Source organism: Mya arenaria, chromosome 7 (assembly GCF_026914265.1).
Source record: "Mya arenaria isolate MELC-2E11 chromosome 7, ASM2691426v1".
NCBI lineage: Eukaryota > Metazoa > Mollusca > Bivalvia > Myida > Myidae > Mya > Mya arenaria.
Genome location: NC_069128.1, coordinates 23420041 through 23564219, shown reverse-complemented (window position 1 = coordinate 23564219; position 144179 = coordinate 23420041). Strand labels below are relative to the sequence as shown.

The 144179-nt window shown below is 34.9% G+C and overlaps 5 protein-coding genes and 1 long non-coding RNA gene across 6 annotated transcripts; 3 read left to right on the top strand and 3 right to left on the bottom strand.

The window, feature by feature from the left end:
- Window positions 1-49746: 49746 nt before the first annotated feature.
- On the bottom strand, window positions 49747-53830 carry LOC128240119 (deleted in malignant brain tumors 1 protein-like). The gene is made up of 3 exons (XM_052956628.1): window positions 53680-53830; window positions 52832-52957; window positions 49747-51504 (listed from the first exon to the last, which is right to left on the bottom strand). Exons 2-3 carry the CDS (start codon window positions 52946-52948, stop codon window positions 50566-50568), a joined length of 1056 nt encoding a protein of 351 aa, XP_052812588.1. The 5' UTR covers window positions 52949-52957; window positions 53680-53830; the 3' UTR covers window positions 49747-50565.
- Window positions 53831-53960: 130 nt separating this feature from the next.
- On the top strand, window positions 53961-73805 carry LOC128240120 (uncharacterized). The gene is made up of 4 exons (XR_008262047.1): window positions 53961-54093; window positions 71910-71988; window positions 72361-72537; window positions 73494-73805. It is a non-coding gene; the product is annotated as an uncharacterized LOC128240120 (long non-coding RNA).
- Window positions 62618-64539, top strand: LOC128240117 (uncharacterized). Its single transcript, XM_052956627.1, has one exon. It carries the CDS (start codon window positions 62681-62683, stop codon window positions 64427-64429), a length of 1749 nt encoding a protein of 582 aa, XP_052812587.1. The 5' UTR covers window positions 62618-62680; the 3' UTR covers window positions 64430-64539.
- Window positions 73806-78606: 4801 nt separating the features above from the next.
- On the bottom strand, window positions 78607-80103 carry LOC128241014 (protein draper-like). The gene is made up of 2 exons (XM_052957999.1): window positions 79253-80103; window positions 78607-78743 (listed from the first exon to the last, which is right to left on the bottom strand). The coding sequence occupies exons 1-2, from the start codon at window positions 80067-80069 to the stop codon at window positions 78607-78609; spliced, it is 954 nt and encodes a 317-aa protein (XP_052813959.1). The 5' UTR covers window positions 80070-80103.
- Window positions 80104-88347: 8244 nt separating this feature from the next.
- LOC128239848 (perlucin-like protein) lies at window positions 88348-94037 on the top strand. The gene is made up of 6 exons (XM_052956289.1): window positions 88348-88426; window positions 88882-88970; window positions 89523-89613; window positions 92475-92561; window positions 93265-93391; window positions 93902-94037. Exons 1-6 carry the CDS (start codon window positions 88381-88383, stop codon window positions 93936-93938), a joined length of 477 nt encoding a protein of 158 aa, XP_052812249.1. The 5' UTR covers window positions 88348-88380; the 3' UTR covers window positions 93939-94037.
- Window positions 94038-128586: 34549 nt separating this feature from the next.
- LOC128241831 (uncharacterized) lies at window positions 128587-136290 on the bottom strand. The gene is made up of 2 exons (XM_052958925.1): window positions 136085-136290; window positions 128587-132723 (listed from the first exon to the last, which is right to left on the bottom strand). The coding sequence occupies exon 2, from the start codon at window positions 132677-132679 to the stop codon at window positions 131492-131494; it is 1188 nt and encodes a 395-aa protein (XP_052814885.1). The 5' UTR covers window positions 132680-132723; window positions 136085-136290; the 3' UTR covers window positions 128587-131491.
- Window positions 136291-144179: the final 7889 nt, after the last annotated feature.

The window sequence follows — 144179 nt, the reverse complement described above, 5'->3', positions numbered from 1 at the left end:
CCTACAGACACTTAAGAGCTAAAAAATGGCCTTTGGACTTTCAACAAGAACAAGGCCGAGTAATTCACAAAATCAACAGCAGTACTAAAAAGCAACTGATCTTCCTTTAATCCTAGACTTTACATTTAGACTTGGATAAAAAGAGAATTCGCTTATGAAGACCTAGCTAAAAGGTTAGCTTAAATAAGCATTTTTTAAAAACTTTCAATGCCCATAATCTAGACATGCATGGGCGGATCTGGCTTGTTTTCGAAAGGAATCGAGCTGTAATAGATATCTAAATACTGTACAAGTTTCATCAACATACAATCGAAACTGAAGACTTGTGTTTTCACTAGTATTTTTTACAGACGCACCGATGCACATACTACGTACACATTACTTTGGCCAGTAGAGCTAAAAATCCAAAATGTAAAAAAAAAATATATAGGAAAATAGGAATTGGTTGACGGCCTGCTATTTACACGAGGGATGATCCAAAATAAACAGGACTGGCGTACTCATAACACTATAGAGTTGCAAAGTGTTACAATATATATACCGTTTTTTTCACCCACTATTTTCTATCGTTTCATGTTATAGCAGAGTGTGTTTGTATTGCCCTTTTCTCTAAACGGCCCCCTTTTAAATCCATGGTAACGCGCAACCGGCGCAGTAAAATGTTCAGTTAACATATGTGTAATCCAACTGAAATAACCTCCAAAACTACAGCTCAGATAATATTGAAAAACTGCCAAAACGTCGTATGCAAGTTTGACGTCATTTGAACGTTATATGCGTAAATAATCAAACATCATACAAAACCAGTAACAACGATCAGGGTGTACGAAATGGCATCATCAGATCGCATTGAAGCTCGGTTGGTTATAAAGTTGTGTAGTGAAATGGGGGAAACGCCGACACAAACGTACAATATGATCAAGACGACAAGTGTAAAAAACAGTGTGAGTCGCAGTTTGGTTTTTGAATAGCATAGGCGTTTCCGTGACGGCAATGACAGCCTTGAAGATAACGAGGGTAGAGGAAGAAAAAAAGAAATACGGTGCGACGTTGTTGACCGACGGTTAAAGGTCAGAACGTTGTCAAGAGATGTTCGGTGTCGGCTATGGAACAATTCATAGAATACTTACTGAGGATGTACAAATGTCGAAGGTGTGCGCATTAATAATACGATATAAATTATTATTTTTTAAAAAGAGCAGCTCATAAATGATTCCTACATCGTTATGTTTAAAAAACGTATTTCAATTAGATCTGAAATAATGTTTTAAACTTACTCGCCCAGTCAAACTTAATAATTGAATTAATACATGTTTTTTGTGGGTTTTATTCACAAATGATTTTTCCATTTTAAACAAATAATGCTTGCAGGTTCTTGCACGCTGGGTTCCACGCCTGTTAAAAGACCATGAAAATGAACTCAGTGGCCGTGATTCTAGAACTTTCCTTCGAGGAACAAGCGGGAGAGAGACGGATTTTCTTAGTAGAATAACAACAGAAGAGACGTGGCTTTGGTTTTGTGACCGCGAGACAAAATCGAGGTCGGCCGCGTTGAAACGAAGCGGATACCTCCCAAGTAGGCCCGTGTGTAAAAGAGCTGCGGAAAGTACATGTTCATCATGTTTGCTGACATTCACGGGATGATTCTAAGCCACGACGTCATAAGCCATATATGACCGAAAATGCAGATTATTATAGCAAGGTAGGATTATTTTTTGTAATTGATAATTAGATGTTATTCAATCTTTGTGTACCCCTTATTTATTTTAAATGAACACAAAATTATGTGTTTTTTAAAGTATGTGATACCACACTTTTTATTTAACATAATTTTGTAAGTTGCATGTAGCGAATAGTTTCTCGACACATTTATTATCATATGAGCGGGCCGTAGTGTCTTTTTCACTTGAACAAGTACTTCGCCGGGACCTTGTGCACGCATTGCAGAAAAAAGAGACCGGGGATTCCCCTCGAGAATTCAATTTTGCATATGGAGAATGCATCGTCCCATACTGCACAGCTGACACGTTTAGAGATCGGGGTCCTCGGATTCCAGACAATTTCGCACCCACCATATTCCCCAGATTTGGCAACTTTCGATTTTGCCATCTTTCCGGCAATCAAAATATAATTAAAAGGAAATCGTTTTGATTCGCTGACAGATCTCCGCACGGCGACATCACAAATCATCAAACAATATTACTCTTGAGTGGTATAGGGATGTATTCCGACACCAATGGATTCATCGCAACCTACGGTGCATCTAGTGTGGCGGCGAATATTTTGACTAAGATGTCGTCGATTACGCTGTTACCGTCATTCCAATGCAGAAAATATTGATGCCAGGCAACTTATATCAATGAAATATAGTTAACATACGGCTATGGTTATGATTGTATTGCCAATGATGTTGGGGATTTATATACATTATGCGTCATTTTAAAACATGATTTACTGAATGCTACAGACAAACATTGCTTGATTATGGAATAAGTCTTTATTGAATCTTGAAGGGTACTCATTTATGAGTTTGCTGTACGAAATTGATTAAGAATATATTTTAATAACTCGCAGATTTAAGCCCAAACATCACTTTAATTTCGAGGTATTTTTTGGTCAATTTTAGTCAACTTTGCTGAAGTTTATAGTTCTGGTATAAAATCATTTGAGGAAAACACACAAAGAAAATGATTTGGATGCTGAAGAACATTCTGAAACAAAAATGTTCACCAAAAAGATGAGAGCAGCACAATATTCATGCAATGAAGAAACAAAAGGTTTAAACAAAGTCCCCGGTTTAATGGCAGTGAGTTAACGCGAAAAACGTATAACAAAACCACAAACAAGAAATATGAAAGAACAGCACAAAACTCCACAAGAGCGCAGTGCATACATACTTTAAAAAAACAACTAGGTATCTTTATAAAAGATTGCTGAGGTACCGCCTTGGAACAGTAAAATGTAAATTTATTGGGGGTTTAAACCAGTTTTAGTGCATAATCCTCACTCTTATCCCAACAATCCCTAACGAAGATAAAACGCAAACGGTAAATTTTATCAAAGTATGCATTAAATTGAGGAACTTGAGGAACTTAACAATAAACAAAGAATAATAAACATTTTTCTCACTTAATGCCAGAAACGAAATTACGTCCTCACCATTGACATGTTGCGCAAAGGCCTATGCTTTAGTCATTCATCCATATTTGTTTTGAATGGAAACATTCCAGAGTTCTAGCAAATTGCTGTAATTACATTGATTACTATTGTTGCCATATTCTCATATTAAGAGCAATGGATTATTAATTTTATGCAAGTTCAAGTCAGTTTGTAACTTTGTGCTGATATTCTTAATGAAAAAAAATCCATCAACAATGGGTCAACAATATTGTGTGTTCCGAGTAATTTGTTTACAGCTCTCATCATTAACTTGCCTGTTTGTGGTCCGTTCATGTCCCTGCTCCCGGATGGTCGGGTACGTACAGTGATTGCTTTGTCCATATAATTGGAACCCTTGAAGGTTAAAACATTTGTACTTTTTTGTCCGAAGCATGTTTTTCTCCTCCATAAAGCGATGTGAGCCTCCAAGAATCATATCCAAACATCAATCATCAGACTTCGGTTTAACATGTCACAAATTGACACACCAGAATTAGTTTGGAGCCATCTTAGCCATAATTCGCGCACATGTTAGCGTTTTTGCCAAAGTGTTTGAGAAGGGAACACATTTGCAGTACCTGTAGGGAGTGTCTTTTTTTCATCACCTTTTTATTTCCGCTGTCAAAATCCGGTCTTTGCATCACTGATTTTTCATCCATCCAAAATTTTATGATGAAATGCGCCATGTACCGGAACATTCCAAGCCAGCCAAATACGGTTTTAAAGATAACTTGAATCTGCAAATGTTCATATAGAAGTTTAGTTTTGTAAGACGGAACATTCCAAGCCATCCAATGACGGTTTTAAAGATAAGCCATCCAATGACGGTTTTAAAGATAACTTGAATCTGCAAATGTAAAAGGGCAGAAGTTTAGTTATGTAAGACGTTACATTTAACCTTTTATTTAATTGTGAAGAGTATATCGATTTAAAATTATCTATAAATACCGGATTATCCAAATTTTATCATCTAATAGTGTTACTGAATTTATTATTAAAAGCGATATTGTCAACATATATTCATATAGCAGTGTAAAAAGAGGTCTGCTAGTAAAGGTGCATAGTTGGCACCCATTGGAATGCATTTTGTTTGCTTATATACACATTTACCGAATTTTAGAAAAGAAATATTCAGTTCAAAAGTTAACGCTTCAATGACATCTTGAGAATGATACATAAATATATGTCAAATTGGTATATTTTACTGAGAGATCATTGGTAAATAAAGTTTGTTTTTTATCACAAGTTTTGAATGGATAATTACCTGATTTTTCTGCCAATTTAAAGTTTGGAGATGATCCTACAGAATGAATAGCACATTCGTATTCCAGAGATGAAGGTAAGATATATTTGCATGATAATGCAAATCCCCTAAGTATGTATAAGACAGATGTGTATCCATTTATTCAAATATGCACAAAAAATGTCTGAAAATTAAGCAAAGTACTTTCTCTTGATACAAAACAAGGGGTCCGAATAAAACACATTTCAATACATACTATCCATTGGCCACCGTGGATGCTTGAATCATTCATGGAAGACCATTCCAGAAAAATGCCAAAGAAAAAGGACACCATCAGATATGGCCAAACGTCATTGTTTTGCTGGTATACAAAATGTTTAAGAAAACATTGTGCCCAAATAGGATTTTTATGAAAATGACTAGTTCATACAAGGGACCTATGTCAATGTTTCACATGTTCATCTTTCCTAATGATATTTTTTGACTTTGAACTGTTGAATACAGCTACATTAAGAGTTACAAATGTCAATGCTTGTCTCTATTAGTTTGACGTGTTAGGATTGAAGCGCAGGAGGCATGGGTGGTGGACTGCAGCTTTTTTGCCCGTCTGCAGCTATAATTAGCGAATTAATTTTGTGTACGACTACTCTACAGGACTACGTTTCGTTAAGAGCCTTTCGAACAGCATCCGTAAAGCGTATCCAGTCTCTATTGTTTGGAGACCAAAGTGTTGTTGCTCAATTTCTAAGAATATATTATTCTTTAAGTTTAAAGCAGCTCTCCCACTGAAGTACCAGGGAAATATTGATGCGAAAAGCTACAGAAACAAGCTCGCAGTAGCCAAAAGTTAAAACATAGACCCGGTTCACTTGGCAAACGACAAAGACATATGACATGAAAATAATCACAAACAAGAAATTTTGAAGAACATCACAAAACTCCACAAGCAGCACAGTGCATACATACTATATATATTTAAAACTGGGTGTTTATCATGGTTGTAAGGTACCGCTTTCAATAATTTTAGTTGTGTTTTATGGAACTATAACTGACCATAAATGACAATTTTCAAGGTAGAATTATAATCATGTTTTACCCTTTAGTTTATGTATACATCTGCCAAGATGGAATAATAGTATGTTCGATGTTATACAAAACATTTAAACAAGAAATCTTTGAGTGATATTTAAAGATGAAAAATGCTACTTTTTCATTATTGTAGATGCCCCGTAATGTAACCCCAGTTTGACGTTCGTTATTGTTATTTCTTTGTGCTTTGCTTTTTTTTTGTTTCAATGTAGGAACAGAACTAATTTGGCTTTAAAAAATGTCAGTGATGCTAAAAACCATTCATCGCCATTTTACTTAATTGTAGTGGAATTGTTTTAATTTTCCCAATTATTGGAAAAAAACATAACATATTTTCAAAACTATATAGTTATAATTGATAATATGAACTATAGCTTCAATTGATACAACTTCAGAGGGGAGATTATTTAGTTCTGTGTTTAATTATTTAGAATTACATCTTACAAGGGTTTTTTTAAGGTCCAACTTCTTTCACTGCTACCGTGTCATACAATTTCTCTGTGTCATAGACAATGTATCATCCAACGAGGTTATATTCTAAATAAGTTAAATGACTTGCAGCAACATCTTCCAAGTCACCTCACTTGAATAGAGAACAGTGGCGTATTATTTTGCTTATTGCATGTGAAATCTCTTACGGGAAATCCATTGATAACTCAATACATTGCATACACTGTTGATGTATTTGTCTGGTCTTCTCCTCAAGAAAGTCAGGATTTTTAGCGTCATACCTCTTGAATGTTTCACACATATGCCCGTTTCATCCTACAACTTTTAGAAGGGTGGAAATTTTCAACAGATAATTTTCAGAAATTTTATTTTATTTAGAGGCATATTTATAAAATCTGACTTGGTTTGTTTTTGTCCACTTTTTTTTTTTACTTCCAGGTTCACCTAGTCCTAGATAACCTTAATTATAATAACTAAATTTGAACCCTTCAAACCACACAAAATCACTCTTGTTCGCTCTTGGAGTTCCGAGTACTTTTTTAAACATCTTCTATCGACGCAGGTCCAATCTGCACAGAGCGCGTGCGTAGACTTGAGGCAACATCGTCAAGCTCTACAAAACGCTTATAGTCGACCGGGTAACATACAACTTAGTGACAAAGCATCGTTACATCACTCTACAAAACATTAATAAAAAAAGTGGGTACGATAGGTAGAGTTGACCTGCCAAAACCTGCCTCCGTTCAATCTATTACCGAAAAGATGCACCTTTGATCAAAATTGGACTGAAGCTTAAGTAACCACCTTAAGTAGAATTGCAAGAGATGAATTCTTGTATTGGTTTGCTTCAGTATAAGTTTAATGCAGTAAAAATACTACTACAGTTTCAGTAAAGAATAACATTTCTTGAAGAAGTGCAACATTTTTTCTAAGACTGAGATTTAGAAAACTGATCAAAGCCCTAAATAAAAAAAATTGTTCAAGCTGACAAAGCAGCTTATAATGTAATCGTCTATAGTATGTAAAGGCTATTACAATACTGTTACAATCCAAGAACTTTCGTTCATAGCCAACTCGATGAACAAAGTTTTTTTTTATTAAAATTCATATGGATTCTTATGTTAAATTTTAAGATGTGTTGAATGATGATCATAAAATACATTAAAATAATGCACTGGTTACCTAAAATGCATAAAAAAACCCGTATAAATCACGGTTTATTCTTAATTCTATTTCTAGTTCTACTTAACAGGTTTCGATTTTACTTACATTTTGCTTAACTGAGATTAAGATGCATGTGGTCCATCAACAAGTCTTTAGATGTAGGATATAATGTCTTAGTGCAGTGCTTAATACTTATGACTTTTCAACATGTTTTTACCAATGATCGCTCAGATAAATATATTTATTGGACATGCACAAATGTCATTAAAGTATCAACTTTCGTACTTATTTTTTTTTAAATTTGATAAAAGTTTATATAAGCAAACAGCATTCCTAGTGGTGCTAACTATGCACCTATATTTGCAGACCTCTTTTTTTATACTGTTATGAAAATGAGTTGTGTTAAAAATATCTATGTCTGGAGATCTGGCCGTTGTTGATAAATCCTATAACTCTTTAAGATATATTGACGATATTCTAAGTTTGGATAAACCGGTATTTACATATAATTTTAAATCGATATACCCATCACAATTGCAACTTAATTAATCTAATAGTTCCAATTAAAAAGCATTCTATTGGGATCTGTAAGATAGGGAAGGTAAATTGAATATCAATCTTTATGATAAACGTGATCATTTAAATTTCAAAATAATAAATTACCCTTCTTTAGATAAAAACGTTACAGTACTAGTTCACTATCAAATGGTGTTTTTATTGCACAGTTGATAAGATTCGCTAGAATATGTACAGATGTCAAAAAAATCAACTTTCGCAGTAAACATATGACGGAAAATCTTATCTAAAATTAAATTGACATGAAGTGATACATTCTCTGCGTCAGAGTTTGCGTTGACAATGTCTCAGCCAATGAGGTTGTGTTCTAAGTCAGTAAGTCTTAGATGACATGAAGTGATACATACTCTGCGTCAGAGTTTGCGTTGACAATGTCTCAGCCAATGAGGTTGTGTTCTAAGTCAGTAAGTCTTAGATGACATGAAGTGATACATACTCTGCGTCAGAGTTTGCGTTGACAATGTCTCAGCCAATGAGGTTGTGTTCTAAGTCAGTAAGTCTTAGATGACATGAAGTGATACATACTTTGCGTCAGAGTTTGCGTTGACAATGTATCAGCCAATGAGATTGTGTTCTAAGTCCGTTAGTCTTAGATGACATGAAGTGTTACATACTCTGCGTCAGAGTTTGCGTTGACAATGTCTCAGCCAAAGTTTATGTTATCCTAACATTCAGTGTGTGTATACCACGTGATAAATGACGTCATATATGCTACGTCGGAAGGCAATATTTTGCTTAAAATGAAGACTTCAATCAAAGATAACTTTTCTTTTACTACACCTTTTTAAATAAAATAAAGGGCAGTCCATGCCGCTTACAGAGCCCCGCCTTCGTTTTATTACCCAAGTTTGATAAGGTTAATAGTTTAATCAAACACTTCGACAAACCTGTTTCCAAAATAATGTTTTGACAGTGCTCCGTCATACGGCCGTATTGTGAAAAGGTTTGTCGAAGTGTTTGAAGAAACTAAACTCTCAATCAAACTCTGGTAAAAGAACGAAGGCGGACCTCCTTAAGAGGCGTAGACTGCGCTATGTTTTATCGCAAATGGTGAAGAAATAGTGAAGTTATTCTTGTTTTAAGTCTTCATTCGAAGCAAAATATTGCCTTCCGACGTAGCATTTATGACGTAATTTATCACGTGGTATACACACACTGACATTTATGAAGAGTACTGGCCGTCTTGTTTTTGATGATAAATTCCTTATACAAAATATAGGGTTGAGATGGCGTAATTATATAACTTAACTTTTAGTGCTTTGATTTTATGAAAATTTGGCAGATTCAGGTTATCTTTGAGTTATCTTTAAAACCTTTTTCTACTGGCCTATGTTCAAGCGTGTGACGTCTCTTAAGATTTTACTTAGGTGATCATTTGTTAGAAAAGGTGAGCAAACACAGATCGTTTTTATTTTAAATGTTTTCTTTGTTTGTTCGCAGTTTCAGTACAGCGAAGCTTTTTTATGAAACTCTATTATCACCGTTTTATTTGCTATGACAGGTTTTGATATGTAGTTAATTTTGATTTCCAATCATAGGTCATGTTATACGACGTGTTAATCACAGTTTACATATTGCAGAAAATAAATTGAATCAATATGCAAGGTAACATATTTATTAAATGTAAATAATTCTTCATTTTGATTTCTTTAAAACACAAATAACAAGCCGATTTGGCATATTTATGAACATATGTCTCATTTCCTTTGTATGCATTACTGAATAGTATTTATGTAACTTTTTACAGGAGACAACAGCAAAAAGAATGCATTCACTCATCAATTGACAATTATTAATATATTACTACTGATAACCTCCAAATTGAGTACTAACAAATATCTATTATGCACAGTTATTGATAAACTAAAATATTGCATTTGAGAAATGTACATTGTTATAATGTTATTTCACCAAACATTTTGATTTTATTTGGAAACGTTCATAAAACATAGCTGGCTAAGGGTAATATCACATATTTACTTTCATTGCAGAAGAGCCTGATTAATTTTCTATTTATGATAAGATCCTAAGTTGTTGTTTTGATTAGCAATACTTACATAAAATGTTTATCATACTAAGATGCATGTGGTATTCGAAGATATTTCTACTAAAATTGAAAACTAGATACCCATCTATTTCAACTACCTTCATTAAGTAAATTACTTCTGCGATAGCATTGCGACAAATTATCTGTATCGGCAGATAAAAATATATACAAATACTTGGCGATACTAATGACTACATCAATAAAAAAATGGAAAATGCCCTATTTCACTTAAACTGCAGCATGTGTTGCCTTTTGTGAACACTAAGTATATATATTAAGAATTTGAGGTGAAGCTTTTCACATGGGGAGTTTAATCTTATGTTTGTTTTCAATTAAAAAGAACTGTTAAAAACCCCGTTCTGTCCGCCTTTTTATTTATGATTGAGCTATAATATCGGCTTTGTTTCATTTGCCAATTCATTCTCGCCTGTACTTCCATTTTGCGCCGTGGCTTGAAGATCTGCCGGCATTCCATATTTCTTGCTCACAATATGGGATGTCCTGTGTAGTTAATTCGGCGCGGACATGGAACTTAGCGAGACCTTCACTACTTGCTTCTGGTCGGCATGAAAGCTCTGTGCCAGAACCGTGTTCTCACAATACAGGTGGCTAGACACAAAGAAAATGCACTTACAACTGCAGCATTTGTTGCCTTTTGCGAACATTGTATCTATATTTTAAGAATATTGGGTGAAGCTATTTCAGGTCCGGCAAAACACGGGACCAGATAGCCGTCAACGCGGAACATTTTGGCAGTTTCAACTTGGTCTTCAGTCTGTCTAGATGAAAGTGAGCATCATGGGTGATTGGAAATGGCTCTCTCAACATGCATCAATAATGGTTTTAAAGTATGTTGCTCTTTGTCGAACGTTGCCAATAGTGCCTTGTAATGAAATTAACACGCTTCAATACCGTTTGTATGCGGAATATTCGTGTACAATGAACAACCATCAAGTGTAACTCTATAAATTATTTCCCCAATTTGATATTCTTAACTTTGTTTATAAAAGCTGTAGTGTTTTTAGTGTATGATGGTAAACTCTGCACAAAAGGATTTAAAACATAGTCTATATACTTGAGTAAATGTCAAAACGTCTATCATTATCGGCAGTGTGTTATTTTATCTTCCCAACACAATCTGTTATGTTTTGTTTCGTGGTTTCATTTGGACTTTTGTCCACCTTTATATAATACGTATCTTTGTTTAATTGGCGCCTGACTTTCTTGGTTTTTGTCCATGTCCCACAACGATGGTATTGTACGTATCCGCCTAGTTTATTACGATACTATTATCGTTTAACAAACTTTTAAGCGAATGCATATGCACTTTCAAAATGTTCGGACGAAAACGTTCTTGTTTCACAGAATGCAGAATCAAGGTACACATCTCTTCCGCTAGGTGAAGTATATGTTGGTGACGTCTTGTTAAAGAATGGTAATGTATGCTGTCGTCATTTTGACATAAATTAGCGATGATATTTGACATTTAGTCACTTTTATTGTGTTTAATTGCTTAGTGTGCTGCTACATTATTCATACAAATGTAGAATCAAATTAACCAAAAATAATTCCACGCTTTTCAGGAGGAATTTCGTAACTAATTGACTTTACATGCTGGTTATACATCTTTGAATCTTTCCATTTAAGGCATGACTGCTTGAAATGTGCATGTAGCCTTTCCAAATCATTGTTGGTGTTGACACCCATGTAAAGCCCCCAATACGATAGCAATGCGCCTATTTCTAGAGGAAAAATGTTTACATGTAAGTTTATATATTAATATTGATAAATGTAAACCGTTTTGCCATTCATTATAACAAAATCCTGTAAGCCCCATCTTAACTTCGTTTAGTTTAGGAGGCATTTTCAAAGTGGTGATCAACCTAACATGATTCACTGTACAATGGGAATGTGGTTGACGTTACTTCCGAACCTTGGAAGTTCGCCTTTTTGTAGGAACTTTTCAACATGCTGCCATGAGGGTGAGCCCATGAGATTGCCCAGATTTAATACAAAGTCGGTCTCGGTCGCAGAAGCTGCCAAATGTTTAAGCTCCACCAGAACAGCTGCCTTGTCTATTCTTTAATAACCATATTGACCATGCTTAGACGGGATGAAAATCACAAAGCAAAATCCTGGTATCTTCGGTGATAAAGCAATTGTTATGAATTGAAGGACATCAAATTGCAAATCCAGAGAAGCCAAGTCTTATAAGAATGTAGAAGGTCCGAGTTTGACAAAGACACTTCTCGGGGTTCTGGTTTATTTATTGTGGTTATTGAAACATATAAACATAACATTTATTATAGAAAACTAGAAACATAATATATTTAAATAGAACACAAGACCAACGTTTAAAAGACATAATACAGAGTACAATACAATAACCACGCCCGTGTAATGGAACATAATAGAAATACAAATGTGTTTAATTATTTAGATATTATTTAATGCAAACTACTAATCTTTAACTGTGTAATGAAACAAAATAACTCACCAGGACATGATGCGATATACTTATAATATTTAAAATATATAAAACAGTTTTGTGATAAACTGAGTGTAATACTGTATAGTAAAATACCGTCAAACTTTACAGTTTGAAGTTCAGACCAGGAGTGGTTAGAGGAAAAGAAAAAGTTAGCGTGGTGCAGTGAAGATATAAATATATACCAATGAAATTTTGAATTCAATTTATAACTGTTTAAAACATCACCCCATACAGAACAATGTACATACATAAAGATTACATGGACTGAACGAATGACAATTACATGGACAGCACAAGTGAAAAAACAAAACGGACTGCTGGGGTGGAGTTACCCTGTCTACAAGAATTATAAAAAGAAACATGTTTTATGCTAAGGACAAAAAAGGGATTTTGTAACCTAAACGAGACCATAAAATTTGCTTCACTGCGTATTTGACACATATGTAACATACATTTATTTTGTTAAAGTAAACATAAATATTTAGCACGAAAAAAGGCTAAAGAGATGTATGTTTTTGCCTAGAAATGCACTTCCCAAGGCACCGATTCTCCATTCATCCATATCCGTCATAGTGAATGAAGGTCTTTATGTAGGAATCCAACCCTTGATTTTGGCCAGTGCTTCTGTGATAATGGCAGTATTCTCTTTGCAAGTGAGAAACACTAACCGCTAGAAATTCTTCATTTGTTTTGACAGCTGAGATGAACAGTGGTAGCTGATAATTAAATGTATTGTATGTGGCATCCTCCAGAGTTACGGTGTTTTCATATTTTATTATATTACTAACAGTGACAAGTAGGTTTAACCCATAATTAGTCAAATAATTAATAATAACATTGCATAGAAACTGGTTATTTTTTTTTACAAATTAGGTAAAATACAATGCATAGCAATGACACAAATCAGAAAGTTGAGAGGTAATCTAAGTTTAAATCTAATCTAACTCTACTGATAAGGTAATGGAATTACCACAAATGTTCTACAGTTAAAATATAACTATTTAAGAAATTGACACATAACTTCCCAAGTGTGAATAAAACAAACTGAATACAAAACAAATTGTTATTTACTTTCCGTTCTAATGTTCCCTTATCTTTTGATAAAAAGGAAATGGAGAAAAGAAATATATCATACATACATGATAGTATTTGTTGAATAATAGTGAAGCATACTTGAACTTCATTCAAAAAATCTATTTAAACACAAACAATATTTAAAAAAAACCTTGATTTATTCATCATGTTTACCATTTGTTTACACATTCTGCTTGAATGTTTTTATAAGGATTATCTTTATTAAAGGATTATTAAGACAAAGCCCGGGAATTAGTTTTGATGAGGAGCCAAGTAAACTAGACTTACATTTATAAAAGCTAGCTATATTTATTTTATCGACATCGACACCTACTCCTCTTGAAAGCTATCCATATGGAAACTGGAAAATATACATCCTGTGACAACATCTTAATTGTTGGAGTAAACGTCGATTTGTATCAAGGACCTTAGGCATTGTTAAGGCAACGCGTTCCTCTACACGTGACCTCATATATGTCACAGATGTGAAAACCTTCCTCCACTTGACAGGATGGTTGAGGATATTTACATGACGCCATTATCAAGAAACAACGACTTCCTACCGCAGACGTTAGCTTTGATTGAACGCTCTTTAATACGACCAGTCTGTTAAGAACTAATATGTATACAATCGTACACAATTACCAATTAATTACTTCTTTGACTCTAACAGTTACAAAAAGAATACATATAATGCAGGCTGTCAACCAAGTTTTGCCGAAAATATAGGGAAAATACAGGAAATTTTATATAAAAATACAGGTTTTGGCAAAATATAGGAATAGTAAGGCTTGAAAAAATGACATTAAAGATGCACTCTTTCACCCAAATAAGAGTTGATGCAATAAAAAATGTTGTTTTATTGTTCCAAAAAGGATGAATAAATGCGAACGAATAATGGTTCTTATGAAGGATACCGAGTTCAATTTGAAAACAAATGAGTATAAAACACGGTATTACTACCTTATGGGACTAAAGTAGACCACAGTCAATCATTTAATAGTTTTGCGCTTTCTGCTATTAAACGGTTACAACATTGTTATCAGTTATTGATCATTTGTTCGTCGGATTTGCCGCACCTAAAATTCGGAAAACGAAAAAAAAATAATAAAAAAATGGGCCCGCACATACTTTTTGGCCGCGCATATATTTTTTTTGTTTAGTTCTGAATTTCTTCGATTTTCTGAAGTTCTTTTACATAGAATTTAAGCCTGCAACGTTGACTTCGCCTTTTTGAAGGTATTTCCAAGCTTTAAATTCTTCGCGAGCAAAATGTCCTCGTGTCAGGACAAAATCAGGTCCGGGTAACCGCAAAACAGCCTATTTGTTGACAGTTTTTTTTTGTCGGAAATATATAACAGGACGCACCGTTGTTATTTATTTCCGGTATTAATTTTCAGGTTACTAAAATACACGGACACACGTCTTACAACAATTGAACATGTTTTCGTGAGTGTTTTTTTTGAAATGCATTTCTCAGTTTTCATATACTCATAATTGTTATAAACTGATACAAATAATAGGACTTGTAAATGTTTTAGAAATATTCCTCCCCTCCCCCCAACCCCCGCCACCCCACAGTCAGGGTCCGGGGTATACCAGGGATAGCCGGGGAAATTGGCCGTGTTTTTACCTTACAGGTGGCCCCGCAGTGCCAGATGAATGCGGTGGATTTACCCGGGGTTGGCTGGACCGAAAGTCGAGTAAAGTGGCCTGTGATTAAAGTGGCCTGTTTCTTACGGACATTGAAGCTATGGAGGCCGTCAAGATATTCTTTTTCAAGGCACGGACCTATAAACCATAGGTTCGTGGTAAAGGCGAGGTCTGGAAAGGCAAACATCTTTATTCCACCAACTGCTCTAATTTAATGACCGGTGCATCATTTGCAGATTTGTTTGATGCTGCTTTAATTATGTTGTCCCGCAATTTAATCCAGTGTCTTTTTTAGAAATGTTCTCTGTGTTATTTACATTTTCGATCACTACAATTTTATAATGTGCTTCAAGAGGTTCAAATTTAATCCTGACCCAATATTTGGAAATGCTCAAATGATGAATTACTCTTACTAGTATAAAATGTTTTTTTGTGATCGTAAGTTACGGAATGAATACAATATTTTTCTTTTCAAATAATTGCACGTTACTATGAGGAATGTTGTCTTTACAATATATCCACGTTTAAATTGAAGTTAATAGTAAAGCACTGGATCTTATTGCCATCTGTTAAATATTGAGACAGATTTTCATGTGCTACAATCAAAACCTTTTCATTTAAAACTGAGAACCTATGTTTGCAATTAAAAAGCATTTCTTGACATAATTGTATGATAAATTTAGTAAGAAATAAACTTTTTATTTTATTTTTAATTTTTCGCTTTGCGCTCGCCTCTGAATTGCCTTAAATTAAAAAAAGTATTTTTATATTTGTTTTCGCTCGCTCGCTCCTACTTTTTTTTGGCAAAATCCGTTGAACAAAAGATCAATTTGTTGTGGCCTAATGAATATTTTCAATTTTAGTATTATTTAGTAAGAAGTTATAGTTAGTCTATATTCTGAAGTCGGAATAGAGAGAATACTAGGTTAGTGCCGTGTTTTGAGGAAGTTTATCTGGCAAGGCGGAGGAATTTATCGCGTGAGCCGATTACTTTGTATTTATTCTGTAACTTTGTTTAAACACTACAAATATCCTTAATATTTAAGTTTCTTTAAAATAAAGGGGATAACTGTTTTTCCCCTGATGACGTTATCACACTCGGTATCCATTTTTAAATCGTTCCCGAAATAGCTCTCAGAGCTGTTCAACTTTTTTCAATGCGCTTGCAGTCAGTCATTGCATTTTAATACGTCAATATCAATTCAAAACAAAATAAAACTTTTAAAAGTGCATAAACCTGAATCAAACATTATCTGATGATGTAACAATTATTCCACAAGTCACAGAGTACAGTACTGTAGACAGGTCATGGTTCAAAATCACGAGTGTTTACAAACAATACCCACATATTAAATGAATTGCATTCGTGTTTATCGTGTTGGATGTTCAGAACAGCACCGGCAAAGAGACAATTCATTTTTGTTGTAAGTGATATTTTGTCATTCACCACAATAAATAAATAAACTTTAGTTGAATGCAGCGCAGTTTCCGGAATTAGCGGGTCGGTAAGATTTTCACATCAGATGGAGATTTTCTGGTCGATTGTTGTTTTACCAGTGTCAATATTATGCAGAGTGATGGGACCTTTTGGGCGAGTGATTGTTGAGGTCGGTTGTTGGTGGATAATTATGATACTGAAACATCATTTGTGACATTTAAGAAATTAAAAAAGTCATTTTCTCGGTCAAATGACAAAATGATTATAGAATAACATTACGTGATTTACCATCCTAATAAACCAAAATTTACACGGCACCTTGTTTTTGGACCGATTTGTATGCAAGCGACACGATAAAAGGTGAAATATAAAACGAGCAGTTTCACTTTGTCCAGGCAGTGTATGAATAAAAGTGATAAAATCTAAGATAACAAGGTGTGTGTTAGCATAGATAAAACATTCCCTCGGTTCATTCATGCATGGACAGACCCACATATCTTCCCTTCCTAACACAACAGATGGACTACACCAAGGATTTTTCCTGATGTATACCGGAGGTCAAAATCGACAATGTTTTTGTCTAGTTTTGGATAAAGGGTTAGTGTTAGCATAAATTCGAAATCGATTTACTCTTTACTATGGCACGGCTCCACTGCCCGAGAGGGCTGCCGCAAGTTTGATCATTGTTTGACTTTGTATGTAAACCCCTCCGCTCTATTTCATGGATTTTTTTTATTCTGCTATTTAAAGACAGTCGAAAGTTGACGTTTATACTGGAATCCGTTTGCTTGTTAGAAACTAGTACTATTGCACTTCAGACGCCATGATTAAGTTCCTCTCTCAAGGGTTTGAACCCATAACATTTGGGGTAGAGGCGGACACTATATTAACTAGACAACTTTTACCTTTGGATGTTAGAGATTGATGATTTAAGAATGGTCTGAGTACTTGTAATTATACTGACACATATGGGAATGATAAACGAAGACATATGTACAGTTCCCCAAGTTTTTATTGGGTTCAATAATAATTTCAATAATTTCCTTTAATGTATACACTTCCTTAATACAGTAGAGTAAGTCCATTTCGAATGGGTTACAGTTCATCAAATGTAAGAAGTTTTCCTCGCCTCCTAGCGCGAATGATATTTCTGAGTTTAACAACAACCTGTTTTGGTTCATTTTTGTTAAGTTAACGTTCTCCCATCATCAGCCTGTGCTCAATGAAGGTGTTCTACAACAATTTGTTTAAAATTCACTAATCATTATACAATATGCTATTACTCAACATTTTATACATTAGCTGTAAAATAGCCTTAGGACTTTGTGTCCAACACTATGGTTGTCTATTTAACTGTGCTATTATCTGAAAAATATATAGAGTTATTGAAAACGATATTTAATAGGTTCTGAAAATACTTACGTCTCATACTTTGAACAGGATACTCAATCAAACCAGCAAAGGTGCACATCAGCTCCTCTTCCTGGTCAGTCGTCCATCGCACGTTTTCGGGCACTTCCTTCTGGGCGGTTCTTTTGAGAAAAGTAACATAGTTTTTTATCTAAATATAAATGAAAATAAATATTCTACAGTATATATTTTCTTGAACGTTATTACATAAACATTAAACCCGTGCATATAACTAGCAGACCGTGACCCAGTAAGATAAGATAAATTTTATTTCCAATCATGGGTCCTGTTATATGACATGTTATTCTCAGTTTACATACTGCAATAAAATGATTGAAACAATAAGGCAACACATTTAGTAAATGTATATAAGGCTTCATTTGGATTTTTAACACAAATAACATAAGCTCATTTGGAAAATTAATAAACATGTTTCCAATTTTCTTTTTATGCCTTACTAAATGCCCCTTGCTCCTTCTGTCCTCACCAAACAACGCCATGGGATAGTCTGGGTAAAGAAAGGGTAAGGTAAGACGTATATAATGTGTCAGTAAACCCTAATTATTATACAAGCATATATTCCTTTGTTCTTTTCCAAACGTTAAACAGTTGTACCATGTCTAAAATTAAGAGCTTCGGTGTTTTTAACAAGTTGATATTTCATGGAGAGAATGAGTATTATATGTATAAATGTATCTAATTTGACCATGCACGAACGGACCAAGTCTCCTTGTTTCCAAGCATGCATGGACTAAGGTTCCTTTGTTGACAAATCTACCTTTCCTTGTGAATACATGAACAAACCCACTCTAACAAAGCCTCAAAACAAACAACATTTCAACAAGAATACTTTGCCAATTCTTGAGTATTCTTAAAATGTCGGCATGTTACCTATTTCACATTTTCCTATTTCCTAACTTGACCATTCAAAATACAATCTTAACCAAACTTTCACTTCTGAGTTTTTTTACCAGATTGACCATGTTCGCTTACAAGGGTTTGAAGCTAATTTCTATCAGATCCTTTATTAAACTCACTCCAGTATTTCCTGATCCCTTATCGAGCTAACTTCCAATATTTAATCAAATATATATTGTTCTATCCCAAAACTTCACAGTGGAATATTTCATATATTCATATTGTTCATATAGTATTTAGAAGTTGAGAGATAACAATTATGGTGTCTTAACGTTTGTTTTTTAACAGTCTGAACAACTTAGTGAATGAGGAGAAAAAATATATATCCGAGTTATATAAATTCAATTTAAATTTTATTCTTATTCAAGCAATGGCATACGAATCGAAACATATTAATATTGCTATTGATTGACAAAGTAGTTCATCACAGTTTGTGTCAGTGTCACATGTAGATGTGCTTGTTTCGCAGAATAATAAGCCCTTAATAAAATTAGCATCAGATATTTAATAAGGTATTTGCGAACATTAAGTATTAAATAAGGTAGTTGCGAACATAAAACTCTTAAGAGATTACGAAAATCAAATATTAAACTACCAAAAATGGTGCTCTAGGCCATTGGCCTTGCTTGGCTTGCTCCATTTCTTTTGGTTTGCTACATTGAACTCTAACAGTAACATATAACAGTATAATGTAACAGATTGCACAAATTGTTATGATAACATGTCGGTGTTGGAACCCAGGACCGCTTACTCTGCAAGTGGACATCTTACCATGTCTCTATAATGAACTAGTCAATTGTTACCACGGCCCCCAAGGTTCGCGGAAAAGCTGGGACTTTGTCTTTCGGTCCAACCAATCCCGGTTAAAATCCCCGCTCAGCGGGGACAAGCTGCTGGTAAAATCCCCACCGAATGCTCCCTCACCCTTGGAACATTCCAGATAAGGCTTATTCCCCGCTATGATTGGTGCCAAAACAACTATCGCATTCACTCTGTACTCGGGGGAAACCTAGAAGGTACAAACACGGCCTTCGGACTAGAGGGGCAGTGGTTAAAATTGACTGGTGCATAAAAGCTAGCAATATAGCGAGGCAGTATAAGTGCCGCTATATACGTATCTAGAGCTGGTTATAACCATATTAGTATGTAATAAAAAGTCTGAAACTTACATCTTGGGTCTCAATAAGTCAGTATCTTCAAATTTCTATGCTCGTCTGTAGGATTTGGTGAAGACAGGTAATCCACCTTTGGCCTGGCTCTCTAAAAATCATATTATATTATAAAAGATTGTTTCAATTATGTATTACTTATACAACAATCTTAAATTTTAAAATTAGCTTTGAAACCAGACTGTTTTTAACCAATACACTGAACAACAATGGCTGAGTTATATAACCCGATCAGTCTATAAATACCGATCACATGTTAAATTTCGTGCTTGTTTACCTCTATCTATAATTCGATGATCTGGATCGATACAGACGCTTGCCTGCAAAGTTTCGTCAAGTTTAGATGAGTATTGTCCTTATAAATCCCTCCCAAAGTCCTAAGCAGCTAATATGTAAATATTTAGCACGCGGGGAATGAAATAACAGACCACGTGCACAATTTTGAGGCCCGACTTTTGTTACAAATAAAGAACCGTAACCGTAAAAATGTTGACTCATTAGCGTTGCCAATTTTGCTACTACATTGTTAGTTTTATTCAATCTTATGCAAACACAATATACTAGCTGTATTTATTTTTGACGCGTTTTGGCAATTTTTCACGTAATTGCTCATTAATATATATAAAAACACACTGTTGTTATTTTCATGGGAAAGGAATGACTTTATATTGTTTGAAGCAAGGGACACTTCTCTTTTAATTTCTGAGCAGATTTTGTTCGAGTCAATTCCTATTCACAGTACATTTTGTAAAAAAAAAATACGTTGTTCTTTCATTGTAAGTTGAAAGTTCTTTACTTACCTTGATCGATCAACACCAATAGCCACAACTCCCATTGCGAATCAAGAAGAACGGAAACGTGCCTTAGGCGTGATTTTTTTAACATGCGCTCCTTATCAAAATCAACCAATGTATGCATTATATTGTTAGCTGATTTGGAACTGGTGCATTTGCAAGTCTTATGTTATTATTTTCTCTGATGCTTAAGTAAAATTACTCCCCCCCCCGTGCTGAATGTAAAGCTCATACCTTAGATCTATAGATCATGGCATACAATGCGGAGGCATTGAACATGGCGGTTAGTGCCATTATGCGTCATGAGTTGAGCTTGTTGAAAGCTTCCACAGAATATGGCATGCCTGCTACTACAATACATGCCAACTCAAAAGGGACAGAGCGTACACCCAGAGATCGGAGACTGTACATGAAGCCAGAGGACGAGACCGCCTTAGTTCAGTGGTGCCTCCATATGGTAAACTAGGGTGTGCCAGCCTCAAGAATTATCTTGAGGCAAAAGATATGTAACTAATTCTAAACGTTATGATTTATGAAGTTTTGGTAAAATATATCATAATTAAAGTAAAAATTTGAAATGGATTGTTAACTGCTAATTACTACTGTTTCCCTTATACAATTAAGCATACTTTCATTAATATGGGGATATTCTACTATAGATAATATTTTCTGTTTGTAATCAATGATAACGAAATATACATCAAAACCTGGGGGGAGGTTTTACTATTGTTTGTCGACTTTAAAAAGGCATTTGATTCGTTAGTTCACCAAAAACTGTTTACTAGTTTTATGAGTAAAGGCATTCGTATATTTATGCAAAAAGCTACAGAAACATGCTCAGTAGCAAAAGTTTAAACATAAACCCGGTTTAGTGGCAATGGGCAAACGCCAACGACATAGAACACAAAATCACAAACAAGAAACATAGAACAGCACAAAACTCTACAAACAGCACAGTGCATAAATACTATATATATATATATATATATATATATATATATATATATATACAAATAATTGGTATGTTTATCAAGAATTGTTAGGTACCGCCTTGGAACGGTCAGTAAAATGTAAATTTACTGGGGGTTTAAACCAGTTTATGTGCGCAAACCTCACTCTTATCCCAACAATCCTTAATAAAGATAAAACGCAAAAGTTAAATCTTATCAAAGTATGCATTAACTTGAGGAAACTTATCAATAAAACAAATAATAATAAACGAAAAGGTAAACCCCAAGTACTTCTATGATTAGAGATCCCAACTCTATCTGAAGATGGAGGGAAACAATTCGTGGCAAAATATTAAATGTTCTTGTATCAATGTATGCAAATTTGACCGCGCGCGTTAGAGTAGAAAAGGGAAATTTATCAGAAGCCTTTATTTGCAACATAGGTACCAGGCAAGGAGATTTGAGTTCACCAATAATTTTTAGTCTATATATAAACGACCTCTGTTCTTATTTAAGGGAAAATTTTAATAGAGGAATTTTCATAACAAATGATATTCCCGCCATTATAAGTCTGCTATTCGCAGACGACGTTGCAAATTGCGCAGAAACCGCGAATAACTTACAATTGCAACTTAACCGTATATCGGAATATTGTGATAACGCAGAAATGACTGTTAACTTAAAGAAAACAGAAATCATTGTTTTTCGAAGCGGCGGCCCGCTGAGAAATTATAAAACTTACAAAGGTCAACATGTTAAGGCAACCTCTATGTATAAATATAAGGGTCTACTTTTTACCCCACAACTTTCTACGTCAGATGCAAAACACCAGTTAACAATGCAAGCCAGGAAAGCAGTTTTCGCTATCAAATCTTATGAAAGACCGTTTGGTCGCTTTAATAACAAAGAACTTTTTAACTGTTTGACTCTATGGTGGTCCCCATTCTGACATATGGTCTCGGTCTAAATACAAGTACTAATAATTGTATGGCACTAGGTGAATGTGGTCTTGCTTCACTTTGCATGATATATTATTATAAATGTATTAAATACTGGTGTAAAATTCTGCATATGCAAAACCATCGCTACCCTAAACATTGTTAAAACGTCAAGACGATATTGGAAGAATAAATTGGGTAACAAAAGTTAGAGAAATATTATTTCAGTATGGATTTGGCTACGTCTGGCTATGGCAAGACGTAGGCGACCTTTATACTTTTAACGCGCAATTTAAACCTCGCTTAGTCGACTGTATGACTCAGGGATGGCACGATACCGTTAATACATCTTCAAAATGCGATCTCTATAAACATGTTAAATCCTTACTCAATCCGGAAAAAATATCTTTCCATAAAATTGTCACATAAATTTGTTCGTGCGCTCGCGCGATTTAGGTGTTCAAGTCACCGGTTAAATATCAAAGTTGGCCGGCATCTTAACATAGAAAGAAATGACAGAATATGTGCGTCCTGCTTAATCGACGAGAACAGGCTTTTATTAGAAGATGAATTTCATGCGTTTTTCATATGCCCGAGGTTCTCCACCATAAGAAATCAGTTTTTATTTAGCTGGTACACGTGTCGATCTGACCTACAATGCCTTTTACAGACTCTTACAGTCAGATAATAGTTTAGACAAGTGGCAATATTTATTTTTTACTTGTTAAAAATGGTGGATTGAAATTTGTTTACAATTTGTATTAAGCAATGACACCACTGTATTGTAATTAATGATGTATATATTATAGTATGTCCTGAATAAAGTTGAGTTGAATATATCAGATCCTGTTACCCGCATCAGTACAGAGAATAAGCCCACAAACAACTCGATCCGGAGTTTTCTGACCGGTCAGCCCGTCATCTCGGAGCGCTTGGTCGAGAACATGGGACCAGTAACTGGCGTCAATGTCAACACAGGAGGTCATCGATCAATTCTACACGATGTTTGCCGGTGTCTTGGTTGAGCATGACCTTTTAGACAAGCCTGACAGGGTGTGTTATAAGAATAATTTCATGTAAGATGGAAGATTTAATTTTTCATTTAAGCAGTTCATTGAACCCGTGTCGCATTTGTAATTAACAATTAATATGAATATTATTTCATGCGTAAAAATATCTGTCTACATACTACATATCTACAATTGTGATGAGATTGGATGGAATGGAAGGGAGAAAGTGTCTTTGGGCCAAAGCATGGCCATGTTTTCAGGAAAAATGTTACTGGGAGTGTACATAACAGCCCAAATATGTGCCTCCGCCGCCGGACGAGTTATTCCAACACTCGTGATATTTCCGGTATAAACTGCTGTTTGCGCTAGTTTGCTGTATTTTACGTTACTCACTGTCTCTTAAATCTAGAAAAAACGGTAAGAAATAATATCAACCAAAAAGAACAAAAGAAAAATAATGTGATGTCCGCATTGAGAGAAAAATTAATCATTAATGGAAGAAATGGCAAGTATCTTCCTTCCCTTTGCAAATGTCATTATTACTAACGCTGAACGTTTTTCAGGGTAGCATCCCACACAGGGATATAGAGGGTGTGCCGGAGTCGTGGATGTTCACCTCGAGTGAAGCAGGCTACATTAATACAACTATCTTTCACCAGTGGTTGGTAAGAGTATTCATCCCACACTGCGGAAATGATAGGTCTGTTTTGCTCGTGATGGACAACCAAGACAGCCACGTGTCCAAGACGGCTCGTGACAATGGCGTAATCTTGTCATACAACCCATTTCCTCCAGCCCTTGATGTTAAGGTAAGCTAGCCTTTTGACCTTTAATAAGGTATAATTTGAATACATGTCTACAAAGGAACTGGGGAGATAGGCGAACATCTTAAATGCACCTTATTAGCTTTTAACTGATTTACAGTCAAAATTTAATGCACTGTTCTCATACGTCATATGTACAGTCAAGTAACCTATATGGTTAGTGTATTGCTTTGATTTGCTTTGATTAATGGTAGGTATTCCGACTGTTGAAGGCCAGGGTGGCCAAAATCATGGCAAATCTTGGGCCAGCTGCCACGGAGGGAACCACCAATTTCCAGCAATATTGAGGCATGAACTCGACTCAGCAACTCCAGCCTCCATTCAGATGGCTTTTGAAGTCACGGGTCTGTGTCCCTTCAACCGATCGGCAGTTCACTCGACCCAAATTAAACAACCTTCATTCTTGTCAAGACAAAAACAGACTGCAATAATGCAATTTTCCATGATGTGTAAATCAAATTAAACATCATTGCAGAAACATACACAAAACATTCTGATATATACTAATATAAATATACTTTAAACTATCATACAATATTGCACGATGTGATTTTATTTAATTTTATAACTGCAATGTGCTTTATTGTTTAAAAAGGAACTACGGATAGAGACGCAAAGACATCTCTACCTGTGGCAAATTTATTATAAACCCTTTCGTATCCAGGGGTATAATTCCCGAAAGACTGGCCGACATAATGGTGCCACCCCCTGACAACTCTCTTCCTACAAAGAAACCCCGTCGCGGAAACGGGCAGAAAAGGGACGGGTTATCAGCAGTAATGAAGTGCTGCAAGAGCTGAACTGAATTCATTTTTGTTTTACCTGTCAATAAATGTTGCGTGTAAAAATATAACAAAAACGAACAAATACTGGTGAGTAGTCATTCCATTTCGCTATACGGTATGTAAACATCATGTTTGTATATTTCAAGGAGAAGAAACGCCTGGATGAAGAAAGCTGCCATTGAAAGAAGAAAGGAGGAGGTCGAGGAGAAACGGTTGGCCCGAACACTAAAGGCAGAAGAAGAACGTCACCAGAGGGAGGAGTCTAAGGCTGCGCAGGCTGAGAAGAGAAAGAGAGGAAGAAGGAAAGGTAAGAAGGAAGAGGGAGAGGCATGTTATGAGGGCAAACACTGCAAGGAAGCATTTAATATCAACGTTATTAGGGCATTTGTGTACGTGAGTGCTGAGTGTGATGGACATTAGAATGTAAATGATGAGGAGAATCGTCCGAGTTTACTTGTTTATTTCAATATGGGAGAAATCAAAGTAATAAAATACGCTAAAATTGCAGTATTTCCGTCTACAAATTGTTAAGTTTTCTTGAGGAAGTAATTTCAAACCCTCATGCAAATGTTGAACTGTGGAAAATAGTCTCATTTAATCATTTAGAAGAGCTCTTTCAACCTGAAATCTACTAAAAGATGACAACCATCAAATCACAATTCATAAATTCATTGATTTTTTTTTTATTTATAGATATAAAGCTCACACGTTCATGCTGGAATCTATACGTCTTGATTAACTTCTTGATACACACTAATCGTCTATTTTGATTTTGCCAAAATGGTTGTCCCAATCAAATCTAGGTAAAGTTTGATACCAGGTCAAATCACTCAGGATGCCATAGTTTGAGGTCTTTGAGTGAATTCAATGAAAAAAGCCGAATGTTCATTTTCTTAACAACCTGATTTGATAAACTGAGTATATGCTATAAATTCGGTTAGTGACTATTTTACAAAATTTTCAAATTTGGCATGACACTGTTTTAATTGCTAGGGATTTTCGATGTATGTTATAATAGCTCTTTGTAGGATAACGCAAGAAATGTATGATTCTCCTTACTGTGACAAGTGGCAAGTTAATACTTTGGACACAGTCATTGCTGGACATAGTCATGCAAAGATCCAGAATAATTGGCACTAGAATGGAATAATTTGGTTTAATTTTCTTATTTTTGACATGCAGGTTTAAAAACTATGGAACAGTGAAAGCGTTCTTTTCATTATGTGACACGATCCAATGCTTTGTACTATATCATATATATTATAAGTGTATACATAATAATAAATCGAACTGTACATAATTTATATTTATGTTCCGTGTTTCTTGTTCGTGATTTTTCGTTTTTGTGTTATATGTCTTTTGTTTTTACCCATTGCCATTAAACGGAGTTTTTCACATAAGTATTTATATACAGTTGTTAAAATGTCACTTCCGGATAAACAAAAAAAATCAAAGCGTGAAAAAAGTTATTTTTATTAAATAATTCATCTACTAATAAATGATGTTGAATTTATGTCTTAATGTCCTAATCGGAAGTAAATCCTATTATATTGATATAACAATGTGTGACATCAGCTAAGAAAAGTATAATTATGAGTGTCGGTAGCGGCAATGACACTGCTCTTCGTAATGGATTCGAGGATAAAAGTGATAATTTTGGCTGCGGGATTTCGTTTACAATCGTGATAAATCGCCCAAGAAAACAGCGTCCTCCAACGACAGAATGGAAATTTAAACTGGTGGTGGCCTTAAAGTGTCTCTAAATTCTAGTATGTACGAATTATTGAAAATGCGTGCAGATGAACTTTATTGCTCGAACGATCTTCAGTATAAATTTCAGGTTTCCGTCCAAGACAAAAAGGGACATAAATATGGACATGAATGTGAAAGAAACTTTATTCAGAGCACACCATTGAAAAAAAGAAACTACATCTATTACTTTTTTCAGATTTCCCGTTCTTATTGCCCTTTTTTGTGTGACTTTACCCGTTAATTTTAAACTACTGTTACAATGAAAATTGAATATTCAAGTAGACATAAGAAAGATACACGTTTTAGTAAAATGCTGAGGATTATCAACAATTATTAAATATCAATTACGTTGAGCAATTGTTCTATTATAAACTGACTTCAGCCAGAAATGCTTCTTTCCGCTGCATGTCGGCTTTGGCCATATCAAACGAGATGAAGTTATTCATAGACATACACAAACTCCAAGGAGCCGTTCGTATACGGATTGGACGTAGCCATTCTATGCTAGATGGCACATTCTTATATTAAAGAAGAGTGACAATTACTCATACTGCGATGATCTTTCTGGTATGAAATGCTTACTGCTTATTTTAACAATACTTAAAAAATAAAATAGAGAAATGTTTCACTCTTAATTGTAACTTTGCAGCCTGAGAAAAAACCTATTCAAACGCAATTAGTATTATTTGGCGTCCACATACACCGGCATCTGATAAAACCGATCATGGTGGTAACCACGACTGGATACATTATATGTGCTGGGGCCGTACGGGGGTAAAACAATGACGCCAGTATTCTCAACCACATTGTAAATCAGAGTGTCGAAGTATTTGGACAGTGGAGACGATGTTGCTGATGTAGACACTAGAGACGCAGTACAAATATTGAAGGTAATATGAAATTAAATCATTGTTCCATTTGATCATAAAAAGCATCATTGTACTAAAACTGGGAACAAATAAGGAAAACATTTTTAAAAACAAAAGCGATAGGTATTAGCTAATCTTTCCGTCCAAATGATTTGAAAATGTAAAATATATGAAGAAAATGAAGTCACATGCACACACACTCCAGTTAAAGTGCCAACACACATTCAAAAGCAAACGAAATAAAATGAAAACAAGAAAAGATATGCATCCAAAGAAGTGTATTTATATTGCAAAGAAATCAAGAAACTAAGTGCGAATTATATATATTTGAAACTTTGTTTTTACATATTTCCAAATCCGCTGTGAACCTAGTTAATGAGAAACAGTGTAATTGAGTTTTTTATTAATAGCTACGTGGACACAAATTATGCACTTGAAAAAGCGCCAAAATATAGCAAAGTTTTTCAAAAGTGGGTTATGACGGTAAAAATGAGATAGGTACTTATGTGTGTTAAAGAAAAAAAACTGACTAGAATGGCTACGGGTTCATACCTATTTCTGAAAGCTTCCCAGCATAACTCCCGAGAAGGCCTTTATCCGCAGCCATTATGAGACCTCCCACCTTCGCAATTTCAATGGTAGTATCATGCTGACGGTTATGTAATTTGTGGGTACTGATATTATGAGCTAGATGTCTGGATAACCATTCATGGTCGTCCAGGTTTCAAACCTGACAGACGGTTTGACATGTACTTCCTTAGCAGACTGGATTCGGCTGACAGCATCCTGCTTAACAAGCACATCTGTTTAAGGTATACCATGGATCGAGATAACTCTTCCCCCTGTGGCAAACATGAATTGGTTTTATCGGATATGCCACATGGTTCCCTGTTGTCACCAGACAGTCTAAAGGCTCAACCTTTTCCTGTGTCAGGAGGATTGGGACTCCTTTATTCTGTTTGCCAAACGTTTCTACCAGCTGATGTCTGAATCAAGCAAACGATCGGTTTATAGTAAATGTTTCTTAATCTTCATACCCGTTCTTGGCATAAATATTGCTTATGAATGTTATTTGTGCCACTTTGTTACATTGCAATGATGGTATTGCTGTACTTTTCTATTGTGATTAGATTAATTGTAAAATGTTGAATGGATTTCAATGTTAGCTTATCTAAGCCCAAGGTTGGCTACTGTGATAGTCTGACACGTTTTAAGATGCACTCTTACCCCCAAATAAGATTTGCTACAATTTATGCAATTGTTTTAATATATCAAAAGGGATGAATAAATGGTGAAAACAATGGTTCTTATAAAGAATACTGAGTTTAATTTAAAAGAAAGGTGCACTACACACAGTATTTCTACTAAGACAATAATAGATCACAATAAATCTTTAAGCACTCACCAACAATTTAATATTTGTGCATTTTTAGCTATTAAATACACAGTTACTATATTGTTATAAGTAAAAATAGTTTCAGTAAATGTTTCAGTAAATGCATCATTTATTTAGTAGTTAAAGATTTATCACTTACAATTTATGATTGTTATACATGTGTATGTATTGATTTTGAATACGAGTGTTACTTTAACAGACTACATATTCTCTATATTGTATAATAAGTTGTGCCCGTACCATTATATCTCAAGGATATGCATTTTTTAAGATTCTGTTGTAATTAGGCTCTGTTTTGTTTTTGTCACTGCATTTTCAGTTGTCTTTAATGCAATGAGGAATTGTCGATCTCTTTTTTCCCTGTGACTTGATATATAGTAGCTACATTGTGTTTTAAGATGTTATTACTACTAAGTTTTGACATCTGCATATTAAAGAGCATTTTAGGACTGGAACATAATATCATGTTAATTCCTTGGTCTCTTATGTTTTTACTTACAAGCTGTCTGCAGCATTATTTATTCTTTTTGCTGTTTGCTATTCGCTATGAATAAAAAGTTATATTGAATGTACATACCTATGAAAGTTTCTTTTTAACAGGCTTCAGGCTTGCCTTAATTTCCTTGTTTACAGTCTTTGTCCAGTCTGGTCTGTTGGTGTAGGTGTTTAACAAGAGTTCAACAACCTCTCCACTTCGTCTCTTATTCATCAGTGCTATTCTGAGCATGCATACCTCAGCAAGACTTTTCCATAATTCAGTCAGCTTGCACTCAGGTAACTTGTTAATGATTACTGCTATTCTCTTGTCTAGGTAATCACGCAATAACAGGATATATTCTGTTAATGACAGAGCATTGGGTTTGTTGAATGTGTTCGTCTTCATTGTAGCTAAAGCAACAGACGAAATCTTTTCATTCCACTCAGCAATGTCAATAGCTCAGTAAGAATTGGTGTAATCACAAGAGCAAGAATGCTTTTGGCTGGCGGGAATGCAGAAGGAATTGAGTGTGGAGAGAAATAGTCATGCATGTAGTATACCCAAGGAACCATCAATGGCCAATATACGGCAAGATGAAGTATATGAAGTGATAGAAAATGATGGTCTTGTTCTGTCATTTGGGCGTACACTATTCGATAAACTTGGCCCAAGAAGGGCACATGACATAGATCAACGAATGCGCCAGCTTTGGCGTTACATAAAAATTGCTTTAAATACAAACACAAACCATCAAGAAGAACTTTCTCATTTTATCAGTGCTGTATGATCTGACAGTATTGTTGATTCTGTGAAAATGTTTGCAGGATACAAGAGAAATGAGGAAAGAATATGTGTCTTTGATGTGCCTTCCCTTGCCATCCGACTTGGACACAATCTGGTGAAGTGTGCAGAGATCAATAGAGGTTTTGCTATAAGAAACATAGATGAAATTATGCGAACTAGAAGTGATGAATATATTTTGTTGCACTCTCAGTTTTATTGAAGTAACATCTTCTACAGAGTCTCAAAAGTTCTTTTTTATGAAAGAAGCCAAAGCAGTGTATGCAGGGCAGGTAATCTGAATCTGTCATGTTGGCTTTTATGTAATATCTTATTAAATTTCCTGATCCTTTTTGTAGAACTTTCATATTCTGCTTAAAGTAACAAAGGTTCCACTTTTGACACAAGCATTTCTCCCCCTTTTCCTTTTTTTGCAAGGGCTTGTGCAACCATCTTTTTATCTGAAAGTTGATCATATCAATGGGTTGTTTTTATTCTGTGATGATAGACCTTGTCGCAATAAAGACAAGCTAACTCCTTGTTAAAGATGCGCAGACCAACACTCTTCGGATTTTAACTAAAACCATAAAAAATGAACTCATACTTTGTGATACTAAAACTATGGTTGTTCCATACTTCGATTTAAAATTTATGCAAGGCACAACATGCTGAACTGAAATCAGTGACTTTGCAATTATCATGGAGATCAAACGCAACATGATAAATATATACACATAAATATATTTGTAAGTCCACGAGAACACCTGTCTTATTTACATTTGATAACAGTTGCACAATTTATCCTTTAAACTAGCATAAACATGAGATTTATATTGCATAATGTGGAGTACATAATTATTTTTATGAGGATTTATTCATCTAGGAATAAGTAAACTAGAAAAATAAACATGTACGGCATGTATGTTGCCATGGGAATCATCACTGCTATGCAGGTATTTTTATTTGCGTGACACTTATTCATGAATGCAAACAACGTCAGTCACTCATCCACAAGTTCTTTTCTATTTTGATACTATTTTTTTTTTAATTCACCACAAACTGTTGTACTTCAATCACATATAGGGTATAATAGGGTTATATGTACTGCTTTTTGATCTGGGAGGTCATATTCGACTCGAGTGGATTTTGCAATATCGGATTTCAAGAGACGCAAGCCGAGTGAAATCAAATTGTGCAAAAATCCATGAGAGTCGAATTCGATCTCTCCGATCAAAACGCAATGCTGTTTATACATATAAAACTAACATTCACTGCCCTTGTCCAGACAGGTCGCTAGCCATTCATTTACTCCATTCGTGCTGTCCCTTTCAACATCAAAAGGGTCATCAACTTCTTCATCATCAGCTAAATTGTGTGTGTTTTTATCAATAATAACGGTCCATAAACCACTCACGAAATTCCTCTTCCAGTATCACAGAAATTATCCCCATGGAAACAGAATGCCTCATAGAGCAAGTTTTGATTATGTTTCAGGTGAATATAATAGTTAAAATCTTTCACTTATATAACTTGGTTATTAGAAACTGTGTTTTCCAAGGCGGTACCTAACAATTCTTGATAAACATACCTAGTTTTTATTTACAGCATGTATGCACTGCGCTGTTTGTAGTTTTGTGCTGTTCTTCCATGTTTCTTGTTTTGTTTTATGTTCTATGTCTTTGGCGTTAACCTAGTGCCATTAAACCGGGTTAATGTTTAAACTTTTTGCTACTGAGCCTGTTTCTGTAGCTTTTCGCATAAATATTGATCAGGAACATCTTTTTTGACTCTGGTTGAAGTAAGTAAAATTTGGATTTCAAAAAGCAGTAGCCGAGTGAAGTCAAAATCTGCAAAAAATCACAAAAATCCAATCTTCCAGATAAAAACAAAGTATTAATAACCCTATCATTATAAACATTTCATGATTCCCATGCTATACTATTTGGTTTATTCCATTATTTCAGCACCACCTCACTGGAGCAGAATACAGCCATAAAGAGAAGGGTGGAATATGAGGAGTAGTATTTTGCATATGTATTGCCTGCTTACCCCTGTGAGATGAACACTTACAGTTCATGAATTAATCATGAACAGTTCATCTTCAGGTTTCATGAACAATTCTTTAAAAGACTTTGAAGTTAAAATGAGAATAATTCTTGAAATGTTCATCAAATAACAGTTAATGAACTGTCCATGGTTCATGAACTGTCCATGAAATACATCAACCGTCTTTCAAGGACTTTTCATTGCCAAATATTCCTGAAAGATTTATAGATAGTTCATGAATTATTTAAGGACAAAATATTTTATGTTAATATATATGCAAAAAGCTACAGAAACATGCTCAGTAGCAAAAAGTTTAAATATAAACCCGGTTTAGTGGCAATGGGCAACGCAAAAGACATAGAACACAAATTCACAAACAAGAAACATAAAACACTAGTTCATGATCAGTTCATGAATGTTAGATTCATGAACTATCCATAAACTTTTTTCTATATAAGCTAATAGTCTCATTTTAACTTCATGTTCTGAATATGAACTGTTCATGTCTCGAAATTCTAGAAAAGTTTATGAACTGTTGAAAGACAAATCTTGAATCGTCATCATAATTATTTCCCAACCAATATTTCACCTGAACTCATAAAGCTGCAGGTATTACAGTTCAAGACAATATTTTGTTACGTTTGATTGAAATTGGCTAAAGAGATGTAATTTGAATCAATTGTTGATGATGTATAGACACACCAGGTGATGGAAAAAGCTCACCAGGAGCACTGTGTGTTCAGTTAAGCTAAAAAATGCTTCAATCAGACATACAGAATGACAGACAGATAAGAGCAAATCTAACATGCACCTTAACAAATTTTTGTGAGAACAAAAAGAAAACAAACTTAAATTTTACAATACATAATTATTTCATTATTTCATAATGCTTTAAGATTCACTAAACAAGACAACAGAACAGAACAGTATGGGAGTTGCAAGGTGTCACTTTCTTCTCAAGACTTTTTGCTGGTTTTCCAATTTCTTAATGAAAACTTCTTTTGAGATACCAGTTTGTTTCTTAACCAGTCGTTCTAGCCTATCGAGCTTGGCAGAATCTAGCGCGGGTCTTGGCTCAGAAGAACACTATACTGTCTTTTTCCCAGTTCTTGAACAGCTGATGAGCTCCTCCAACGAAAAAACAGATTTCGCCAGTATGGAAATATTTCTGAAACACTTTCCCCCGGTAGGTGAGAAACTATGTCTAAGGAATATTCATCTTACAAGAAATGTACCATAATGATTTAATTAGATATAGGATCTATAAAGACACAAACTCCGTAATCTTGTCAACCTATGGGATAATTTAACTATTAATTTAAAGTCTGAAATAACATTTACTGTAGACATTAGATCTAATCATGAATATCCCCATATCCCGCATTTAAAACGTCTGCAATGCTAAATCTAGACAAGTTATCTGCAGCTGCACTCTCCTATAATATATATGTCTATGTCATCTATGTTATCTGAATTTACTATGTTTATGTCGTCTGTGTTTTCACTATAAGTTTATATGGTCTGCACATAGTGCCTGCGTTTTTATACTGCACCGTTACAGGCAAGCCTACTGTGAGTAGATTTAAAATTAAATACTGATCACCTACCCAACCTCTTTCACATGATCTGATGGCTTGTCATTTGCATGCTGAGCCGAAGATGTACCAGCTGACCCTGAATTAGAACGAGGGGACAAAGTATGCTGACTTGAAGATTCAATGATGTGCCGACTCCACTGCAATTCAGTGGATAGTACATTGCCACTAGAACCAGTATGACATGGACCTGGTGATACTGCAGGCTGGCTTGAAGATGACTTTGCATGTTGAACCGAAGGTGCATCTCCTGAGCCTAAATTGGAACGAGGCGACGAGGTATGCCGACTTGAAGATTCAACGATGCGCTGACTCGACTGCAGTCCAGTGGATAGTAAGTTTCCACTAGAACCAGTATGACCTGGCGTCACTGCAGGCTGGCTTGAAGAACCTGTAGAAACAGTATCAGATACATATAAACTAAATTTTAGCCATGGGTTTCAAAGCACAAAACCAGTAAACAATATATTTTAGTAAAGGAAAACAACAATAAAACCCTACATGTGAAATTGTGAAAACTGGGAAATATCAATAGCCTCTCCAACTATCACCAATAGTAAGCGGATAAATAAATTAAGCTATCGAATTTTGATCAACGAGATTGTAACACTTGTGATAAAATTGATACTGGATAATATTGTTATATCACTAACGTCTTGTGTCCAGGAAAAATAAACTAATAGCTTTGAATGCCAAATCTTTCTGACCTTTCCAGTTGGAAAGTTTGGGCAGACACATCTTTTTCAAGGCATAAATAAACTCTTTTTTTATTTGGTCCATTCACAATTGAACTACTTTTTGACCTGCTGTATTAAAATTCTTACCAGACCTATGCTGGTTTTTTGCATCGTCATACGTAATCTTTGGTGGGAGTTTGGCCTGCGCCAGTAAGAACTTTTTGTTGGCTGAAAATTGAAGTGAGGAGGATTTATTACAAACATGGCATAAAACAGTGCATGGGACTGGGGGAGGTCGCCCCCAAGAACTATTTTTGGCTTATAATCTAAAGATTCATTGTAGTGCAATTAGAGTAGATCTATATTCGTTGGCAAATCTGCACTAAAAAATAACAGATCACGTCACGGTGATTTTGAGGACCGCCGCCGTGGCGCAGTGGTCGGCGCGCCGGGATTTCCAACCCGGCGATGCGGGCTCGATTCCCGGTCGCGCCAGGTCATACCCTTCTATGAAAATTTGACTTAAATGTGTAAGGGTAAGTTAGTACTGGTGAGAATGCATTCCAGGAAAACTAGTTAGCTGAACCGGCCGCCGTATATAACTGAAATATCGTTGAGAAACGGCGTTAAACCCGATGAAACAAACAAACGCGGTGATTTTAACTAAGATTATACTCACGGTGAATTTCACAAATACATCGCGTCGTCTGCCATCTTTCCTTTTCCCGCTTTCTCTCGCCGCTTACATCAACTAGTTAAGGTTAGACCCTACTAAAAAATTGTGATGGCGCAGTTACTTCCCTTTGCAGTACAGCCTCGAAAATCACGCGACGTCATTAAAATGTTAAAAAAACAAAACAAATAATTTCAAACACATTTTGCAATTTTGAATATAATTTATGGAGTTCCCCTACAATGACATATTTAAAGAGGTCATGATGATCATACCCTTAAATGATGAACCGTTCAGGTGGCATTTTATTTTTTCTCTATAACAAATAAGCTGACGTCATATTGATTTTCCCGTTGGATATCAAAGTTTAACTTAAGCTCTTAATATAAATTAAAAATCCTCTCGAATTACAATCATTAATTCGCGGATTTTAATAACGTGGACTTGCAACTGCCGAATGGATTATCGATGATCATTGCCATGCTTCGACACACCTAAGAAATATGAGGTATGTCTGTGTTACTTCTGAGACTGATAAAATAAAGACTATATATACTTGCTAAACATATTTTGTTTTGATATAAAGTTAACATTTGTGTAACAAGTACGTGTATCCAGACTGCCCGATCTCGTAAATGAAAAATTAGTTGTGCGAGACCCGTAAGAAACATTGATGTAAGCGACACGAAGGACACGAAGTTTTAAAGACGAACGACAACAACAAAAAGAAAATAGATTACGTCCTGCAACTTCAAGCACTTTTTTGGGGGTATTGAAACGAATTGTTTCATTGTAATAATAACTTCTGAAATAAATTAATATGTGTCTGTACAACGAATAACCTGCGACATACTCAAAGCAGAACCCAATTAATAAATGTACCATATTCGGATATTTTGTATTTCGGATACATAATGATTACACATTCCTAAATCTACTTGTGTCTATTTTGTTTGTTTGCTACCTATTTCATTTAATAAGCCCTCCGAAGACTAGCTGTATTATGTAAAAAAATGTTGAAGTCTTCATACAATTTCAGAAAATTATTTTAAAGCATTTGAAATAAATGTTATAAGGTTAACAAATGTTGGTGTTCATTTTGGATAATGAAATGTTGCTAAGCATTATAAAATCAATCTACACACTGCCAAGTCTGAGGGCCTACAATTACAAATAAAAAATCCCACCTCACTAGCCTATGTTTTGGGGTTTAATTAAATGTCGTAAAAATGTATATTTTTTATTTTGGCCTTATGATCTGTTTCTTACTTGCAGGTAATGCAAGCCATGTCAACTAGCAAAGAGAACAGCTTCATAGAAAATCACATTGGTGGTCAGTGCAGATTTGAATGTCTGGTATGCCGTCGAATATTGACAACCAAATTTTCTGTCCAGAAGCATTATAATACACGGCATGGTATATGTATGTGAACTTTTAAATTTGTCATTTTAGTGTTCCCCGAAGTGGACGAAAATACTAAGTCACTGCATTGTAAGTCCTGCATTCTTGTCCAGAGTATTTTTCAGCAACCACTTGCTGGAATGAAAGGACGCTTCACTATCAACAGCAGATGTGCAGTGCATATTCAGCAATTTTTTCCCTATATAAGTGGTACCGAATAACGGACCCATTCCCAATTTATATGTACGGCTCTTCATTATTTTCTGACAGGGTCCATTGGACCCTTTCACAATCTGACAGATCTGCCCACAATCCTGGCCATGTAACATATTTTTATCTTTTTAGCTAGATATTTCCCCAAATAATCATAAATTCACCATCAATCGCCGTCATCTACACTTAACCTTTAACTGATCGAGATTTTTTGGTGCATACAGTGTCTTGTGATTTTAACTTTCGTATGCAACATTAAATTAACTTGTTAGAATGCTTTTAAACTCTAACACAGTGATATACTAACCAGAATATCACTCAAAAGTAAAAGCTATTTCCTAAATTGACTACTCTTTTTTCAGCTCCTGTTCAGCCTAAAAAGAAATTGTATGACTATGACAACAGCATCCCTGTGCCAAAAAGTACGATTTACAAATGGAAAGGATCCAAAAACAGAAGATGCTTGTCTTACAATGATTACGAAAGTGGAGGTAAATGTCTAAATAGTGGCACTCCTTCCTTTCTTGTTCTAAACTGCAAGAAGGATATTTCTTGAAATAATAAACATGGCATCCCGAGGCTTTTGAATTAAAATCTTTCTCATTTTCAAACATTTTCAAAAAAAAAACACATTAATTTTGGCTTAAAAAAGCACCTAAATTGTGGTCACCATTTTATTTTCAACTTCTCCAATTCTTACCCATTTACCCTTATAATATGGGGGAGACATATTGTTTTTGGTCGAGTTGTCCGTCCGTCTGTCTGTCACAAATCGTGTCTGCTCCATTTCTCTTGAACCAATTGAATGATTTTAGAATAATTCGCCACAACTGTTCACCATATTGAGATGATGTGCAGAGCGCATGTAACAACCTCCTTGGTTCAAGGTCACCGTTACTAAAATTAGAAAAATGATTTCCGCTCAATAACTTAGGAGTGACCTTAATTGCAATGAAATTTGGGGTGTAGGCAGCTTGCATAAAGGAAGCTTGGGATTACATTGTTTGTCACTATTTTCGACACTTACTAAAAATAGATTTAACATTTCAAGGTCAGTTTTGTTGATGTTTTTGTTTGTTATATTTTAATATTCTGTTTCAGTATTACAATCATTGACAAACTGCCATAGGGGACACATGTTTTTTTTTACAAAAACAACCATCTAGTAATATTTTTTTTGTGAAGCCAATGCTTAGTGGTTTTTTTTTCTCTAAATGTGTACATGTAATTGCTGCATTCGTCTATGTCTAATTTAATTAAGTTATGTCGCGTTAATGTTTTGAAAGTGATTTAAGTTGTTTTAACTTCAAAATGTTTCAGAATGTTCATCGAGTTCTCAAGACCAACTTCCTATGCTTGATTGTTTAGATACAGATGTCAGCTCTTTACAAGCGGATATTCCTGTCTCTGAGAGTTCTTCTGATTCTGAAACTGTTTCATCTGATGATAGTGATACAGGCAGCCTAACTTCAAATTATTCTGAAAGTACAGTGTCTTCTAAAAATGAGACTGTAGATTATGAATTCTCACAAAGTGATGCAAAGACAGATGCATTGATGTTATTATCATGTTTTAAGAAGCACAATATAACATCTAGTGCTTGTAAGGATATACTGAGAACAATATGACACATACATCATTTTACATTCACTGAACACATTATTTATTGATAATATAATCTGCTAAATGAAGGGAGTGCCCCTTAAGGACTGTGTAAACTTATGTCAAATGAAATCAAATAATTATATTTTAAGTCATCATGAAGAAATAGAATTTGTTTCCTGATTATAAATTCTCTTGTTCAAGCAGAAAAGTCATGATTTTTTTTTATTTGTTCATAAATTGTTCATGGCTCATGAAATATCCTTGTTTCACACCTTAACTCAACAATATGGACAATTCAAGAACTTTGACAGATTCTTTATTAGTTCATGATCAGTCCATGATTAACATCATAGACATTTCAAGAACTCAGATGGGTTCTTTATCAGTTCAAGAACAGTTCATGAACAACCTCACAAGGACAGTTCATGTCCAAAAATTCATGAACTTCAATCAAGAACTGTTTAAGCCCAGTTCATGAACAATTCATGAATGGCTTGAAATGTGCATGATTTCATGAACTGCATTTCGCCGGGGTAGTTATGTGTACAATGAAATATGAAACATACACTTCTAAGAAACACAGAATAAAATTAACATAACAGTAAAACCAAGTCTGTAGTAGAACTTTACTGCAGTATTAAAAAGAATACCTGTCTCATGACATCTCTGAAATAAAATGGTTAATACTTATTTTTTTCACTCAAGTTGAAGGGTTGGTTCTCTGGGGCACAGCAACGTGAATGAGGCTGTTATCTAGCCACACTTATGTGTGGAAGGGGACTTTTTTTAAACATTTGAACATTCAACATGTTGCTCTTAACTATACAAGTACACCGATATATTTCAATATAAAATATATTCTTTGACTGTAACTCCACAATAACACTGAATTGTTCAAGAAGCAAAAACAAACCACCAACAATTTATACCTTTCAAAAGTTACACAAGCTTACCATGTAACTTTCCATTGTCAGTTTTGTTTTAGTGAATACAATTGTAAAGGTCATCATCGGCTAACGACCACTATTAGTCTAATTTTCTTACTATGCTAGAATAAATTCACTATGATATCAATTTATTGTTTTCTATCTCCTGAAACACTGGACTTTGCACATTCCACAACTGGTTATCTAAGTGGAGTTTAACCCAGGTGTGTTTTCTTTCCGCAAGATATTCTAAGCAATATCTTAGACCTACAAAAAGATGGACAGCAGACATAGATGGTTTAGGAAACTTACTTAAATTACAGAACAGTTATCCGTAGGAGAAATAAAACAGACTCAAGGTAGCAGTCAACAGTTTTGGTGTTGGCTAGCTATCTGCAGGCCAGTGGGTTAAAAACCTCCCTTTCAATGGGAACACCTGTTTTGAATTTTATTGTGATCATGAAACATCAAGAAATAAGATTGGTGCAAGCAATTTACATGGAATTTTGTTCGCTGATTTGTATAATAGGCAAAACTGTGATTTTTCAATATAAGCTACAGTATTTATGCAAAGTATCTTTTTGCAGTAGTTATGAAAGTTCATTTAGGTTTAGTGCAGCTCCAATTGGTTATTCTACTTAATTTTTGACCCCGTGCCAACATTTACCAATACATTTTTTTTTTGCCTGTCCCCAAAACTTTCTTATGGCAGCTTCTTTGAGTCTTCCCCATATTAATATCAAAATTCTTCCCCCACAGCAATGTCTTTTGTTAAAAATAGGTAAAGCTTTGGATGTTTTTTGACAACCAGCATCTTGCTATTGCATGTGTTGTTGTGATTTTCGGCATCATTAATCAGACCACCAAGTCTTTCACGAGTTGTTTTTGAGGCATCAATCCTGGAAAAAAGTTCTTTATTTACAACTGACAACAGATTTACTATGACTGTCATTAAAGATTACAAAAACTCTATTCTATTATATTATTCACTCAATTGAAAACAATCACAGTCAGAAAACAATAAATTTCTATTTCATGAATCTTTTGTTTGCTTTAGCATTTATTTCAACCATTAAAGGTGGAATTAAGGCATGCGGTAGAAGCTTTTTATTGCAAGTTCTTTAAGTGTGTTTTAGTCATTGTTCACATTTCGCTCAAATATTCTCATTACGTGAAAGGTAGACATTACCTGAGTACCTTCTGTAAATGTCATTCCACAATCACATAATATGGTTTTTGAAATTTGACAATACTGATTATAATTTACTAAACAAAAATTACATTTTGACCGTATTGATGATTAACAGGGTCAACACAAATTTTACTTGTTTTGACTGTGGGAATTAAGTTCCACATATTGTTTGGAATCTGTTTACTATGCTCTTTTTATACGATTTGAAAATCTAACTTCTTTAATTACTTCTTGAAATCAAATTTCATCATAAAATGGTAGGTCTATAAGACCTAATGTCTGACAAGAAATTTTTAGGGTTGTCGGTGACACGAATGTATTTATAAATATTGGAAATGGTAAAGGCAAATGATTTAATTGCACAACAGGGAAATATGCAGTTAGCTTGGGTACAATCAATTCTTAAAAAGTATTTAAGAAGTTTTGCAGTAGAGTCTGTTTGTAATCAAAGACCTTGGTTTGCAAAAAAAGAACTTGTTCGAACCTGCAGTCCAGTTTTTCAGATATCAGCACAAATATGTTCGCACCTTTTTTATTATGGTGAATGCTTGATTCATACTAAATAAAAATGTTTTTCAAACCGCACTACGTCCTTGTAGTTTCGACAAAACGCAGAGAGGACGCGGTCAAATTCTTCATAAATGCTTTACTCAAGTCTTCCTTACTGCATCCTTGTCGGCATTCACTGCGTCTCACACGTTTCAAGTACGTTTTAACTGTGCGCATCTTCACCGGCGCATCACGTTCAGTGCGTTCTTAATACGAGCACACGACGTCCAATATGTTCTCTGTACGTTCTTACTACGGCCAGGAAGATTGCACCACGCGCTGCCCAAGTGCTTGTCATGTCCTCATTACATTTTTATGACTTGAATTTATTTGAAAATGTGATCGAGATGGAATTGCAGTGTTCTTTTTGTAAATAGCATATTGTTCAGTCATATCAAGTGTTGGTATAAATTAACGTTATAGGGGAGTAGAGTCCCATGTTTATACATGATTACTGTTCAGAACCTGACAGGACGTCGTAAGAACCTGATACAAACGTGCCACAGACGTGTTAAGCACCTAAAGAACGTATTTACAACCGAATGAGGTCTTCTACAACGTTGAACGAACGTACGTAATAGTCGTTGTGAAAGCGTGGAAAGGATGTGGTGAGAACCACATCGACGTAGCAAGAACGCAATGACAACCTATGGGCAACGCGGTGAGAACGCAATTCGATATTTCCCGTCCAATACCACGCTTGCACTACTACAATTAAGTTCGTACTAGGTTTTAGTTACGCCGTCAGTAGGTCCATGCCGCCGTTCATACGCTCCTATTAAGTTCTGACTACGTCCCGATATAACCACGTCCTTACTATGTTCAAAGTCCGTTTACGTGCTTCACGTCCAAAAAGACCCTACTACGTTCTTATCGAAATCTACTGCGTTCCTTCTACGCTGACCAAGTTCTGAATGCGTCCTGCCAGAGTTTTGAGGACGTATAAGTGGTAACATTGCCAAGTCTGAGTGGGGCATACGATACAAGGAGAAGTTTCAACAATTCATTCATTCTTTCACATGGTTGTCCGCTGCAGCCGAACTAGACAAACACTAAATACAAAACTATTAAGAATCCATCTTTTATTTATCGCGAGTTTTAATCTTACATACGATATTCCAACGATCATGTGAATGAAATCGGTACAAATGGGTACTATAAATATGCTATCAAAGAAATTTTGTAACACCCACAACTTTTCATTTTTCTATTCTCGGAATGAAACATGTATAAAACATTTAACTAAACCAGTTGTTGTATTTTACTGTTGTATCATATCTAGCAACTTTACAATAATACAAGGTTTTATTTATTCAGATTCCCTACTATTTAAATTTGGACATGTCTAGATGGGTATGCGTGAAACAAAAGTTACTTTACATCCAGCTATATGAGTATATCACGCCTCCAACATGAATGACGCAACGCCATTGGTCCAGAACTGGTCACGCAATGACCCAAAATTTTCCAAATTGGGTCACTTATTTTATATGGTACCCAAAATGACGTCTATTTTCCGATTCTGATGACGAAATGAAACATTTAATCATGTCAACATGTTGTCGACGTGATATTTACGTTACGTGGTAAGTAGGTGGCCCGATATGGCTGGTTAGGGGTCTTTCATTGCATGTAGAGACTAAAATAAAGTTTGTGTTGTCTAAAGTTAATGGGCAAATGAGCTATATATTTTGCATGTAACATAAAGTCGCTACTTAAATTTGTTTAAAAAGTGTCAATGTTTTCACGGACGAAAAATGGGCACTCTACAGAAATGATTCGCCCAAAGATGGGACGTGCTAATCATGGTAGGCAAAAGGACTCGTAGCAATAGCGTGACCGGGTCTATAGTTGTGGCTATCAATACTCATGTGAAAGTCAACAGTTTTGTTTGGTTTAGTTCATTATTGGCAGAATCGTGATTTAACAGACTTGCGCGCTCTTAAATCGCGTATTTTTTATTTCAAAACAAAATATTGCACACATACCATGTTACAATATAATGAAATTGTACTTAGACACCTTCCCATCTCGTTTAATAACAGGTTTATGCAATCGGCTAGATTTATCCTTATAGATTACCATAGTTCGTATGTACAACAATAGTAATTTGAATGACTATTTAAATTAATTACAATTTTATGAGACCCATGTATGGTATACACTATAAAGCTGGGTTTAGACGAAATTTTGTTATTATTACAGATGTTTAACTTACAGTTTGTATCCAGGGCCTCATAAGAAAAGAGAAATATATTTGTCAAATGTCGAATTTGTTTAGAAGCTGTTTAAATATTAATAAAATGACACTTCACAAAAACACAATGCTACAAGTGTGTGCCTTAGAACGTGTCGAACAAATGTTCGGAGTGTGTGACAAACGTGTTGGTCCAATGTTCAATGCGTGTGCCGTTATTGTGTGTTGGTCCAATGTTCAAGTTGTTTGCCTTTTAAGTGTAATTAAGAGTTAATTGTATTTAAACGAATGGCCAATAGCGCTCCCTGCTTGGTACCCCTTGCTGGGGATCACGCGATTCTGGCGGGCTTATCAGCGCTCTTGTCCGGCGTGGGCATTCTTCGCGCGCCAAGCAGCTGAGCAACTTGAATTTGTATGTAATGGATTATGGTTATTTTGGACTATTTTAAGTGATTGTTAGTGAAGATAAAGTGTACAATGGAGGAAGAAAACGTTCCTCAAAGCGGGTTTAACTTTGATACGTGGGCCACAGACATTAAACTATCGAGAAAAGTGATGCAAATCTTACGCCAAGAGGAGTTGGTAACTAAAGAAGCATTGACACTTGTTAGTGAATCGGATTTAAAAACCATAGGATTACCACTTGGCTCAATCAAAGTCCTTCTTCAGGAGGTAAAGTTGTGGAGAAGTGAAAACAGTCAACCCGAACTTCAGACAGAAGCTACGGTAGCAGCAGGCACGTCCAACGCGATCACACTAGACAGCGCTGGTAGGTTACTTGATAATTTACTAGCTACCGGCATTCCACAACTGGAGACTGCCCCTCCCCAAACGAACGCAGAAATCCTTTTCATGGATCCGCGATCAATCCTAACATTGAAGGCTCAGTCGCGAAAAGCTGCTCACATAACACAGTTTCTATCAGAAAAATCAAAACGACGCCGCCAAAACAGACGCAAGGAGTACGTTTTACGGTCCGATGCGGAGGAGACCTTGGTGTTGAAAACCGAGGATGAACATCCTTACCTTGGGATCTTGATTGAAGAGTGGGGTGCAGCCAACATGCGCCTACTAAATCATTTGCTAGTCACCAAGGAAATCGAACGAGGGGACAATGAGTTTTACCTCGCATACACAACACGGATATTCGAATTCTCTGCAAACTACGAGTGGAACAGTGTTCTTAATTATGACTTTCACTACCGCGAACTGCAAGCGGAACACCAATTCAAATGGGGTACGTTTTCCCCTCATATGGAAATGCAGCTCCGTATCCCAAGGCGCCCAAAGACAACCCCTACCGCTCCTCCGAACCAAAAAGAGGACTGCAGGATCTATAAAGTCAAAGGGACTTGTCCATTCGGCACCAAATGCCGGTACAGACACACCAAATCAACCGCACCGGAAGTTGAGCGAAAGGATTCTTCCGGCACAAAAAACTACCAACCCGATATACGTCATTAATTTTTGACGCATGGAAACGAAATCTGCCATCCGATTATCCTGACCGTGAATTTCTGCTGTCGGGCATCAATCATGGATTTCACCTTGTGAATACGGAGGAATTGTCGCATAGTGTTGAAATGGAAAATTATTCGTCGGCCACTAATATAAAAATGCGCGCGCAAACGGAAACCCAAATCAAGACGGAACTTGAAAACGGGCACTATAAAATTGTCGACGAAAAGCCGTTCATCATTTCAGCATTAGGGACAATTCCTAAGAAACAATCAAAGGTGAGATTAATTCACGATTGCAGTCGGCCACCAGGATTTGCCGTTAACGATTTCGCGCACCCAGAACATTTCAAATATCAATCTATCAAAGACGCAATTAAATTAATAACGCCAAACTGCTATATGGCCAAACTTGATTTGCAAAATGCTTATAGAAGTGTAAAAATTCACCCAACTAATTATAAAGCAACTGGACTAAAATGGAAGTTTAGTACTGATAAGAACTTTACATACATGGTAGACACAAGATTACCTTTCGGTGCATCGAAATCTCCTATGACATTTCATAGAATAACTCAGGCAGTGCGTGTGATCATGCAAAAAAGGGGATATCAAACATTAATTGTCTACCTAGATGATTTTCTCATCGTCGGAAATACCTTCAAAGAATGTCAGCAAGCCCTTCATGAACTAATGCGTTTAGTGCGCGAATTAGGTTTTCAAATTAATTACAACAAGATCGAAGGCCCTTCACAGGACCTCACATTCCTTGGCCTTGTGCTGGACTCTGTTAACATGACAATACGCATACCCGAGACCAAAATTCATGAAACACAACTGTTGTTACAAACTATGTTAAGTTCAAAGAAAGTTACTAAACGCAGTATTCAACAAGTGGTCGGCAAACTTAATTGTTTATCATCTTGTATTTATGGTGGCAGATTTCACATGCGGAGACTTATAGACAGTGCAAATAAACTTCAGTATCCTTCGCACCGAAGACGAGTTACGCAGGACATGAAATCAGACATGTTGTGGTGGTTGGAGTTTATGAAAGCGTTCAACGGAACAATGAAGATTATTGACGATAGATCGGCCTTGTCAATTAGTATCGATGCTTGTAAGACAGCAAGTGGATCCTTTTATCAGGGAGATTTTATTTACATGCCATGGGCACCAAAGACTGCCTTGTTAGCTATAAATTACCTGGAAGTTTTATCCTTAGAAATAGCGGCCAGAAGATGGTCTCATCTATGGAAAAACAGATTAGTGTACATTCATTGTGATAACGTGGCAGCATGTGCAGTAATTAATAAAGGCTCTTCTAAACATCCCACTGTTAAAGATTCTCTACGGCGCGTGTTTTGGTTGAGCTCTTACTATAACTTTCGTATAAAAGCTGTGTTCTATCCGGGGAGATTTAATATTTTGGCTGACAATGTTTCTCGTTTGCATGAACATAATGGTGTTCAACGTTTATATCACAACATGGCCAAAGTCGGATTTTATCATTACAGGTACTACTAACGTTATCACGGAAGGTGAGCTTGATAAAGCTGCGCAGTTCTTCTACAGCAACGCGTATTCGGATAATACGAAAAGAACGTATACGTCACACAAAAACTCTTACATAAACTTTTGCACCCAGTTCGGATACCCTGCTATACCTGCATCCACACAAACATTGTGCCGTTATGCTGCGTTTCTCTCAAAATCGTTGAAGTTTAATTCTATAAAACAATATCTGAACATTGTTCGTATATTACACGCTGAATGGAATTTACCCAATCCATTGTCAAACAATTTTATACTTAATTGTACCTTGCAAGGTATCCGAAGACATCTTGGCGATGCAACGATCCGTAAAAAGCCCATCAGTCCAGCCATGTTACATCACATCCTAGCGCATCTCGACTTATCAAAATCACGTGATTCGACAGTATGGGCCGCCGTGCTCTGCATGTTTTATGGATTATTACGTAAAAGCAATGTGCTCACTACCAGGGGGGTGGCGTTCGACCCCAATAAACATCTTAGATGCTGTGATATAATATACCATCGATGGGGTGCCCTGCTACACATTCGCTGTAGTAAGACGATACAATTTGGGTCACGAACTTTTGATATACCTCTACCGCGCCTGAAAGGTCACCCGTTATGCCCTGTACAGGCCCTCTTCAATGCGGCACAGCACGTCATCACATCTGACATCAATGGACCCGCCTTTGTATACAGGCATAATGGACAAATTAGACCCCTCACAAGCGAACAATTTATTGACCGTGTTAAAGAATGCTTACGACTCGCAGGGATTGATACCTCAGATATTGCTAGTCACTCATTTAGACGTGGTGGTGCTACTTTCTGTTTTAAAATAGGACTTTCTCCAGATGCTATTAAATTGCTAGGCGACTGGCGATCCCATTGTTATCAAAACTACATCTCTAATGATGTCACAACGCGATATACCATTATTCAAAGTATGCAACGTGCAATCCAAAATGCCGAGCATCAAACATAGGTCACTCGGTACTGCTTTTTGGGAACTAATTCTGGTACTCTACCTACCCCTACTTATGGATTTGGGACTTAAGATAATTAGTATAGTACAGCTAGCTATACATTGCGCATGCCTTTTATATTCATCCTAATGTCATTTGCACGTTTTGCATTATGTGTTAAATATGTCATGTTTTGTATGTGCGCGCTTTTTACATGTTTTAAATACTTGTTTAATGTTACTTTTAATTATGCGAGCTTTATATATATTTGTAGTGGAGCTGTTAGTTAGTTTGTCTGAATAAAGCTCTCTTTCCCCCTTATCTTTGTTGGTCATTCGTTTAAGTGTAATTAAGAGTTAATTGTATTTAAACGAATGGCCAATAGCGCTCCCTGCTTGGTACCCCTTGCTGGGGATCACGCGATTCTGGCGGGCTTATCAGCGCTCTTGTCCGGCGTGGGCATTCTTCGCGCGCCAAGCAGCTGAGCAACTTGAATTTCCCTCCCTCCCGTCCCTGCGGAGGTCTAATTGGCTTATTGTCCTCAGAGCGGTAAGAGGGTCTGAGAGGCTTTCTTTTCATATGCTATTCAAGTACCTGTTTGTGGACTTAAGATAATTAGTATAGTACAGCTAGCTATACATTGCGCATGCCTTTTATATTCATCCTAATGTCATTTGCACGTTTTGCATTATGTGTTAAATATGTCATGTTTTGTATGTGCGCGCTTTTTACATGTTTTGAATACTTGTTTAATGTTACTTTTAATTATGCGCGCTTTATATATATTTGTAGTGGAGCTGTTAGTTAGTTTGTCTGAATAAAGCTCTCTTTCCCCCTTATCTTTGTTGGTCATTCGTTGAAAACGTGTTTGACCAATGTTCAGAGTGTTTGCTTTTAAACCGTATTGACCCAATGTTCAATTTGTTTGCCTTTATAACGTGTTGGACCAATGTTCAAATTGTTTGCCTTTTAAAACGTGCAGGACCAAGTGTTTGCCGATTTAACTTGTTAGATAAATCTTCAGATTGCTTGCCTTAAATACGCGTTGGTCCAATTCTTAGACTGAGTGCCTTTTAAACGTGTCGGACCAATGTTCAGATTGTTTGCCTTCAAAACGTGTTGGACCAATGTTCGTAGTGTTAGCCTTTATAATGTGTTGGACCAATGTTCATAGTGTTTGCATGTATAACGTGTTGGACCAATGTTCATAGTGTTTGCATGTATAATGTGTTGGTCCAGTGTTCGTAGTGTTTGCATGTATAACGTGTTGGACCAATGTTCATAGTGTTTGCATGTATAATGTGTTGGACCAATGTTCATAGTGTTTGCATGTATAACGTGTTGGACCAATGTTCATAGTGTTTGCATGTATAATGTGTTGGTCCATTGTTCGTAGTGTTTGCCTTTATAAAGTGTTGGGCTAATTTCCATAGTGTTTGCCTTTATAACGTGTTGGGCTAATTTCCATAGTGTTTGCCTTTATAACGTGTTGGGTTAATGTTCGTAGTGTTTGCCTTTATAACGTGTTGGGTTAATGTCCATAGTGTTTGCATTTAGTATGTGTTGGTCCAATGTTCATAGTGTTTGCCTTTATAACGTGTTGGGCTTATGTTCATAGTGTTTGCCTTTATAACGTGTTGGGCTAATGTTCATAGCGTTTGCCTTTATATTGTGTTGTTCCAATGCTTAGATTGATTGCCGACAAAACGTGTTGGATCAATATTTAGATTGTATGCCTTTATTACTTGTTAGACAAATGTTTAAATTCTTTGCCTGTAATACGCGTTGACCCAATTTTCAGATTGACTGCCTTTTAAACGTGTTGTACCAATGTTCAGATTGTTCGCCTTTAAAACGTGTTGGTTCAGTTTTCAGGTGGACTGCCTTTTAAACGTGATGATACAATGTTCAGATTGTGTTCTAAAACGTGTTGGACTAATGTTAAAATTGTTTGCTTTTATAATGTGTTGGACCAATGATCAGATTGCTTGTTTGTCCAATGTTCGGATGATTTGCCTTCAAAACGTATTGGAACAATGCTCATAGTGGGTGGCTTGAAAACGTTTTGGACAAACTTCGGAGTGAATGCCTTTTAAACGTATTATTTCATTGCTCAGTTTGTATGCCTTAAAACGTGTTGGACCAATGGTCAGATGATGTACCTTTAAAACTTGTTGGGCCGATGTTTAGGTGCATACATTCATTACGTGTAGGAACGGAAATAACTTTTACTTTTGCGAACTCGTTTTATTCAAGTGTAGTTTACAATTTATTCCAATAACTAAGCTCATGGTAACATGACAGCATGAAAATATGAGAAAAAGAAACACAATTTAGAAACGACTCTGTTTTAAAAAACATAACTCGCATTATACAAATATACAAACCAAATCATAACGGAAGAGACATATGTTTTACAATGCTTTACAAAAAAATGTAAGCTATTTATAAGATACAGAGTACATTTTATTGCTACTTCAATATAAATATATACATATTGACAGTGTTAAAACGTGTTTAATATTTCTTTTTCAAACGGGAAAATTTGTAGTAACATAAAATCGTTCAGGATTTAGAAATGGTTACATAAATCACGGATGTATATCGTTTTTAAAAAATCAAATTAAATTTTGCCACTTGCATTTTTAACTGCGCTGTCTCTCGCTGTATATACATTTTGTATAACATACGTTATCCTGAAATCTATTACAAAGGATTAGAAATTTACCTAAAATATTAATTTGTTTTATCTCCATTATCCCTTGTTAATTGCTATACTTTGAGTAGAGGTTTTCAAGAGCATGCGTCTTTTACATGTAACGTAATAGCTGTGTCTTCGACAAGAAGAACACAGTGGTGAAGAAGTGACGGTTGTTTGCGTGCTCCGTGGTCTGTTATCCCATTTCTATGTGCCACCGTCGTTATCAACAAAAAACAATAACAAAAAAAAAAAAAAAAAAAAAATGCAATTAAAACTTTCTAATCCATCGTCAATAAATCCAGGAAAAGAGCATTTTTTATTAACAAAATATAAATGCTTTATCTTTGATTGTAATATAAAATTAACACCACATATTAATTCCACATACGGAACCCTACGTCCTCACCATGATTACAGTCCTCGACACCCCACCCGCGATGATGACAATCTAAGAAGCTTCTTTCTCTACCGTGACATTTTACATGGTCCATCCAGATGTTCCCGCTGCCATAACCGAAACCCGCACTAAGCACATAATTACATTGCACGAATCCGAACATCCTACAAACCACTCTTACGTTGTTTGTTATTTCATAAGCGGCTAAATTATTCTCCGAAAAACTGTCATCGCATGCCGTTCCCCATTTATTATCGTGACGGACTTCTAACCGCCCCTGGACGCCGGTGGAGCGGTAAGAAGACACATTAGCCAGACGGACGTCTATTGCGCTTGAGTAATAATAATCATCTAGTACAATTCTACCTGTATTCAAACGTATTTTCAAAAATTCAAGTTCTTTCTCTAAATTGCTTGAAAATGACTCAAATGTATTCAATATTCTTTCCTCTACACTTTTTGTTTTATTTTCAATCTTTTGTAGTTCTAAGGATAAATTAGTAAACTTATGTTCACTAAAATGTGTAGCCGAACCATTAAGAAGCTCTGACAAAGTAACGTTTGCAAGCGAAACATTTCCATAAATGTACTTGATATTATGTTGCACTGCTAGAGTCAGATTATTCATGTGGCTTGTTATCTTTTCTTCAAGCTCTTTCAGTTGGCCCTTAACGCATTGCTTTAGTTCATGTAAGTCTTTTTTGTCGTTAGCATAAGCCTTGCGCATATTTTCAACCTCTGATTTTACAACATGACTTGCTTCATTATTCCCATTACTAGGTTCACCCCCAATGTTGTAAGAAGTAATGTCCCTGTCTTGAATAGGGTCTCCTTGGTCTAGCGCAACCGTTGAGTTTTCCAAAATTTCGACTCTTATAGAGATGTCTTTAACTTGGTCTCTTATAGATCCTAGCTCCTGGAAAAATGAATGAATACATGTATGTACATATTAACATATTGAATATCATAAAAAATTATCTACAATATGCACAATAACTAATCATATTACAAGTCAAAATGTTATCACAAAAATGTCACTATATTCAAGTTAAACTATCACTTTCTATTTCTAAAAACAGTTGTACTCATTATCCTAATTGAACATCTTTGATGATGATAATTATTCTGAAACTGCTTAAATATCAATTCAACAAATTTACAGACAGGCCTTTTTGAAAAATATCCCTGTCCTCATGTTCTAACGATTTACATTGGCATGTTCAAAGGAATAAATGCCATGCGAAACTTTGGTTGCCATTGCAACACAAAGGAAAGACTTAAAATTAAATATTGATAAAAGCTTAGGTATTTGTTGGGTAAACGGTTTAGTGGACTACGATGTTTTGTCAAAACTTGCCCAGACCCAAGGGTCACAAGGTTCATATCGAGTTATACAAGAAAAATAACTTAAAAAAATATTGTCTGAAACCGCTTGGCCTAGACCCTTAATATTTTGTTTGTGGGATCAAACAAGATCCTTATCCAAGTTTGTTTAAAGAATGCCCCTGGGGACAACTGGCCACCCAATGGGATTCACAAGTTTCCTATAGACTTAAATAATAAGGAAATCTTTGAAAATCTTTTTTACTCTAACCACATGGCACAAACCTTTGATTATTGTTGATGGCACTTTACCAAATGTGTTCAAATTTTTCCCCTAGGGTATAAGATTACCCCAGTCCTTTGACTATTTTTTAACTTTTGGAGTTACAGCAATAAAATTAGAACCAAGAATATATTTCAATGTTGTTCTTTTGATGTCCTTGACTGTAACATTTTGACCGTCTTCTTATTATTTACTGAAATTTCAGCAATGAAGGCTAGACAATATGTACAGTTTTGAAAAAAGGAAATATAAAAGTTGTACTTAGATGACCTTTACTGTGACCATTGACCTATTTTATAATTTTAAAGCTACAGCATTAAAACTTGGATTAATCCCTAATTGCATTGCCATTCACCAATAAACTCATTCTAATTCCTTGAGATTAAAGGGTTTTAAACGTTCACTAAGATGAGCGATTTAAAGCTACCACGGGCATCCGGATTTAAAGTTGCCATGACAAAGAGGTTAATGCATGAACTAAAAATATTTGCGCGTTTTAAAACATGGATGACATAATGATCTTCAATGATCGGATGATCATCGGATATTCAACGATCCTGAAATTCGCTCGTATTCAGGTTGATAACTTTCAATGTTTTGAGCGTGAAATCGCTTGGTATATAACATATATCCTTACCCTAAATATAAAGCTTTTGAGGGCGTTTACGTCTTCTTCCAGTCTTCTAAGCCGTGACCCCTGGATGGGTCTTAAAGCAGTCAAGCACAAAATCAGGCCGAGCGGGACGAGCCTCATTCTTTCTTACTGTGAAAATAGAGAGAACTTCACAACATTGTTAAAATAATTGTACATTGCATATTCATATGAATCTCTTATTCATAAATAGTGTCAATTTATCTTGAATGTTATCAATTATAAAAAAGGCGTCATGTTATCTTAAGTTTCATCAATTATAATAGTTATATGTCAAATTTATATATATATATTTACATTGCAATGGCTTTAATCATTAAAAGTAAGCTGAATAATTAGTATTTGATAATTCATATGAAAATTACAGGACCAGCCCAGAAGTCAAAAGTAAACAAGGACTCTGTTTAGAGGCAGAAGATTAAGACTTTACAGACATTGAATGGGAGACACATACCTTCACAATACAACTTTTACATGCTACAAATGCATCAAATTATGTAAATTAAATTATACTGACGTAACCGCCATGGAACGGATAGCGCCGAGGAATGTGCTGTTGTTTTTTAATAGTTTAAAGCTGTAGCTCATTGAAATTCTTTTTTAACATCTAAGGTATATTGTTGAAGATCGAATCATTGTTTCCATCATTGTTATTATATATACTTCAGATAATATGCCAGTCTGAAACTGCCACCTATGGCGATGGCAGGTTAAATAGTGTGCTTCAAATCAGCTCCAGAATTACAACGCGTAGATATTCATTTATAACACATTCGCAATGAGATTTATTGGATTATTAAGATTAACCAAAAAACAACAACTCTAATACTTACATATAGGCAGCAACAATTCCTAGTCTTGTCACTTAAGTTTTCACTTAACTTAGATTTACTCAGATAATTCTCTTGTGCTATGAAGAGTGTTCATCGATACAACAATTTGCTTTATATATCTGAAGGCTGTGCAAAATATTATTTCGGTCATAACAACAAGCGCAGAGCTGCAATGCATACATTAAATCGAGACAAAGGAACAAGACTGGAAACGCTGATCTGAAATGAATGAATTAAACCGGGACTGGAAGCACTGAGCTTCAATGTATTGCTTAGACGGAAACAAAGTAGCCAGACTAGACAGAAACTCTTGCTGCAATGACTCATTACAAAGGAACAATACTTAGTGGTCCCGCATAGGTGATGCACACGATATAAACGTGTGTACAGGATGACTTCGGCGTGAATATAAATGTAAGTCATGATTATTTGCAATCCTTTATGCGCACGTAACGACATTGCGGAAATGACGTGCGTGTTTTATCTTATCTGAAAGCATAACGGACTGAACGGGCTAGAGTACAAACAAGTGAACAATATTAACTGCTCATTTTCACTGATTTATATGGAATGGAAAGCGTATTATATGTTTTATTTGCATTACTGTGTGTGATGGGAATAAGGAATGCTTCGTTGAACTGATTTTGCCAAAGGCATGCAGACCAATGAAATGATTTTTTTATCAGAATACGATTCGACTGTACTTTTGTTGTAGATTTGCTGGCGACTATAAAAACTTAACCTTGCCTGAAAAGGAAACATCATAAAAACACACACAGTTTTTGAACAACCTGGACTAATTATAGATTATTTTATCCTTTTTATATAACAAATATAATAAATTAATATCATAGACAAATAGACTAGTAAATGTTGCAATATCAACATTACATTGAAATAAGTTTTTATATTGTTCGCAATAACTATGAAGAACAATTCTCAAATTATTGATTTAGTGTTATGATCTCGGTATTAGAAGCACTATGTTCAAGGGAGACTTATCTTTGGCACATTCTTCCATCAATGTTAATCTATGTGCACAAACAAATGTCAAGTGACTAAACATGCCATGAACCGTGTTGTTGTTTGCGTGCAAAATGGTTTTCAGATGCATGATACACACGTGCATATTTTTATGTCGACATTGAATCAATTACCCACGTTATCTGCCTTCCCGGAACGGCAACGCAACATGAGTAATCTGTAATCTGCTAATCAGATTTGGTAATCTGTGTTTGGCATGCAGGATTCAATGTAACAAACAAACAAACATTTTACTTGTCTGGAACAAAGCCAGTGTATTTGTTATGTACAGTTGCAATAGTTGTTGTATTAATGTTACAATGCTCAAAAAAGGTACTTTGCAAATTATGACTTGATTAAGATATTACTAAAGCTGAGTTGCTCTGTGTTTAACCTTAAGCATCCAGCACTTGAAATTTACTGTGTTATAGACTGGGGTTATTTACTCGAGTCGCACTAGTGTAACCTCAAAATGGATACTGATACTGGATTATGCTAATAAATTTGAAGAAGGCATGAATTGTATTTGGTTACAACTGTCTTAACAACCGATAAAAATAACTAAGTATAAACAAGTTGTATCAGGAATGTCTATCCCTGTATAGTATCATTGAGACTGTTGCGTTCGCATTATAAGTTATTACAGTCGCTTGTGCTTTATTACAAAAAGATGTGTTGTGAGCCATCGTGATGTAAACAGTTTTTTTTTATAAAGTGCATTTTCCTGCAAAATACCGTTCAGCAAGATAATTGGATAAATTGCATGGACTATAATACTTGTAAGATGTTCTTTAGTAAGGAAGGTTTGTATATAACATTCCACGGGAACACGACTGCATTTTAGGTTTAACTAACCATTAAAGAAACTGAAACTAAACTATTTCTTAGAATATGCCAATCTGTATAGTTATTACGTTTATGTAAAGCGACCTCCTTCTTCTATGACTGTTGCTTTCTACAGGAACTAAGTAACAACTTAAAGCCTTAATGGTGTTATTAAGTAACATTTAATATGAAATGACTTCTATTTGAACATTATATGACACCGTTTGATTTATTTATAAAAAGTTTAAAAGCTACCTTGGAATAATTAGACGTTTTGTTTGTTGACTATTTTTATAACGTGGTCAAAGGAGTTCATTTTTAAATAATTGAAGGTAAAGGTCATACGACAAGGTGTATGTCTGTCATTCATTTGCAGATACGTTTGGCGAAAATGTTTGGGATTAATACTTGTTATAACAGGCAATCTGCCTTCTACAACGGTCGCATGTCCGTTCGGCATCAGTCAACATAATACTTTGTATCAAACTAAGTTGCATTTTTAACTGTATCAAATGGTTTATGAACGCTATTTTTGGCTATTGGATTTTGAGTAGAATTGATCAGACGATATTGAACTGACAGTTCCATCAATGTAACAAACAGATTAATCGAATTGCGTTGATAAATCACATATATTTACAATTATAGCAAGCTTAACGTACTCGCATTATTTATGGATTTACAATGAAACACTATGGTTTAGTCCATCAGTTCAAACGCAATACAATTTAGACCATGTATTGCAAATCTGACAATTTCTGTCATTTTTAAATCCTTATTCTTATCTTCGTTTTTAATGACAGGTGTGTTGTAATTTTATTGTGTTTGTTGTCAGTATTCTTACATATTTAGGTCAGTTTGATTAAAATAGCTTTTTATATTTACAAACAGCACAGTCTCTGTTATATTGTGTATGTTGAAGAACGAAATTAACGAATATGGCGAAATGTTTGTGCTATACTAAATGTTGCTTAAATATTATTGATAACTACACAGGTACACTGTTGGTGACAATCACAAATATAACTGAAATTGGTAGATGTATGTTGTACCTTTTGGGTTTATTATAATTCCGATAGCATGCAAGTATTAGGTACTAGTTTGTGTTTTTATGTCTATCATTATTTAACTGATATTTCTATTTAAACAATTTAGAAAAAGGTAAAACAGCATGTGCTTAGACAGAACTCAATTGTGTTGTTGTGTATGTTTGAGAAACTGAAATATACTAGTATGATGACAACATTATTTGAAAATGTCTTCAATTACCAAAATCAAAGGAAATGATGTATAAGATAAATATTTCTTTAAGCAAATATATTTCTGGTTGGTATTTGCCTACATCTTAGACTTTGAATCTGATCCTATTCTTTTTTCATTACTTTCGTTATTTAGTCAGATTGTATTGCTAAAAATTCAGTTCTCCGTTTCACAGATATAGGCTAAGAATGTATAAGGACTTTGTTCGACATTGTTAAGAAATTTCCAAAATAATTAATTATTTTTTGACGAAAACTGCATAAGGATAATATCTTGATTATGAGAACAGCGATAACCGCATTGTGATTTTGAAAATCGTGACGGTTTGATGATCACAATATATCAAGGGTCTAAAATAAAAGAAAATAAATACATCTTCATCGACATACCTTGAAATACTATCAAAAAATGTTGAGATGGACGGTACTAAACTTACAACCCGAAATATTAATACAACAGATGTGCTGTTTGATAACAAATCCTCATAAAATCGTATGTTGAATGCTATTTATTACAAACTGCTATATAATAAATGTCTATACTCTGATGTCCATGTAACCCGATTACAAACTCAAACTAAATTTTTTTTTAACGAATTTAAGCCCCCAGTAGACCCGAGTACCAATGAATTCTTGTTTCAATGAACGTTTCAAGGCGGTAATCCTATCATTTAAGTTTGAGTTTATGTTTAAACTTAATGCTACTGAGCTTGTTTCTGTAGCTTTTTGCATAAATATGGTTTGATTGTGGTGTTTGTATTTACTTATGTTTTGCTAGTTTGTTTTTGGTGTGTGTGTCTGTGTATGTTGTGTTAATGTGTTTGTGTCTATAGAGCATTGTCGGTTGGTCCCTTGCCTTGCGCCCCTAAAGTAAGTGTAGTTTTGAATGTCTTCAGGGCTTGTACCTGTTATTTTGATTGTATTATCGATATGGGAAAACAAACTTATTTTCCACGTATCATTTTCCATATAAAACGGGTTTTTTATGTCTTGGTTTGACCTTCAGGAGATTATCTTTCGGTGCCAGCAACCATTTACGTTTAAGGAGAAAATTGTAAAAACTTATCGTCATAAGTCAAAATTAATTTAATCTAGTTCTCAAGTTATAATCATTTTTAGAAACACTTTGATACCCTTATGTTGTTTTTGTGTTTTTGGCTATGTAATTGGATTTTAAAATTAGTTCAAGGATAATTTTCCTTTGGAATGTTTAAACCTTGTCACCATGTTGTTTTCTTGAAAGCTGTTTGCAAAAATGTATGGTGTAAGAGTGCAAAAATGTATGGGGCCACAACAAATTGATCATTTGTTCTACGGATTTTGCCCAAAAAACGTAGGAGCGAGCGAGCGAAAAAAAAATTAAAATACTTTTTTTTTTAAATTTAAGGCAATTTAGAGGCGAGCGCAAGGCGAAAAATAAAATAAAAATTAAAAAGTTTATTTCTTACTAAATTTATCATGCAATATGTCAAGAAATGCTTTTTAATTGCAAACATAGGTTCTTAGTTTAAATATAAATGAAAAGGTTTTGATTGTATCACATGAAAATCTGTCTCAATATATAACAAATGGCAATAAGATCCAGTGCTTTACTATTACTTAAGACACTGCCGATTAAATTGCGGGACAACACAATTGAAGCAGTATTAAACAAATCTGCAAATGTGGCACCGGTCATTATATTAGAGCAGGTGGTGGAATAAAGATGTTTCCCTTTCAAGACCTCGCCTTTACCACGAACCAATGGTTTATAGGTCCGTGCCTTGAAAAAAAATATCATGACACCCTCCATAGCTTCAATGCCCGTAAGAAACAGGCCACTTTAATAACAGGCCACTTTACTACAAATCGATCAAAGAAAACAAGTGGATAAGAACAAAGAATTGAGAAAATTAAAACAGTCATTTTACTTATAAAAGGTTTTATTTTCTGATTTTACTGATGTTATTTTTATACTGTACATGTATGTGTAATGCACTAGTCAATTGTAACCACGACCCCCAAGGTCCGGGGAATAGAGGGGACTTTGACTTTCGGTCCAGCCAACCCCGGGGGGGGGGGGGGCATGGTTACAATTGAATGGTGCATAAATACAGACTGTTTCTGAAACATTTACAAGTCCTTCTAACAATTACGAGTATAAAACTGAGAAATGCATTTTAGAATTTAAAAAATAACTCACGAAAACATGTTCATTTGTTGTAAGTCGTGTGTCCGTGTATTTTAATATAAGTTTTGCACTCAAAATCTGATTTAGTTATTATTTAACACTAAATTTTGAGTACAAAACAATGAATTACTTAAAACACACATAAATAATTATTGCCTTCGACGCTGTGAAACTGTTGTTGTTTACTGAAGACTATAATCCATTGACTATGACACTGATTTTCAATTAAAAATGTGTATTTTTATATGTGTACGAAAACTGAAAGTATCCTGCAAATTAATACCGGAAATAGATAACAACGGTGCGTCCTGCAAAATATTCCCGACAAAAAAGACTGTCAACAAATATCGGCTGTTTTGCGGTTACCCGGACCTGATTTTGTCCTGACACGAGAAAAGTTTGCTCGCGGAGAATGTAAAGCATGGAAATACCTTCAAAAAAGGCGAAGTCGACGCTGCAGGTTCAAATTTTAAGTAAAAAAACTTCAGATAATAGAGGAAATTCAGAAGTAAAAAAAATAAATAATATGCGCGGCCGAATAGTAAGTGCGGGCGCAAAAAAAAAGTTTTTTTTATTTTTTTTTCGTTTTTCGAATTTTAGGTGCGGCAAATCCGACGAACAAATGATCAATTTGTTGTGGCCTGGTGTAAGAGTGCTCGTTAAGTGTCAACGTTGAATGCAATAAACAACAAAGCTTAGAGGTGTGGAGAGGGTTTGAATATGATCTATGTCGTGTGTGTTATGGAGATGTGATTTTGGCAATAGTGTTTTAAGGTAACACACACACATAACCTCAATGAGATACGTGCTATGCTTGAAATGAAGGAATGGAATAGGTGCCCAACCCTCCCCATGAATGATCGACAGTTAAAAACGTAAAGGCTTACGTACCCGCCTCTCCAAATGAATTGTTCAAAGTGAAGGCCTCTTATGGTTTTCGTACCCGACTCTCACCATGTGAAGAACTGTAATAGTTTACGTGCCCCACTCTGTATATCTGTGATCTTAAGTGAAGTGCGATAATGTTCTATGTGCCCGTCTATCCCCGTGCATGACCTTAAGTAAAGTGTTCTTATGTTCTACGTGTCCGACTCTCCCCATGCAGATCTTAGGTGAAGGGTTCTTATATATTATGTGCCCGACTTTTCCCATGCTTAAGTTAATTAAAGTTAATGCAGATCTTAAGTGAAGGGTTCTTATATATTACGTGGCCGACTTTTCCCATGCTTCAGTTAATTGCTCTAATGGAACACGTGGCCGACTCTCCCAATGCATGATCTTAAATGAAGTGCTCTAATGGTTTACGAGCCCGACTCTCCAATTCATGATCTTAAATGAAGTGATCCAATGTTTTACGTGCCCGACTCTCCCCATGCATGATATAAAATGAAGTGCTCTAATGGTTTGTGTGCCCGACTCTCCCTATGCATGCTATGTGTAGTGTTCTAATGCTCTACGAGCCCGACTCATGCTAGATCTAAAGTGAAGTACTTTAATGTTTTACATACCCGAATCTCCCCATGCATGCTTTTGAGTGAAGTCCTCTTATGTTATACGTGCCTAACCCTCCCCATGCATGATCTTAAGTAAAGTGCTCTAATGGTTTAGCTGCCCGACTTTTCTCGTAACGACGTTGAACTTTGATCACAACGTCGCATACCATAATTGAACTTCAGATCAATGTCAGAGCCTCGACGTTGTACGGACGGATAATGATACAAGTCATGTGTTTCCGGTCCGACCCGATGGCCACTGCGTAGGAAACCGCATATTTGTACAATTCATCGAAAAACGCGTGCGATTATGTTTACTGACGTCATAGCGCATTCACTGGATATTTCAAGAAATTTCTTCATTATAACGTACTTTAATGGTTATTTTGTATCGTTTTGAAGCTTAATATTTTTGTTAGTTAAGGTTGATGGAAGTAATCTTTTTAAGTGTCATTCTTATGTCTACATTAATTGTATGATAAAAGAAATAAGAAGTAGTGCGTCACTGCGAGTGACTCATAAAGCAGGTGGTGCCAGATAGAGATTTCCAGCATGACTGAGTTATAACCGTAAATCTCTATCTAGTGTGCTAGAAAACGTTATCTCAACCTTGAATTTGGCTCATTCACGATGTTAAAGTGTCATATTGTGTTTTCACATCATGTGAATATATGCTAAAATTCTCTTAACACTTACGATAACTTTTAAATGCATTACATTTAAAAGTATAACCAGTAACACTAATTTATATTATAGGATATTGTTAGGAAGTATTTATATATAGAAGTGTACTCCTAGCACTAACTCCAAAGTAGAGGTGCATCTCTTTATTTTGTAGCTTAAAAGTTAAGGTGCATCTCTGATTTTGGAACTGCGGTTCTAAATATAAAGATGCACGTCCAAATTAGAAAATTATGTACCTTCCAAAGTGTGACTACATAATGTTTAGTAAGCTTTACATGTTTTGAGTGTTCCTGGATTGAGATTCTCAGGCGTGACTCGATAATGTTTAGTTTGCTTTAAATGTTTTGAGTTTTTCTGGGGTGCGATTCCAAGGCGTGACTTGATTAATGTTTAATAAGCTTAAAACGTGTTGAGTGTTCCTGGAGTGAGAATCGAAGGCGTGTTTCAATAATGTTTAGATAGTTTTCAATGTTTTGAGTGTTCTTAGAGTGAGATTCCAATGCGAGAGCTGATAATGATGAAATAACTCTATTCTTTTGGAGATTCCAAGGCGTGGTTCTAATATTAATTAGAGTGTTTTAAATGCTTTGAGTACACTTTGAGCGCAATAGCAGCCATGATTTGATAGTGATAAGAAAGCTTTAATAGTTGGAGTGTGTCTGGCTTGCGATTACCAGCCGTGATTATAAAGTGATGAGCTAGTTTAATTGAATTGAATTCTTCTTTGGTGCTATTCCAAGAGTGTCATAAGCATTGTCGGAGTCCGCATGTGATAAAAGGTTCATCCTCGGCGCGCGACACTCCTGAATTATTACAAGAGAATATTTCGTGTCAATATGTAGAGAAAATATGCATTAATTACACCAAAACACCCCTCTGGATACGTTCCTGCTTAAGAGTTTGATAAAACAATGCCATGGTTTTAATATATATATCAAAAGTTGAGCCTCCCCTTTTCCAGAAGAAATATCCATTTACAATGCTGATATAAATATATTTGATATCTTTAAATTACTATTTTATATATTTTTTATTTTTTGTTAGGAATAGAAAACTGTTGATGGGGACGTAACAAATAGTTCATGTTCGCGACATCTTGTTTTGACATTGGTATAATTCAAGCAAGCTATTGTTCTTACTTAAATAAACTTAAAACGGAATTCAGATTGTGTTGTTTTGAAATTAACGATTAAACTTCAGATTTGCCTTACTTAAATTTATAAAGATTTACATTTTTTCCGAGTACGGCTTAAAATATTTTGCAAGTCATACAACAGTATACACATCACTTAAATGTTCAATTAGATCCAATTCTGCGACAAAATAAACGTTTTATTTATTATATCATATATTAACGTAATTGATAGATAACGCTATCTAACAACCGACCTATATAAATTGTAACATTTTACCTGGAGATTAATGCTTAGTGAACTATACTAAATCGAAAGTGGATTGATATTTGTATTATCTCAGCGGAAAAACAGGTAAGGAAGTTTTAAACCTGTTTTTAAAAATAAGGAGCATAAACACCAAACAAGAAAGTTATGGCTACCGGGGGATATGATACACTTCTAGAATGTGGTAGTGACGCCGTCGGTGGAAAGATCGGGAGCAAGTGTGAGCCTTGTCGTCGTCGGGACAGGTTAGAGGTGGCTTCATTGTTCTGTAATACATGCAAGGTATATCTATGTGATGATTGCTGTGTTGTACACAAAGGGCACATAGCAAACGTATATGAACATAACATCGTTGCTGCCCATGACGCCTGTGTCAAGCCATATGTCGATATGAAGGGACTGGATCAGTGTAACGAACATAAACGAGTGTTCATGTTTCACTGTGAAGACCACGAAGATCTGTGCTGTGAGGTATGTGCCTTTTCTCGCCATCGTAGATGCAACAATATTTACGAAATAGCAAAGGTCGCTAAGAATGTGAAGGATGATGTAAGGGAAAAGATACGTGCATCCGTTATTACTGCCTCAGAATATATAATGAAATGCGAGGAGGATCAATTGAACAACATTTCGCGAGTCGAAGAAATCGTAAAAGAAATGGATAATTACAAGGAGGACTTATTAACGAAAATTGAGGAAGCCAAGCTGCGAATTGTCAGCGAAATGAATAGCATTAACACACAGGAAACCGAACGTCTAAATACGAGGAGAAAAGCGGCTGAAATCCTGAAGAAAGAATTCGACACGCACTTGGCAATGTCAGATAGCGTTCGCGAGAATGGAACGGAAACGGAACTATTCATTCTAAACCACATTTTCAAAAGGTCGAAAAACAAGGCATCACAAACACTTAACCCTTTGTTGAAGAATGATTACACCGTCAAAGTGGGACTAAAAATCAACGAAAACATTTTAAAAATTAAAACTTCTGATGTCGCATTATTCTCATTGAATAAAACAGAAGAACCAAGAACACAAGAGCCAGAAACACAATCAGCGGTGCGTCTGGAGCTGTTGAAAACCATGGAGCTTGTGAAGACAGGGGACGACAAGGTTGAGCCGTTTGTGACTGGGCTGGATTTCCTGACGGATGGGAGGATCGTCGCCGTGGATAACTACAACTGGAAATGTTTTATTTTGAGTAACACACTGAAGAGGTTTGATATGTTTTATAAATTTAAGACATATCCTAGGGACGTTACATCTTACTCTGATAACAATATTGCAGTAACCGTCAGTGACGAAGATATTCGAACTATCTGCCTGCTAACAGTGGACAGTGACAACACGATCACGTTGATGAAGGCGCTGAACACGTCTATCAAATGCCTCTCCATCTTTACCCTGAACGACCGCACGTTCGTAGTGAGCACTTGGGACGACCCGCGGCCTGCAAAGAAGATTGACGTGGACGGCAAGGAGAGCGACTTTGACAACGTGAAGTTTCCTGGAAAGACGTATAAGATTGGTGAAAGTCAATGTACCTACATACCATCCCGGGATACTCTAGTTCTGATAGAAAGGCATGCTCACACAGTTTACATGTATAACACCGTATTCGGCAAGACCAGCGAGGTGAAATGTTACCGGATACCGGAACCCAGAGGCGCCTGTACTGGCCCTGATGACTCCGTGTTTGTCTGCAGTAGGAACACGAATTCCGTCATCCAGATATCGCCCAACGGGGACAAATTGACGTCATGTGATGTCGGCATGAAGTATCCGTATGCCGTTGCCTTCTGCATGGATGGTTCGAGAATGGCCGTGACTAACAGTGCGGGGGGCGTGAGACAACTGAAACTGTTTAAAATAATACACTTGAAGTGTATTTGTTAAGATCAAAAAGAAATATAAGTGTTTTTATAATTATTTATGAAAGTAAATATAACTTTCTCTTTGAGCATTATTTGTGAATAGTTTGTGAATAAGATTCTTGTAATAATACAATGTATTTTTGAGAAAAGGACAATTATTTGTCTTGTATTGATATGTTTATAAAGTAAATATATATATTTTTTAATACAACTGTTTTATTAGAGATGAAATACATTGATGACAGAAAATCGTATCTACTTACGAAAACAATTCCTAAGATTCTTAATGAAACGCTTTCCAGAGTATTGTATTTACTAAAGTGAATTTTATTTTAAACACCGTTGTGTGTGCATTACTTTTTAAAGAAATCCAGATTATTAAGCTATGATGTAAAAAAATCTTTAAAATATCATTGATTTAACAAATTCTGCACACAGCAGTATCCTAAGCATATATCATTTATAAAGTCTTAAATTATTAGAACCTAACCTCACAGAATAGTTATTACTAACTAGAACATTTACAGTGTATCGTTGTTACAGCATAATGAAATTAGTAGGACAACTCCTTTCGCATCACTTTCCATGTTCCATGGGTTATCATGATGCTGCTGCTGCTGATTTTGCTAATGATGATAATGCTGCTGATGCTAATGCATTATCGTGGGCTTTTTATATCCTAAACTCGACTCCTGTAGAGTTTTATGCTTCTCAATTGTATTATGTCTTGCTTGAAAGTGTAAATAGTATGTCTGTTTGAAAAAGAGTCACTCTTTTTACATTCAATATTGTTTGTATCATGTACATGGATTTATTTAGTTACCCAAGAATATATAGAAGAATGTTTGCTTTGATATTAAATAAAAATGTATATATATTATTTGAGTTGTTTCCTTGTGTTGCGATGAAAGAAAGTTGCTTTTCAATGTGGTGTCATTAAATTCAGTCTAACTCGATGGAATTGATATATAACCGAAACGTCGAAAGGTCATAGCCAAGATTTCAATGTGGAAATGTCATACCTAAAGTTTCAATGACGTAATATCATAGCTAAAACATCGCATTGTCAAAGCCAAAGGTAAATATATATATATATATATATATATATATATATATATATATATATACCATATATACTAAGTGGAAATATTGAATGTTATTAAATGATTTAAGTTTTACAGGTGTAGCTTTCACAATAATTATCAAACAAACGGCATGATGCTGTCATTTGTATTGTTGTCATTTAGCCTGTTAAACTATTGATTCCGTGGGCACCACCCCTAACCTACACATACTTTTGCGCGCGCGCGCACACACACACACGTACGCACGCACGCACAAAAACAAACACACACTCATGCACATACACCTCAGGAAATTTGATATGACTAAAACATTTAAGACAACTGTGCTCTTTTAAATTCCAGCACAATTTTATGATGTAAAAAAAACATTTCTGATTTATTTTTCAATTTAAAACAAGAGTTTCTATTTTTTAATACGCTGTTACCATCTTTGATAGAATATGTAATTAGAAATTTAATATTGCACGTGTGAGGTTTTATCCTTGTATTGGTCACAAACATTATGGTGTTTAAATACATGTCTGTGTAAAACTTATTCTTGGTAGTTTCAATAATCTGCGGACCAAAACACATATTTAGACACAAAATGAGTGCGTAATATTCATTTAAGCTGAATAAAAAGCTGTCACATATCCTGTCCTTCATCAGACCAAAAGTAAGGGATGTGTTTTTTAGTCTACCGAACTATTCTATATGTAAAAATAATAATATTTATAATATTTATATTATACTTGGTCAGCTGTTTATTTTATTTAACTTTCTTGAATCTTTTCAAAGTGATAATTATGACTTTTGTATATTCCTAAAAGGCACCTGATAACACAGTATTGCTGTTTTGGGGATATGCACATAGCCTGCTGAGATTTTATCAAATTAGTGTAAAACTGATTTAGATAGTTTTCTTCTTGTAGAAAATGAAAAGTGCCCATTATGATTATTATAAACAAGTGCTGAACACTCGTTTGATTTTATCCTGTTACAGTCGTTTGATAGTGAACTGGTATTCTACAGTTTGAAAATGATAGTTTTGATATTTTGCATGTATCCCTCCCCCTCCTCCTACACTCTCCAATGTGCGACTCAGAAACTTGTTTGATTTATTAAAGTGACTTATCCATTTATTGTCTGTGAAAAAAAAAATCAATCCAACAAAAACTGAAGAAGCTATGTCCAATTCTCAAAATCAACCAAAATCCATTAAAATTCATGTTTATACCAAAAAAACAACATGAAAGACTCATCATTTTTAGAGTACAATGTGAAGAAGGGTATTACATGAACAAGCTCCTCAAGTTTCAAAGTGATAGCTTTGATAGTTTCCATGTAAGGGACCTAAACGTAAAATGTAACCAACACCTCCGACGACGACAATCAAGTGATTACAATAGCATGTTTTTCAAAAATGAGACTAGCAAAAAAGTGTCAATAAACATTAAGACCCCAAAGACAATGCCAATAATCAAACAGACTTTCCAAAAGGTGTCAGGAACCTAATGTTATACAAACCATCATATTTCGAGATGAAAACCTTTTCCATCCATTCTTCCCAGCCTACAGGTGATCTTCTCGGCTGAAAAAATAGAAATGGTTTATTTTATATAATAATGCACTGAAACGGCATTATTAATTCATATTCAAAGTATCTGCTGTGTGTACAAACAATTTCAGGGTACGGCTTTAACCAAATATCAATTCCTATGATACAGAAACAAGCAGTGTGGTGCTTGCAGTCTTACTTAAAACAAGAGGCCCAAAAGGGCCTATGCTCTACTGGCATGGCTCTTGTGGTCATTTTCAATCCACTTTTAGTGTTTGGGTTAGTTGAAAACGCTGCACGTTCAACATCTGAGGACAGGAAGTGTTGTAAGCAGATTAGTTGCATGAACTATTTTAATATGTGCCAAGTAAAGGTAATCTGAGGGTAAAAAATATTTGCTTTCAAAACTGTACTCATCGTCAAAATTTCATTTCTGTAGCTTTAAAAATAAAAAGTCGGTCAAAGGTTAAAGTCAAGGACATCCGAGGACAACATTAATGCTTGTTTGCAAAACTGTTCACATGGTCAAAATTTCATTACTGTAGGTTTAAAAATCAATAAGTAAGTCAAAAGGGTGGGGCCAGTTTTTGCCCAAGGGGCATTATTTCAAATGTTTTCAATTGCATCATATGATGCTCCACAACAAATATCAAAGGTATGGGCCTTGTGGTTTGAAACAAGATTTTTTTTTGAAAATATTTTTTAAATAAGTCTCTAGAGAAATTGTGACACCCAGGGCAGTGTCTGTTTTGACCCAAGGGGCATAATTTGAACAGCCATGGTAGTGTACTACTAAATAAAGCCTTGTTCAAAAAAGCAAGGATTTGCAGAGTGGTTTCAGACGAAAAGGTTTTTAATATTTCCCAATTTATGGTGTGTGTGTGTGGGGGGGGGGGGGGGGGGGGAGTCTGTCCCTTACAAAGAAAAGAGAACTTTTCCCTGGGCCTCCGCCAACGTCGCCGAGGACGTTTGCATTTGCCGCACTGGTCTCTTGCGGGACAATCTCCGTGGGGGGGGGGGGGCAGTAATGCCCCAGGGGCATAATTTGAACAAACCTTCACAAGCAATTGTGACTTTACATGTAAACTTGGCTAAAAAAAGACTTCGCTCATGTAGACTTGGCTAAAATTAGACTTAGCTTAAAATAGCACTTTTTATACTTTCAAGGCCCATAATCTAGGCATGGATGGGCAGATCTGGCTGGTTTTTAAAAGGAACCAAGTTCTAATGGATATCTAAATACTGTACAAGTTTCATCGTGATACAATCAAAACTGAAGACTGTGTCATGTTCACAAGCAATTGTTTACAGACGAACTGATTTTTTAATACTTTCAAGGCCCATAATCTAGGCATGCATGTGCGGATCTGGCTGGTTTTCGAAAGGAAACGAGCTCTAATGGATATCTAGATACTGTACAAGTTTCATCGAGATACAATCAAAACTGATGCACATACTACATACACATTACTATCGCATAAGCTCTTCTGGCCTTTGGCCAGTAGAGCTAAAAATCAGAGTACATAAAAGTCTCAGGTTATTTAGCTCTTGGATTTATTCAAAGACGTAATTTGCATTATTATCATTTGTAGCTGTCGCTCAAATATTAAAAGCTTTAGATTTCGACGGAAGCATTCGGCATAATGCTATTCATTGCTCAAAGTGCACTAGCCCCCCCCCCCCCCCCCCCCCCCCCCCCCCCCCCCCCCCCCCCCCCCCGACACACACTATAATTTCGAAAAGTTTACATTTTATATCAATATCCGAGAAACAATATGAAAATAGTGCACTTGAATATCTCTTACTTTTAGGACGACTCCAAGCCAAAATTAACCCATTAAAATATTCTTTTGGAAGCGAGCGTACGTTCTCAGTTCTTCTTCCATAGTTCGCCCTCTCAAACGCGAAATCCTGAAACAGCCCCAGAAGTGGTCTGAAGAACGCATGCAGTATTTTGTACGGCAGTTAATATCTTTTTAATACCACACTCAATTAGGCATCACCCCAATGGGGCTGACACCATTTGAAAAGAAGATGACATTAAAATCTACTGTATGTTGCAATAGTTAACTGGATCGATTTTCATTGATGAAAAGATTACATTGCCAATTTATAATGTATGCACATAAGATAGTGAAAAACATTTAGCACGTTAAACATTAAACTTCAAAGATAGTATAGCGTTATCAAATATTTTAAATGGTTTAGGTATTCCTTTTACTAAATGGCGTGCTTTCTACAGGTCCTTTTTTATGCAAGCCTTACTTTAAGATACGTATTAAATCGCTGTTTCGACGTGTTTTTGTTGGTGTTTTTGTTATATTTTTAGATCACTTTAAGTCTTCAAGCCATTTAGATGCCGCGATAAAATGCAGTGTTGCTGCAATATTGATGAGGTTCGATAATTCTGCGCCCGATAATTGTTCACATTATACTGTTACAACCTTTTGGCTAAACTAAAGGACAAAAAATCGAAATAAATGAATGTAGTGGGATAGGAATTCCTGGTAAAATTAATATCAAGAGCCCGTCAGTTTGGGAAATAGATGTTAATTTCGACGAATGTTTGGGTGAATGTAAATTTCGCCCATCTTGCACGGCCGTTAATTACCATACTATATTCAATCTATGCGAACTTGACCTAGAGCCTAGTCCAGAAATAACTTCGATTAAAGCAAGAGGTGTATTATACTGGATTAAATCAACACAAGAGGTAATGAGCTTTATTATTTAAATTGAAATATATTTGCTCCAGACTACCATTTAAGATAATCGGACGTTTTATGTAATAAATGCTCGTACCCTTCTGCATTAGGCGTGAGTCCGGTGTTAGGTAAAATGTATATAGAGGTACAAAATATAAAAGAATACATGAACATAAGTGTAATATGTCATACTTACATAAAACATACACATTTTAAAATATTAAAAAGCCAAAAAAACTTTCCATTTCGCCAGAGAAAGGACAGTACGAATAGTATTACCCTAAATATTATAATAATGATATCACAGCGATAAGATGTCTAGTTGATATGTTCTTTTGATACAGGGTAATTTTACTCTGTAGTCTGGGCACAGTGTCAAAACGCAATACGCAATAATTATATATCTATGTTGTATTTTTATATGCAAGTAACTTAAGTTTTATCGCAATCAGGCCTTAAACATATCTAGCAAAGTTTGGGATATGGCTTGTAGGCCAGTTTTACGATTTGGTTTTTTTTACCATAATTTCTTATTAAGTAGTTTTCTTAGATTTGTTAAAACATAATTTTGAGTTAATAAAGTACAATACCATCAGCTAAGTGTTCTGTGTCATTAAGGTGTGTGCTACTTGTATATTGCTAAGGCGTCCCTTGCCCTTTCAAAAGGTTGTTCGGATAATACATGTGAGCTCGGTGTTTGCCATGCTTTGATGCATTTGTCCTACATTAACGCACACATACACATGCAATTTTGTTAATGTACAACGTATATAACTCCGCGAAATTGGAGTTCGCTCTGATTCCAGGCAGACATTGATTTGGTATACATTTCAAGTCATTTGCTTGTGTGAACTCTGAGTCCACATGCCATATATATTTATCATACAACATTGGGATGAGTCCTAAATTACATTTTTTTCATTAGAAAATAATTTAATCTCAAAGGAGGACACAGGACACAATCGATCGACAAACGTTATGACACAAAGTCATTAGAAAGGAAACAATCCTTATAATTAACTAAATAACCGAAAATGCTAATAATGTTTTAGATTGAGTACACAGGTTTTTTTAGTACTCAACTTGATCAGGAAGAAACATGATTGCTAAGCGAATGATCAAAGCCGGGCAAAAGCGGTAGGCTCTTAAGACGATAAAGTCGCTCAAAGAAAACTTTCTGACATAGCTTACTTAACAAAGATTAAAATAATGTTCTCATTTTGTATTTCCATGAATCTATTATTTTTTATTAAACTTGACGGAAAAACACAAAGTAATTAGAACAATACAAATGCTATGTTATATCATTCCACACATGAAACGAAGTTATTTGAAAATATACGAACACTCCCTAATATATCGCAAGTCAAAAATCGGTTTTAGAGAAAACTTTCAATCATAATAATTTGATCAGGAAAATGTTGGGAGTTACTTGACAAATCGTATATCCAGATCAAAATTTAAAAACCTAGAAATATGTTATTAAATTTGTTCTATTTCGTAGAAGCATAAATGCTAAATGGATAATTTGGTATTTTAACTATATTTGTATATTCGGCTTTTGTCCCGCCAACGCAAAACCACGACAACAAACAACAATTTCGAGCGTTTACTACGTTTTGCTCATCCAACTCGGGAACACAGCAAAGGCACATTTCGCCGCAATTCACACGGTTCGCCATTTTCCTTTAATGAACAAACTGTCTTTGCAGTTTTGAAAATATCCCCGATCACTGACTTACGATGAATTTATATTCCAGCTAGGAAATGCAAAAAAATCAGCCCCGCACCAACTTTATGTTACACGTTCTAAGATACTTTTTAAGTGATTTTAATTTTCTTCTCTCTTGGTCGACACGCAACTATAACAAAATCACAAAAAATAGTTATGTGGGCAATACACGGCGAATGTTTCGCTCGAAATATTGTAAATGTTGCTTTGAAGGATACAAATAATAAAGTACAGTACATATAAAGGTTTATTTTGTGCAGCCAGAACACGCACCGTTCACGGACGAATCTTTATCTTGCCTTTATAACAAAAAACAATCCTCTACAATGTTGTGTTGCATTTAGTGAGGTAAAGTGCATATAGACCAACTGTTTTTGAATGCAAAGCAAGCAAAATTAAACAAACACATCGACACATTTAAAATGTTTGTGATTACTTTGCAGGACCATGTAGAGTGCGGCATACAGTCGTGTAAGCCAGGATATGTTTGCAATATTCTGAAGAATACATGTGAAATTAAAGGTAAGACAAAACTAAAAAAGGACATGAAATAATATATCGAACTACGATAGTTTAATGTTTATACGTCGTGAAAAGCGTTTGTTTTCAGAACGTCAACACAACATTTATAATGTTCATATTGCGCACATACTATATACGTTCGAAAACAATTAATCCGCCTTACATGAAATGGGGACATAATGAAATAGTTTATATATAAATAGTTTACAAGGTATGTACTCCATTGAATAAAAACTTATCTAATTTAACTTAAAATAAGTTTTCATTACTTAAACATGCTTGATATTTAGCTGACTTTATTAGACAGTTTGTGTTCATGCAAACACATTGATCTCTTCTACAATCAACCAACAGAGATACATTAATTTTCAGATTGTTCACCGTTATCAATTTCGAACAGCACCGTTCTTCTCGGTAATGTAAACGCAATTGGAGGCAAGATAAAGATGCGATGTAAGGAGGGGTTCACTGCAAAAGGACACCCAGTCATCACTTTAACCTGTGGAACGAACGGAGTCTGGAGTCAAGAGCCGATAAATTGCATCCCAAGTAATAAATCAAGGATATTTTTACGATGAATCATTTGTTGCAGCATGTCTATTTTGTAGAATGTGATTCAATAAAATCAAAACTAGTAGATGTAGGTGGTCCTAAAGTAAACACTTTGTATATCAGAGAAGCTACTACGTCAAATTTACCACTTACGTCAAAATTATATTTGCCATAAGACCTATCACTGATTGTTGAACTATCACTGCTTGTTTATCTATCAATACTTGCTGAACTATCAATTATTGTTGAACTATCACAGTTTGTTGATCAACCGATGCTGGTTTACCTTTCACTGCTAGTTGACCTATCATTCATGACGTTCATGTGTGACCGTGCGTATCTTGCGAGCGTAGTTGAAAGCTATGAGTCAATTTAATGGTTTAAGAGAAACAAAGACTGACGCCAAAATATCAAGGCAGTTGTTTTCCTTAGATTAGTAAAGTCGTCTGGACTTATATGTAACACTCGATTCAAATTAACTAATTTGTTTTGTGTGGAGCGAAAGCCAGGACGGACAACTCAACGATTCAAACACATGCAATTCTTGTTTATTTGCAATCATTTAAAAACATTACCGTTCAAACAATGCTTCATGTTATTTAAAGTTTTAAATATGTTTATCATTTAGTTTAAAATCTAGTTATTATATAGTAGTGTTGGGCTGTTCACCAAAAAATAACATTGTAGTAAGTAAGGCAACTGTTTGCTGAAATTGCATTTTTGTATTGGAACATAAAAAGAAGCTTTCTTACAAGGCACATATATAATAGCTTACCAATCAGAATAATGAATACAAAAAACAAACTTACAGGCACATTCTGTTGTAAATGTGAACGTGCATTCCTTGTATTTGATTTGAGTTCTACAGTTTGGGATTCTGATTAATATTAAAGCTAGTATGAAGACACAGACTATAGTAACATAAAGCACAAACTATTTTTCTCTCCTTTTAGTCACATTGAAAATGGGCGTCAACGGACATTATACGTTAACGTTTGCCGAGGCGGCTGGGAGATGCTCTTACTATGGCCTTGCAATTGCCACCCCTGCTCAATTGCTCGAGGCGTGGAAACAAGGAATGGAGATGTGTAGTTGTGGGTGGCTTTCAGACGGATCCAGTGGTCTCATTTTATAATCTGAGCCTTCTTTGTGCCTTTCGAACTTATCAGAATGTCTGGTGTAGTATTTGAGTGTGCACTTGTGTAGTAGCACAATAGCTTTTTTGGTATTTCGTTTTATGTACAAAAATAGAAATAGAAAACTATAAATGGTATTTATTTATTGTAACACGCCTTATTTTCCATGCAGATACATATGTCGTTTTGATGTTTGTCCCGATTAAGAGCAGCTTAATTATTCGACTTCAAAACATATCAATCAAGTGTTTCAACAATAAAAAGGCAGATCATTATCACAACAGCGGTGAGTAGTTAGAACGCATTCGAAGCAGTTTGCACGTGGCATATTACTCGTGCACCAACATTTTGTTTTCTTATCAATATTTTTTTTTAAATATTGTCGAATTGTTGGCGGCAGTTGATTAAATTAATTTGATGCAGTTTTTCAACATGAAATCTGTTTCGGGTAAGTATAAAACTTCGAACCCCCAAAAAAGGCTGAGACTTGTTAAACAGTGGGTGGGGTAATGCCACCGAATGCTTCGTCGTTCAACTCAGCACAAAGGATTGTAGATTTTTCAATGCGATGACAAATGATGAAAGTATTAACCTTTGATGAACAGTACGTCTGAACTAAAGGCGTTAAATAAGGTGTTAAAACCAAAATCAAGAACATGGGCTGGGGCACATTTATAATCAATCACCTTGACTTGTTGCCCAAAGGTAACAGCTGCTAGAATATAGAATCATTAATAAGGAGTGTAATATGAGGGAGTGAAACCTTATATTCTATGGGATCCATAAAACAGTAGGTTAGAATGCAATGGATACAATAATTAACATTATATTTGAAATATCCACTAAAAAAGAACGCTTTTTTGCTAAAGATATCTATATTGCTGTATATTGTTTAAATACCTGTTTTGTGTCAATAATAACAAATCAAATAAGTCAAATATATAATATATAGGATGTAATATCCTGTATGTCTTGTTTAAAATAATATATGTTTAATTGAAATATTATGCACTATATAATGCCGCCTAAAGTTCCAAAATATAACTGTCAAATTTTAATCAATATTTTCTGTAAAAATCTGTTTGTGCTAAATGATTTTGAACAATGTTGAATGTGCTACTTTATTCAAATCAATAATAAGCATTTTTTTTTTTTTAGAAACACATGTATGACTTGTATGTATGTTCCATGTATCTGGGTTTTTGATTGCTTTGTGCTCTATGTCATTTGCTGACGCTGTCATTGAACGGGATATATGTATACCATTTCGACGGTTTTCTGTAGTTGTTTTTATACTAGTATTCATTGATAACTACCTACTGAGGTAGGGTAATTCTAGTCAGTACTCGGGACACACAGTGCGGTTCGCATTTTGTACGCAAGCTATTTGTATCGCAATCACAAACTTATAAAGTTTCTTCCGGGTGATGGTTCGAACAACATCGCAGTTTTACAATTATTTTTCTTTGTCATAATTCTTTATAAAGTAGATATATCCAGTTTGTTTAAAACACGCTTGGCTGGATTACAAATATGGCAATCAGAGTGTATTATAAAAAAAGACACACTTTTATCTTTTTACTTGCCCAACATTTATACTTTGCAAGAGCATCAACAAGTGTTCTATATGCTCTTTATTAGGATATGGTGTCTCATGCCCACTACAAAGATGGCTAGTGGTTAGCGATGCATTTGCGGCTTTGGTAGTATACTAACGTACAACTATACTTCTATGTGGTGCATCATTGGATATACAATGTATCATATTGATGTAAAGATGTACCCTGGTATTAGATATCTCCTAATAAATGCGGATATGTCGTCTATGATAGGATTACTTTTTTTAAATTAGTATGAATTGAGCATGTTTGACCTGTTTTTACATTAAACCCGTATTAAAAACTTGTAAAAATATAAAATGAATCAGTGCTAAACCGTTTCGAACATTATTTATAGTGTTACGCGCCCTTGTACCTTAGATTTAAAGCTTTACAAATCCATTTATATTCATATTTGTCTAGAATAACTATGGTAATTATGGTAAATACCCTTTTTGAGAGACATCTGGTCATTACGAAATGATTTATTTGTAAATATATGTAAAAAATGAATATAACATTATGTACATTGAACAATAAGGAATGGGTAATAAATTGAAACCCCTACAGGTATTTAAATATCTAGATGACAAATCTCATGATGTTATATGTTTATCATTTCTCACACAGATATATTAACAAGCCTATCCTGGAAACGGTATTACACAGGTCACTTCTTCTTTAGTTGACATAACTCAAATAAAGAAGGTGTAGGTTTCCATGTAAACAGACAATTACACAATTAATATCAAAATTTTGACAACACGCTTAACAACAATTAATATAAATAATAACTAAGATATGATTCTTTTAAATGTTTATTGACGACCAAACGATAACAATGCATTTTTATTCAACACATAATAACATTTTGTGGCTAGCAAAAGTGAAAGGAATATAGTTATAAGCGGCGACTTTAAAATTGTGATTAATCATTCAATTAGGAAAAAATGAACGACAAGGTACAAATCAAAAGGTCACTATAGTCTTAATTAACGTATGTCTTATTCTAACATGATCATTATTTCCACAAAAAAAATAACCACAATTTGAACCAATGCACCTAGCAGTCTCAGTTACGTTACACAATATCATGGTATAGCATTAAACCAGGACTTAACATAAAATAAGCACCCAACAAAAGTACACACTCTTAACACACTTCAGCTAAAACGGGGTTATTGTTAGTTTTATAAAACAGCATAGTAAGTGACATAGCATACCAAAACAATTTAAAACTGCTCTAAAGGAAACTGTAGAAATGAACAACAGATATTACTTACTCTTCGGGAACTTATTAAAGGTACTAAAAGAAACGTTTCAATTAAATATGCAGCATACACAAAAACATTTGAAAGAAGGAGAGAAAACATCCATCATCGAAAATGATAAAATTTAAAATCATAAATAACTTGATTGCAATGAAAATGCAGATCAGATAATATTAGATAATTTTATTGAGGAAAAAAACATCGGAATTTGCTTAACTTGAAAAAACGTCATAACGCACAGAAACACTAGATTTAGATCAAAACTTACTTTACTAACGAACATAAGTGATATGTTTCTACAAAAAATGCATACAGAAAGCAAAAACTCACACAACCTACTAGTGATATGAATGTTCTTGAAACTCCTCGACACAATACAACAGCGAGGAAAAAACAGTTTGAATGTTTTAAAATTATCATGAATGTACACATGCCTTCAACGAATGGGTATAAATGTCATGACTCAGTCGATTCTCGGATATTTTTATAATTTTGTTTCGTACAACTTATTAAATATTTATTTGAAAACCATCACACTCTGAACTACAAAATCAAAGTTAAGGGCCCTTTATACCAAAGCCAAATAAAAATGTCAATCTACTTTCAAATTGGCATCCCAAATGTCTGATATTTATATATATATATAATAAAGTCGTATCAAAGACCAAAGGAATTATAAGAAAGGCAATAATTAGTTAATTAATATCACTCAATTAAACTGCTTTTATAAAGGGCTATAGGGAGGAAGTTTAGAATAATACAAGAGGTAATTGCATATTTGAATAACTTAAATGGGGCTACTATATTTGTCGTTTAGAGGAAGCATTTGAGGGTATTAATCACCATTTTATAATTTAATGATTCAGGCATTTCAATTTTGAATGTAAATATTTATGCAAAAGGCTACAGAAACATGCTCAGTAGCAAAAAGTTTAAACATTAACCCGGTTTAGTGACAATGGGCAAACGCCAAAGACTTAGAACACAAAATCAAAAATAAGAAACATAGAACAGCACAAAACACTACAAACAGCACAGTGCATAAATACTATATATATATAAATAATTGGTATGTTTATCAAGAATTGTTAGGTACCGCCTTGGAACGGTCAGTAAAATGTAAATTTACTGGGGGTTTAAACCAGTTTATGTGCACAAACCTCACTCTTATCCCAACAATCCTTAATAAAGATAAAACGCAGGTAAATCTTATCAAAGTATGCATTAACTTTAGGAAACTTATCAATAAAACAAATTATAATAAACGAAAAGGTAAACCCCAAATATTTCTATGATAAGAGATCCCAACTCTTTCTGCAGACGGAGGAAAACAATTCAGAGCACCTAGTAAGCTTAGCAGTTTGGTAAAATGTAAAACGACACTTTACAGACATAAATGGAATGATTCGAAATAATAGTCATCCCTTTGAAAATGTCACTTTAGTACGAGATGTAAGCAAAAGTGTCCCTTGTACTCATTTCTTTCCTTAACTGTAACAAAACAACATTATAAAACCGTATTTATAACTTTTTGCATTGATTAATATTGGGGTAACTGCCAACGGCGTATAGTTGAATCAGTAAATAAGCGCCCAACCTGTCACTTGTTTCAACATTTAACAAGTCCGAGACAAATGCTGTTACATGTACATGTACGTGTAACAGTTAAATATTGTCCATTATTTTAAAAAAACTTTTTTCTGAAACTATATATATAATACAAAAAAGAAAGTAAACAATCGATGTCCAAGTTTAAGTATAAAACGTGTGTTATATTTCTAAATTGAAAGAACAGCATAATTGTCGTCAATATTCCTGTTTGTTTCTCCGCCAGTCTGTCCTTGTAGATGTTCATAGGTCCGTTCTATATTACGCTGACTTAAGCGTATTTCCGAGCTTTGTTCTGCAAATTTGAAACAATTATATATTATGTTTACCAATCAGGTATGTCCTGTTACACTATTATTTTCAAACTTTATAAAAATGAGTATTTACACGAAGCACATACACATGCTTGTCATATTTTATAATACAGTGTGACCTAAAACACTCCAAATATTACTAAGTACTTATTGATTTAGACATTCGTCTGTTCCACAAGTAGCATCCAGTAGCTGTACAAATAAGCGAAATTCCCAAAACTCCCGATAAAACTGCCAGAGCACTTATTGTGGAAGAACCAATGTATATTCGTCTTTCTGAAATTAAAGAGTTAGCAGCAACTTGTAACAAATTACAAGTAAATATATTGAATATGTGTAATGCTAAGCTAGGTTTAATCTAAAATATTTGTGTTGAAATTTGCCTGACGCATTTATCGATATGTAAATTAACCAAAGGAGGCAAGCTGCAGAGTGAAAAACCTTGTTGCACATTCAAAACCCCGTCAATATATCCCAAAAACTGACCTACAGATTGAAACAAAAAGTTACCTGAAATCGATAAAAAAATCCTTCACATGTTTTTATTATCAAAACATGTAGAAGTACAGAAGGGTTTCGAAAAAAAACATCATCAAGAAATTCGGTGTTGCCCTTTTGTTTCCAGCAAAACTACTTCAACTTCTTATGTGTGGTAATGAGCATTAAATATGCAAACTATCCTCCACATCAAAACATCATTACTAAACATATGTATGAATGAAGCAGTTGTAAAAACATAATTAAAGTTTTATAAAGGCTTATACACGCACCTGTACAATCCCTACCTTCAAGGCCGGTGATACAGCCGTGTAGACAGTCGCTTTTGTTACAGGGTGATGTTGTACATCCTACGCTACAGACTTGATCACAGTTTACACCGTATCGTCCATCCGCACATGTATCACAGTTTACGGTAACAAAGTTTGGACGACATGTACAAGTGCCATCTTTTAAACACAGTCCATTTACACATCCCAAGGAACAAGATAAATTGCAGTCTTTTCCAAAATATCCAGACTGACATTCCCTGCATGTTAATCCCGAAAACCTACCTCGACAGTTGCAACTACCGTCGTCATTACAAACACTATCCTGACACCCCTGTGAACAAGGCGTTTGACAAAATGTATTTCTGCCATAGAACCCAGCTTCACACGACATACAATCGGTTCCAATGGAGCACCGGCAATTTTGGTTATGGCAGTTTAGTGTACATTCTGACCCGTATTTCCCTTGTGAACACGTCTCGCATTTAGGTCCTTCGAAATTTGCTGTACATGTACTACATGTTCCATCAACATTACAAGCTCCTCCTTCACACCCAACTGAACAGCTTTTGCTACACAGACTGTTTACATCATACAATGTGTCTTTGCAGCTGTAACATTGTCTGCCATTTATTTGTTCACACGTATAACAGTTTCCGTGACAGGGATTGTAACATCTCCAGCCATAAATCCCATCAACGCAGCCATCAAAACAATATTCATCTACTGGTATACTACGATTATATCCACATCGTGCTATTCCTCCCTTACAGCAAGCACAGTTCTGACTGCAGTCCACCCCGTTTATCAAGACTGACACAAAACAAATGTGCATATAAATATATTTTCACATACGTCCGTCAAATTCATTTCATCTTTAACTAACTTTATATAAAAAAACACAACGAAAATAAGATATATTTAATAGATTTATACATACCTCCCGTACATGACTGTGCCAAGCAGAGCAAACCAAATATCCTAAACATCATTCTGCTCTGTAGGTTTCGAACATTTGTCTGAAACAGACACACTGTGCAAACAGATAACGAACATTCATAAACTTTCAGGTTTGTAAGATTATTGAATTTGGGCCGAAATATAATTTGACAACTTCAAGTTGTTAACATTTTTATGCACTGAAACTTCAATTAAGATGAACATTAATTCTACATTAAATAGTAAGCTTTCTCCATATTGAAAATAACAGTCATATTCTCTATGCACTTTGAAGTTGCTACTCTTACTTTAGTAAAAGCTGCATATTTATACGTTAAAATAAATTCATACCTTTATAGTAAATAAGTGTTTTCTAAGTCAAAACATGTACATTTTAACTCTTTCCAAAATCAAACTTATTTGACAGTAAAATATATCCAAATAATATCGCATTACCGAAGTATAAATCATGATACCCGCAATCTCGTTTGAAAAAAATCGTTATATAATATTTCAGGAAGAAATCTCACCTCACAATATTTGAACAAGGTTATTGATTCAATATCAATAGGCTGTATAGAACACTGATATAAAATACAAGCGTTTATAAATTTTCAAAAGCCTATTCTAATTTTATCAATATTCGTCTTCTTTCAAATTTAAATGTTCTTTTATGCCTCATATAGTAATTAAATAAACATGCAGGTTTATAATGTTACATCAAGATGACTCTTTACATTCAGGAAAAGTCCTTGCTTGATAAAGAATTTTTCATTTGCTCTTATGAATATATATATATTATCCAATTATAATATAGTGCAAATATAAATTACATATAACCATCCAAAATGAATCAATGTTCATGCTAAATTATATTTAATAAATATATATTTAAGCTCTACCAATATAGTGACGAAACTTACAAATACAAAGAAATCCTTTAAAATATGAAATTAGCACTATTCGTCGTTAGCAAGTCCAGAAGTTCTTCTTGGACCAGCTCCTCGGTCTATCCATATGATAGTTACCTAATTGCTATTCCAATAAATACAGATATGTTCAAATATTAACAAGGTGATGTCATGAACACATTCCTTAAGCTTTATTGTAATTCCCATTATAATAGATTTTCTAAAAACAACGACGAGTATTTACAAATGTCAAAACGAAGAGCGTACTATTGTTAAGATAAAGTCTTGTTATATCAATTTAAGAATAAAGTTTATCGGGAACAGCCGTGCATTCATAATTGCATAAGTTTGTATCAATACATGGACTAAATCAGTCCAGTCCTTATTAGCCTAAAACGAAAGGATTATTGCTAAGTGAAAAATAAAGGTTGTAACTAGTTGATTCATTAGACCGCCGCCATTTTGTTGTCACGTGACCGTCCGCCATTACAGAAGTGCAAATTCCTGATAGTCTGCAAGAATGCTCACACGCCATTTAAATTTTAAAATTGAGACCCAAAATGACCTCCTTGATTTATTGGAACATTTTTTTCTTAATTTGATTGTAATAGATAGTAGACGGTATAGTTGTAACTGGCCTGTAAAAAGACAATCAAATACTGCCGTATTGCACTAAAAACAAAATGGCGGACTTTGTTTAGCAAATTATGTTTATATTTTTAGAGGATTATTCGTGTAATAAAAGTAAGAAACTTTTTTGGTTTTTAAATAATCATTTATAAAATGTTGTATAAAATGCTTTCTTGACTAAAATAAACAATGACAATAGCCGTTAAACTTGCCAGAGTACATCAAATGTTGACATGAGGTGTGAGAAATCCTTGTAAATAGCCTTGGGCTTTTAACTTATACATTCGGTAGTTATTTAAATTACTTCCAACTCTTTTGCAAATACATGTTATTCCAAAAAGAGTGTTTATGTATGCATTGCTTATAACAGGGCTGTCACCTGATGACTTAATGTGGGAAAAGAACAAAAGCAATGCCTGGCCCAAACTGATGTACGAGGATCTTGTTGACTATTTGATACATGCAAACGCATATGATGGTAAGGCCATGAAATCCTTCAGGTCGTTATACGGGTATAACTATGTACAAAATGGATGGATTGGTGATATGTGGTTCATTGAATGTGAGGGTATGACTTACTTAAAAGCAAAGCTTTCGCCGAATCAGCAAGGCGTCGGGCGCAAGGACTACAACTCATGGATTGCGGTTTCTAGTGAAAACACTGTTGGGACTGGCAATTGTCCGTGTCCAGCTGGCAATGTCCGGTCGTGTAGTCACATATAAGCAATTATTTATGCAATTACACTGGCGTGGGCGAATGGTGTACGTGGGGAAACGTGTACAGACAAACAGCGGACTTGGGGTAAAGGAGCTGCGCAAGTACTGTCACATGACACAATTTCAGATATGGTGTTCGACCGACCAAGCCCGTTTCACCTTCAACAATGTACTGAGAAAACGGGCAACAAGACACAGATTGTACAACTCGTAAGGAACAGTTTCTGGACCATTGACTTACAGGACTTGCACCAGAGGTAAGAAGGGACATAAATGAAGAGATCCTGCACCAAGAACATTGTGAAAATGCATCTTATCAAATTCCTCTGGCATGTAAGAAATCCCAAACAGTCTATGATAAGTATGTGAATATTAGTTCAGAAAAAAATAAAATGTTAGCCAAGTCCATAGAAGATAAGAAAATCTCTGTATCTGGACGGTCAGTAGAAAATTGAGATTAACAAGCAGCAAAGGGAATGATGTGCCAAACACTTAAAGAGCTAATCCTAGTAAACGTGTGACTAATTCAAATTTATTCTAGTTTATAGGGATGCTTTGCTACAAGCCAAGGATAGATATACGAACCAGTTGCACGCGCCTGGTATGAAAGCGTTTCCGGTCACAAGGTTAGAAAATCTGGGATTGTTGTCAATTTAACGGAGCCATATATTGCCGCCAGCCAGACGGTATTATAGATTGTGGAAATAAAATGTCCAACACGCCCTCTAGAAGACCAAATATCATCAGGAAAATATGATGTTCTACTCGAAAATGGTCAGCCAAAATTGAGCCTCAAGGGAAAAAATGAGTCAAACTGTGCAAGTTTGTAGTGTGGACAGCTGAAAAGCAGTGTGTTGTGAATGTTCCATACAGTAAAGACCTTATTAAGGGCATTCTTCCTAGAATCTGTGAGTTTTACTTTAAGCACCTTCTTGTAAGACTAACAGATGTGTCTGAATATTTCCCCTGAATACAAATCCTTGTGACGTTAATTCCATACCAAATTTAAGGACTTGAGACTGAAGGAAATTTGTTGAAGAAGATAATTACATCTGAAAGTGATTTTATGTGTACCTTGTAATGGAAATTTTTGTGAGAAATGCACTCTTTTGTATTCTTAAGATTGTTATTTATCTGTTAAAATTCAAATACTGTAATTCATATAATTATATGTAAAAAATATTACTGTAATACATTATTATAATCATGATAAAATGAAAGGAGTAAACTCAGATTATTGTTTTTGTAATCTTTTTATAACTTAAAAGGACTCGCTCACTGATTTAAGCTTAACACTAATAAACTAAATTTAAAATCAAAACATAAGATATCTGACCATTAGAAAGTTGAATGAGTCTCTTAAAGGGTTGAAAGCATATGTATATACTTTATATATATCTTAAAAGTTCAAAGGTGAAGGACACTACCTAAAACTGATTGGTTGAAAAGCTTATTGTACAGTACTAAATGGATAGACCCAAGGAAGCTTCCTGTAACGATTCATTGAATTGGGACCGGTAGTTTCAGGAGATGTTTTTTGAAAGCAAAACAGGAACTCAGCCATTTTGTTGTTGTTGCTGTTGTTGTTGATCAATCGTGACCAGGAACGTTTCTGTTTGGTTTCATTGAATTTGGACAGGTAGTTTCAGAGGTGATGCTTTTTAAAGCAAAACATGAAGTCCGCCATTTTGTTGTTGTTATTGTCAATCAATCGTGACACTTGTTGTAATTTTGTAGAGAGACACCCAAGGAAGCTTCCTGTGAAGTTTCATTGAATTTGGCCTGGTAGTTTTAGAGGAGATGTTTTTAAAGCAATTGTTGACGGACGGACGGACGTACGGACTGACTTACTGACCGACGGACGGACAGACTGACTGACCGACGGACAAAGACAAAGACTGATCTTAATAGCTAATAATCAATACAAAACCGAATCGATATAGACAATAAAAAGTGTGTCGCATTTTCTCATAAGAAACAATACTCACTTTGAAGTTGAGCACCATTATTTTTCAAGGAATCCATGTTTCATCAGGCCGGAAGAAGGCCATGTTCTTGTTTAGCTTGTTTTTGTGTTTTCTATGAGTACAAGTATTGGACTGAATTTAAAGTTTACAAGCTATTACCTATTTGAACCACTCAGATCTAAAATCGTAGAATATCAATCTCAAGTAGCAATCTCATCTTAAATATAGAGAGAGCATCCTGGACCACAACCTGTATTTAGCATTTAGGTATAACGTACCAAAATGGTTGTTAAATGACACAAATCTTCACAAATACTCCTTTAGCTAACCATAAAAAGAGGCTTGATTTAAGTAAATGTATATTCTGTCAGGAATTTATCTTCAGTCCCCCCCAAAAAATAAATAAAAATAAAATAAAATAAAAACTCGAAAATCCATCCCGCTGTTGAAATAGTTTACGAGTTTAAGACTAGTATTATACTGGTCATAGTATTAAAGTGAACGTTTACAAAATTAAGCCTTACAGACCGCTCACCTAAGTTTCAACTCATTACCCCACTCAAATATATCTACTAGACAAACCAACCGTTTAGTCATCTGACTGAAGGCTAAATTATCTCTTTTTCACTCACACATTGACGAGAACAACATCCAACTCACGCACCCACTCATTAACTCTCATAAAACGGTCTCTAGTATTTCCCCTATCCACTTTTTTTACAAATAATCATTTACCCTTCCTATCCTCGAAGGTTATTAAACATATGTATTGTACAAAGTGTTTACATTATTAACATACTGTATTTTATACCCCAGCTCGTTAACATTCTTCACTCCCACTTGCTTCGTTCACTACTCTGAAGTTTTAGTCTGAGTCAAGTAAATGATCACTTTAGTTATTGTTTGCAACTGATATGGCAGCCGGGGTTATTTAAAACAAAACCTGTGCCCTTCAAAGTGAGAATTTTCCGACAGTAAGCAAGATAGAAAGTCATGTGAAATATATCCATTTAATTGAGCAATTATTATTTTGACTCTTTCATATGAAGTATATTGAATTGATCTTCCCAAAATCATCTGATTATATAGAAAGGAAAACATACTCCATGAGTTGAAAAAAATGTAATACTGTGAGCCTGTTGTAATATTTAATGAAATGAAAGCAATATAATATGAATTTCAAACAACTTTTCAAAATTGCAAGAAGTTCTAAAATATTATCAGTATGGTGAATTTTCTGTAATTTGCAAAAAAATAAATTAATATTTAATCTGATTGATAAACAGAGTAGAGCGTAAAATAATAATAAAAGATAAAATATATTGGTGGTAATTAAGATGCTGATTATAATAAAAAAGTAATGATACTATTACTGCTACTACTACTACTACTACTACTACTACTACTACAACTTCTACTATAATTTCAACTTCTAATTAACAAAGTGTTTTCCCAAATTTTTTATTGGAAATAACACATAAATATTATTGTAATTTAGGTAATCATTCTTATCTATAATTAAAAAAGATATTTCAGCGTAAGATGGTATTTATTTCACGAGTGTCATAGAAAAAGATATTTACACGAGTGGCGAAATATGTAAATATGGTTATTTTATGATTACTATGTTTGTCTAGTACATACACAAACACCTACAGGTTAAGATTTGTCACGTATGCTACCGACACACTGAGCAATCACCGACGTTATGTCGTTAAAATTGCAGACGTGGCTGCTGGTCATGTTGTGTTTACAATTCTCAGGGGTGGCGTTATAGTTTTACGCGCAAATTCTTTTCATCAGAATTATCAGCGTCGCTTGATTTTGAGAAAGTCATCAATATCCAAAATATAATTAGGCTGAATGAGCGGAGTGAAAGGACATTCTTAAGGGCGAGATGGCTATTTACATTTACATTCCTCTTTAATATATGTTTTATCATCCGTTTTAGGTATAGTTAGTATAGTAAGTTATATTTACATTTCTCTTTAATACATGTTTTATATTCCGTTTATGGTATAGTACTAAAACGGAATATAAAACATACATTAAAGTCAAATGTAAATATAAATAGCCATCGCGCCCTTATAAATGTCCTTTCACTCCGCTCATTCAGCCTAATTATATTTTGGATATTGATGATGTCATCAAACATGTTCAGACATGTAATCTTAAAAATAGTTATATATCCTTACGCTGAAGCCGGAGTGAGATCTATATGTTTGTAAATGTATCTTACAGTTTGTAAGTAGGTTCCCTATGAGATGATTTGATTGGACGTAAACAAGATTTGAATGGTCAATCTATATTATATAAGTAGAGATTTCCGATTCATCTATCATATTAAGACTTCTACCGAAAAATGGACGGTCACAATGATGAAGTTACTGGAGGTGCTCGTAGACATCCCAAGAGTAAACTCCTCGGAGTTTCAGAGGGAGATACTCCTACGGGTGATAAAGATCTCGGAGGATCTGCTACTTCGTCTACCGGCCTATCAGACCAACCTCAGTCAGCTGAACTTGTCACCTAGGAGAGAGGAGCAGAAGGAGGAAGACCATCAAGACCTGCTCCGAAAATTAGACGAGTGGACTTAACGTTTATGATGAACATGTTAGAGAAGCGGGAGAAAGAACTGATGGTAAAGGAAAAGGAATTAGAAGAACAACAGAAGTTGTTCTCTCCGGACACGGAAGAGTATATCCGAGATATTATCGACGAGGTCGTACCTGTCAAGCATCAGACTCTGGCCAAGTCCAGTGTGCTAGAAATGGACTCTAAGTATGCTTACCTGAACACTAAGCCTTACGCGACCTGGACGACAGAGGATAATATGAGGTATCTCATCTACAAGAAGGATCGAGCCAGGATGTCTCCGCTTATGAACATGTACTTGGTGTGTCTGAAAGACGCTAAGGATACGATACAGCCAGAATGGTTGCAGTCGAATTATACGTGAAAGATAAGGACGGTACTACAGAACGTATGATAACGGAGATTACGTATGCATGCCTAGGAAGGTTAGTCCGTTCGTCACTCGCTACGTTCAATACTCCAAGCCAGGAGTACGACAAGCTGAAACAGATGGAAAGGAATCGCGTTAACGCCTTGAAGAACATGTTAAACATGATGGGATGCATAGCATTCTGGGATAAGGACGATCTATGTATCATCTTCTCGTGCAAGATACAGCTCAACAAACTCACCCCATTCCAGATGACGGTCAGGCAGTCATGACTAGAGCATGGGATGAAGATCAAGATCAACGAGCTGGACGACGTTAACGGGACGATCGATGGCCTCAAGAAGGATGTCAAGGCGGAATTCCTAGGATGTAACAATAGAGTGTTGTTGCAAATGTATAACGAACTCTAAAGACTTTGACCATGTACCTCACGAACTCTAAAGACTTTGAACATGTAAAACTGTTGTATGACCTCATAATCATTATGTATTTGGTTGTTGTATATAATTGTTTGTTGTATAAAAAAAATTCAACGTTCATTAAAACATAAATAGTATTCGTTACATTCTTTAAGTATACAATCTCATCCTATGCTCCGAAGCATATACTTTCATGAAGTCATCAGACTTAGCATTAGGATCTCATCAAAATTTAATTAGGCTGAATGAGCGGAGTGAAAGGACATTTATAAGGGCGCGATGGCTATTTATATTTACATTCCTCTTTAATATATGTTTTATATTCCGTTTTAGGTATAGTACTAAACCATAAATATGCTATGGACATTTTATAATTAAGTAAGAATTTCTATGACACTTAATTGTAAACCTGCCAGTACTGTCTGAAATTAATGACTATATTTTTCAACTGTGAACTTATCTCCAAGGCATCTTTCGGTCACATTTTGCATACGTTTGAATAACACTCATTTCGTAAATAAGGCAAATGTCAGCGGAATGTAGATAACCTATTTCAAATATAGCAAGACATGACACTTAATCGAACAGATTCATACAAATGAAACGGTTGATAAGTTTATTATTTTGTCTGGTTTGCATTTATGGTGAGTTTTATTTTATAACTCTATACTTCCAATTATACAATCAGTTTACTGTATTTACATTTGTTAAATGTACTTTAATAATATTGTTTAGTACATAAGTATATATAGAATAGTACACTATGTTCGCTATTGGGATTGAGATGCATATTAAATATGCAAATGGGTAGGGGCCCAAGTTATGAAAAATATTAGTTATTGCCCTCGTATCATGCATACTTCGCAATGAAGTGTCATACACATACATATATCTATTAAATCTGCCGTTATAACTAAGTCGTACATATACACATACGTGTAAGCATAAAAATTTAAGTAACATTACCTACGTGTTATTGATTCATTATTAAAACTTAAGAAATATCATAGGTTTCTAAAATTAAACGTATTGCAGTTCTTATTCAAAATATTCCAAGCAACGCTTAAATAGCTGATTCCGTAAATTTTATATTTTTCAGCAAAGACTTGCTGTGACGACGGTTGGATTGGCTATAAAGGCTCGTGTTACTTGTTTGGGCATGGCTTACATACATTCACAACGGCTGAGGTGCAATGGTTTTAAGAATAATCGAGCTGAGCTCGTTAATTGGATTAACATATCTCTAAATTATACCCAGTACTATTAAAATCGTAAATATGTACTATGTCATGAAATGATTCCAAAATATAAATATTTATGCAAAAAGCTACAGAAGCATGCTCAGTAGCAAAAAGTTTAAACATAAGCCAAACTAAGTATGTTATAAATATTATGTTCAAATCGGACAGATCGTTTAGTGAGATCAGTTTCAACATTTACATATAGATTTATTAACACAATGGTGCTTCAATTGACGATGATTTTAAGCTTGTATGGGTTTCTATCGATGTTTTCTTTACTTTATATATCAGTCAATAATTGTCACATCATCTATTCCTTAAAATTGTGGCACTGTGTCATTGCACTAGATACTAAGTAAATGTTCCTGTGAACAACGCTTTATAAAAATGAGCCATGTTTTAATGCTTAGTTAGAAGTTTGGATTTCCTACAAAAATCTGGAAGTAACGTCATTGCTTTGCGAAAATGAAACATTGCAGTTTAAACTACTAATTTGCAGCAATACTGTCGCCAGCGCAACGGTCATCTCGTCCATGTAAATACTGCAGAAGAGAATACATTCCTCACAGACCAAATGAGAGACAGAAAAGGTATTTATGTATATATAGTTCTATATACTTCGCTGTATATAAATGAGTAATGGGTTACTCCAGTTGTTTGCTTCCAAAATGGCATTGCTTAATTGCTCTAGCGGCTTTGCCACGTAATATGAAGGACATCATATGGAGGGTAAATAATCAAGTAAGAAACACAGCATACGATATTAGGATTAAAGACTGTTTTCCCGTTTGAAATTAGCTTAATGACAATATTTTAAAAGACGGTATACATTTCGAACAACTAACACATTTCAAAGCAACAACAAAAATCGGTTGTCTCGTTCAAGGTAGATTTCCGAACATAGTACCCATTTATTTTGGCGCTGGCTACGGTTTAGAGCGAATTGAAGACGTTTGACTTATTCAAACCAACAATTTCAAAATAACTATAGTTCAAACTTTTATCATTGAGCAGCAAGGAAACAATGTAAGCACACTTTGAGATTGATACAATAAAACGTAGAACACCAAAAATATTTCAAAACAAGGTGAAGCAATTTTGGCTGAGCAATAATTGTTATAGAGTGCTGCACACCGAGTGAGATATATCCCTGGAAGTTCAGTTGATATTTACATTCCGTACAAAACATCTAATTATACAATCAATCGACATTATTTTAATATAAATGTATAGCATAAACGGGTTAACAGAATGAATATTGTTATTAAATATTATATGAGAAATAAGGTACTACATATCGGTGATTACTCTATAGAATATGAACTATAGTTAACATGAATCGATAAATATACGCGTTGTCACGTGAACAAGGCAGTATAACTACGGCAACTTATATCCATGCATTGTGCTCGCGGATTTGGTCAAACCCGATAGCTAGAGTAATCAGGTTCAACACCCATCCACCTCACTAATTAATGATTCCGGTTCGATCATTGATCATTGGCATCACTTCACATCTGTATAGGTACTTTTCATGATCTCTTGAATACGGTGAAAAAACTGTTGTCATAGCGACTGGTATCTTGAATCGTAGGTGTTTATACTAAACTATCTATTCTTACCATACATCAGTAAATTGAAAAACCTTACCAATCCAGCCAATGAAAAGGATTGTCGAGTTCTTTGCCTTCCATTTAAAAAAAACGTGCAGGTTAAGAATGTTCCATGCCTCCTATTGTTAATCGATTTAAATGACTGAATTAATACGAAAAGAACACTCCTTGCTGATCGTGTATATATTAACTGAGCAATAATTATTTCAAGTTTCAAATCATTTTACACATTTTGCGAATTGACAAAAAGGAAAATCGCAATGAAAATATGGGGAAAAGCTAGCCCTTTTATTCTATAAACTCGTGGTTACAAGAGAAATGAGCATTTCTAATTATGATTCAAAAAGGGATTTAATTGGATAATAAGATCAATTGAAACGCTATTGCTATTGCGTTCAAGTAACATGGAGAAAGTGTAATTACTTATTTCGCAATCTATACGTTTTGAGCTTGTTTCTGTAGCTTTTTGCATAAATATTGACCTGGAGCGAAAAAGAAATAGTGAGGTTTTTTATTGAACTATTTGATAAAAAAACAACAAGCATGAATACATTTTAATAGGTTGGTTCCCTTTTTTAGTGATTCGTTATGAAAAACATATTGTTAAAATAAATGCCCTAAAACTAATTGAATATTGTATATGAAATAAGTTTGTTTATGCCAATTTCATTTTTTTAAATTATAGATATAATACCTTGTTTATATATACATTCCTGGACTGTATATAATACTCAAATAAATATTTTATATGATTAATGCGTTTCTAAGACCATCAAAATGACTTACTGTAAATGTTCAGAATTGTTTCCATTATTAAGGAAACTAATATTGAAAATAAATAAAATAATCAGTAATTTTGCCTACAACTGTGTTGTTGTGTTTAAAGATTGTATGCATAGTCTTTACAATGATTTGCTCCTAATGCCATACGGGTGAATGTGATGAAAATACACTGTTCACGCGTCATATGGCAATAAAAGACATAGTCGCCGTAAGTTTAAAGCAACTGGCTATTAGACAAGTGACAACAACAAAGTTTTAATTATTTCAGTAAATTTAAATCAAGATGCCAATTAAGGATTTAAGGAACCGGCCTTCACCCCAAACTTTATGCGAAAAGCTACAGAAAGTCTTGGTTGCCAATTACGCGATATTGTTCAAATCGCCGTGATGATATGGATGGCTATGCTAGTTATAACGTTCATGCTTTGAAATGTAACTGAGTGTATAGTATAGCGTTTAAATATACATTACCTGTTTTTTGTACAATAGATGATCAAATCCACGTTTGTTCTCATTTTATAATTTAACTAGTTTCAAATGGTGTTTTTTTTCATAGATATATTTAGTAAAGGTCAATCCTTGAACGATACTGCTTGACCTACGGAACGACCCGTCGTTGGCGCATAACGTCGTTAGGCCGGGAATTTACGATATTCGCCGATCTTATTTTTCATTATTTACTAATATGCATGCAGAGGAAATGATATCGTACTGTATAGTGTTTCGTTTGTTCAAAACGCATTGCTTTCGTTAGGATTGTTTACTGAAAGGGTGGAATATCAAAGGTTAGTTTTGGGAAAAATCAGGGTTCGTCGCGGGTACAAACTACGAAGGGTTAAATGGCCCCACGTATTACTTTGGCGAATAAAAACAGTTAACTACAACTTTTTTGTATTCGAATATTTACCCGAAAGAATTACGGAATATTCGAATGTCAGTTTTGCCATTCCTTTGCAGCCCTAATTTTTATTTATGATTGAATTCATTTGCTAGTAGGTTTCTCCTTATATCTCATTTTGAACGTATACACACGTAACCTTGCCATTTTTTTATAGATCGGGCATGGTGGCTTGGCATTACAGACGAAGGATCGGAAGGTGTTTGGTATTGGTTTGATACAAACACTCTTGCTGAGTTTACAGGTACTTAACCTAATAATCAGCTGTATATCTTCTAGTAAAGTCGACAGTGTCCCTGACTTTGTGACAAACGTAGGCCACAAACCCGTGCAGTTATATGTTCATGCATAAGCAGTTTTAATAAATAGGATGATATCATATTGAAATATTCAACATAGCACTACAATAGGTTCAAAGTTAATCCACATACTCCACATAGTCTGACCTGTGTTCAAACTGATATCTACTTATGTAGATAAAGTAGATAAGGCTAACAATGGTGAATACCATTAACCATTGCTAGCGATTTATACATGCTAATACCATTTTGTACTATCTATTCGTTTTCATTTTTAATTGATTTTAATTTTTAAGATTGTTAATTTTCCTTAATCAAAATATTTCCAGTGGTGTCAAATTTAATTATTCATGTGCCAATCGATGATTAGCACTTTAGCTTTGCAGTGTCCATTCCCCATTCTTATATATTGCATAATCTGATAAATATTGATTAACACATTCATTTGTTTTAAATTTCTGCTAAATTGGATATTATTTTTGCGGTAATTCTGAATATTAAACTTTCAATTTGATGAGGCGTAATATAAAATTGTGCAACAATTATACGCTCATAATAAAACTAGCATACAAACAAAAGATCTGTTAATTGAAAATGATGATGGAGTATTTGTTAGAAATATATACTTTATACTTTGGTACCCTACAGACTTCCACCCTGGTGATGGTGGTCCCCATATCATCGAAGACTGTGCGGTATATGATCCTAGCGTTGCCTACCAGTGGGTAGATATTTCTTGTGAAAAACAGGCATATTTACCCCTCTGTGAAGCCAGGTATATCGTCACAACCTAAGTTCCTTCTGTGTATTGCTTAACCGTTCCCAAATACTATTTATCACAACAGATCAATATAATGACTTGAATTTATCTGTTTGAAAAAACATACTTCATGTTAAAAGACATCAAATGATTAATTATTACCTACTTTTTACATAATGATAAGCAAATTTGAAAGGAAGTATACACTCACTCAGATATCGCTTAATATAATGTTTCAAATATGGATGTATTATGTGTCCTTAGATTTCATACCATCCATACTTATGTGTGTCTCTTTATTATAAGCATTGCGTCCATAATCGTATGTGTCTTTTGTGCATATAATGTATACAATAGAGTACGTCTTCTCCAAGCATGAAGTTCGCAATGTGTGTCTTATCAGACACAAAGTTCTCAATAGTTTGTGTTATTGTAGCCAAACGTCTACACTAATGTGTGTGTTTTAGGCATAACGTCTATAATGTGAGTATAATGCATCAAATCATAATGTGTTCCTTTTTTCAGATCGAGTGACTGTACAGATGCGGTCGTAGTAGGCTGAAATAAATCTTGGTTTTTGTTCTTCAAACAAATTCAATTATTATAATGGAAATGCAATTGGTTTACATATTTTCAAAATAAATGAGTACGCCTTTGGAAGAAGAGCAACTCAAAATAACCTTTTATCAATTTGTAAATATGTATCCTGATGACCCTGACAAAAGTCAAATTATCCCGTTAGCGATGTATGTTTGTGTCTCCAACGGTCGCTACCGCTACTAATGTTAAGTAAGATGGGGCAGTGAAATGTTTGCTGCTTATTTAAAGTGACACTCTTATTCAAAATCAATACATACAAATGTATAACAAACATAAATTTTGACTGATACACCTTTCACTACTTACTGAATGATACATTTATGGAATATATTAGTTACTGATAACAAGATTATTACCGTGTATGTAATAGCAGAACACGCAAAAATATTAAATAATTGGTGAATGCTAAAAGATTTACTGTGGTCTACTATCGTTTAATATGGTAAAGATACCGTCTTTTATGCTCCGATCTTTCAAATTCAACTCGGTATATTTCATAATAACTATTGTTTTCGACGTTTATCCATCCTTCTTGGATTATTAAAACAATGCTTTTTATTGTTGAAAATCGTATTTGGGAGTAATAGTGCATCTTTAAGATCGTTAAAGATCACCGTATTAAGAAATATGTTCGTCTATTAACACCCAACTGAGAATAATTGTTGTCAACAGGTAATACAATTTCTCCTTAAATGATTTTATGTCAGAAGTTTGCTGGAAAATTTAAAGAGCCCAAAAGATGAATTTTGTCCTCTTTTAACAATTAATACTTCAGAATTAGTTTTGGGCTGTTTTTAGTGGTTTTATCAAGGTAGATGCCCATTCTCTTAAGATATAACCCGGTTTAAGCCCCAAGTCTTTCAGCACAATGACGATAATGTTTAATGCTGATTGTGTTGATGCATTATGTTTCTTGCTGACTACCATTACATGTAAGGGGCATTAATTGTTAACATATAAATATGCAATAATGCAATAATTTGCTGACAGCTACTTTCATTAGTACTTAACTTATTCATGCACTGTCACTTCTTAAGTGTCATGAAATGTACTCAGTTCGTTTAGCGCGTAATAAAAAGTAGATTTGTAGTCATCATAATGATGACAAAGTATTTCTTTACATCGTATTTGCTTTGGGATTTTGTGGCCACGTAGCTATCAATTAAAACATTATTTTTTTGAAAAACATCACCAAACTATTCTAATGAAGCAAAATTTACACGGCACCTTGTAAGTAGATATATGTATATGTAAGTGGCGAGATAAATTCTGATACCGGCTAAACACATGTTAATTAAAGGCCAGCCGTTCACGGCAAGTAAAATTATCAACCAGTGTGTGATCTTAAAGACAAGTATATAGTGGGCCGAAAACGATGCTTTATGCTAATCTAAACGTTGAGTTTAAAGGATTTTAATGTTGTTGTTTTTTCAATACTACTTTATGCTTTAAACTACACTACAATACGTTAATTAACATATGTAAACAATGAATACTACATTGAATACTACATTTTGGAAGTTGGGCATTAACAGATCACATGATATTTCAAACAAAAGGTGAACGTTTACGTGTGTCATTCAAAAATATTAATTTTGGAGTAATCTCCCTTTGTGTAATGATCCTGATCTGTAAGTCAAATATGAAGCTATTGACTTTTTAATTTCGGTTAAAGTTATGTTTTATGATAACAATATAAACAAGAGCTGTCACAGTATGTGACGAATGCCCCCAAATGTGACATTGACCTAGGAACAAGGTCAGTACATGAAAAGTTGATCTTGCCTTTACGTGTCAAATACATATGGCAAGTTATTTTAAATTGCCTCTGAACATAAAAAAATACCACCCATACTTGACAACCTACACTGTTATGTCCTTATATTCAGAATTCCCATGTGAATATACACTTAGTGTATCTTTCACCTTAGAGGTAGGGACATGGGTCTTGCACACGACACGTTGTCTTCGTATGTGGAACACATGTAGCAAGTGATTTTAAAATCTGTCTATACAAGGGAAAGTAACAGCCCTGACACGACAACCTATACTCTATGTCCTTATATGCAGCACTCCATTGTGAATAAACACTAAGTGTGACCTTGACCTTTGAGGTAGGGACACGGGTCTTGCACGCGACACGTCGTCTTGGTATGTAGAACACATGTGTCAAGATTTTTTTTAAAATCTGTCCATACAAGGGAAAGTTACAGCCCGGACATGACAACCTATACTCTATGTCCTTATATGCAGCACTCCATTGTGATTAAACACTATGTGTGACCTTGACCTTTGAGGCAGGGACACGGGTCTTGCACACGACACGTCGTCTTGGTATGTGGAACACATGTGGCAAGTTATTTTAAAATCTGTCCATACAAGAGAAAGTTACAGCCCGGACACGACAACCTATACTCTATGTCCTTATATGCAGCACTCCATTGTGAATAAACACTAAGTGTGACCTTGACCTTTGAGGTAGGGACACAGGTCTTGCACGCTACACGTCGTCTTGGTATGTGGAACACATGTGGCAAGTTATTTTAAAATCTGTCCATACAAGGGAAAGTTACAGCCCGGACACGACAACCTATACTCTATGTCGTTATATGCAGCACTCCATTGTAAATAAACTCTAAGTGTGACCTTGACCTTTGAGGTAGGGACACGGGTTTTGCACGCGACACGTCGTCTTGGTATGTGGAACACATTTGGCAAGTTATTTTAAAATCTGTCCATACAAGGGAAAGTTACAGCCCGGACACGACAACCTATACTCTATGTCCTTATATGCAGCACTCCATTGTAAATAAACACTAAGTGTGACCTTGACCTTTGAGGTAGGGACACGGGTCTTGCACGCGACACGTCGTCTTGGTATGTGGAACACATGTGGCAAGTGATTTTAAAATCTGTCCATACAAGAGAAAGTTACAGCCCGGACACGACAACCTATACTCTATGTCCTTATATGCAGCACTCCATTGTGAATAAACACTAAGTGTGACCTTGACCTTTGAGGTAGGGACACGGGTCTTGCACGCGACACGTCGTCTTGGTATGTGGAACACATGTGGCAAGTTATTTTAAAATCTGTCCATACAAGGGAAAGTTACAGCCCGGACACGACAACCTGTACTCTATGTCCTTATATGCAGCACTCCATTGTGAATAAACACTAAGTGTGACCTTGACCTTTGAGGTAGGGACACGGGTCTTGCACGCGACACGTCGTCTTGGTATGTGGAACACATGTGGCAAGTTATTTTAAAATCTGTCCATACAAGGGAAAGTTACAGCCCGGACACGACAACCTGTACTCTATGTCCTTATATGCAGCACTCCATTGTGAATAAACACTAAGTGTGACCTTGACCTTTGAGGTAGGGACACGGGTCTTGCACGCGACACGTCGTCTTGGTATGTGGTACACATGTGGCAAGTTATTTTAAAATCTGTCCATACAAGAGAAAGTTACAGCCCGGACACGACAACCTTTACTCTATGTCCTTATATGCAGCACTCCATTGTGAATAAACACTAAGTGTGACCTTGACCTTTGAGGTAGGGACACGAGTCTTGCACGCCACACGTCGTCTTGGTATGTGGAACACATGTGGCAAGTTATTTTAAAATCTGTCCATACAAGGGAAAGTTAGAGAGCCGGACGGACGGACGGACGGACGGACGGACGGTGCGATTTTAATATGCCCACCTTCGGGGGCATAAAAATCATTGCAACGACAAAGGAGGATCAAATTGCAACATAAAGGCCAGAAATGTTCCTCAAAGGCCGACAATCTGAAGCGTACAACTCAACTGCATAAGGTTGCATGACCAATTATAACACGATTGTTACGGTCACTTTTGAAAATATGTTGTGAAAACCTTGTAACTTAAACTGACGTTAACGAAATGTCCTTGAACAAAGTCAATATTAACTAAAGCCGCGTTAAAGTCAGGATCATAAACGTTTGTTTTACTTGTCACATAATATCCAATACCATGTGCGTACCGTCACCTGTACACCTGTAGGTTATGCATGTTTATGACAAAACCCTAACTAGTCGCAAGTGCTGGATTTCAAATAAAAAATTATGTTTTTGTTTTAAACAACTTGCACGTCATGTGATATTGTTTCACACACTATTTTGTCAATAAGCGTTTTATCAACTCGCTGTCATTTTCAGCAGAGTGAACGTCCAAGCGTTTTCATTGATCTCTTTTATCACTGATTTTACGTGGTAAACAAACCTAGTAAATTTCGAATAGAAAGTGCGCAAATACTGCACAATATGCATGTGTCGTAAGCGATGTGATACTTATTAAGTAAGATTCAATGCGTTGTACACAATGGTATCAATGATGTTATTTTTGACATTTGCTTTGATAATGTATTATCTAATATGCGGATTGTACTCTCGACTTGACGTCACGTCCATTCAAACCAAGAGCTATCCCTCTAAGAAAACTTGCCGGTGAGCAGTTTTTTTGAAATTTTTTGAATGACGGATTAAACTCAGTGGACTCGTTGCTTTCCATGCGTTTTCACCAGGGAAATGTTTAATACGTTTTAATATTTATATCTTATAAATTATCAAACGACTTGATTTCAGGATCTTCAGGATATCTTAGCAGTGAAGCATACTTGTTTCAGGTGTCAATATAGTGTAAAAGATCAAATTAGAACACTACGTTAAGTGCGTTCACTCATTCAGTATATTTTTTATCGAAACCCGAAATAATAACACTTGAGTAATCTTTATTCCTATTGAATACCGTAGATGCGTTTTTTCGTAGCTTTTCTTTGCTTTTATACGAAAATATAGATGGACTGTACATGCCAAGGTTGTTTCATCTTGTTCGTCCAGAATGTTGTCAAAATGTTGTTTATTTTAGAAACTTTAATTTTCGGCTAGATATGTTGAAAAACAAAGTAAGCAGTGTTAATTCATGCCTTTTGTCTTATTTATGTAACATTCTGAGTGATTTTAACTTTGTTTAGGTATTACTTGCAGACCAAACTGGCAGAAATAAGAATTGTCAAATGATGGATTTAGCTACAGCCTACACGACAACATGCTACTGTACAAACGGCTTTGCAGTTATGACAAGTTTCATTTAGTGTCTATTTATAAAAAAAACCCATACAAATTATTGTTGAAAATAAAGTTCATAGCCCATGATCACAAATTTGTTTGATGTAAAAAATGGTACACATTGTACAACCATTGTAACATGCAAGATTGATCAACATCTACTATTTCTTTGTTTGAAAAAAAGGTTGAAAATTATTTAAACCAGAGACGGCAGTTCAGATGCAGTTACCTGTGTGTCAGAAACCTGGTGATCAAAATGGTTGAAGGCACTACCCAAGAAAGTACATTCACAAGTAAGTAAAACCACTTCAAATTCATTCCATGAATTGAACTGTCAAATCATAATCTTAGTGCTTAGTCTGTTTGCTCTCATAACAGTCTGCACTCGAATGAAAGGTTTTCATAGTTATGAAACAAGCTGAAATATGCTTTTAATAATATTAAAATTCATAAACTGATAAGTTATCTAATAACAGACACTGTGTTTGATTTATTACATTAAACTGTTATTAGATAGGTTTTCAGTTTGTGCTTGACATCTACCAATGCCATAAATGCACGAGTTTGTTCCTGTTGTGTATGATTATTGATAAGAAATGTTGGAAACATTATACCCCCTGCATGTAAACAGTTTATCTGTTTCTGTTTGTATGTAGGAAGTACTTTGTTTCCAGGAGTATTTCTACATAGATGATGTGGATGAAATGTGCACTTGGCAATGATTTTAATAGAATGATTTTTTTTTAAAGTAACAAGCAATATGTGCAGTTTTGTTGATGAAATGTTTTGTTTCAGAATTGTGAGGAGTAACCTAGCCTATTTTACCTGAAGCTCACCCAATATGCAGTGTGTCCTGCTCTGTCAGTAACAAGTAAGTAATTTCACCAAATTTCATCAGAAACAAATCTTAAAGCTACACTGAAAAGTAAAGTTGACACATCTTGGTCCTTTGATATATTGTAACACTGAACCAACATGATTTGATTTTGCTCTTTGTACTTATTTCACATAATGGTAGAAAAATTACAGATTTGTAACATTCAAATTGTGCTTCAGTATAAGTTGTTTAATTCTGGGTTTTTTTCAGATCGTGAATGGGTTAACGGTTGGTCTGCCATAACATTCAAGTTGCATGCAGTAAATATTTTCATCAATTGATAAAATATCTTTTAACAAACAAAACTTCAAGAGCGTGACTCCGTAATGTCTTCTCTTTACTGGTAGTGTAAACATGTCACTTATAGGTTGTTTACACTCGACTACGTAGCGAAGTTCAGTTCGTGTTTATTCTACTTTCCTTTTAACATTTTGTGGTCTAGAAAAAGCCATTCGCAGAATTTTGCGAGCTTGAATAAAAGTCACTCGCAATTTGCAAATGTCGCTCGCATTTTGCGAGTATGCGAGTCTAAATTCGAACCCTGATTAAAGCTGGCCTGATAAAAAGTTACCTAAAAATTAAGAATATTTTCAGTGTTCTGCCAAGACGCGCCATTTGCGCAGAAAAAATCGGGATGGCGCAACGAAATACCTGTAGTCGGACCGATCGGCGCGCCCGTTTTTCGAAAAGCCGTTTTGACTAAATCGAATTTTCGAAGTGCCGTTTTGACTTAATCAATTTCTTTTTCAGAAGTTTTACAGCACAGCGTTCATTCGATAGAACAACGAATTTCATTGGTCCGTATACGTGTAGCTATCTTATCGCGAGGGGTAGTATATTATTTTTTTTACTAATTTAACGGCATCATCATGGCTGAGAAAAAGAAAACAACTCGAACTATGTTTGATTTCTTCACGGTTCCTGAAGCGAAGAAACACAAAGCAAATGTATTGGACGGCAATAATAATACCGCGAAAGACATTACTCCCCCAAACGGTTCAATAAGCGAAAGTGACTGCATATTAGCAGAAAATTCTAATACATTGCCGGTAGATAACTGCGATGCTAAAACGTCTGCAAATCTATCTGACATTGGAGAAATGCAAAACAGAGGAAAATATTCCTGGGTGGGGAGGGTTATAAAGCATAACATCACATTGACATGTGAAACCGGATACTGGACTTACCGAAATACGATTATTTACCGAAAGACGGATAAAATTACCGAAATACGCATGAAAGTTACCGAAAGACGCATTCTAATGCATTTATTTTATTGTGTTTATATTAATATTATACAAATACATTACCAAACCAAATTTTAGAGAAAAATATTAAAATATAATGATGTAATAGGCAGTTGAAATTTCAGTTTTCGAGATCGAATTGCACGTGCCGACTCGCCAACCGAAAGACAGATAAAAACTTCGAAAATAAACAATTATTCCAATTAATGATGATCTCATAATATTCATATAACTGAAACACACACATAAAAATGAAAAAGTTAATGAAAATATTTACTTGGTCAATTGAATAAAGACAATATGTCAGTGAAATAGTTGTCTCCCTTCACTAACCGAAAGACGATTTAACGCAGGTAAAATTAACTTATTAGTTGTTGATTTTAAGTCCGAGCATAAGACGTAATAGATCCCTCAGTGTGCTGCAGATGTTGCTAGTTACCCTTCGGATCCTTGCAACAAGGTCTCTTTTTAATGTTGCACGAGGCAGTTACCACTAATCAACAGTTTCGCGTGTGGTAACCGACGTGACAGATGTAATTTGTTTAAGAGTGAGACGGTTCATTGAATGGCCTTCCGGCGAAGAGAAGAATAGAGAGAAGAGCGGATTCTTCACATCGGCAGGCTTCCCTCACGTAGTGGGTTGCGTTGGCGGGAAGCATATCCGTATTCAGGCCCCTTCTGTTGATGAGCCGGCTTATGTTGATCGGAAAGGCTATCACAGTATAAACATGCAGGCAATTTGCGACCCTGAAGGACATAATGATAAAAAATTCATCTGAAACATTCTAAAGATCTTTTTCTTGAAAACGCTTTACCAAATTGTTTTTGACATCTCGTCTTAAACCGAACCGGTCATAAAATCTGAAACTCATCCCAATTATCGAACGCTGACAATCCTGCCAATGACAGGTACCAGCTTACCCGCGGTAGAACCCCGGTATGTATAGAAAGGGCCTTTGGAAGGCTCAAGCGACGCTTCCACGTGCTGCACAGTGAGGTAATTGTTTTGTAATACTATTCAAACAATGCAACTAAGTTTATTCAGTAAACTTTTTACTTTTTACTTTTACTTCAGAACCTTTTTACACGAAAGGCAATGCCAGATACAAATTATCATCTTACGAGGGAAGGTCATTTTCATGGTAGTCAATTTCGTTGTCAGTGCTTCTTATTATTTTCTGATTTCTTATGGATAAAGATATTTTGACCATTTTCGAAGCATTGAATTTAACTCGAGCGTGGGCAGTTTATGGTTAATCTTTAGGAATGGCGAATTTGTTATTTAATTGTTATTGTTATTTGTCGTTTCTTGGGTGTTGAATTTCTTTAACTTTGGAACGTACATGAGACGGGTTTGGCTGAAGTGAATTTTGCCTTCCATTTTAGTCTATCTGTTACTTCATCCATTTAATTTATCCATCTTTGTAAACATTTGGTAAAACTGCAGAGGGATACTAAGTATTTTTTTTTAAGAAGTTTCAAATCGATCAAATTGGTGTAAATTCATACCATGAATAAGAGTTTTAGGTTGTATACACTCTCGTCACAAATGAGAGAGCAATACAAACCATAAAATAGAATAAACTGAGCGTGTTATGATTAGTTCGTTAGGGTACCGACTTAACATAGTCAGCTTCATTTAGATGAGAAGAAGTTTACGTTAACGACAGCGCATATCACATTCACGTTTACAACAGCACTTCATGAAAATTCGATATTTATTGAAAAAACTAAAATAACATTTAACGAACAATTCGTTTTATGAGAGAAATGAACAAAACTAACTTTTTAACGCATGTCTGATTTCTTAACTATTACAAATGACTAAGAAATATGTACAAAACAAAAAATCACGGCGCACACAGCGTAGCATCGTTCTATAAAATTGTGTCGAGTTGAATTTTTGGCCAAGGATTGCATCGTTATAAAACAAGCAAATCTAAAATATTTTATACGTGAAGAAGCAGAAAAGATCATAGTCTTTTATAGGCTAAGAAATATGTTCCTATCTTTTCTCTAAAAAAAGTTATTTAGGAATGACTGTCACTTTCTTGCTTGTTTATATCAGTTTTGAACCCCGTTGAAGTCACGTGATTCATCACCCTGATTTTAGTATTTCATGTGAATAAGGGACAAGTTTTGAGGCATGCGCAGATGTCTAGTTATTTCTATACTAGTTTTAAGTTTCAAGTTTTACGCATACGCGTGACCAACTTTTGCATGAGAGACAACAACACATTAAAATAAAATTAGGAAAACAGCTCAGCTAATAAAGCTCAACTACCTAACACAGTGTGTGTATACCATATGATAAATTGCGTCATAAATGCTACGTCGGAAGGCAATGTTTTGATTCAAAAAAAGGCTTTAAACAAAGATAAATTCACTATTTCTTCACCATTTTAAATTAAACATAGCGCAGTCTACGCCGCTTACAGAGCCCAACCTTGGTCTTTTATCAGAATTTTATTGCGAGTTTAGTTTCTTAATTAAAGCTGCACTCTCACAGATGAAATATTTTGACAACTTTTTATATTTTTTGTCTTGGAACGAGCCAATTTTTTTGTGAAAATGCATGAATACCAGCGATATAAGACAGCTGACAAAAAATTAGATCTTATATTTATATAGTTAAATGCAAAATTTGATGTTTTATGCATTTTTCCTAAACCGTCAGTAACGGTTTAAGCCATAAAACATTATTTTTCGAACATAGATATGAACATCTGCAATCTGATATTTTGTCAGCAATTTTTTATCATTGGTCGGCAGATATTAACGCCAAAATTTGCTCTTTCGAAGACAAAAAATAAAAAAAAGTTGTAAAAACGGTATATCTGTGAGAGTGCAGCTTTAAAACTTTTCGACAAACCTTTTCACAATTCGACCGTCTGTCGGAGCACTGTCAAAACAGTATTTTGGAGACAGTTTTGTCGAAGTGTTTGATGAAACAGAAATGACCTCATCAAATTTCGAAAAAAAAAATAAATGCGGGGCTCTTTAAGCGGCATAGACTGCCATTTGTTTCATTTAAAATGGTGTTGTAAATGAAATGTTATCTTTGATTTAAGTCTTCATTTTAAGCAATTTTTTGCCTTCTGACGTAGCATATCTGACGTTATTTATCATGTGGTATACACACACTGCTAACAGCAAAACAAAAACAAAACTTCAAAAATAAAAAGCTCAATCAGTATTGAACCTTATATGACATAGAATGTTTACGGAAGAACACAATATATATAAAGCTAAATCAAATCAATATGGAACAAAAAAGACGCAGACTTTTTTTAATGCAATATAACTCAATTAACACACTGTGGCGGCCCTATCGGGGGACACAAGGGTCCAATCCCACGCCCACCAGTTGGCTGGCAAATGAACCACCCTAAAACGTCCATTTTAAACGTTAAATTGAACGAGGGGTTGAATGCATCAATGATTCCATTCGTGTCACGTCAATACCACAGTAAACTAAATTTAAAGTTTATAGTGGGTTTGACGGTTTTGCCCCCCCCCCCCTCCCCATCACCACCCCACCCCTCAACTCGACCCTGTGTATTTCAGAATTATGGTTTAAGCAAACAGAGCTAGCTTTATCGACATATTTTCACCAGTACTACTCATTGAATTTCTTTCAAAATGTTTGGATAACGATAACAATTATGATTAACATTTATACAAATGAACTACAATTAAAAGGTAAAGAAACTCACCATATATTTTCCTACTACGTAATGTAAAGAGTCTATTTTCTATTTAAAAACCGTAATAACGACACTTTCCTTTTGTAAAATAAAACTAATGATATCTAAATTTACATAAAAACAACAACTAGGTCTTTATAAATAATATAGCAAATCGAAAGTAGAGGTACGATCACAAAACAGTTAACCATTTATAAAGTTGAATGATGTAAATATCTTAAAGAACCTTTTCATCAGATTATTCATTTACTTGATTTATAAAGGTATTCAGATGTTACATAATTAAACTATTAACATACGTTGTAATAAATATAAATGGATATAAGGAAAGAAGTTACTCTTGTTAGATTAGGAATGAAGAGCTTGATTATAAATGGTTTGTTTCCCTGCGTACTTATTCTAATAGTACATAGTGATAGGGGAAGTAATCAAGTCTGGGCTATAAATACATACATGCACATTCCCTGTTAATGTCACAGGTACTTGACACAAACTTTTTTTAATGTTCTATATGGGCTATATACTATAATAAGATATAAGGTCTCCAACGGAACAAAACCATCATGCTGAACAAACAAGAACACTGCTGCAAGAAACGACCAGATCACAGTTATTTCTTTGTGGTCGCCATTTGAAAGCATCAATCCAAGCGTTAAACCTTTTTATTTCATTTTAATCACTCATATAGCAAAGAAATGAGAAAAAGTTTCAAAAAATACTATTATTTTCAATTCATGTCGTTTTCGACGTCCATTCTATTTATGTATACAAACACGATTTCTGGTCGATTCCTACGAAATAAACAAAAAAACGGCTAGAATTTCCACGTACGTTCCATAAAAAAACTATTTTCCTTTCGATCTGCGAAGTCTCAACTGAACGAAAGCCCTCTACATACGTAATTCTTTTGAAAATATCGGTAGTGGAAGCGCAGATCAAGTTAAGTTCGCCATTTTGATTATGAAGTGACAGGAGAATGAAGCGAAGAGATAGTGTTATACGATTGGTCAATAGTAAAACAGGTAAAAAATGTTTAATTATTTATTTTCCGTTATTCCTACTGCATTTATATATTATTCTATCTTAATGAATTTATTATGTGCAATATCATGAAAATATTATCTAAATTCAAATTAAAAAATAAGTTTTAAAAACGAATGACCTTCACCTTGCATGTCAACATACTGTCTCGCTAGCGCCAAATTCAAACTATAAAATTTACTGATTTTTTTTTGAGAACGCCTACATCTACGTCTTGATTGACCATGGCCTTAGTAACATGGTAATATTGTTGTATAATGTATATATATTTGTTGCAAAATTGCAATGATATACTTGTTTTTCTGTAAAAAATGACGCCAAATATTTAGTACTAGAATAGAATAGAACTGTTCTGAACAGATTTCATTGCGTGGTCTTGTGATATCTACTGGGAATGACACTACCAACAGCATAGTACATGAAGTTAGCCAGGCAAGACGAAGATTGAAAGATCAATTAATTTATAGGTGGATCCTTGATAAAGCTGAAAATGTGCATATCAGGGCCTCAGGAAAAAAGCCACTTTTTTGAGAAATTGCCAATTATAAATTGTAGGCCCACAGTATTGCTGAACTTGGGCCATATTTTAATAAAAAAATTGTATCCACTTTCCAAAATCTGTATGCAGCTGCTTGTTTTTGTAGAATTTTGCTACATTGTGGCAAAGGAGGCCCTAAAGGGGCCTGGTGCACAATGTTTGGTTGAAAGACAGTTCATCTACTTAAGACTTTGTCTACTAGTTTCTGGTCGAAGCCTAACTCAGTGCTGAGTTCTTAATGTGAGGTAGCTATGCAACAAGCGGAAGGTCGATGGTTCTACCCAGGTGTCCTCTGGTGATGGTATCATGCATGTAGCTTAACAAAAGTTTAGAATTCTTAGACTTTGAAGTTTTAATTGAAACTTAACTTTGCATTCCAAAACTGAGATATGAACTTACATATGTATGAATGTATGTAATTTTGCCAGAAAGTGTTCTCATAATTATAAAATGCTGATTAACAAAACTATTCACAGTCACCAAAAAAGTAGGAAAGCTCTCTAATAGAGAATGAAATGTATATATTCTAACTGACACAAAAATTCAAAAGTTTAACAATATTTTAAGCCATTTAAAAAAGAGAGAAACATTTAGCATTGATAAAAGACTGAGACAATAAATATTATAGATTACTGTATATTTAGTATAATTATCCCAATCGGGAAGTAGAGAAAAACCCAAAGATTGTTTCCAGTTTCCAATATTATATTCTTTGCAATACCATTTCTCTGCTTTATCAAAATAAATTTGAATCACTGACAGTGCATACAGTAATAACTGACACCCCTTTTGGAGAACTTTTTCCATTTTAAAGGATTCGATAAGCCTGCACATTTTCTATCAAACCACTTATTACAACTGTCACAACAAATCCAGTCTGCTCCATTAGCATACAACTTATTGCACTTTGTACAAAATGTGTCATCTTCATCAGAAGATGCTGTTTTCTCTGATATTATAGGGCTGGACTGTTCAGCAGTATTGATTCCACTTGCTGTTGATGGAACTTGGTCCTGAATGCCTGATGTTGATGGAAGTTGGTCCGGAATGCCTGATGTTGATGGAACTGGGTCCTTTGAAATAGATGCAGCTTTTTTTCCTTTTTTAAATTTCGAAGTTGAAACATGAACCTGTTTGCGGTGCTCCATTTTTTTTTAATTTCAAATGAATTAACTACATCTTTAGGAAACTGTTTGAACAAAACTGAACAGGCCATTGACAGAACATTACCCAAAAGATCGTTCAGAACTTCAGCATTATAAGTAAGGTCATCTAAACAAGAACTGACATTACATCCAATATTGTCTTCAACATCTTGGCTGTCAAATGAAACCTCTTCTGTAACAGAAGCTTTTGATATAACCTGAAGAAAACAGTGGTGCAAATTAGAATTTTTGTTCACAGAATCTGTAACATGCTTGTGGAGATCTGCACCCAACTTATTGAGGTTATCTACGGTCAGATGAGATAAGATAGTACTGATCAGATCTTCAAAAAAATTATAAGCATTGTCAGTTATATTTGTGAGACCTCTATTAATATTTTGTTTTCTTGCAGTTTCCTTTAAAGTCTCAGGATATTTAGAAGTAGAAGTCTCAGAACACATCAATATATGTAAAAACTTCAATGTTCTTTTTGCCAACTCATACTGTTCAATTTTGGATACTTCTGATTTGAAAGCATTTTTTTGAACTATTGAATTTGTTCGATATCGAAGTTTAGCTACTATGTATCCTCCAATATATCTTACTTTTCCGTTAGCAGTATCAGTCATGTCATTGTCAAACTGCCTTTTTGAACAAGTTTGAGAGAAATCCTGTTCTGGTAGGTTCTCAGCTGCTTTACTTGTTATTTCTTTTCTTAAAAAAGACATTACATAATACCCTAACTGAAAAATGACATCAACATGAACAGACTCTGGCATTAAATTCATTATTCAAGATTTGTATACACCAGATGTTAGATGTGACTGAAAGGCTTTGAAAAAGGCAGTCTGTGCTTTTTGTGTCTTACTGTCTTTCACAGTTTCATTGAACATTTCCAGAAGATGAAAGTACTGTGTCGCACAAAACTCTTGAAGTTTTTCATTGTTATCAAGTAAATATTGAATGAAATGATTGTAAACAGTCTGATTTTCTCTCAAGGGTTCTTGAAATTTCAATGATATCAGTTTTTCCACTATTTTGACATCCTCCGGCAGAGACAAATTTGGTCGTTGTACTGTATTTGGTGATTCTGAAATTAAACTCTCAATGTCAAGACCTGCCAATAGCTCAGTGGTGTCAGCATCAAAATCAATATCAGAGTCTAATGGCTGGGCTGACACTGCTGTACCATCAATTTCTTCTTCATTCACATTTCTGTTAAATCTGAAAGCACAAAGAAATGCTGAATTAAAACAGAAGTTTTATACTTGTATAAAGCAGCAATGTCTTCTTTTAAATGGAACATCATTCTTGTGTATATATACTTCCTAAAATACCATCGCATCAAAAAATAATCATTGTTTCATGTTAATAAAATATCAAATTAAAAAAAGTCTTAAATTCAATAATATCATGTTAAACCTAAATCTATGTCTTCTACTTCATAATTTATCAAATGAATTCTGCAGAGCCTAACTTCACCATCATCCAATTTTTGAACAGTGTCACAATTTCATATATGTGCATAGTGTCAATTAGCCCTATAATTATGTGCATAGTGTCAATTAGCCCTATAATTATGTGCATAGTGCCAATTTGGCCCTATGTGTGCACAGTGTTATAGCCCTATATATGTACACAGTGTCAATTAGCCCTATATGTGCACAGTGTCATAGCCCTATATGTGCATAGTGTCATAGCCCTATATGTGCACAGTGTCATAGCCCTATATGTACAAAGTGTCAATTAGCCCTATATGTGTACAGTGTCATGGCCAACATCAGCCTGCATTTTCATGATCTGCACTGTCCGCAAAAGTGCGGACCCTAGCAAAAATTGGCTCGTTCAAAGACAAAAAAAAAGTTGTCAAAACGTTCAATCTGTGAGAGTGCAGCTTTAAAGTATTCTGTTAAAATATGCAGTAGCCTCTGTTCATAGAATTAAGACTCTGGTAGCTTTATAGGGGTTGTGGGGAAGGGATGAAAATGATTATCTAGTTCAGACAGTATAACTGACCATTTTTTTGTATTCCACAGGCTTATTCAACATTTGTCTGCTGATTGTGGTGGAAGCATATGCGTGCAGGATATAATTGACACATACAAAATGGAAATCCTCATAGATTCAAAAGATGGAGCACACAACCTGACCAGTGACCAACTTGGGTCAATATTACAAAGGGTTTTCCAAGTCAAACCAAAAAGGAAGTTGTTTGCAGGAAAGAAACAGGCCCATTACCCGCTTGCCTGGAAAAGGGAACCATCAATACTTGTAGGCAGTGAATTTAATGCAGAAACTGTTGTTACTTCTTTACCACCAGGATTCATTGTCAAAAATTGTACTGATACAAATGTTGAAGTAATGTATGAAACTGACATGTCAGTGAACAATTTTAAGATATGTAAGACTGTTATTTTTGAAAGTAACAAATTCTCAGTTTTAATTAGAGGATGCACCATAGATTTGAATCAGCTTCTCATATCGCCACGCTATAATTGCTGTAAAGCGGGAATTGAAAATGTTTGTTCAGCAGTTAAGGCAATTCTGCTATGTGAAGGCTCTGACTTAGAAAACCAAAAGATAGACTTAAAGGAAAATTACATGACAGAAACAATTGACACAAAATCAGTGAATAAAGAAATTGTACGTTCAAAATTTTGCAAAAGAACTGTTTCCTTTTAATTTATGAAACATCAACATTGTGTTACATGTAAAAGACAAAAAGTGTCCTATGTGAAATCCAAACCTGAAAAAAGTGATCTTGAAAAAGTTAAAGAGCTTATTGCTGTTACCATCACCTTCTATGATTCTATTATATAAAAATAGTTTAAAGCATACACCAGGGCTTTCAACTGAAACATTTCGATGGATGGACCAGGAAGCTATAAGAATGAACATTCCAGAAAGCGGTAGAATAGAGGGAATTCTTCTGGATGAGATGTCCATTCAACAGAAATTAGAGATCCAGAGATGTGGTAAATCTATTGAAATGGTGGGATTTGTCGACATGGGGCAAGAAAGTGCAAATTTGTCAGCACTGCGTACTGCAATTTTTGTTTCAAGGTATATCTGGTTTTAGATTTCCATTTGCTCACTTTATTTCCCATCAAGTGAACGCATGTGAAATATATATGCATGTTTGGGATTCAGTAAAATAACTGTCTCTTCATGGATTCAATTGCAAATACATATGCATGGATGGCGCAGTCAGCAATAGGTCATTTATGTCTCTACATTTTCAAGACGATAGTAATATTAAAAAAAGGATGAAAGCCCCTATGCCGTGTGACCCAACAAAAGAAATCATTTTCATGATGGACCCTTCCCACACATTCAAAAAGATAAGAAACAATTTGTTAAAAAGTGGTACACACGAAAAATCCACACGATTACTAAAATTACCTTCTGGAAAGGAAATCATGTGGAAAATGTGGATTGATGCTTATAAATGGGACAGAACCAATCCAATTCAAATTCATAGAAGTCTAACTAATGAACACATATTTCCAAACCAATCAGAAAAAATGAGGAACAAACTTGCAGAGGAAGTACTGAACTGTGACATGTTAAATCTGATGGAGTCTTACCAGCAACATATAGGAGCAAAAGGAACAGTACTGGATGGGGCAATAGAGCTACTCCAAAATACATCTGTCATTATTGATATATTCCGCGACAGAAGGACTATTAATGAGAAAAACGATATTCGTATTACTAAATTAAATGCTGTGCAACAGTGGTTCTTAAACTGGTCTTCTCAAACAGACTCTCAAAAATCAATTATGTCATCACAATGTCACGAAGATGTGCAATCATCTATTATAGGATTTCTTGAATTGTGTAATTATGTCATTGAATGTCATCCTGGTACCTCAATAGTACCTGCAATGGTCAACTCGGATGCCATTGAAAATAATTTTTGCCAGCATCGAGGGAAATTTAATGGATTGAACACAAATCCTACAGCCCTGCAGTACAGACGAAACATAAATGGAGTTATATTAGGCCAGTCAGCTATTTCAAAAAAAGTAATGCAAAAGCTGTGTGTAGAATGACTGAAAATTTTGCTTTTTCATCAAATAAACCAGTCAGGCACCAATCAAAGAAAAGAAAGTCAGAAACAATAAGCATTAAACCAATAAAATGTATACGAATGTAATGGAACAGATTCATATGTTGCTTATATGATCTTTGATCAATATACAGTGATTTCAAGCAGATTTTCAAGATAATGTGAAATGACCCAGAGCACCTGTTTCAGTGGACTTCTTATATATATACATACAGTTATACAGAGAGCATTGTTTTGTCTACATGTTCCCCAAGGACATAAATTCCCTTCAACATTGAGTTCAAGATTAGGGAAACTAACTATTGATGATATTAAAGTGATGTCATTACAGTTATTAGATGACAGCAAACTTTCATAAAACTGAAAAAATGTGACACAATGGGATTTTGAGAATATTAAACAGAATATTATACAAGATTCTTACCTTATGTGGCAGCAGGATCTATCAACCTCTGCTGGTATCCATTGGCTGTTCAAGAAATCCAACACTAGTGAAGGTTGTGGGATAACAGCATCTTGAGTAAAGTTCACCACCCGCAGACCATCTGGTGACTTCACTCGGCCCATCGCCACAGCTAGCTGTCCAGATTGAAACATCTGCCTGCAGTCTACTTCAGCCCTAAATGTAAGTATTATCTCTTTAGTATGTATACTTGTAACATTTATCAATGAAATACATAATGTTGATCTGTAGCTTAATATTTAATACTTTTCTGTGAAATGTTCTCTACAACATTCACTATGCCATTCATGAGAAAAACAATAGAAAAGAAAAAAAAGTGCCAACATATTTATAACAGTCTCCCTAGCATCATGAAAAAAATGGTATCAGGCACTTTATTCAATTGTTTATGTAAATAAATATGTTATTCCTTTAACAATTAATGCTGATATCAAAAGCTGCAAAAGTAAAACATATTACATAAACAAGTTTGAGATACATTTACCTATCAAGTGTCATTCCTTGAGCTTTGTGCACCGTAATTGCATAGCACAACTTCAGAGGCACCTGATTTCTCACTGCCAGGTTTCTGTTAGAGGCTGGATCGAATACTGCCAATTTATAAAAGTATATGTTATATAATACATGATCACTGCAACAATGTCATATTGTTTCAGCTCTAGTAATATCCTTTAGTATAAATAGCCATAATTATTCTTTTAGTAAACAGTCAGTGTCACAGCTTGTTACTTTCTATATAAAGGCCTAAGTAGCACATCCACATCTCAATTTTCTAATGCTTGAATTAGAAATTATTATGATTACATACCTGCAAAGTTCATCCTTGTCAATGTAGTAGTCTTGCCTAGTGTCAAAAAGTGAACATCTACTTCCCCCTCTCTTACATCAACCACTGTGCCACATAAACCATTTACAAGCTGGTCGGACAGGTTACGCAGTAACATGACCTGAAATGAATATTTTTGCCATTGAAGGAAACTGACATCTGAACCTTAATCCCATTAATGTTTGTAGAAAAAAATAAACATTGAATGAATTACATGTAAAAATACCTTGTGTTCAGATCTTTCATATCTTAACTACTATAGTGTATTTTTTTAATCTACACGATTATATAAAGTACTTTTAGTATCATAGAATCATTTTCAATGCCATGTGAGCATTAAAATTAATAAGCCTTTGCAAATAGTACAAACATGTACATTTATTAATGTACCTACTTGAAATTAGTCATGTCTGGTTTCAAGATAAGATTAAATATTTAAAGAGGATACTTGGAAAGCATAGATGCTATATTTACTTTTGCATTTTTTCTTTAACCAAAGTGTCTTCTGAACTGTCAATGTGTTTAAGTGCCTCTCCTCCCCTTCATCAATTGCTTCAAATTGGTAGACATCGCCATTGACTCTCATTAGGCAGTCTCTGTTGTAAATATCTGCCAATATATTGACAGAAAAAAGTCTTGTTGTCTCTCGACCTGCCAGTGTTAAAGGCCTACTTAAATGTTTCACATAAGCTGTAGTTTCCTGGTCAACTTGTCCAATAGCAAGATTGTGTACTACTTTGATCAGCTGTTCATCTTTCTGTCTCATAACCTGTGACAGAAATATTCTGTGTAGTGGAAAAACCTCAGACTGGAAAGAAAATTCTCCTGGATCATTGTACCTTGAATTCCTAACAGGGGGGAGTTGCAGAAAATCTCCAACAACTACAAGCTGTGCACCGCCAAATACCTGACTGCTTCCTCTTACATGTCTCATTACAGCCTCTAATTTATCAAACATACATTTGCTGAGCATTGAAATTTCATCTATGATTAAAATGTCAACATTTTTCATTCTTTCTGCAGCTGCGACATAGTGGTCATCTGATGCATCTATGAGTCTGTTGAGCTGTTGTGCTGTCAACCTCCCATCCCCTAAGCCACTCCATTTGTGCACTGTCATTGGATGATACATCTGAAATTATATGCAGTAGCTTGGTAAATATAAAAACATGAATTTAAAAAATACTTATTTAATACTATGCCAAGTTTACCAACAATACTTCACATTTAAAAGGGCACATCTCCAGATCTGTATCATTATTAGATAGTCCTTTTAGTTCTATGCCAAAAAAACATGTTTAACTCTTAATAATGGTTTGCTTACCAAAAAACATTTCAAGCAGACCAGAACATTATAAAAACCCAACAGACCACTTAAACTTTTGAGGTTATCAATCTTAAATCTACAAAATGTTTTGATTTGCTGACAATTTTGGTATATTAATGATTTTAAAAAGATAACGTTTAAATAGGCAATGTTTATCTGGAGGCCTGTCCCTTTAATTTGTTGCATGTTTTGCATGCCTCCAATACTTCAAAAATCTGTCAAAAAATGAATGTGGAGTTTCCTTTCTTTCTACTTTTACAAGTAGATATATGATTGTTTTGCACAGAGTATTTGTTCTGTAAATATAAGACAAATTTGTATGTTGTATAAAAGGGTGAAATTAAATGATTAGATAGTACAATTTAAACTTTCTTACTTATCATTTTGCTTACTTGCTTGAAATACATGTAGTACTTCTCATATTTCAACTTAAAAAAATTGACCAATATTTTCAAATAATGACTGGGGGGGGGGGGGGGGGGGGGCATTTTAAAGGGGTAGGTTGTGAGACAGCAAACAAACATATTTTTTTAATTGTGTGTTTGCATTATTTCATATCAATAACTAGTATTCATTACAATAATACATAAAACATAAATAAGTGTATAGCTCTTAAGTTAAGGTCTTAAGCTTTATATAATTCTAAGATATTTATTAATATCTTTTTTTTTTATTTTATTTACAAACTCGGAAAGAAATGAGCTTTTTGCAATATTAGTACCTGGGGATATAGACAACATGCCACACCAGTGGTGCACGTTAACGCCGCTTGCCTGTTGGTGCTCATCGCCCAGGAAACTATCTCTGTAACTAGAAAAGATTTACCAGTGCCTGCACATCCCCCTATATACACGTTATGACCATCCTTGACAAACGTACATGCTCTATTTTGTTCTTCGTTCATTTTGCGTTGTGTTGCTAGTATGAAGATAACCGAGTGATTCCGCTTGTGTTTCCCGCAAATGTCAAAATCCGTCAGCAGTGAAATGCGAACAATTCCGATTCATACCTTGACCAATCAAATCCTAGTATAATATTCAGTGCGGAACAGTATATACATGCGCTAAACATGGCGAAAAAGAACTGTCACAAGCTAGATCCTTGTGTACCTTTTCAAAAGAATTAGAAAGTAGAGGGCTTTCGTTTAGTTGTGACTTCGCAGATCGATAGGAATAGAGTTTTTTTATGGAACGTACGTGGAAATTCTAGCCGTTTTTTGTTTATTTCGTAGGAATCGACCAGAAATCATGTTTGTATACATGAATAGAATGGACGTCGAAAACGACATGGATTGAAAATAATGTCATTTTGTGAAACTTTTTCTCATTTCTTTGCTATTTGAGGGATTTTAATGAAATAAAAAGCGTTAACGCTTCGATTGATGCTTTCAAATGGCTACCACAAAGAGATAACCGTGATCTGGTCGTTTCTTGCAGCAGTGTTCTTGTTTGTTCTGCATAATGCTTTTGTTCCATTGGGGGCCTTATATCTTAATAAACATATATAGGCCGATTTTTTTATTATGTGACTTGCGCCTGTGGTTAATGTAAATAAAATGTTTAAAATATTACGTTAAAATTGATTCATTTTATGTAAACTCATTTGTTTCTTTGGAAATATGTAAGGTCCATTTGCTTTTAGACAGGAACTGAAATATTGAATACCATTGAATATTTAAAATGTCTCAATATTGCTTGACACGTACATTTTATTTATATCTTAGTTCCTAGTTTATACTTATTTCTTATAGCTTGATAATGCGACGAAAGCTGTCAGCTTATAGAATCACGCTCGATTCCGTTTTCTGGTTAGAAATAATACTGGCATCCATTTTGAGAGGCTACGAGAATGTTTCCCTGGTTGGCTCGAGCCCATGACCTCTTGGCTGAGAGGCGGACAACTGTACAACTAACCACTTTCACCTATTTCCATCTTGGGTTCTCTGTTCATTCCCGACAACAAACAGTTATTATACCTCACAAGCGATACGGACATAGATATGTATACGCCCTTTACTGTAGGGGTCTTTAAAACCTAATATTTACGTTGTATGTCTATAATCCAGTGCACGAAATTAAGAATGATATGTTTTTATACTTAATAAAAATTATGAGAGAACATGTTTCGCAGATCACGCCTTTACAAATCTAATGGTGTTATTTTTAAAACTTTTTATACACATACTCGGCCCACTCTTTTTTTGGAATTCGTTTTTGCCTGCTCGCTCCAATTTGGTCTGCCAAAATCCTTCGAAAAACTGAATTGGTGTGCCTTATTCTTTATCGAATCAGTGCACGATGAAAACGTTCACGTATTTACATAATATATATCATATATGTTGTTAATAATATACAATGTTTAATTCAGAAGTAAACTGGCTGCCCGACTGTCCGTCCGTTCGTCTGTAATACCATTATGATATTGGTATTACAGAAACAAAAATGGCTTTTTCCAATACCATTTAATGTGGTAAAGTAATATCTTTTCTAAACAATTTGGGCCGATTTTCAGCCCTATTTTTCCCAAATATGAAAATTAAACCCCAACATTTGTCAAATGAGCCAGAAACCATTTTGCATTTAATAATTGAAAATTTCTTAAAGAAACAAATCCTAAAATAGCGAAAAAAACAACACCATAAAGTTTTATGCTAAACAGGGCATCTATTTGAGACATTTATAGTAAAGCCGATGTTAAGGGGAATAATTATGATTCAGAACAATCATTGGCTTTATGGAGTAGCTACCTTTGTAAAAATGTATTTATATCAAACCGTGAATATAAATAATCTAGATTGACAAATGTGTTACAATTCACTACAGCCAATAAGAAAAAATACTAATGTTATCACAATTTCAACCAAAATGATCCAGTAAGTTATTAATTAGATTAAGGCAAACTTATTATTCAGTTGTCCGTATACTCACAGCACTGGCTAGTAAGGAGACTATGCGCCAACACTAAGCTAGTTATTATACAAAGGTTCAGTAGAGCAAAAATAAACAACTATTTTGACATAATAAATAAAAACTGACAGAAATCCATTCTCTTCTCCATTGCCTTCTGAGATCAAACACGTTTGTTTACATATGTTTTAGCAAATTTAAGACATTTTATGTGTATTCATCACAGCGCACTCATAACCGATATGATGTATAAATAATGAATATGTTGGGTGCCGAGGAGTTATTTAATTGAGGTTGATTTATTGGTTTTCGTTAGTTGGTAATTGTTTATTGTTTACGAGGTAAAAGGATTGAAATGCAGTTTGACTTTCACTCGTTTGACACATAATGGTATCATATACACTGGAATTTCTCCTCTTAGGGACTTGGCCTTGCCCATTTCAGCCAAGAAAGCAAGTTGTAGCCAGGAGCAGATCCATGATTCGACGTTAGAGGAGGCGTTAGTTGAGCCCTTCCCTCGGAATCGAAATACATTTGGTTTAAAGTGTTGATATGGGAGGGCGGGTTTGGTTTTGGGATACTCCGCAAGGAAAAAAAAAAACAATTTCTAATTCGAAGGGGTGCATTTTTGACGTATTTCATTACTTTTTCTCCTATATTGAAATAAAAAGTAAAATTGGACCAGGTGTCCCCCCTTCCCCCGGATCCGCCAGTGGTACCTTCGTTTATTCTTATATCTGCAGGCAAAAATTTCGCTTTTTTCCTGCCTTTTTTTTCTTTATTAAGGTTTGACCGCGGCTTTTAGTTGCATTTTGGCTTGGCACCGCCGAGGTGATATTTAAGTGTTTAGAAATGCCAATAAAAACATGCTTTCATAAAAGAGACTTCAAAATAAACAAAAACTGTTATAATTAGTGCCGAATAAAAGGTTAAGATACACGAATATCCATGATATTCTTTCCGGAGATATGTCTTGGATCTTTAAAGATGCACTCTTACTCCCATAGAAGATGTACATATCTTAAACATTTTTGAAGGAAACTGTATTTAATTTTAAAGATGCAGACAACACGGTATTTCTACCTTATGAGAAAAATAGTTGATCACTGTAAATCTTTTAACACTCACCAGTCATTTCATATTTGTGCTATCAAATACGCGGTTACAATCGTGATATCTGTAATTAATATTTTCAATAAATGCATTATTTAGTAAGAAGTTAAAGGTTTATCATGTTTGTTATACATGTGATGGAGATGGAACCTACACACATGAAACTTTATGGTGAAGTTGGTCAGCGCGGGGCATTCTGCATTTGAATAAATTCAACAATAGCGAACAAATATCTGGTCACAAATGATTTGTACAGAATGGAACACTGGTCCCCATACAGGTAAGACCAACCTTGGTGTATAACCTTAATTTATGTTTACTTTTACAGCATAATCCGGGATGAATTAAACAACTCCCTGAACTAAATAGTATTTTGAGCATATATACTGTATCCTTATCTTTTTCATTTCGGTAAGCACATGCTAAGGGGCGTAGCTAGCCCTCTATCATGTGGATTCATTATTGTGCTTGTAGAGTCCGGGGACATGCCCCCTCAGAATTTTATTTAAATCATGGTGCAACCTATGCGTTTAACAGTTATTTACTATTGTATATGATATGAGCTTTTTTAATTAAATATTCATGAACAGTTAGATGTTTCAGTATCCACTTTTCCGAAAGTGTATATCTCTCCCACCGCAAGTGATGCCTGTTTCGCCCGGAAGTGATGATCCATCAACAAAACATTCTCCCGACCAATCGACGCACCTCCTACACCACACCCTTTTCTTCGTGCCAGCTGACTACGTAGTTATTTTCACCTAATTAAAGATTTCTTTAACCGAAACTCGTTTTTTTTTATATTAACATAAAATTTATTGCACATAATGGTTTTATTTCATTTTACATATATTTGTTTATTATAGATTTAATATTTTTATAGGTGTTTGTTTATCACCGTATTTATCAATATATTCAACAATTGTTTGTTTTCCTTTTATATTAACATTAACTGTATTTTGAAATGTACATAAAACGGCCTTTTCTTGCAGAAACAACGCTACCAGAAGTGTCCATTCACGCAACCGGAAGTGGTGCCCCTTGCTGCATTGAGAAAACTTCCTTATTGCGCCAGCTGCTGTCGTTAAAATAGCCAAAAAAACAAAACGTTTTTACTACTATGTAAATTGTTTGAATCCAAACAATCAGTTTTTCACATTTAAGTTATAGATACAGTTTCTCCCTGATAGTTCATGTATAAACGAACAGGGAACTGCTCATAATAACGTATGGATAAAATTTTGATATAAATATATGGGACCCTTAATGTTTAATACCATATTTATGAATACATTTTACATCTGTTTTACTATGATATATACATTATTTGCTGAAGTGAAACAATAGTACATATATGGGCTCGATATTTTAGTGTCAAAGCTACCGGAAATGGCGCTCCACCAAACCGGAAGAAATGCCCCCTGCCACATGAAGTGATGCTCAATCCGTGAGCGGCCATGGTGTGAATTTTACCCCTTATAAGGATTTAAATAGCAATGAGACAACAGGACATGGAATATAATTACAATTTGAGTTGATGATTAAAATGTTAATGATGCTATAAGCTAGTGGGGTTGCTTATGCAAATGTTTTGTTATAATGAGGGATACTTGCTGCTTGTTGTATTTTCAGTTTTACAAATGATAGCTGGAATATAGTATATTAACATAAATAATAGGAGTATTATATTTTTTGCAGAAAATGCCTAACAACCGCACCTCCGATCCCCGCCTCTTCACTGCTCCCGAGCGTTTCTTGAGTTTTCCACCTCATTGATGCCTCAGTGGCTTATTGGCAGTACTGGAACAGTAAGGTGAGCGTTGTGTATAAAACTCTGATAATGAGAATATACCAGAAATAAAGATCTTAAATGATGTTGACGACAACAATGACGTTGTTGTTGGTGATGGTGGTGATGGTGATGGTGGTGGTGATGGTGGTGGTGATGATGGTGGTGGTGATGGTGATGATGGTGGTGATGATGGTGGTGGTGATGATGGTGGTGGTGATGGTAATGATGATGATGATATACTTTTAGTTTTAAAAATGTTAGCAGGAATATTATATTTAACATGAGTGGTAGTCGTATTATAATTTTGCAGAAAGTGCCCGACGGCCGCGTCCCTGTCCCCCACTCCCTCCCGGCTCCCGAGCGTTTCTTGGAGTTTTCCACCGCATTGACCCAATGGCTTTATGGCAGGACTTGAAAAGTAAGGAATGTAAGTACCAGAAATAAAGATCTTATGTCATGTTAACGATGATGAAAACGATGTTGTTGTTGTTGTTGTTGGAGATGATGTTATATTTTTAGTTTTCCTAATGTTAGCAGGAATATGATATTACACAAGAGTGATAGTCGAATTATAATTTAGCAGAAAGTGCCCGACAGCCGCTTCTCCGACACCCGCCCCCTCCCTGCCTCCGAGCGTTTCTGGATGTTTCCACCTCATTAATGTCCCAATGCCTTTATGGCAGGATTGAATCAGTTAGGTGAGCGTTGTGTATAAAACTCTGATAATAAGAATGATGTGATGTTGACGACGAAGACAGTGATGTTGGTGCTGTTGGTGGTGGTGATGATGATGGATATGTTGTACTTTTAGTTTTACAAATGTTAGCAGGAATGTTATATTTAACATCAGTTGTAGTCGTATTATATTTTTTTGCAGAAAGTGTCCGACAGCCGCTTCTCCGACCCCCACCCCTCCCGGATCCCGAGCGTTTCTTGAGTATTCCATCTCATTGATGTCCCTCAGACTTTATCCAGGACTGGACCAGTTAGGTGAGCGTTGTGTATAAAACTCTAATAATGAGAATGTACCAGAAATAAAGATTTTAATATGTGATGTTGACGACAATGCTGTTGGTGTTGTTGTAGTGGTAGTGGTTGTGTTGTTGTTTTTGGTGGTTGTTTTGGGTGTTGTTCTTGCAGCTGCTGCTTGGAGGTATTGATGATGAGGATGATGATGATGATGATGATGATGATGATGATGATAATTGTGTTCATACTTATTTTTATTTATTTTCAGGGAAGAAAAAAGATGCCATCACAGCGTTTTTACCTTTCTTCAAAGAACACAACGATAGAACATACACATGGACAGCTCGATATCTCGCGTATACATGAATCGTGTGAATTGAACTGTATTCTATACATCGTTGTTAGGGAGCTTACGGGTGATGAGGCCCGACATCTAGTGGTACGAGACAAATCCTGTAATTCTGGATGACAAACGGGCAGAGGTTTCTGAGTTTTCCCCCAAAAAGAGGGTTTTATCTCAGTTGTTCCTCGGCGAGTCGACCATTTTGCAAATTCATACTGTTTATGCTTATCAGTTTCTCAAATGCTTCTCTTTGAAATTCCAATAAATTTGAAATGGTACGGAAGAGAAATGTATCAGATTTGAAGGAATTCTGTTTGTATTTTACGGACATGTCTTTTAACTAGATGAATATTCATTTGTGTCAAAATGTTGCAGTTATTTTGTTATATTAACTATATTATGTCTTTTTATGAATATATAGCTGCATTTGGGTCAAATGTTCTAAATGATTCAGGCCCCAATTTCTCGAAACTTCATAAGCTTAACAGGCTTAAGTCGATTATTTTAATTAGCCAAAATACATACCAATAGTGGATTTTGATAAATAAAAAATGGTTTCTTCTAATTTGCAGCCAGATTTTTCTGATTTAATTGATAAAAACTCTTAAAGAAGTAAATATAACACATTCTGTAGAACAACAAAAATAGTGAGTTTAGCTTAATCCTGTTTTAAGGGACTTAAGAAGTTTCGAAAAATATGGGTATGTTATGTATTTTTTCTTTAAACAAAAAATTGCATTTGTGTCTAAATATAAATGTACATAACTATATTATGTCTTTGTATGGTATGAAAATGCATTTGTGTGAAAATGTTTAAGTCGATTTATAACAATGTATTTGTCTTATGATTATACGTTTGTGCATAATGTTTTGGATGATTTATTATGATAACTATATTATGTTTTTTAACAGTATAAATATGAATTTGTATAAAAATGTTTTAGACAACTTATTATTACAACTTTATTTTTGAAATGTTATTTGGATTTAACTTGTTTATCAAATGATCAATCATGAACAATAAAACGATGAAAAAAAAGTGTCTCATTGCTTAAATAATAAATAATGATGCAACAGGCACCTTAAGTGTAAAATTGGACAATACAGATGCATACGTCATCAAAACTATAGGGCGTACACAGAGAATACCTCATTACCTTGACTACTACGCGGTACGCAATTTTGTGACGTAATGTAGATTTGTGTACCATGTGATCTTCACAGTGATGGCGAATCAATCAATACTCTTGAGCCTTCTATCTAACACGTCACACATAGACTTAGGCAAGTGTACCAAATGCAAGCAAGGAAAATTACATGTGTGTTTGTTTATCACTCTACTAAGATAGTTTCACATAATCACTTTTTAAATGGACGTTTATAGAACACTTAGTTGACTGTGGAAGTTTCATTCACCGTAACGTGGATAAACTGTGTCAATGACCAATTTAAATAAGATTTGTTTGTAAAACAATGCCAAAAAAATATTTATAAAAAACGAACAAAACAAAAGCACAACTTCGGCAATAAGTTGAAATAATTTCCGTTAAAGTGTTTTGTTGGTCACTTTTGATGATGTCAATCACTACACGAATTTAACTAATAATGTATAATTGAAGCTTAAGGCCACACCAAATTAATAGTTTGGTCCTTAGAGTTTTGTCAAAATAATTTTGAGCATTTAAGTGAGCGAAAGAAAGAAAAACAATTCTGTGTTTCCTGAAGCAAACAAAGAGCGAAATATTTTTCTTATAATCAATATAAAAAAAGTTTGTTTGACATAATTGCTCTTTAACCCAATGGAATTCAATCTTGAAATGAATCCTTATTGATATATGTTCATATACAGACTATTTAATCATCCGTATTAAGTAAGCCAAATACATGAATAAAACATTTCTAAAATAACTATAACATATTTAAAGTACGATGATCATTCATACTTAAAATAACTCTGATTTTCTCAAAAAGGTTAAACACCTTCTCTTCCTGAATCACCTTAACATTATTTGCATCTGTATTTAGACATTTATAAAGTAAGATTGATTTTGGATATTTAAAAACATCATGTTTCACACAGACAGGATCAACCAATTCAGGAGTTAAAATACATTTTTATTTCATGACTTAATTAGGTTTTGAATTTTATTGTAAATGCAGGGGCATCAGGCGCGTAGCTGCCTATACGCCAGTACGCAGCTGAATCCACATGATTTATGACAAAAAAAATCAGCTAAAGTTGCAGTATGCGTACTTGACTACATAATCCTAAAACTGTCCATTTTTCAGAACTAAATAAAGCACACCAGAACGCTCAGTCATGTCTTTTGAGTCAAACATTTCCATTCTTTTGCGTATTAACCTTTAATGATTTATTTCCCTCGCTTCCCCTGAGAGATTACATTAAGATTCATCAGCTTGGTTCCAAATTTACATAAACGTTGCGACCTTGTTAACTGATATGAATAAAAGAGTCCTTTTATAAGCACTATTTTGCCCCGCTATACTTCATACGTCCCTTTTTGTAACACCGGGCATTATTTTTTATTATGACATGTCAAAAGGAAAAAAAAACTGATGACACACGGTTTCGGTTTGCGGTACTAATGCCTGTAGGCTCAAGGCCTACAACCTAAAAACTACTACGATCTGTTTCAAACGTTATCAAATAGCAATATTAATCACATTATCAAAATTATTTAACGGGCTTAGCCCTATGTTTAATGAGCGCACTGTATGATCAAAACTGGCTAATCAATAATACATATATACAAAAAATAGTGACAAATAAATGCTAAAGGTTTTAGACACTTTCGTGTTAATCCGGGGATCACAGGTTCGATTTCCCGCCTCACTACTAAAGTACTTATGATATTCCGAGAGAAGATTAAGCGATTTTTCTGTGTGACATTTGCGCACGCTGAATAGGTATCCTTCACCTCGCCAGGGTAACACTCTGTACATGCATTTTGCCCCGAAAGTGTTCAGTTTGTAAAAGCCTTTAAGCTCCCTGTAATTCACATCAATGTTACGAACTGATTTTGTATGGAAGAACACAGAAGCTATAAGACTCGTTTATTATGTCAAATTTAAATTAGGTTATCATTTCGTAATCAATATTTCCAATGTCGTGCTAGCACAACATTCATTTTTGAATGTCCAATGTCGTGCCAGCACGACATTCATTTTTGAATGTCCAATGTCCAATGTCGTGCCAGCACGACTTTCACTTTTGAATGTTCAATGTCCAATGTCGTGCCAGCACAACATTCGATTTTGATTGTCCAATGTTCAATGTCGTGCCAGCACAACATTCGATTTTGAATGTCCAATGTCCAATGTCGTGCCAGCACAACATTCGATTTTCAATGTCCAATTCGATTTTGAATGTCCAATGTCCAATGTCGTGCGACATTCATTTTGAAATCCCAATGTCCAATGTCCTTTGTCTTGCTGGCACGACATTCATTTTTGAATGTCCAATGTCCAATGTCGTGCCAGCACAACATTCGATTTTGAATGTCCAATGTCGTGCCAGCACATCATTCGATTTTTAATGTCCAATGTCGTGCCAGCACAACATCCGATTTTTAATGTCCAATGTTCAATGTTGTATGTTTAGCGAACTTCACACAGCTATGAAAATCTATCCGTTTCAATAAAAGGTTATTTACATATTTTACTCTATCGCGTTAAAGAAGAAGTCAGAAGTCGAAAATTGGAAATAAGATTAATTTCGAAACTTTCTTGAAACATACCTCATATAAACATGACATCGTTAAGTTATGTATAACCCCTTTACACCAAAGAAATAGCAATTGGCACGTGTTTTCCTATGTTAATTATCCCCCGCCGAATCGAAAATTTTGGGTGTGTGATATTGTTTTGGCGTTGTCCGTCCGTCATTTCGTCCTTCCGCACGTCCGTCTGGTACCACATATTGGTAGGCATTGATCGGAAAATCTTCAAACTTGGTCAGAATGTTCCCCTTGACCAAATTCCGACCACCTTTAAAAGTGGGTCACTTGGGGTCAAAAACTAGGTCACTAGGTCAAATCTTAGAAAAATCTTTGGAACATACTAGAGGCAATAAACATGGTCACATATTCATTAAACTTAATCAGAATGTTTTCCTTGATGAACTCTTGGTCGTTAATAAAACTGGGTCACGTATGATCGAAAATTACGTCGCGGGGACAAATCTTAGAAAAATATTGTCCAGAACCATATCATGGTCATTATTGGTCAAGTTATGTTCCAAATTGGTCATGATGTACCCCTGGAAGAAATATGGATCACTTGAAAAAGTGGGACACATGGAATCAAAAACTGGGTCACTTCGTCAAATTTTAGAAAAATCGTTGGAAAATACTAGAGGCATTAAACATGGTCAAATATTCATGAAACTTTATCAGAATGTTTTCCTTTATGAGGTCTTGGTCGTAAAAAAACTTAGTCACATATGATCAAACATTAGGTCAATAGGTCAAATCTTAGAAAAATCTTGTCCAGAACCATATCATGATAATGATTGGTCAAGGTATGTTCAAAATTTGTACTGATGTACCCCTTGATGAAATATAGACCACTTAAAAAAGTGGGTCACATGGGGTCAAGAACTAGGTCAGTAGGCAAATCTTAGAAAAATCTTTGGAACATACTAGAGGCATTATACATGGTCAAATATGCATACAACTTAATCAGAATGTTTTCCTTGATGAAATCTTGGACTTATCTGAAACTGGGTCACATATGATCAACAATAGGTCACAAGGTCAAATCTTTCAAAAACCTTGTTTTACACAGTCACTGTGGTTGTCTTGTTTATTATAATAATGTTTACACTCACCATCGGTAATAATAATCGAACCCGTACGAGCTATACAGGAATAGTAGATCTCAACTTGTAAAATACTATTTTCATTTGCTGTACGTGTCGATACCGGATGTATGGCTCAAAGCCGAATACCTAGATTTATTTTTATTTTTTTTAAATTCAATAAATGAGTTAAACTACAATATCCGTTGTACATCTTTTGATCAGTCATTTGATTATTAGATGACATATTCAATTCAAATATCGTCGGTTTTTATTTTTACCTATTAAAACTAATGATTTTTAAACCTACAAAAGAGGATGGATGCATAATTAGTGTGTGTGTATACCACGTGATAAATTACGTCAGTCATTTATTTTACGTCAGAAGGCAACATTTTGCTCAAAAGGAGGACTTAAAACATAGATAACTTTAAATCAAACAAAAGGCAGTCCATGCGGCTTGAAACGCTCCGCTTCCGTTTCAATACCGGAGTTTGATTAGGTGATTAGTTTCCTCAAAAGCTTCGACAAACATGTTTTCAAACTGATGTTTTGACAGTGCTCCATCAGGCAGAGGGTTTGTAAAAAGGTTTTTCGAAGTGTTATCAGAAACTAAAGTCTCAATCAATCTCTGGTGAAAGAGCAAAGGCGGGGCTCGGCGTAGACTGCGATATTATCCAATAAAAATGGTGACAAAATAGTAAAGTTATCTTTGTTTAAAATCTTCAATCAAAGCAAAATATTGCTTTCCGATTAATGACGCAATTTATGACATGATATATAGTCATTGATAATACGGAACTTATTTGTAAAAAAATATAAGTTTATGCTTCTCCGGTAAATCGTACATTTGGAAACGGACTACACAGCATTCACTTCGATATAACAAAGGGACTTAACTGTTGCGTATATACATTTTGCTTGCTTAACGAACGGTAAATAATTTCATAACCGTGCAAAAAATTATTTCTAAGCGTGGGTTACGAAAGTTCCTTGGTTTATTTAAAATAAAGTTAAACCCACCCTTCTCGACCCTTCACAAACCGCTCATACCTGGATTTTTTTTATCTATGGCTTACCACACGTTATGGATATGGCTTTCTTATCATTTTATGGCATTTGTTTTGATTAAAGAGTGCTTTTTTATATTTGAATATATCCATGTCATGTGACTGTTCAATCCGTGTTGCAAATGGTTGCATAAAGTTTTATACCATTGGTATTGTCATACGCCCTTTCCCTTGATATGGCATTTGTTGAAACGTAACGCATACAAGTAATTTAAACAGAATATGTATTATTGATATGACAAGGGACAAAACAGCAATAATTATTATATAAACATCAAAAACTTAGCATGAATATCCGATTTAAATGAACATGTTTCTTAAAAAATGAACACCAATTTAAATTCTAAGGCATAACCTTTGATTATATCAATTATCTCTAATCGTAACGATTATTTTTAATTACAGCATTTATAACACATTCAGAAATGCCGAAATTCGAAAAAACCAGGTTTTCAAAAACAGATGAACTTCAGCCTAAGATAAGTCTGAAACATTGACATTGACCTTGACCCTAGGGGCCCAAACCGCAATACCATGGCAGGTCAGCAAAATTTGTTCCTATCAACCAGGTTTGGTTACAATATTTCAACCTTAACTAATTATATATACTTAGTTTTACTATTCCCAGTACTAGCAACCTTGATCCTAGGTGTCCCAACCACAATCCCATGAAAAGTCTCCATAAACTCTGCCTATATACCAAGTTTGGTCGTATTGTCAACCGTAACTAAGGATATTAAGTTTCAACCATTTTCTATTTATAGTTACAGTGACCTTGACCTTGACCTTGACCCATATGGCCCCAGTCAACCGTAACTAAGGATATTAAGTTTCAACCGTTTTCTATTTATAGTTACAGTGACCTTGACCTTGACCTTGACCCATATGGACCCAGACTCAATTTTATAAAGTTCGGTCACAATTTGTCAGCCGTGACTAACGATATTCAGTTTCAACCGTGTTTTTATTTAACGTACTAGTTACCTTGACCGTATGTGCCCCAACCGCAATCCCGTGAATGGTCTCGATAAACTCTTCCTATATACCATGTTCGGTCATAATATGTCAATCCTATCTTGTTTTGTATGCATTTGACATTGACCGCCCACCCACCGGCTCGAAGAACGACGTACATCTTTCCAATAACCAGGTTATACTATGTATAAACTTGATTAAAAAGTGGTTGTAGTGTTTTGAAAAGTAGGGTCTAAACAATAAAGTGTGACAACTGACAAAACAATAAAAAATACACACTCTGTAGGAAACGTCTAGAGGACACATTTATTTGTTACAACGATTGAAACGACTATTACAGTAAAGTATGTAAAGAAGTATGCATTATGTTAAAATTGTTAAAAGGTGTAGGTATTACCATTATACTAAATATATATAAAGGTGTAGGTATTATCATTATACTAAAAAGATATAAAGGTGTGGGTATTACCATTATACTAAAAATATATAAAGGTGTAGGTATTATCATTATACTAAAAAGATATAAAGGTGTAGGTATTATCATTATACTAAAAAGATATAAAGGTGTAGGTATTACCATTATACTAAATATATATAAAGGTGTAGGTATAATCATTATACTAAAAAGATATAAAGGTGTAGGTATTATCATTATACTAAAAATATATAAAGGTGTAGGTATTATCATTATACTAAAATATATAAAGGTGTAGGTATTATCATTATAATAAAAAGATATAAAGGTGTAGGTATTATCATTATACTAAAAAGATATAAAGGTGTAGGTATTATCATTTTACTAAAAATATATAAAGGTGTAGGTATTATCATTATACTAAAAAGATATAAAGGTGTAGGTATTATCATTATACTAAAAATATATAAAGGTGTAGGTATTATCATTATACTAAAAAGATATAAAGGTGCAGGTATTACCATTACAAGATAACGCTTGAAACTGATTAAAGATACGCTTAAAACAGCATCAAATCGTGATTACAATTGAAACTATATATTTGTATGTAGCAATGTTCTCATGCTAATAAAACCACACATATGTAAAACGTTCTGTGGAGATGAAGTTAATGTGAAATAAAAGAGAGTTGCGAAACACGACGTACACGGGTACTTGTTTATTACTTGTAGCTACACGAATATGCTAAAGTTGCAATTGAAATTCAAATCGTTTGAGAATGCCACTATACATCTGTACTTGTATAAATGTTTACTTAAACTAGCATGAATCGCTTTTTCGTGCTTTTATAAAAGTTGTTTTAAACTCGTTCAATGTACACATACCCTGATGACGTAGGCGACAAATGTAAGTACACACGTACACATACCCTAATGACGTAGCCACACAAAAACGTAGTACACAAGTATATACATCCTAACATGTAGTGTTAAGCAATCTTACTAGTCTATGAATATTCAACCTCAAACTTTAACAACAATACAATTGTTGCAAACTTAAACTTAAGGAAATCGACCCACACATAAGCTAGTTTTCTGACAGACATAACGTTATATCTTGATGTCAGTTGACCGAACCTACACAATTTTGGTATCATTTGAAAGGTGTCTGCTTGCTGATTCTCCTATTTTCTATCTATTGCAACTCTTATCGGACGTTAAGGTAATATTTTGCAATCTTTTGAATAATTAAACAACTTGATTGTTTTTAAAACAACTTGATTAATTTAATATTTTCAGTATTTTTAATATTTCCTGCCTCTACATACAGAATGTAAATAAATTAAATGTAAATCTTTAAAACGGTATCGAAATAAAATGTGTACAGCAACCATCCATTTAAATCCCCAATAACTTTTCAAGCCAGTTTTTAACTTTCACATGCTATCCCATACAAATATACATTCAATGGATAATAAAACATGCACGGTTGTCTCTCGGTTAATGTACATAAATACTCTCACATGCTATATCATACAAATATGCATTCAATGGATAATAAAACATGCACGGTTGTCACTCGGTTAATGTACACAAATACTTTCACATGTTATCCCATACAAATATGCATTCAATGGATAATAAAACATGCACGGTTGTCACTTGGTTAATGTACACAAATGCTCTCACATGCTATCCCATACAAATATGCATTCAATGGATAATAAAACATGCACGGTTGTCACTCGGTTAATGTACACAAATACTTTCACATGTTATCCCATACAAATATGCATTCAATGGATAATAAAACATGCACGGTTGTTTCTTGGTTAATGTACATAAATACTCTCACATGTTATCCCATACAAATATGCATTCAATGGATAATAAAACATGCACGGTTGTCACTCGGTTAATGTACACAAATACTCTCACATGCTATCCCATACAAATATGCATTCAATGGATAATAAAACATGCACGGTTGTCACTCGGTTAATGTACACAAATACTCTCACATGTTATCCCATACAAATATGCATTCAATGGATAATAAAACATGCACGGTTGCCACTCGGTTAATGTACATAAATACTATTGAGAAATGTAATAAATTCCGTTCAACGACGCGGTTTTTGTTCAGGTTAATATTGTTTAGTTCATATAAAGTCTTAAATCTTTATCTTTAAATCTATTTCAATATTAAAAACCACTAAAAGTATAGAAACCTATAATTTAAGTGTTAAATTTCAGAAAAAAATAAACGTAGTAGCTATTGCTAACTTTATCGAAAACAGCAAAGTGTAAATGAACTTGGCGATTAAACCCGTATAGAAATCGCGTGCAGTCACAACATTATAGTACAGTGAAATTGGCACATGATTGCATACAATTGTAAATGGCCGATTGACCGTCATCAAAGTCTTGGGTTATTGTGCAATGTTAACCTTAATCATTGCTCCCGTTGTCTGGAAGGAGGTACATGTATCCTGTATCGAATGCAGATTAGAAAGAAAAACAAAGCACAGAGGACATGTTTGTTAGGCATGACATACATACAGTACAGGTTCATCATACTGCTAGTTTTGATTAAAGTCCAGCACAAGAGCAACACGTGCTTAACCCTAGTTTAGTCTTAATCAACACTTTTTAACATTCAATACATCATTGCAGTCAATTATTTGTTACATGACTCCGAACATACTTTGTCCGTACAAGTTTGATGGAAAAACGCAATGTATTCTTAGAGATTTTTTTTAGTCCTGTTGTTCATCGAAGGATTGTTCCATAATGGCATTTAACTGTACACGCGACTGGCTGCAGCTTACACCAGCGTGCGAAATGACTCGAATCATTTGAAAAGAAGACGAAACACTGCTCATTGATGCGAGACTTTGCTCGCTCGACTACCGTTTCTGGTGGATACACTTCGTATTGCGGAGGTCCGTATTGAAGAACAGCGTAACTGCCATCAAACCGTATAGTATTTTCTTCTTCAATTATCTTTCTGTGTGAGAGAAATCCAAGGAAAGCGTAATGCGCAATGCTGACATTCACTGATGATTTATCAGCTCCCTTCGTTTCCAAAACGACTCCCTCGTGAAGTAAATTATAGTAAGTGTATCGGATGACGTCACCAGCTTGAACGTCATCTGCTGATAAAATCGGTTTGACGCTTACGCTTAGAAGGCGTTTGTTCATCTCGTTACATCGACTGCATATGGAGTTATTCTCGAACAGCTTCGCGTTGCGCATTCTCTCATCGCTTATTCCACGAAAGCCACTTCCTAGAAAAAGTTTGGCCACCATCTGAAACTTTACTACTTGTATGCTGAACGGTTTTCCGGTCACGCAGTACGTCGCAAAATGTTCGCAGTTATTACGGAAAACATTATAGTTAAAATCACGATTTTCCCTTTGCCCTTCACAATACACTCTCGCGCGTCTTGCAACATTTGCCTTCGTGAACACCCTATTCTTGTAAACGACAACGTTAATTTTATCGTTTGCGTAATCAAGCGTCTTCACAGTTTCCTCAATGAAAGCTTTTTTCCAGAGCATAAGTCCAAAGACTGCCCCGGCTGGTGTATTCGTGGCTTCGATGATTTTGATCTGGTTATCACCTAGTTTTTGAGTCACAATTGCATGGTGATCATACAATTTTCCATAAAATGTAATATGATCACCGACAGCAATTTGACTGAATGTGAAAACAGGTACAGCTTTGACACATTCTGTACATATACCGAACTCCTCTGGACCTTCAACCTCATAATCCGGCTGATCAATATCTTCTTCTGTTGAATCTGTACGCAGTGTTCCACAATTTCCATCTGTTTTATTTGTTCCAAATCTATGGATTACCGATTTCAAATTAGATGGTCTTTGGAGATCATCAAGACCAACCTTGAGCAAGTTAGTCCTGATCTCTTCCATTTGCCCGTCTGTGGACTCCATGGCTCAGTGATAAACACACGGGTGCCCTATGCAGAATACTTCACCTGAAATATATTTGATAACGTTTTAACATTCCGGACGCCCATGAGTATGTAACGCCATTTTTACATAAACTCAAATATTTGATGAGTTCCGATTTGGCTTTCCAATTACATCCAAAGTTTGAACATATCGGATTTGGTTCTATTTGATATGTTCATTGCCAGAAATTGAACTTGCAACACTATCAGCGTCCCCAGCGCCGTCTTAAGCGGTATTCTATATTCAGGAATACAAAACGAACTACAGATACAAGCACAGTAGCCAAAAACTTAATGGTTAGATGCAATTAAGAAACGCCTAAATGATTATTTTGAAACACAATACGTCACAAAAATACATATATGCCCTTCGCGCACTGTTGTTATGACTACATACATTAAGTCTGTGTTGGTTTAGCTTTTATCCTAAATACAAACTTTTGGTGAACATGATATTAAAAAGAAGACCATGCAAAAATAGTTTTAAACCTAATTAACATACCTCATCATATTAAACGTATATTTCCTTTAATAGCGTGCTTCTGTCGTTGTTGTTGTTGTTTTTGGAATTCCATATTTATTTTTAGAATCATGGAAATTCCGATATCGATTCGTATAGTGAGTGAGTGGTGAAGGTCGCTATGAGTTGATATGATAATAACTAGTATAAAACGTTGTTGGTTTAGTTCTTACGACAACATGCTTGTCAATATTGTTCTGCTTGGCAATATAAAAAGAAAATTTAAGCTTTTTAAAACCCCAAAATAAATCTGGTTTGTTCAATATATATATGTATTCACAGGCGATAAGGTCATTATTTTTTATAAATGTTATAGGGGAATTCTCGGCTTTGGCAATTTAAGTTGTTTATATATTCAGAAATACAAAAAAACAAAAACTTATTTTTGGCTTAGTGTGATTGAATGGGTTTTCCATAATCAGTGCGTTAGATGACAATTACAAGGCGGTAACATTTAGTGCCCCCCCCCCCCCCCGCCCATGTTTTTGCTGACCGTTCCAAGCCGTTGACCAATACACTATTTATAGTAGATATGTTTTAATCCACGTGAGTGAGCGTAAAGAACGAGCTTTCCTTTAAGGTCTACTTGTAGGCCTTCTTCAAGTAACCGCCACCCCCCCACCTCCCCAACCCCCACAAAATATCAGTGTATAATACACAACTTCTGCGTAATGGTTTTAATCTTTATCTCCCTCTGCTGTCTATCAGATCTCAGATCTTAGTGTCCTGCTGTGAAGTACTCTAGGTTTGATTAAGGAAATGAACAAACATATTATCCAATTAATCTTATTATGTATTATTTTGATTACTTTTTCAAATAATAGTAAACTTAGTATAACAATGCAGTAGAACAATTATAGCCCATTAATATGTACCTGAAGTTAGCGGCCTAGCGGCCTTGCGGCATGAAGTTAGCGGCCTAGCGGCGTGAAGTTAGCGGAAGTTTGAAATAGGAAACCATTTTAGGCCGCTAGGCCGCCAGGCCGCTAACTTCACGCCGCTAGGCCGCTGAAGTGCTCGATCGATTGTTAATGAAAAAAGTGAAAAACGCTTCAGAGAGATAATTTTTGCATAAAAACAGTAAATATATCATTGTTTTAGAAGATCAGGCATGTTTAATGCTTTGAAATTATAGCTGATTGCTTAATCGACGCTTTTGAAAAAAATATGTTGATTATCGCTAATAGCTTCAAAGTGTTCATTTGTGCATTCAAACAGTTAATATGTCATTGTTTTAGAAGAAAATGCATGTATACATGGTTTGAAATAGGAAACCATTTTAGGCCGCTAGGCTGCCAGGCCGCTAACTTCACGCCGCTATGCCGCTGAAGTGCTCGATCGACTGTTTGGAAAAAAATTGAAAAACGCTTCAGAGTGATAATTTGTGCATAAAACAGTTAATTTAAAATTGTTATAGAATAAAAGGTAAAGAATAATAAATATTCTGAATAGATAACAATTTAAGGCCGCTATGTAACTATATGAATAAAACACTTTGTTTTATCATTGTTTTAAAAAAAAACACGCATTAACAATTGCTTGGAAAAAGAAAAAATAATTAGGCCGCCAGGCCGCTAGGCCGCTAGTCTGCCTACTTCACGCCGCTAGGCCGCCAGACCGCTAACTTCACGCCGCTAGGCCGCTAACTTCACGCCGCTAGGCTGCTAACTTCACGTACATCCCATTGATATGATTTATAGTATACATCATAAATGGAATTAAACACGTTTTACTCTTATTTGTTATTTTATTTATTTATCATCGGCCAATTTAATAAATACATTGACTATGCATATTGTTTATACCAGAATTGGTTATGTATTGAAAGAAGTTTTAATCAGAAACGATATCGTACACATTGTTTGCTCAAGAATAGGTCAACATGACTTAATGAACGAATGATTTAAACATTTCAATACATACAAAGCATGCACTAAAACAATAATTACTAAAGACATTGATATTATCTACTCTGTAAGTGTCTACTCTTAATGGCACTGAGCCAATCAACAAATACAGGGGAAATTGACTCCTACTGTAAAACCAGGGTACTTAATAAGGGATGCATAGCCGGGATATAACATGACAAACATTCCTTAAACTAGGCCTTAGAAATATTAACTGACTTTATATGCACACAGAATAGATAAATATGCATATCATCCGTTAATAAAGAGAAAAACATTTGTAGGAAAACACACACACTGATTTGATATTTATTTCATCCAAATCGTAGACAGACAGACGAATACGAACGTTCTAGATTTCAAACTGCATCATATTAAGGTTACAACGACTTAGTTATTGATTCGGCATAGCTGGTTGCAAAGCTAGAAATAAAGATGAAATCGCATCTAGTTTTCAATCTGCATCCGTGAACCGATATGTAATACCATATGAACACTTTGGCAAAGCTTCTAATTGTCTAAGTAAATTTACATCGATTGAAACTATATATGCCCCAAAATCGAATATCAATGATACAATTATAGAAGTAAACAATTATGGCAATATTATCACTAGTACAGACAAACCACTTTCATATGCGAAAAAAAAATGGTTATTTTCTACAAGCGTTACAATTTAGTTACAGTTTAACGGTCACCGTTAATTTACATGGAATTGAGAGAGAGAGAAAGAGAGAGAGATTCTTAATTACCCCAGCTGGAATGCATACATGCAGACAAAATAGCCAGATAATTATTAGCGTAAAAAAACCATATCCCCTTTCCATTTATAAACCATGTATGACTATGATCTAGATGTTGGGGCACAAAGTTGAGCCCCGTGATACCGCCTGTTTTTAATATTAAATTTTACATTAAAAAGTATCATTACTGATTTGACATATAAGTATATACTTACCACAGTTTTAAGTCGAGTGTTTCAATCACAGAAATGCAATATTTGCTACAATGCACACTCTACAAATAGAACAGTTCTGAACAGTCACTCCTTTCAAACAACACTCCTCATACATGTTAGACGTATAAAGTCACAATAATACGAACATTACGAGAATAAACTGCAGCTTTAAACTGCGTCTTATAGCGCGTACAATCTAAAGTGGATCTAAGCGTTCAATGTTATCGTTTTTCGTCTGCTGGAGTCTCGGTGGGAAATCCCCATAAATATCCAGACAAAAAACATTGAATATAATCTCTAGTTCGATGAAGGATGTTGTAAACAAATGTTTTAAATGCTGAATGTTAACGAGTGCAAACCAGGCTAAAGGATTTTAAGTTTGCAAAAAGGTAAACATCAGAACGTTACTGTTTTCATGCTAGTATCAATGTTTCGACTGTGTTATGACTGTGTTGATATTAAACCAAAAACTTCAATGCTGAAAATACGTCAACGCATTTTGCAATACAGAACGAAAATAACAAACAATGCTGAAAATAGTTCAACGCATTTTGCAAAACCGAACGAAAATAACAAACAAAGAAATATTGAATACGATTGAATAAATTGTGGAAGATAACATTCAAATTATATTGGCATGCATATATACCATGTTCACATGTTGGGTACATATTTATAAATAATTAACCTGATTTATAAATTACTAATATCGAATTTCTGCGGAACAAGTGACATTGAAGAAATGTTGAAATTAACCTGACAGCATATGTTACATTTATTTGTATGATTATAGGACGAAAGCACTCCAAATTGAATGCAAACCATCATTTACAATGTGAAACGCTGGCGTTTGATTTAAAATATATACTAAAATTTCACTGACACACTCCGTGAACCACCTGAAAGGAAATACATGTCATGATATAAACAGGATTTAGAAGAAACATTATAGGATGGAAAATATATATACATTATTGAAGGCGGAGTTTACATATATTGTCGACTCAATAACTACATATGGAAATAAAGCAGTAATTGAGTTCATATGACGTACTAAAATCTGTTTTATTTACTTAGCCTTTAAACATTTACAATCAGAACAAAAACATATATTATGGTAATTATTTATTTCAGAATTAACCGCTTCTTGTGAATGACACTGCACAGCGCATCAGAGAAAATCGACTACTTTGACATTGGACACGAACCTTACAAAATGAAAGTATTGAAGATTATTCAGTCCATGTTCAAAGGCCAAAAAGCGCATCGATAAGTGAAAGCATTCCACCCGAGAGAACAGCCGTAGACAAGCAGAGACCGCTTGATGTTAATTCAGTCCAAGTTCAAAGGTCAAGCCGTGCATCGGAAAGTGAAAGCATTCTACCCGAGAGAACAGACGTCGACGAGCAGAGACCGCTTGATTTTAATTCAGTCCAAGTTCAAAGGTCAAGCCGTGCATCGGAAAGTGAAAGCATTCCGCCCGAGAGAACAGCCGTAGACGAGCAGAGACCGCTTGATGTTAATTCAGTCCATGTTCAAAGGTCAAGCCGTGCATCGGAAAGTGAAAGCATTCCACCCGAGAGAACAGCCGTAGACGAGCAGAGACCGCTTGATTTTAATTCAGTCCAAGTTCAAAGGTCAAGCCGTGCATCTGAAAGTGAAAGCATTCCGCCCGAGAGAACAAACGTCGACGAGCTTATAAAATATGATTTTCGAATAGACCAAAAAGACATTGAACACTTTGGGCAATGCATCGAATGCGTGAAAGCAATCCCAGTCTTTTCTTATTGTGATATAGAAATATCACATATAACGGAAGAATTTACGATCATCATGCAATTGTTTCGGCAAAATTTGGAAATGAAAAGATCAAAATAATAGAGGCTACAAATAGCTTTTCCGGGGCAGTATTTGGTCTTTTCCCATTTGGTAGGAAAGCATTGATAAAAGAATCTGAGAGGTCATTGGAATTTACTAAAGACCGGATTCATGTTGTGGTATACAAAAAACGAGTCTTCGAAAACATCAAAGTTGCCAGCAGGGCAAAGGCTATTTGCGAAGCTAAAGGTACAACTAGTAAATACGACTACCATTTATTGGATAACAACTGTGAGCATTTCGCAACGTTTTGCGTCACAGGAAAGAAATTCAGCTTGCAAGTTATCAGTGGAACTGGTTGCCAGGCTCTTCGTGCTGAATGGATTTGTTGGTTTGAGTGATGAGAGGAAACGCAACTAATTTCTAGATGAGAGAAAACACATTTGTAACAAATGCTATAAACTGAATGAGCCCTTACTGAACGTGTCCACGAGACCTATTACGTCAGCAGGTGACGTAGCACCTGGTGACATCATCAGATACTACTACGGACTCCACGATGGAGTTGTCCCGGAAACAGAACATTCCAACAAAACCTCCATGAAATGTCGAATCGCCCATTATGCGTTTTGTGGTTTCTTTTCGCATAGGACAATTAAAGACGAGGAGGTCACGGTGCCGTTTGATGGCAGTCTATGTGTTCATGAATACAAAACAACAGACTTTGAAGTGTACGAAACGGAAAAGGTAATTGCAAGGGCAAGATCAAGAGTAGGAGAACAACGTTTTGTGTTTTTCTCAAATGATACCAGCCATTTGAGCGTTGGTGTACGTTGCCAAGAATAAGACGTGGATATTCAGGACAAAGTGACATCTGTGACCAGGCTGACGACAATGATCACGATGACGTCATTGACCATGAAAGTCTGAAGATAAATTGATGTTGTGGGGCAAGTAATATCGGAATGTTCGTGTTTTACATATGCATGATCAAGGTCTTTCTTGCGAGACTCCGCCTACAAAGGTCACGAAAGGTTGACAGGTTCATGCAAAATGAACGGAAATTGAATCGTACAGAAGATCAAGTGCGAATGTCAATAAGTTTAAATTTACAATTATATTTGCAGTCTTGCATAAAACGACGGTGTATCCTATAGTACATGGCAGCTAGTGATCACAAAATACTTTGTTTGGGAACAAAATCGCATTGAAACATATACAGCCTATCAGAATGATATTTATTAATTAGTTTTATTCCATAATAATTGTGTTCATATTAATTCAATCATTGTTTTGTGTACGTGATCCTTGTGTATTTTTTTTGTAAAATTTTGTCCTGTGCAATATTTAAATGCAGTGATCATATAAAGCAGTACACGTACAATGGACCTTTACAGCAGTTTGCAGTTAGTGGTTCAAGATTTAGAAACGTATCAAATATAGAATTAATCAATGGCGGATTTGCCATGAATGTAGATTTGAGGAAGCACGTGACTCATGTGAGAGATGTCATCAACATGCACATACATTCGTTTATGATATGTATTTCAACAACGTAGCAGCAACTTTTGTTTAATTTGTTTCAATGTTTAATTTTGTAAGGTGTTATTTTACAATACAAGTTTGTGTTTTATTAGAACAATATGGTATGATCATATTTTTTAAATATTTTGTTTACATCTTTGCATTTATATTTCCGATTGTTAAAAATCGCAACATGTATAGTTTAATGCTGTATTAGATGATTAGAGTGAAGCTTCATCTTGTGAAGATTTGAAGCCAACTATTTCATACGAATAAGTTATTCAATAATGTAATACGAGTTTGTGTTTCATAACAACATTTTTGTATGATCGTATTTCTTTATCTATATGTTGACAATTTTGCATTTATATTCATAATTGAAAGAAATCCTTGGTTGTATTGTTTTACGCTGTATTTGATGATCGGAGGGTAGGTTCGATTTGTGTAGAACTGAATCCAACTATTTCATGCAAAAAAATTGTAAAAGCCTTTAAGGTTCTGATGTATGTATATTTATTTAAATTTCTGATTGAAATTATCATAAGATTAAAAGTAAACCACGGCCAAAAAAATCGAAGAAGATTAAGTAAAACTGCACTTAACTTAAGACGTGCATCGGATACTTTATGACGAATCAAGCGTATCCGAGTAATTACTTAGGACTAATTTGAAAATATTCCCTGTATTGAGGAGTTGTTTTTTTACATATTGCTTGAATTCGTTTTATAATGAAGTGTCATCTACATAGTGGCATCTACATATGAGTAGCTAACATTAGTCTGGCATCTACATATGAGTAGCTAACATTAGTCTGGCATCTACATATGAGTAGCTAACATTAGTCTGGCATCTACATAGGAGTAGCTAACATTGGTCTGGCATCTACATATGAGTAGCTAACATTAGTCTGGCATCTACATATGAGTAGCTAACATTGGTCTGGCATCTACATATGAGTAGCTAACATTAGTCTGGCATCTACATAGGAGTAGCTAACATTGGTCTGGCATCTACATATGAGTAGCTAACATTAGTCTGGCATCTACATATGAGTAGCTAACATTAGTCTGGCATCTACATAGGAGTAGCTAACATTGGTCTGACATCTACATATGAGTAGCTAACATTAGTCTGGCATCTACCTATGAGTAGCTAACATTGGTCTGGCATCTACATAGGAGTAGCTAACATTAGTCTGGCATCTACATATGAGTAGCTAACATTAGTCTGGCATCTACATAGGAGTAGCTAACATTGGTCTGGCATCTACATATGAGTAGCTAACATTAGTCTGGCATCTACATATGAGTAGCTAACATTGGTCTGGCATCTACATATGAGTAGCTAACATTGGTCTGGCATCTACATATGAGTAGCAAACATAAGTTTGGCATCTACATATGAGTAGCCAACATTAGTCTGGCATCTACATATTAATAGCTAACATTAGTCTGGCATCTACTTAATAATAGCTAACACTAGTTTGGCATCTACATATGAGTTGTTAACATTAGTCTGGCATTCACATATGAGTAGCTCACGTTAGTACAGCATTCATATTTTAGCAGCTGACATTAGGCTGGCATTAACATGAAAAAAGAAAACATCAGTCGGCATCTACAATTAATAGCTAACATTAATCTGGCCTCTACACCTTAGTGTCTTGCATTAATCTGGCATCTACATATCAGTAACTAACATTAGTATGCCATCTACAATAATAGCTAACTTTAGTCTGGCATCTGCATATAAGTAGCTAACATAAGTCTGGAATCTACATATTAATAGCTAACATTAGTCTGGCATCTAAAAATAAGTAGCTTAGATTAGTCTGGCATATTAATAGCTAACATTTGTCTGGGATTTACATATTAATAGCTAACATTAGCCTGGCATCTACATTTAAGATGCGAACATTAGTCTGACATCCACATATAAGTAGCTTACAATAAATATGGCATCTACAATTAGTAGCTTACATTAGTCTGGCATCCACATATAGGAAGCGAACATTAGTCTGGCATCTACATTTTAATAGCTAACATTAGACTGGCATCTACATATGAGAAACTGATATTAGCATAGTACCAATATATGAGTAGCTAACCATAGTCTGGCATCCATATATCAGTAGCTAGCATTAATCTGGCATCTACCTATGAGTAGCTAACATTAGCATGGTACAAACATATGAGTGACTAGCATTAGCCTGACATCTGCATATCAATAATTAGAATGAGGGTAGCATCTACAAAACAGTAGCTAGGATTAGTGTGGCATCTACAAATTAGTAGCTTGCATTTGTCTGGCATCTAAATATTAGTACCTTGCATTAGTCTGGCATCTACAAATAGGTATATTGCTTAAGTCTGGCAACTACATATTAGTATCTTGCTTTAGTCTGGCATCTACATATAAGTAGCTAGCATGAGTCTGGTATCTACATATTAGTATCTTGCTTTAGTCTGGCATCTACATATTAGTAGCTAGCATGAGTCTGGCATCTACATATTAGTAGTGCATACTTAACTGAATGTAGTTGATGTTTCATTTATGGTACTAGTGTATTGTTTCAATCATTAGTCTGGCATCTACAAATGCCTTTAAGTGTATGGTTAACTAGATAACATATATAATTATACTAGAAAAAGTAGCAACACTATATTAACATTGATTATCGATTTACCAAGTGGTTGAAATGTTAGATGCTGATGTTAGCTGCTTGCATACATATCCACGATGTAGACGTCAAAGGGACACACTCTTGGTTCTGTTCCCGCAACAAATGCATTGTTACCTTATTAAGATTCTATCGATGATGGTGAATATGTAGGCTATTCGTTGCCAAAAGTCCAGACGTATATGTGTGTATTTTAGGTTTGTAACATTGATGATTTACCAATTTACATTTTACAACCGCCAACTCATCGGTTTTATGTTTACATTGTACCAATTGGAGTTTTATTCTCATTGCATCTATTTAACAGACGTCATTCTGTGAAAGTCACATGCCGAAATTTACATTGCGGTGTGTAGAAGACAGATTTCAGTTCGTAGTTCTACAAAGTACATTGTATGGTGGTGACTTTTCATTCGCAGCTGAACATGTTTACGAGATGAATTTAATTTTATTTATAGATATAGCTCCGCCTTAACCATGTCTTAACTCCGCCTTAATCATGTCTTAACTCCTCCTTACGTCTTTCGGAAATTTCCGCTATCACTCGGCTCTATTTAAACCAATTATGGATACTTTGGACCATGGACATTGCGAACCTTATTATGGACATTACGAATCATCTATATTATGACATTATGGACTATGATTTGGAAACAGGATGGATTATAAATTATTTCATGTCGAATAAAATAATATATGATATAACAACATTTTTTTGTCTATATAAAAGTAATTAATACGCACATATGACATGAAATGAGATGTATGCAAAATGATACTTGACTCAAACAAACAAAATGTAAGTCATTAGCATAAAATTATACTTCAAGAATGAAAAGTCCCATTGTCTTATTTTTCTTTTAAAGCTGCACTCTCACAGATTGACAACTATTTTTATTTTTTGTTTTGGAATTAGCCAATTTTTGCGTAAATGTCTGAATAAGACGGCTGACAAAAGATCAGATACAGTTTTTCAGTTTTACGTTCGCAAATTGATGTTTTATGGCTAAAAGTGATACTATAGTAACGTTTTAAGAAAAATGAAAAATGTCGGCAGTTTTCCAAACAATTTAAATCTGTTTTAGTGTGGGTAATCTTATTATTTATATAGAAAGCATTGCTGCCAAAATCAGCCGAGTCTGGGACAAAAAAAAGGTTGTCAAATCTGTCAATCTGTGAGAGTGCAGCTTAAAATTACTATAAACACTATTTTAAATTCTACCATTACAGGACACTTTCTTGCCTTTTGCAATGTTTAAGATTGCAAGTAATATTAGATAATTTAAAATTTACGAAGAAAAAAAATCTAAATTTTCATTAAGTTGAAATTATTCACTAAGATGCCCCATAGGTTTCTTAACTGGTAGCTGGAACTGTATGGATAAAATACACTTAGATTACAACTTCATATAACTCGTACATTATACTGTAACGAATATTATTTTATAGGTAATTAATAAAGTATTTTAATGATGAAGTCAATTTATTGCTAATAAACAATTATTACTTGCTGCTACCTTTTATACCCCACCCACACTCAACAGTCAGGGCTTTTTTCACACTTAGGTGAAGCGGACCTAGCCCTTTTGGAGGGGAAAAATCGCGCGTTTGTTTTTCTAATCTAAGACTCACGATATCTATTTTTTCATGTTCTTGAAATCCCCCACTTGATTGTTATGGTTCACAGTGGCAGATCCCGTAATTCATAACTGGGGGACACAAGTGGGTTGGAGGGCTGTTCTTCCATCCACATGGATATTTTGTTTCAATGATGTATTGAAATTACACGTTTACACCATACATGCTTTTTAAGATAGTAAATGTATAACATCAGACAAAACTAGGTAGATATCATTATGATGTCCATCAAAAGTTTCGTGGGTTTGCTGGAGCAGGTTTTGAACAGGGACTTGCGTTAGAGGGGCGTTACTTAGGGGCACAACTTTTTGGACATGATCCCTCGAATGGGCATGACATTAATATGTTTAAAATGTGAGAAGTGGGGTTTAGGGGTACTCCTCCTAGAATATTTTAAATATTTTTAGACTGAATTGGTGCATTATGGCGTAATTA

What these genes read in the sequence shown, in the direction of transcription:
- LOC128240119 (XM_052956628.1), bottom strand. Translation starts at nt 52,948, where the DNA reads ATGAGGCTCGTCCCGCTCGGCCTGATTTTGTGCTTGACTGCTTTAAGA. An exon ending in TCAAAAGCTTTATATTTAGG is followed by an intron (nt 51,505 to 52,831) that starts GTAAGGATATAT and finishes TCATTTTTCCAG; the next exon opens with GAGCTAGGATCTATAAGAGA.
- LOC128240117 (XM_052956627.1), top strand. Translation starts at nt 62,681, where the DNA reads ATGGCTACCGGGGGATATGATACACTTCTAGAATGTGGTAGTGACGCC.
- LOC128241014 (XM_052957999.1), bottom strand. Translation starts at nt 80,069, where the DNA reads ATGCACATTTGTTTTGTGTCAGTCTTGATAAACGGGGTGGACTGCAGT. An exon ending in CTGTATCACCGGCCTTGAAG is followed by an intron (nt 78,744 to 79,252) that starts GTAGGGATTGTA and finishes CTTTAATTTCAG; the next exon opens with AAAGACGAATATACATTGGT.
- LOC128239848 (XM_052956289.1), top strand. Translation starts at nt 88,381, where the DNA reads ATGAAACGGTTGATAAGTTTATTATTTTGTCTGGTTTGCATTTATG. An exon ending in ATACATTCACAACGGCTGAG is followed by an intron (nt 88,971 to 89,522) that starts GTGCAATGGTTT and finishes ACTAATTTGCAG; the next exon opens with CAATACTGTCGCCAGCGCAA. An exon ending in CACTCTTGCTGAGTTTACAG is followed by an intron (nt 92,562 to 93,264) that starts GTACTTAACCTA and finishes GGTACCCTACAG; the next exon opens with ACTTCCACCCTGGTGATGGT.
- LOC128241831 (XM_052958925.1), bottom strand. Translation starts at nt 132,679, where the DNA reads ATGGAGTCCACAGACGGGCAAATGGAAGAGATCAGGACTAACTTGCTC.